A 137,119-nucleotide genomic window follows, 5' to 3' on the forward strand; every position below is an offset into this window, starting at 1 on the left:
ACGGTATCCGTCGCAGGAATGGAGCAGGATCGTGGCCATTATTACGGCCTGCCAGGGAGTGATGGGGCCGCGTGAAATCCGTCGCAGGAGGTGGAGCAGAGTCGTGGCTGTTGCTGCGGCCTGCCAGGGGGTGATGGAGCCGCGCGGAATCCGTTGCAGGAGGTGGAGCAGAGTCGTGGCTGTTGCTGTGGCTTGCCAGGGGGTCCAGGCCTATCGGCCGAAGCTTGGCTGGGGTGTCTGACGGAGAGAGGTGGCTAGCTACCCATCTGAGAGGAGCTTGGAGTCCGGTTCTCGCAGGAGCCCGGACGGAGTCTTCTTTCAGTTGAAGTCGAGGATGAAGTCCGGCTCCCACAGGGGCTCGGATGGAGTTTCCCGTAGTTGGGGCTGGAGACGAGCGAAGTCTGGCTCCCACAGGAGTTCGGGCGAAGTCTACCTGCAATTGGAGTTGGGGACGAGGTCGGCTCCCGTAGGAGTCTGGACGAAGTTTACCTGCAATTAGAATCAGGGATGAAGTCCGGCTCCCGTAGGAGTCCGGACGAAGTTTACCTGTAGCAGGAGTCGTCGGCGGAGTCCGGTTCCCGTAGGAGCCCGGGTGGAGCCTGCAGATGAAGTCGTGGGCGAGGTCCGGCTCCCGTAGGAGTCCGGACGGAGTCTGCAGGTGAAGTCGTGGGCGAGGTCCGGCTCCAGTAGGAGTCCGAACGAAGTTTACCTGTAATTAGAATCAGGGACGAAGTCCGGCTCCCGTAGGAGTCCGGACGAAGTCCGGCTCCCGTAGGAGTCCGGACGAAGTTTACCTGCAGCAGGAGTCGTCGGTGGAGTCCGGCTCCTGTAGGAGCCCGGGCGGAGCCTGTAGATGAAGTCGTGGATGAGGTCCGGCTCCCGTAGGAGTCCGGACGGAGTCTGTAGGTGAAGTCGTGGGCGAGGTCCGGCTTCGTAGGAGTCTGAACGAAGTTTACCTGCAATTAGAATCAGGAACGAAGTCGGCTTCCGTAGGAGTCCGGACGAAGTTTACCTGCAGCAGGAGTCGTCGGCGGAGTCTGGCTCCCGTAGGAGCCCGGGCGGAGCCTGCAGATGAAGTCGTGGGCGAGGTCCGGCTCCCGTAGGAGTCCGGACGGAGTCTGCAGGTGAAGTCGTGGGCGAGGTCCGGCTCCCGTAGGAGTCCGAACGAAGTTTACCTGCAATTGGAGTTGGGGACGAGGTCCGGCTCCCGTAGGAGTCCGGACGAAGTTTACCTGCAATTAGAATCAGGGACGAAGTCTGGCTCCCGTAGGAGTCCGGACGAAGTTTATCTGCAGCAGGAGTCGTCGGTGGAGTCCGACTCCCGTAGGAGTCCGGGCGAAGCCTGCAGGTGGAGTCATGGGCGAGGTCCGGCTCCCATAGGAGTCCGAACGAAGTTTACCTGTAATTAGAATCTTGGACGAAGTCCGGCTCCCGTAGGAGTCCGGACGAAGTTTACCTGTAGCAGGAGTCGTCGGCGGAGTCCGGCTCCCGTAGGAGCCCGGGCGGAGCCTGCAGATGAAGTCATGGGCGAGGTCTGGCTCCCGTAGGAGTCCGAACGAAGTTTATCTGCAATTGGAGTTGGAGACGAGGTCCGGCTCCCGTAGGAGTCCGGACGAAGTTTACCTGCAATTAGAATCAGGGACGAAGTCCGACTCCCGTAGGAGTCCGGATGAAGTTTACCTGCAGCAGGAGTCATCGGTGGAGTCCGGCTCCCGTAGGAGCCCGGCGGAGCCTGCAGATGAAGTCGTGGGCGAGGTCCGGCTCCCGTAGGAGTTCGAACGAAGTTTACCTGCAATTGGAGTTGGGGACGAGGTCCAACTCCTGTAAGAGTCCGGATGAAGTTTACCTGCAATTAGAATCAGGGACGAAATCCGGCTTCCATAGGAGTCCGGACGAAGTTTACCTGCAGCAGGAGTCGTCGGCGGAGTCCGGCTCCCGTAGGAGCTCGGGCGGAGCCTGCAGATGAAGTCGTGGGCGAGGTCCGGCTCCCGTAGGAGTCCGGACAGAGTCTGCAGGTGAAGTCGTGGGCGAGGTCCGGCTCCCGTAGGAGTCCGGATGGAGTCTGCAGGTGAAGTCGTGGGTGAGGTCCGGCTCCCGTCGGAATCCGAACGAAGTTTACCTGCAATTAGAATCAGGGACGAAGTCCGGCTCCCGTAGGAGTCCGGACGAAGTTTACCTGCAGCAGGAGTCGTCGGCGGAGTCCGGCTCCCGTAGGAGTCCGGACGGAGCCTGCAGGTGAAGTCATGGGCGGGGCCCGGCTCCCGTAGGAGTCCGAACGAAGTTTACCTGCAATTAGAATCAGGGATGAAGTCCGGCTCCCGTAGGAGTCCGGACGAAGTTTACCTGCAGCAGGAGTCGTCGGCGGAGTCCGACTCCCGTAGGAGCCCGGGCGGAGCCTGTAGATGAAGTCGTGGGCGAGATCCGGCTCCCGTAGGAGTTCGGATGGAGTTTGCAGGTGAATTCGTGGGCGAGGTCCGACTCCCGTAGGAGTCCGAACGAAGTTTACCTGCAATTAGAATCAGGGATGAAGTCCGGCTCCCGTAGGAGTCCGGACGAAGTTTACCTGTAGCAGCAGTCGTCGGCGGAGTCCGGCTCCCGTAGGAGTCCGGGCGGAGCCTGCAGGTGAAGTCATGGGCGAGGACCGGCTCCCGTAGGAGCCCGGGCGGAGCTTGCAGGTGAAGTCGTGGGTGAGGTCCGGCTCCCGTAGGAGTCCGGACGAAGTCTGCAGGTGAAGTTGTGGACGAGGCCCGGCTCCCATAGGAGCCCGAGCGGAGCCTGCAGGTGAAGTCGTGGGCAAAGTCCGGCTCCAGTAGGAGTCCGAACGAAGTCTGTAGGTGAAGTTATGGGCGAGGTCCGGCTCCCGTAGAAGTTCGGACGTCGCGAAGAATCCGGTCGACGCTGGCGGGATCCTGTCCGTCGGCAAAACTTTGGAGTGTGGCGGAGGCTCGGCCGCCGGGAGGTTTGAAGAGATGTTGCCGGAGGTCGAAAGTCAGTTGGATCTTCGGAGGGTCACTCCCATCACAAACTTCGGCTGGGGGGTATTTTATACCCAACACCTACAAACATGATCGTGGAAGAGGTTGATAGAAATCCTTTCAACACATAGCAAAATAAACATGAATAGAAAAGAAGAAAACATCAAAATAGGAAAAATAGAAAGCAGAGAGAGAGAGTACTCTAGAGAATATATATATATATATATATATATATATATATATATATTAAAAGCATATAGGATTTGATCTCAAGATGACCTTTTTTATAGCCATCTAATCTGACCGTTAGACTTCTAGTGATCTATTAAAGCCTATAATTAGAAGCCCAATATTTAAAAATTAAAAATGATAGTTAAAAAAATTAGATGTATATTTAAACGGTAATTAAAATATTGATGGTAGTATAAATATTTAATGGTAAAATAAAAATAAAAATAAAAAGATAAGATTTTGGGTTAGCAGGATGCTTAATCCACATCAACACTTGTTTCGCCGGTGCATGTTAAAGATTTTCCTTCAACCACCTTAAAGCCCAAAGTGACTTAGATAAACCCTTCTTTAATATATATATATATATATATATATATATATATATATATATATATATATATATATATATATATATGACTTTAACGATTCTTTTACTTTTAACATGGAATTAAAGGATCTCAACATAGATTGTCAAAAGGAAAACACTTTGAGGAAAATTTTAGGAAAGTTTTGAATTTCCCATTTTGGATTCTTTCCAACACAATGCACATCTATATGCTATATAAATATCCGGCCGGTTTGGATTGGACTATCATAAGTCACATATCCAAGTTCGATCTAATTTCAAATCAGGCAAAAAATTTGTGACTCGAGCTCAGCTGACCACAAAAAATAATGGCCCAACCTTCTTACTTATACTGCGGGTAAGGTTGAATGGCCATGGGCTAGCGCAAGCCAATGTGCACCTATGCCCCTCAATTCTAATTCCTTGAAATCAGACTAGTGTGACACAAGAAACTATATAAATTTTATGCTTGATTACCTAACAAGCTTGTTGGATAATGAGAAGAATAATAAAATACTGGCAAGAGAATTTATCCTGGTCTTATCTTGTATTATGTTTCTATTTTTTTCTTACATTGGCTGAACATTTTTGTTTGTTCTGGAAACCTGATGACTTCAATACTACCAGTTTTGTTGTTCAACCTCCTTTTATCGAATGTGTCTTCTATCATTTATCATGATAGAGGTTCAAGTATTTTTTTTTTTTCCTTTTTATTCTGTTCATTATTGTTTCTTTCTATATTGTTCCTCTTCTTTTTTGTTTTTGTTGATATATAATCCTCTCAAATTATATTAATAAATTTATTTACTCTTTTCATTTATATTTAATTTCTTTAGAATTATAACTGAAAAATGAGAGATAAATAGAGTTTAGATCAACTATCACATAAGTTAAATTTGTTTCGAACATGTTAGGCTGGATCTTCATTTGCCTTCTTCTTAGTCAATTTGAGATCTTAGACTCAAAAATTATGGTTAAAATATGTCATTTTGAAGGGTTATAATTGACAATAGCAAACTTCAGCTCCACTGATATTGGACAAGTTCATTGCTTGTTTGCATTCCCAAAGCAAATACCTTGCTCTGCTAGAACTGCTGAGACTGGGGTAAAGATAAAAGTGGAAAGGAGACACGGAGTCCTCTTCATCAAAATGTTGGTATCATACTAGGATTTTGCATGTATCATATGGATGATATTACTTGTTAACTATAGCTTTGAGAAGTGGAGAAACCCTCACAGAAGAAGAGAGATGGCATAAAGTCTATAATAATAGAACTCTTCACAATGGTTTAAGAATTTAAAATTTGTATATAACCCATGCAACGTGGGACACAGCATTTTTTTTAAAACTGTTCTTGAAATGTAATATAGCAATTTAACAAATCATAATATATAGAAGATTTTTATAATTTTTATTATATATTAAATAATAAATTTTTATGGATAGAAGGTCTAATCATTAATATCACTATCATTAGTATTGGCATTTATACAACAAATGCCGAGTTTCTCCAATCATTAATACTATATCATTAATATCAACTGAATGGAGAAACAAGTTAAATTAATCTCTATAGTGAAACTCTCATAATTAATACTAGCATTATAAATATTCATCACATGATATAAATTTTTTTATTCTCAAAATACAATATAATGATGTCATAAATTATAATAAATAGAATACTTTAATAGTTTCATATCAAGAAATGAACTTTAACAATGATTGAGCAGCAAATCATTAATATCGGAATCAATAATATTAACACTAGGTGATGCACTAGGTATAAAATTTTTCTCTTTGCTAACTATTGTTGGAATATAATATAACAACATAACAAATTACAATAAATATAGGACTTTAATAGTTAGAACATATTAGTAATGAGTTTTAATGATGACTCAGCATATTAATATTAATATTATTAATATCAATATCTAGGTGGTAAGTGAAGAATTTTATAAAAATTAAATCTTTATTATAAATAATATGGTAAGTTATAAAATTTAGATCTATGGAGTCAAACTTAGGTTGAAGCCGAACCAAAAGATTGCTTTATAATAGCATAGGTATACCATTCCTGTACATGAGATTGTACCCAAAGTTTGATGCATGGCTGCATTCTAATGATTTGTAGCAGGCAAGGATGGGACAGATCAAGTGGGCCTTGACACTATCTCACCCTAAACTGAATCAACTCAAAATTGGTTAACCAAAACCTTATTTAAATTAAACATGACCCGTGTGGAGAGGCACAGCTTGCAATGGCCCACAATGTCGCGCCAAATATTACAATTAAATAGTTGCCAGAACATCTGATTCCATTAAACTAATGAATTACTCATCAAGCAGTAATATTATAATAAAGCATACGTCACAGCTCAAGCACGAATTTTAGAGCACAACGGTTTAATTGTTGCAACTTGCTGGACATCCGCGTCAATAATGTATCGTTCCCACACGCCACCAGCCCACTCTGTTCTCGTGCAAAGTTTAAAATAACAAGCCGTTCTCACTGTCTCGCACTAATTTTTTTTTAATGACATTTTCATATTTATCAAGTAAGATAATATTTTTTTAAAATATTAATATCTTATTTATCGAACTAACTTTCGTATTGTGAAGATTTAATTGATAATAATGATAATATTTTATATTAAAAATTATTTTTATCAATTAATCTTATGATGAGATCAAAAAGATGAAAATTTTCTTTTTCACAAATGACCTTCCAAATCAGTAAAGATTGCTGTATTTGGTAAATACCTGACATCCAACATCTCCATATAATACTCAATAAAATCTTTCAATTTCTTTCATTATATCGCTATACTATTTATATTTTTATTTAAAAATATAAAAAATAAAAAAATAAAACTTGATATATGACGTTATGAGAGATTATTTTATAATCTTACGTATCAACATGCAATACCATCTCTAATATTTATGTATCACTTCATTATTATTATATAAATAGATAAAGAACAGAACCAATAAATATATTATTTTTAAATTTATTTTTATTATTTATTTTTTTTAATATAAGAGTTAGGAACATTTGTTGCAACACAAGGGTACTTTAAAATGACCATTATTTTCATAGAGAAAACAATAGTTAACTGTTTAATTTATTTAACTTGTTTCAATTCTTTACAATAAAATTAAATTATCTATTTAATAACATGAATACATGATTTAAAAATAAATTTCAATCTATATTTAGTAAAAAGATCATATTTAGGATGACAGATTTTTTTAATTATCTCGTATTGGATCCACCCCAATCCAATTGTCACCCCTACGTTGTCGTTATACCAATGGGAAGCTTCCTTCTCCCAATCTATCACCGAGGCTTCCACTCACTTCCACTTATAACAAAAAAAAAAAAATCGCCACCGAAACGCCAAAACACTTTATACGGTAGTTCTTAATTGACGTGGCAAAATAATATTGGATCAACTTATCGGGCTAGATGAGTGGAAGCTTTCTTTAGGCGCCAGATCAAGAACAAAATATCAAACATGACACTGGTTTGGTTACAGCAGCCACAACTTTGTCCATCCAGCAAGCTTTCAAGACCTACGCGGTATCCCAACGGTAAAACTAAGCTCCGCAATTCCACTACCAAACTATCTCCATCACGGTTGGATTGGTCTTACGCACCAAGCCGTGCGTGACAGGTGACCTTGTAGCGCAATTGGTGGTTAAGTTGTGCTCCAAACGTTTTTCCTTCCATGATACAAAAGCCAGCTAGCCATGTTTCTATTACGCACGGGATACCTCGTTCTCTCTTTCCATCTCCCCGTCTTTCTCGTAACAGTAATTAATTTGAATTTAGTTGAATGGAAGTATTCGCCTTCCTTCACACGAACCACCGTCGGATCATCCTCCACACAGACAAAGCGATCAGAAGATATCGTGGATGATCCAACGGTAAATCCGAGGAAAGGAAGTTGAATCCTTCTTTTGGATTAAAGAGACAACCACGATTGCAACAGAGTAACTTGGGGAAGCTGGCACCGCAAGCCAACAAAAGCGACAACCCCCCTCCCTCCTGTTCCCCCAGCCTTTCTCCTTTATCTCTCATCACTCCATCTCACTGAACTCTCCCCACCGACCTCCCTCCCCAGATCTCCTCCCATCTCCCTTCTTCTCACCGCCCAAAACCCCAGTGGAGGGAAAAAAAAAAGAAGAAGGGAAAGAAGGGGAGAAAGAAAGGGAGGTGCCAATGCCTAGCGTTGGCGTGAAGCTCTACAGCGTCTTCTTTAAACTACTCCTCCGCCACCGCCTCCAGTCCCGGGTCCAGAACCCTTCTCTGGACCCCTTCGGCGTCACCTCCCGCCCCGAGGAGTCCACCGCCCCCGCCAACCCCTCCTTCGCTGACGACAAGGTGGCCACCAAAGACATCCACATCGACCCCCTCACCTCCCTCTCCGTCCGCATCTTCCTTCCCGATCCCTCCCCCCCTCCCCCTCTCCGCCGCAACAGCCTCCCCTCCCCCGCCGCAGCCAACCCCGACCGCCTCCCCCGCCGCAACAGCTATGACGGCGCCGCCCCCTATGGCGGCTACCTCCCCTCCATTGGCCCCTCCACCCGCCGACCCCCGGCCGCGCGGAGGCTGCCGGTCGTGATCCAGTTCCACGGCGGCGCGTTCGTCGCCGGGAGCAATGCCTCGGCTGCCAATGACTTCTTCTGCCGGCGGATCGCCAGGCTGTGCGAGGCGATTGTGATCGCCGTCGGGTACAGGCTCGCGCCGGAGAGCCGGTACCCGGCCGCGTTTGAGGATGGGTTGAAAGTGCTTAACTGGCTCGGGAAGCAGGCGAATCTGGCGGAGTGTAGTAAGTCGATGGGGAGTGTGAAGTCTGGTGGTGGGGGTACGGCGGAAGTCAGGCGGTCGGATGTGCAACGGCATATTGTGGATACTTTCGGTGCGTCCATGGTGGAGCCGTGGTTGGCGGCTCATGCGGATCCCTCGAGGTTCCTTTCTTCTTCTTCTTCTTGTCCTACTACTACTAGCAGTTCGTTGTTGTCATCTCTTTTCATTTGATTTATTAGTGACCAAGGAATTGGATCTATTGATGATGTCGTGAAAGTGTTGCCGTTCTTGGTCATTTTTTGCGAGATCTTGATATATTTTGATAGTGAAGATGCCACTGCATCAAGGAATTAGTTCGAGTGAACCAAATTTGGTAAAAATTGAAAGTCATAGTAGCAGCATAGGTATCAGAGGGTTTCAATGTTCGATTGTAGAAGAGCATTTGATAGTACTTGTTGTAATTGACATTTCTCAGTCTGAGCGTTACAACTGGGATTTCGCATTTATATGCAAGAGTGAGCTTGATCGGTCCGGATGGAAATTATTGTTTGATCGATGTGTAGCTTTTGGGAAATGTGGAAGGAGTAACTTTTCATGTTATTTCTAGTGATCTCAAATATTCATGTTCTATGTGTTTTAGGTTAAGAATCAAAATATATACCAGATGCTAGAAGCTGATTTATCTATAGGTGGTTATCCGTTAGCTCTCCAGAATTCTGTAATTTAAGACAACTATCAGTAGAACAGCAGAGTGTGTTAGGAAATATAGTTAGAACTAGTGGATCTTTGTTGTAGTATTATCAGGAGCAGAGATATGCTTATGAATATCAGGAATAGTGGGTGCTTTCATATTCATTTTTATGGATGAGAATTGCATGGCTTGTGTTGAAACCTTAATGCTTTTTAATTACATTGTTGATCTTAAAATCTATATGCTTTTCCTTGTCCTTTCTTGGTGATTGTGGAAATGAGCTATTAAATGCTAAATCATGGATGGTAGCTGGAGCTTGAGGAGTCATCTTGGACATTATAATTTGTGCTCATTGGGTAATAATAAAGTGCTAAGAATATTGAGTATGTACTAAAATAAGGTGAAGAAGGATCATATGGTACCATGGTAGGCTAAAGTCTCAATTAAATATTTTATTGAAATTTTTATAATGGTTGAGATGTACTAGCTTTCAAGGTTGCTTAAAGTAAAACAGTGTCAAACTTTTAAAGGAAAAGTAGGAGAATTTGCTTATAAATCAAGTAATGCATCAGGGTAAATGCATTTCCAATGGTGAGGAAGGCTCCTTGGAAGTCTAACTTTGCCCGTTTATATTAGGCATGTTGGTGGTCATAAGGGATTAATAAGGCCTTGTATAGTGCATATTCTCAATTTGATATATTTAAATGTTGTTAATTAAAAGGACTGCAGGCTCTGTTGTTGTTTACTTGATGGAACTGGGGCTGGTTTCTCCATTTCACAACATAAAAGCACAAAATTTTGATGGTAAAAAAGAAGAGGGTTTCAAGACAGTGATTAATAAACCTTCCAATGAGTTTGATGGAATTGCTTCAGAGGCCATAAATCTGGTCTGACTATTATTGCATCTTCTTTTTGTTTATATGATGGCTCGCTAGTTGGGTCTTCCATTGCCCAAAGGCTAATATTTTAGAATTATTTAAATGATGAAATAAACGAAAGGATGATTTTACAGAATGTGAATATGTTGCAGAATTTTAATTTTGATCCATAAGTTGAAAAGAGGCCCAGTATTCTTTCAATGTTGAAAAATCATTTTTTTTTTCAAATTTAAGTTTTAAGTGCTCGAGTTTATTTCCTTTGATGCAAAATAACTTAATTTTGACTGCATTGTTAGGTTGGTTTTGAATAAATGATGTAATCAAGTTAGTTTAGTCAAAATTAGTAATTATTATGAACTTTTTGAACATGTGTTAAATTTCAAGAATGAATTTCAGTAAAACTATTTTTTTGTAAGTAAATTTTTTAATTCTGAAAGTTATATTCCTTTTATTAGTTGAATTCATTGGTGTAAAATTCATATGAGCATTGTATTTCATTGTTTTGTATCATGGATTTTATGTCTTATATCACTATATGTTTATTAATTCAATAACTTTATTTATGTATTGATCATTTAAATTATCAGCAGTAGGGCTTACAATACTATATGGTTCATTGTGATGGGCAATGGAAAGGACCTGGATGCCAAAGATAAGCATTAGAAAGATTAAATGCTTAGGATGACATATATAGATCATTAAGCATAAAATTATGAAAGAATACGTTCTATTTGGTAAGATGAGGAACTTTATGGTATGTGAAGTGCTGAACATATAAGGGAAGACCTCCAAAGATCTAGATGGAGTTTGGAAGCATCACACCTCAAATTCAGGACATAATACGGCCATGCTACTGTGGAGTACCACCTATGATAACATGAAGCCAACTATCATATGCATCAAACAAAATATAACAATAAGGTTCTATTTCAATCATTCATTAGGTAATTAAATCAAGATTGGTCTAGAGCATCTAAATTTAAAATTAAATATCAAAACCCACATCTCAAAATTCATAAAATTATTGACTACAAGTCCATAATCAATCAGTAACTAAAATTCAGCTATGAAAATTTCAGCTCGCTAGTGTAGATCCCCAAGCCTGGACCATCCTTCGCTCCTATCCTTACTTGTTTGGAGAGAAAAAAAAAAAAGAAAAATAAAAGATAGGAGCTATATAGCTTAGTAAGTAAAATCAATACTTCTATGAGAATGCAATATTAAGAACTAACAACTATTACAATAATAAAGTATTTTGTAGAACAATATAATAAAACAAGTCATAAAGCCAATAATGCAATACATAAATCATGAACATTTTATAAACATGATTCATATGTTTTTCTTGTCATGTGTTTATAACATGGTTGAAAATATTGCCCATAGATATTCATGCTATGGTCATTTTATACTCGTGATAAGGTCATAATTCTTAATCAATAGAGTTCTTATTTCGTATGCCAACTTTATGTCCGTTGGCACCGTCAGTCTCGTATGGATGCTAGCTCTGAGTGTCGATTTTCTCCAATTTTAGAGATTCATACATAACTATCTAAGAACCTTTAAAATTTTTTATGTATTTCTCTTAAAACATACAAATATGTAGATGGAAAAAACAATAAAAGACATGATAAAATTTATGTTTCATAAACATGCTATGTTCATAAAATACATTCATGGAATCATGCTTTATAATAAAGCCTGCTTTTTTATTTTATATATGTTGATCCTTTATTTTAAGAAAAATATGATTTTATCAATAATAATCTATATGCATAGAAAACATGATAATCTGGAAATCAATAAGGAGTAAGATCTACTTACCTGTCCACTTTAGACCTTCATATTTTGCTAGGCAAATCTGCTAATTCTATTTAAAATATTAAAAGCATAACTAATTTTTATTTGATGAATTCAATGAAATGAAATAATAAAAAGAGGAGGTTATTGACTGGATGATTAGTTCGGCATATCGGATGGGCCAGATTTAAGCAATTCGATCAAAGAATTGTGAAGCATGGATTGGATAAACACGAAGATTGATCAGCCAAGTTCATTAATAGTAGATTTCAAAGGCACTCATCAGGATCGGGGTGATCGGCCCGATAGGCTGCTCGGGCACCATGGCTGTCCTGGGCCTCTTTTGGGTCAAGTCGGGTCCATAGCCAAGGAAATAGGATTTTGAATTGGTCTTAGAGAGAGAGTGGGAGAAGAGAGAGGGATGGGTCTTTTTTCTCTCTCTTTTTCTTTTTTTTCCTTCTTCTTTCTTGGCAGAACAGGGAAAGGAGGTGATTGCATCCTCTTGGAAAGGCAAAGGGAAGGCTGGAGGTGGTCATCGGGCAAGGTGGCTGACAGCGGTGGTGGTGGGCAATGGAGAGTGGCCGATGATGGCCACTGATTGGAGAAGATCAGCCAAACAAAAAACATGGCCGAACAGGGTTTTCTTTGTTTCATTATTTTCGAGTCCAGCCTGCGCTCCGGCAATAGGGGTTTGGGCCCCGAATAGGGGCCGATGCAGGGGAGAGGTCAGGGGCTTTGGTGATGAGCACCAGCATTGGACATGGCCAGAAGAAAAGGAAAATAAAACAAATAGGGCTGGTTATTCATGAAATAGGGGAGGTTTTTTTTTTCCCTAGCGATTCTTTGCCGAAATCTAAGAGAAGATGGTTCGAAGAGGAGGGGAAAGGACAGCGAAGAAGAATAGAGAGGAATTGAGGCCTCTCACCTTGTCTTTGGTGAGTTTTCATGGCTAGCACGATGAACCTGACGGTGGCTTCCAAGAAGAAGAAGGGGAGGAAAGAGGCAGCGATGGTCGGTGATCGTAAGTGCTTTGAGAGGTGGAGGATTTAGGGATGAGGAGGGGTCTTTAAACAAGGGTGGAGGCTAGCCTCCGGCAGTCTCGATGAGTTTGACTCCCATCGGGAGTCTTTTTCCAGGCTGTTTTTTTTTTTTTGGGTTGGGGACTTGGGCCAACAGTGTGATGGGCTGGTCCATTGGACGAGGCCATCATAGGAAGAATCTAAAATACAGGTGGATGGATGATATTTTCTTTGTTAGGTATTGAATAACAAAAAAATATCATTAGTTTACCTAATCTAGATGAACTTTTTCTTGTAAATTTGTAATGTTAATCAGTTCCAAGGAAGATGCATTTGTATATTATACATCATCCAAAAACTATGCTTGTTCAATGTACATTGCGTTTACAATGTATTCCCCATTTAACCTTCTGTCTGCTGCCCAAACAAGATGTCCCTGTCTTTGCATTTCTAATAATCAAAATGGTTCGGCTTGTGTCATATTTATTTTAGTTTAGTTTATGTTTTCATTAGTTGGAGTTGCTCTTGTTTACCTATGCAACAAATTGCTGGAATTATTGCATGCATTTGTCATTAAATTTTCTTTGGTTCCTTTTTGCCCCAAAGATGTTAGGTAATGACAATACATGAATGCATTGCCAATCAAAAGATCTAGTTGTTCTTGCCAAATAGTTTCACCAATTCCTCCATAGGTGTACCATTTCCTCGCAAGATTCAAAAACACTTTTCCATACTTTGTTGGATTTTTAACTTTAACAGCTGCCCTGTGACCCACGGCAGGATAGCAACACCTGAAAGATAAATGTTTCGTTTATTAAGATCCATTTTAATTTCTCCAAAGTGAACATAGCCATCGCTAATATTTCCGGCTTCCCTAAGTTCCTTATGAATCATGAATCTTCCTAGTGAGTGTTCATGCACAAGCCAAGTGTTTAAGGAGTGCTGCTTTACATTGAACCAACCCTTCTGAGATTTTGCAATCCTTTTTTTCAGTAAAATGCTTCCAACCTGTTGGAGCTGATGTTTTGCCATAACTAAAATATGCAAGGCAAAAACCTCAGCTTGTCCAGACTTTTGCATGTGGGGCCATAAGGCTTTGCTCTATAAAATATAAATGTATGTCCTGTCTTAGAAAGTACACCTTGTTTTGCTCTATTATCTGGGTACATAATATAAATCTATTGGTTTGTTTGCCAACAACAACATAAAAGCCTCGTAGTCAAAAACAAAAAAAAAAAAAGCTTGTGATTAACATGGTACGATGCAGAGTGCCAGTGGAATATCAAAACAGTGGGCTGAAGGCAATTTGATTTGCAGAATTTTACTCTATAGCAGTTTAAAGCATTTAGTAAGAGGTGAAGACCAGGCCCCGTGATGTAACCATTTTAGCTGTTGAATCACCTGCATTTGTTTATCTAAGTTCAAGTGTAACTCCTATGTTGTCATTCCATAAAACCAACATACCATGCAGAGTCAACCTAAGATATATGCCAAGAATACAAAATAAGTGTGGCATGGGGTGTGAAACTTGCAAGAGTGATAGAAACGAGCCTCATTATTGAAAGGCAAATTAATGTGCATGAACATGCAAAGTGCAAATATAATATTATATGAATAGGTTTAAGGCAATTCACTTTGTATAGTTTTACTCCATAGCAGCTCCAAGAAGGTTGTGGGAGGAGGCAAGGACCAGCCCCTACCACGTAGCCTCTTGATGATGTGTCTCCATGTGGAAGCAATGGAGGTTCTCGAGATAAGTGTCTAAGGTTGTACCTGTATGGAGTATAACTAGATTTTAGTGATTTGCTATTGGATTACTTTAAGATGATCCAAGTAAGGGTTTAAACCAACATTTTAAGTACCTAGTATGGTGTTAGTACCAGTACAAGGGTTTAGTATTCTCCTGTATCAAGACATGTTATGGGTGATGTGCCTGCTCCAATGGTGTAACGTGTTGGCACAGTGGCATACTATATTGGCAAGATATCTGTACTGGCCAGTCAGTGAAACTTAAAATATTGGTATAGAGCCTGCTTGAAATCAGATTTGCCCTGACTAAGGAGGAAATGAAACTGAATGAGAGAGTGGAGAAAAGAGAGGGAAAGCAGAAGAAGGGAGAGAGAGATTAGAGATTGACTTATCTTAACCTCAACTTTTCCTCTTCTTTACAGTAGATAACTGGCTTCTACAGTCTTATTTCTTCCTCCTAAAAGAGTGCAGTCAGCTGCTGCTTATGGAGTGGAGTTCTGCTTAGATCTCTTCATAAAATGGAGATGAGGAAATAAAATATATGAAATGCTTTCCTTTAAATTCTCTAAAAAATATTAAGACATTGAGATTATATGTTCGGGTTTGGCTACCTGAATATCCTTATGAAAAAAATTGCTAGAAACTCATTATGTTTCCTTAAGCATTGCTTTGCCCTATATACAAGTTAGGAAATAGAAATCATCCTCTTTATGATCTTTTAAGCTTCGTGTTAAGCCTAGACATTTCTAAGCCTGTCTTAAAGAGAGCTATTAGATGCAAAGCTTCAATTGATTGACAAGGTTGTTCAAGTCCAATAAGATTTGGGTATTGTCTTAAGGCTTCTAGAAAGGGTTTGGTATGCCAATTTTTTTTATTAATAAAAAGTGCTGGACAGAATCCTTTTCATTTTACATATCCTCTATGAGATAAAAAAATAGATGGTCTTTCATTATAGAAGGCAAATTCTGTTTACATGTGTGTTCAAGTGAAGGGTACCTACATGTGTTGTGTGCCACACGATTCAATAATTTTGTGATTCCTAAATTGGGTGGGGAAGCAAAACTCTGGGATTGGTATAGTACACTATGTGTATAGGTGCCATTGACTTATAGCCGCTTTTGTTTCAAACATTTAAATTTTGAAACTTGTATTTTGTCTTGATATGAAAGATTTAATGATGCAATTCCTTGGTAGTGCTACAGTATTGATTATTACTAGCTTGATGTTGGCAATATAACCCCTAGATTACTTATAATACTATTTTGATTCCACAATCTAAAGGTAACCACCAAGATGAAACCTCATCTTACTTACATAGATGTAGGCACTAATGAGTTCCCTACAAGAATCCAAATTTTCTTTGTACTGCCAATTGGAGCTTTTTCTTGCCTCTAATATCCTTTTGGCTTTCAACTAGGTCCATTGGGGGCTTACAATTTATTTCATATCACTGTTTTAGTGATCACATCACCTGCACTTGTTTATTTATTTTTGCAGTGACTCCTAGGTTATCACTGTATAAATTTCTTGAGTAAGCACGCATCATTGGGTAAACATCATTTTCTTTGATGTGTTAACTAAAGAATTATGCAAAGATAATACAAAGTATGTGCCAGAAATATGAAATAAATGTGGCAGGGTATGCTAAATTTATAAGGGTGATAGGGCACCCAATGGTTTGTAAATTCCAACAGATCACCAATGCTAAGGTCACCGCTAACATACAGATTCAAGTATGAGATCATATTGGTGGTACATGATCAGTCCATTGAAATAACAACACTTAGGATGCTTGTTGGTGTCTGATTCTGGGAAACCCGGGCTTAACCGAGGGCTACCACTCAGTGTTCACTAGTAACTAGTGGAAACTACCAGGCACTTGTTGGAACCGCTTTGATATGTTACCTATATTGATCGAATTGAGTCAAAAAGGATGGAACACCCCCCTTTGTTCCGCTATCAATATCAATCCATAATGATTTGTATTTGACTGACACTTGACCAATATGGGTCTGGGTATTAAGATTTTAAACCTTGGTCCCAACCAACACAAAAAAATACTGCTTTCTATTTAGTTATCAAACATAAGTTTGACCATCTTTGTTCGATTACAAGTAATAAGAGGATTCATTCAGCATCCAAAACTGCTCTTTGTAAGCTCAAAAACTTTCAAAAAATATAAATGAAGCAAAAGGGGGGACTTATGGCTGGTTAAAGTTCAAAAAGCAGATGCAAAAAGCTCACTAAGATCTAATGGTCTTTGATATCTTTGAACAATATGGATTGTTGAACATGATTTGAAGCTTTGATGCATGTTGATCTTGTGTCAAGCCTTATATACTGACCTAATAGAGCCTTTTAGTTGATGGGCCAATTAAGATCATTTGTAAAACACTTGCACCGCTCCTTATGCCCATTAAGTCAGCCTCATTCTTTAAGCCTCTCTGCCATGCAAATTGCTCTGATTGTCTAAATTTGCTTTGGCCTTTTTTTGCACTTCAACTTCATACATGTAGGATTTTGGTGGTACAAAAGATCCACAATATTGTCATACTCACCACTCATGTTTTCTTTCTAGCTTGAAGTTGAATCTAATTCCTTTTTGAGGATGCAGATTTCCTTATTAATTTGATTGAGCTGTGCGAAAATTGTGTCTATTAATATTTTTGATCCCACTGACCCTACTTGAATGATGTGTTGGCTGTCATGGTTCTCTAGTCTGGCCACAGGTCAACCTTGAGTCGCCTGTGGGATACAAGAAGTCATGGGAAGCCAGTAAACTCAACCTCTCATGGCCACCTTCCTCCCAATGTCATAGCATGATCTCTTCTCATGACTTGTAGTTAGCCTCCTTGAATCCATGGTGCTAGCCTGATGGCTAGGTTTTGGTTGGGATCAAATCTTCATCTCATGGTATCTCTGCTTGTTTCGCTGTCTCCAAACTCTAACTGAAAGCTCACTATTTTATCTTTCTTGAGCATCGAGTCACTTTTTCGTGGATACCTATGACCTGGGACTTCCCTACCATTCTTGAGCCCTTTGGTGACTATGAATTTTCTATCATGGTGATGGCAATGACAAGATCTCAAAGAGAGATGAATTGGGTGGTCGACATCTGCCGTGGGAATAGCGATGGAGATTGCAAAAGAAGGGTGATAGACACTCATAAAGGGATGGTGACAACGATGTAGGTTTGATGGAGAGAGAAGTGACTTTTGGGAGCTAAGCAAACAGAATTAGAAATCAAGATTTCATTTATTTCTTTCTTTTCTCCTAGTATATTTTTGTTCCTTGACCTGCACGACTTGCTACCATCAACTTGACTGATTTAACAGTTGAACCATCCTGGTCAGATAGCTTGGCTGCATTTTTCTTAGCTTTGGATTTGAAATTAACAACTTGCTAGGCCTGGCAGACAATGGCTTGACTAGGTCGACCCTAGGAGGTTGACCAGGTCTCCAAACACTAGTTTCTATAATTCATAGCTATGTTTCTTCAATTATTGTATAGGACAAGATATCTGATCTCGCCCCAACCACTCTTTTGTCAGTCTTCTTCAGCGAATCTCAGGCTAAACTTTTTGAGGATGAATTTAACTCCTCTGTGTTTTAGCATGATCAAACACATTTTAAATCATCTTTCTGACTAGGTATGTTGATATTGTAAGAGCATATTCTATGACAAATTTTGATAACTTCATCCTTTAAACATTTTTTAACGATAAATTGTGTATGTCTAATCTGATAATGGAATTAGGAGGTCCTTATTGGTTAATTATTATCATCAATGAATCTAAAAGTTTCTTTTAGCTCGCTGCATAATTAATACTGAACTTGCCTTTTAGTCTTTTGACCTAATCATTTTTGTGATCTTTATATGCTTTCCATATCCAAATATTAAAGATATTGATGGCCCATACCACAATAGGTTCCCAATTTAGTCATATCGAAGTATTAAAAAAAATCAATGAAAGAACTTTATTACTCTAAGGTCACGTTTGCTTGACAGTTGAGCTCATCCAGAATTAATAGGTTAAACTATTCCCAACCACTTTTAACCTAGGGGCAAACTACTTCACCCTATATGGTCAAATGTTTTACATGTTAAAAGCAAAAAGTAGCACCATGTATTGTTTACAATACTTATCCCTATCCTTGAATAAATTGGGTGGTTAAACTTGTTTGTCAAGAATGGCTGGGGGTAAGCAGGTCAAAGGGGGTGCTAATCCATCGTAACCCTCAAACAAAAGGGAGCTGAAAAATTAAATTTAATGTCAATTTCAATCAACTCCATTTCGCTAATAGGACTCATCTATAGTCCCAACTGGATGATAAGCCAAAATTAAATGTATTCCACCCTTGAGTGTTTATACATATTAGAACTCCATGTTAAAGGTTATGATATGTATCCTGTATGTCCCACATCCTTTTGCCATGTGTAAAATGTACGTCTCATATCCTCTTTGTATAGCTCAAAAATCTGTTTCTCATTCATCTGATTTTATTGAATCGCCATCATTAGGCCTATCCTTTTATCCAAAACATATTTCCATATGCCTCTACCTCTACAAAAGCTTTGTATGTTATAGGACCAGTGACCATGATTGGCATTATGCTCTTCAATTAAGTGGTGATAGTCTAAGTGCTATTTGCTGAGGCCACCTAAGATTAGAGTTAACATTATACAAAGCTTTCATAAAGGTAGAGCAGAGATGAACATGGAGATGGATAATTACAGAGTCTTCCTGATATAGGGATTAGATGGCGTTGGGGATTTAATCTAAATGAAACTAGGATATAAGAATATAAATTTTATATTTAAAATACATAAATAATAACAATAAAAATTAATATATGGTTTCAGGTCAGGCCGGGCCAATAGACTTTCTAGTCAGCCTGTGCCTGGCCTGAAATGTAGTCAGGCAACAAATGTGAGGCCTGACTTGTGTTGATGGGCCAAAACCTTTCTGACATGCCCACCTAATATCTAGCTAGACAAGTCAAGCATGATTTGCCAAGGTCGACCTAATATGCTGAAAATTTTTGAACTGAGTAGGGTTACATGCTTGGTCTTGATTATTTGATTCATACATGACTATTTGATGGTATCACAAAGGTTAAGGACATTACCTAAAATGGGGTCACCAAAATGAGCAGATAGCTTTAATGGACAAATGCACTGGATCAAACTGCTTCTCGAGTGTGTTGAATCTCTTTCATGCCATGTAAATTGTCTATGCTCAAATCGTCAAAGATAGAATAGAACCAGAAAGAGCAATGGTGGCCTAAATAAGCCTCTGAGTTTAGAACAAATAAATTGATGGGGTTGGTCCATGGTAGAGCAAGGACAAGTTAAGAAGTGGTAGAGCCAAGAAGGGATGGTGGTAGAGTCAAAACGATCTTGAGCACGACAATAGTGAGAAGGGATGATATCCTGTTTGAGTGGCTTTAACAAAAAAGACAATTGAAGCTGATAGGGATCATGGTTGAGGAATGGAGCTCCAAAAAGTGGAAGCCAACTTTGACTGTAGTTGTTGATATGATATTGTTTGTACGATGGCAAAGCAATTCTCTTAACTATGTTGATGTATAAACTTCTCTAGAGGAATACAAGCCCATTATAGGCATGATAACATTGAATATACAGAATATTTTACATTATCATCAGTTAGCTTTATATGGAAGGACATATAGGATAGATTGTAATCTATATGGCCACAAAAGTATAAAGATGTAGCAGTTTTGAGCCTTAGAAATTAAGAAGATAACGCATGTTATTTTTAGTAAAAAAGGCATATGGGATATAAATGTTATACATGGTAATATTTGATGCTTGAATGCTTTAATTTCTATATTCCATTTAGATGTAAACCAAATATGGCTCTAGTTAAGCCATGTAAGTGGTGATGGTATTGCAGATTTAACTGTCACGTCAGACACTTTTTGTTTTTCGTTTTCCAATTCTAGGTGCAGTTTGGGGCAGGATATATATCTGTTTATTATCATACGTATGGATATATCACTGCTCTGAAAGCTGTCCATGCAGCTGCATATGCACGTTTAGACCCTTGCCCATCCAGAACCCTGCATGGCACCAGAACACGGCCCAGCCAAATAGCAGTTGCCTATGCCCAAAATAGCCTAGGAAGCTCAAATATGCGGCCTAGGCGTACATAGGTTGGGTGGAAAATATGAGTCAAGTCATGTGGGTATCCCATCTGTGCTTCTTGTCATCCACATCACCTTATTGTCCTTCCCCACCACCCTCTCTTCCCTGTTTTCCTCTGACTTTCCTCCTCATCCTTCTCTGCCTTAACCTCATCCTCTTACCCTCTGCTTTCACCTTCACTTTTTCCTCCCTTCTCATTCCTCTTCCTCCGCTTCAGCCTAAGCACTTGCCTAGGTGATTGCTTACTGCTGAGGTGCTATGCCGCACTCCAGCTTCTCATGCACTGCAACTGTTTTCAAACCTTGCTAAATACACAATAAGTTGAAGCAAGGAAAGGTAAAGAAACTTGCTGGGAAAGTACTAATTTGTGCTTGTCTATACAAAGAGGATGGTCATCAATGACCTGAGTAAGAAAATCTATGATCCGTAATGTTTGTTTTTATCGGTACATGCCAAGAACAAAAATTTTAGTTTGTGGTCCCAAATCTTTGGGTAGTTAAGAAAAGATTGATCAATTGTATGGAGGTAAAAAACAAAAACAAGAATAAATAGTCATGTGCCATATGAAGATTTCAACATGATATGAAATAAATTCCATAGTGATAATGCTGCCTTCATTATGTAGCATGATTTATTATGACGCAAGATTTAATGAATGTAGTGCCATGATTTGAAAAATTAAATGTAATAGTTTCACCTAGATGGTTAGTTTTTTTCTAACATGTAATAAAATGTTCTCTATTTTTTCCACATCCGTGCATATGGGCTCTTGCCCAAAAACTTCTCTAGGACCATTTTTTTAAAATATGTGCCAGCTATGAGACAGAGAAGAATGAACTCTCTTCTTTTAATTCATGGGGGTAAGGATGTACTCTTCATTTAATTCAATGGGTTGTAGATGCATATTAATTTGTTTATGAGACCATAAATTAGATAACCCGCTTTTAGAATGCACAGACTTCAACTGCAAACCCTCCTGTGGACCAATTGTATGTGCAACCAAGTCCCTTGCATGTTGTAATGAAGTGTAAACAAAGTGTTGTGGAATTTAGATAAAGCTTCATCATGACTTCTTGGTCATCTTTTATATGCTGGAAATGTATAAAGATTTTGCCTACATCTTGCAAGCTCAAGATTAAGCAAAAAGAAGTTGGTATTGTTAATTTGTATTCATATAGAATGGGCTTAAGGCAAAAATTCCAAGTTATGGTAAGTAGTTATTGGAAAAAGTCTTATTCAGCTAATGTTGTAGGTTAAGAAATGTATACAAGTCTTAGCCAAAAAAAATTATTTAGTCGTTTTATCTGACTAAAGGGGCTTATTAGGTGTTTTCAAGTGAGATAGACAGAAGAATAATATAAAATATAAAAGATGGACTAGAAAATAAATCTAATTGTGTCAGTACATATTATAATATAATTGCAGCCAATGTTGAATTGGTGGTAGTAGAAGCAAAAAGAAGAATAGATGTCTGAAAACAGGTACGCTTGCTAGACTTGTCAGTGGATGAGCCTTTTCTCCAACTAAAACCCGTTTAAATGTCATGTCACCCTTATTTATGGTCCTAGAAGAAGCAAATTTAGGAGTAGATGTTTGGGTTCTTTATTTCTCCACTTGCTTGTGTGGACAACGAGATAGATGATTACCTGACATAGCCTGCATGTTTGACTTGGATTTTGTTTATAAAACTGTGTTGGTTCATCCATTTTCCTTCTTCATTACTCATATTTTAGTTTTTTAATAGTCTATGCTGACCCAGGCTGATATTTTGTTTTTGCATGTCTCTTTTTCAATAAAATCAAGCTTTGTTCTATGCTTTTATTTTTCTTATTTTTTTCCTCTGAAAACCTGCTGCATAAAATTAAAATCATCATATCTAACAGTTCTTCCCTTGTTGAACGCTATTGAGTTGTTTTAGCTTTGGTGCTATCACAACATTAACTCATGCTTGCCTGCTACTATGTTGAAGCAGGTGTGTTCTACTTGGTGTTAGCTGTGGTGCAAACATTGCAGATTTTGTGGCCCGCAAGGCAGTTGAAGCTGGGAAGCTGTTAGATCCTGTAAAGGTGGTCGCACAGGTCCTAATGTACCCATTCTTCATTGGAAAGGTCCCAACCCACTCGGAATTAAAACTAGCCAACTCCTACTTCTATGACAAATCCATGTGCTTGCTTGCTTGGAAGCTGTTCTTACCAGAGGATGAGTTCAGCCTAGACCATCCAGCTGCAAATCCCCTAATACCTGGAAGGGGTCCTCCACTAAAATGCATGCCCCCAACCTTGACAGTGGTTGCAGAGCATGACTGGATGAAGGATCGAGCAATCGCATATTCTGAGGAGCTCCGCAAGGTCAATGTTGATGCTCCACTCCTAGAGTACAAGGATGCAGTGCATGAGTTTGCCACGCTTGATATACTTCTCAGAACACCACAAGCGCAGGCCTGTGCTGAAGACATTGCAATCTGGGTCAAGAAGTATATTTCCACTCGTGGCCATGAGTTCTCATATTAGAACCAGAGGAATAGTCTGCAGTTGTATACGATTTTTGAAATCTGCAAGAAGAGCTGGAGCTTCTGCTACATTGCCAATCCCAATTTGATGGGGAAGGCGTGGGTAGTGATGATGACGATGATGACAATGGCACTGAATGATGATGATGATGACAATCTATATACAGGCATAGCAGCAATTCATCAATTGGCCGTAATCTAAAGTATATTTGGTGTTCATCCTAATCCAGTTGTTTGGGCCTATATCGTGTTATTTATTCATAATGTTTAGTGTATGATATACTTTCAGAAAGAGTAGATTCAATTAAATCTGATTTATCTTCCTTCTTTGGGGCCATTCCCCTTCCACACACAGTAACATTTCATTATCAGGTTGTACTTTCTTTGCAAATCATTAAGCAGTATAAGGTGTAGGGAATTTTGAGCTCTAATCGCCGGTATGTCTGCACCAAATCCTGTTGTATCTAATCCATCTCCCTGATCCAAAGAATTGTCGGCGGTGTAAGGGGAAGCTGTATAACTGCATGCTTAAATTATGCTAGCTTGTGAATTGCATTAAAAGAGGGATGGTATGCTGCATCAATATGGTCCTCTGCTCATCCACGTTGTGTGTGGTAGGAGCTGAATGGTGTAACTCATGAGGGCTTGGGCCACGCATTGATCACCGTGATAGTGCCATCCATATCAAAACAGGAAAAGCGAGAATATGGGGTACAACATGGCATTTTCTTTTGGAAAAGCACCAACTATGAATCCTAAATGTGGGTAAACCATCTACTACTCGGGTGTGGGAAGATTAGATGGGATCGAATTTATCTCTTCCACCGGAAAAAACCAAGAGAAGCTCATCTAAAAGCTAAAAATGAAGAAAGAGAGACCAACATATCCAATAACCAGAAATAAAAATCACTATAATGATAAGTACAACAGATGAATCATGACCAGCTATAATAAAACAACAATACATGAGATCAACAGACAGCAATCTCCTCAACTCGCATCATCAAATGAAACAATAAGCAAACAGAAGACTAGTCAAAGTAATGATCAATATATATATAACCACCCTCTAGGTGACCTCTCACTTCTTCCCACTAGAAGAGGGAGAAGAAGAATGCCAGCGAGAAGAACAGTGTTGAAGCAACACAAGGAAGCTCTCGAACTGAGGAGTTTCCACCACCACCACCACCACCACCACTGCCAGGGGTTGGTGGTGGTGTAGGGCCATCGGCCGCCATCACCAATGGACCCATGGAAGCCACCAACAGAAGGACGAGGAAGCCAATGGCAAGAGATGAAAATCTGGTCCCAGCCATCTCCAAAGCAAGTAGAAGAGAAGGTTTCGTTTGTGTGAGATGAAGGCACTCCTCTCCCCTTTTAATATGCATGAGGAGCGAAGTTCCAGAAGTTGACGACGTGGTCAAGGTGTTCAAGGGTCCCACACACGCCAAATTCAGCAAATAGGAAGTTGCCAAGAAAGCATAGAAAATATGACTTTTCGCTTAATTGGCTCATTTGCTTCGAACCCTTCGGGCAGCTGCCCAATGCTGCCCGTTGCCCAAAGAATAATATGCATCGGTTTGGTTGGGAATGGGGTCCGAGAGAGGCCGAAGTAGAGGTAGTGGTTGGGAGTTGGACCTAGGGAGGGCAGAAATGGACAAAAATTCTCCTAAATTACCAAGAAAGAAAAGACCTCAGGTTTTTTGGTCTTCCAAAAGATTAAAAGCAAGCCAGGCCCCACAGGGTGGTAGGTTTATACTTTGCTAAAGAGGAAGGTATGCATGGTTTCTTGCGTAATAGGCATCCCAAAGTCTAGCAAGCTTGGGCGATGTACTACCGAATCCCGGATTATACAATCTAATTCTAGGACTACAGAAAATAATGTGATATGAAACCATTTAACAAAAGAGGTGGACGATATAGATGGTCAATTAGAAAGTTGAGGAAGACACTCAATTGGCAGCTGCACGGAAGGAACTTGTCATCGAATGTCAGAGATATTCATCGCACGAAAGTTCTTGAGATTATGTTTGGCGGTAATAGATGTTGACGCAGGGCTTGACCAGGCCAGGCAGCCTTTTCACTCTCCTTCAAAGAACTACTCACAACGGTATCAAATTGTCATAACAATGACAGACTTAATGTTAAGAAATAGAATTATTTGATTATGTCAATGTTTGTAATATATATATATATATATATATATTATATATATAATATATATATATATATATAGAATTAAGGATGATGAAGTAGCAATAAGGATGACTTTAACACGGTTTTTTACTTTTTTTTTTTTTTTTTGCCCTCTTTTTTTTTCAAGAAAGGGTTTAGGTGTTTGAGGTTCACACGCACCCCGGGTTCCAACAGGGAAATGGGTCATAAGCACGACAGCACTGCTTTTCAGAGAAAACGACAATCATAAGATGGTCAATAACAACCACGACAGAACTATTTTTCAGAGAAAATGACAATAATAAGAGCTAAACAACACGTTTGAATTCTAATTTCATATCTTTAATATCAGGATAGACGTTTGAGACCGCCTTTCCTTTCGAGAAGCTAATTTTTTAAAATATGATTATTGGTGGACCATGAAAGAAATAGCTTATATTTAATTGAATATATATATATATATATATATATAATATTTATTAAATCCTTAATACAATAAAAAAAATCTAATGCTACCATACATATTATTATTATTTGTAAATAAAAAATTATGATTATTAAGTATACTTTTGGATATATATCGTAATGGAGGATTCAACATGTTATGATGGACAGAATATTTATTTCACCCATGGATCTTTTAATGGCTTAAAAGTATTTTTAGAAATAAACCTCCAATCTCTATCTCATGCATGAATTTTTGACCTTTCCATAAAACATGGAAACTGCATTCCTATGAAAACATGATTTTTCAATCTCTCGTTTAAAAATTCCAATCAAATAAGGAAGATTTTTCCACTTTTTATTGGCCACATTTTTTTCCCCATCACTTCCCCGGAACCAAAACCAAGTCCATAGGGTGGACCAACGTGCTGCTGATAAATCCTGCTTTAAATATGAAGTCCTGCTAATAATTCAGTTAGTCCCTCCGATTTGATTAGGCTTGAACACGATTGAGCCAACGGGCGAGAAAGCTAAAGCCTACATGATAACATCTCCTTGAGAGTCACAATAACCATTCGGGCAACCAAATGATACTTCACAACAGATATAATGGGGTGGGGGGGTGTGGATTGTGGAGGGGGGAGAGAGAGAGAGACAATGATCTAAAACCAACCAAACAAAGATCAGAATTACAATTTCAAACATAACCCAGCATTAAACATAAGCAAGCAAACGTTGCCAACGTCATTAGCACAACCTGGTGATGAATTATTGGCATCTGTATTGCCAAGTTTTGTCATCCATTAGGGCAAAAGCTTGGGAATCAATTGCCAAATGGATGTCACATTTATAAAAATTTGATAATTGTTCTGCATAATCTATTGAGATGTAAAATTGCACCCATCAGCAGTCCACCTAACATGAGCTGTCATTCCTAAAAATATCAAATCCAACTGTACTAATAATTCAATAAAAACATATTAGGGTATCATTACTAGAAAACGATGTATGCTTGTCAACAGAAGTTTTGCAGCACAAAAGCCTATCATAAAAAGAGCACTAAACCATGCCTGTATCCGTCTCAGCTAATCAAAACTGCGACTGCACTTATCGAAGTTGAGGTATCTCAAATATTGAGATTAAAGGCCGAAGAAACCAAGCTCACTGGCTTTCTCCTTCTCAAATGTCTCGAAGTACTGATATATGATTGTCACAGCAAGCAGGATACCAGTTCCAGAACCAATGGCCCCCATGAAATCAGCCAGAACTGTTAATGCACCAATGCACATGCCACCAAAAGCTGCTGCAGTAGGGATGTACCTATTCAATTCCTTCTGTAAATTTGACTCCCGATGACCAGGCATCACCATTTGTTGTTCCTGCAAAATAGGCAAAATTTAGATACCCCATTGGCAATACAGTTACCGGTATGTTATATATTTAAGAGTATCCGGTTAGTGAATTATTACAGCATAAAATTTATATAATTTACAGTCCTCAGTCCTTATCTATAAAACACTAAAATGGCCATAATACAAAAATACAAGCCCAAGAAAAAAACCTAATTTAAGATTTCCATCACCACGATGGTAAATGGTAATCCCATAGGGTTTAAGACAATTGTTGGGCACCATTGCTAATATAATCAGAAATTGGTTTAGCCTGTAACTAGGCAGTTAGATGGGAGTCCGGACAAGAAGAACCTGCAATGTTAAAGAAGAACCTATTCAAAGTGTTAGGAAAATATTAGGTTCGTCCATCAAGGGAAACTGTGCCAACAAGTTGTTCCCCGGCTGAATCTTGGAAATAAACTTAGCACTATCACCAAGTTCCAGTCTCATGAAGAATAAGGAAGCAAGGAATCCATTTTTATCATGGTTTTTGTTCAGACAGGTCAAAGTTCAGGCTTAAACATCACCAACATACTGCTAGTCAAATGGATAGAAATGCATATTTACCCAGTGTAGCTTTTCTCACAAATCTAGAGGAAACTGCCCAGTTAGTTACTAAAAAATCTGTTTTCTGTCACTTGTTTTGCACCTCTCTTGTTCCTTGTTTTACATTACATTGAAACTTTACTTTCATCTTTCCCTCTCCAAACCCAAATACTAAACCTCTTTCCCTTCAGGCATCAACCCAGTCTTCTCCGACTCCCTACCTACAGCCAAACCTAACCTATGTCTGAACATTGTCAAATATCCTTTTGTTCACATACCCACACATATGACCTCCAAATAATTTACTAACCAACCAACAAAATTTGCACAATCTAATTTATGTGTACTAATTCAATGCAATGGATGACAACCAAAGCAAAAAAAACTGTACCTTCAGCTGCTTGGCCACATCTCTTGCTGATGATCCAGAGACTTCTATCCAAGTCTTTGAGAAAAGTGCACAAGCTGAGAGCATAAATACTATATAGAAAAGTGCGTGGAATGGATTTGCCGCCATATCTGCCAAGCTGCATAGTTGGCACCAAAGGTTAAGATAGTAAGCAACTGTAGATGAGAAAACAGAAATAATAAGATTATGCACATTTCATGCACATATATGCGGGTACACTTGTGCGATCACACATGCGCGCGCACGCACAGAGAGAGAGAGAGAGATGAACTGTAACTTTTTAATCACCTTGATGGTGCTGTGATGTAGTAAGCCAGACCACCTACAGGGACGGATTGACCGGAATACTCGGATTCTTTCCACTTACCCAGCAGATTTACAAGGAAATTGCCACTGTACCTCCTGTACAATAACTGCCCAGGAATCAAAAGGAATTAGATATTTTCGGATAAAAAAAAAAAGGTCAGCATGGTTTGACGGTTCTGTGTCTCCTTTGAATACCTGGGAGATAAAATACAGGTTAGAAACAAGTGCTGAGTGTAAAATGATGGGCATATTAGATGTGTAAAACAGCTTAATTGGGTAGGATCCTTGTTGTCCACGGGCATTCTTTGACCTCACAGGCAGCACCACACGGAACCCTTGGAAATAGATAACAATGAGGAAGACCAAAACTGTGGCAAGCAAATTGGTCACGTTTGGAAGATTTTGACGATAGAAAGCCTCACGAAGTGCACGGACTTTATCAGTTCGAGTTATCAGTAAATGGAACAAAGCAATGACAGCACCTTCAAATTCAGCACCACGCCCACTGTTAATGGTTGTGGGGCTAAATGCCTTCCAGATAATATTTTCACTGCAAGAGACATCAAGAGAGAGAGATTTTGTACAAGAGGAGGTAAGAATGATAAATAAAAAATTAAGAAGTAAGAATGATAAATGAAAAAATCATGAACTTACCATATATTGGTGGCAATGAATAAAGAAATACCAGATCCCAGACCATAGCCCTTCTGGAGAAGTTCATCTAGACATATAACAATGATACCAGCAAAGAAAAGTTGAAGTATAATGAGAATTGCATTTCCAGTTCCTAACTGGCTGACACTACCATACATTCCAGATAGGACATATGCAACTGCCTCCCCGATGGCAATCAAGATGCCAAGTAACTTTTGTGCACCATTTCTGAAAATTAAATATAAAAACTAATATCAGGTCAACTACATATTCGACTTGCTTTGACGATGGATTGCATCTCATTGCCTGTAAATCAAGGATATTTTATACATAATGATGGAAACAAGACTCAATGACAACTTACTCTGTAAAGGTAACATGTTTGAAAGCAACAAACGCAAGCAATAAACAATCATACATTATTTGCTTTTCTTATTAGTGATACGAGGCACTCATTATTATTCATTTTTAATATATCTGGGTTTTCCATCAGCAAGTGATCATATAAAACAAATGAGATATATATTTTCAGGAAATACACATGCTTCATAGAAACATGACCTGTTGTATGGCCTCTTACTTATGCTCATGCACAAGGGTTCATGCATCCACCTCATTGAGTGCATTCTAAACTTGACATAATCATCACTCAACATATTTTAATTCAGTCGACAAAAACTCTTTACAGGAATTATAGCATAAGCCCAATAAAGTAAATTCCTTTGCAAAAAGTTCTGTTTCACAAGCATTGTAAACATTTATGCATACTAGCAAATTGGAACATGCAATGCATGTTAATGTAAAAGATATTACCTACCAAAAGAAAAGAAAAAAGACATATTTGTAATACAGAAAACAGGAAGTAAAAATAAAAGACATTAAAAAAAAATAAAGCACAAAAAAATTAAAATATGAAATAATATAGAGAAAAAATAAAACATAAACATACAAACAAAGGAAACAAAAGTAAACAAGTTTTAAATATAGGTTTAGCTTGCAAAAGAAAAAAATTTAAAAAAAATTCAACTTTTCACGTTTATCAACATCATTGTGTTCATAGTCACTCTATATCATATTCCAGAATTAGTAAATGGATGAGGTTTAGACACTAGTCAGGTAACATCATTGTCACACTACCCCTTGAGAACCGTGTCCAATTCGAAATGAAACGCCTCTAATAAGTGGATGTGTCCTAAAAATTGCTGCCTACCAAAGTAAAATTAATTTCCTACATTTTAGTACAAATGTCAATGATCAGAACTAAGACATATTTGGCAGTGATTGCAAGGGGATAGCAGCATCTACTCATGCTACCTAGGTTGTAACTAGTTCCCTTCTAACAACTTAGAAGACCATGGTACATACCACATTTTCTCATTTGCTTCCTTAGTTGTTGGGGATTAACGGTGGAAGCCTAGTTTATCTGGAAAGAGTTCAACAAGAAGAGATGATGTCTGGGAACAATTCTATAGGAAATAAAGATGGAAACAGATTTGTTTCCAAGGTGAGAATAATTTTTCAGTGGGTAAAGGTATTCTAAAATTAATATAGAAGAAGGGCTTTTTGGTCAGAAAGGTTAACACGCAAAATCTGACAGGGAATATTCTGATATTCACAATTCCCTTTTCATTAGATAGTACACATAATACAAAGTTATGCATGTTTAACATGGTAGGGTTCCAATATTACATCCATATAGTTGCCTGATAAAGGAGAAAGTGTCTCTTGTATGGCAGCTTTAGATGTCCATGTAAGCCAAGGGAAATTGAGAAAGGTTTTTCCTTTTCTTTCCTCATATGTTTTCCAAGATGAAGCGTGCTTTAAATGTGGAATTGCTTTTTCTAAAAGACAACAAAACAAACCAAAACCTGCTTGCAAGAGGGTAATGGCATTTCATATTTAACCTACAGGGAATACTAGTTTTAACTTTAGAAACAGCTTATACAAACTTTTGCATCACTGATTCATTAACTGAATTCCTTTGGGCATTAATGTCTAACTGCTGCAGTATCATTATTCAATTTTATCATTGATTTGTGCAAAATACAAAAAATTAAAGAACAGGTGCGTTCGATGATAATGACAAACATTTCTGTAGTCAGCACTTACAAAAGAGCACGATCCTCTCGAACGCTGTTGTCCACTTCAATGATCTTCGATCCAACCAAGAGTTGCATAACCAGTCCAGAAGTTACAATTGGAGTGATTCCTAGCTCCATGACAGTTCCACGGTTTGATGCAAGAATAACACGCATCCAGTAAAAAGGATCTGCTCCAGTAGTTGAGTGTATGCCATATAGAGGAAGTTGACTGCAAACCAGAAAAATGAAAAGAGAGATCACAGTGTAGATCACTTTTTCTCTGAATGGAATTTTCCTGTCAGCATTTTGAACTTCAGGCAAGAATGCCAGAAAAGGTCTAACAAGATGAAGCACTCTAAACCCTCCAGCCATTTTCCTGCACACAGAAAAGAATAACTGATATCCATAATAGTAATTGGTTGAAAGCCACAACCACTGGTTTCATTTTGTAACCACTTCATGAAGTACAAACAAACAGGGAAGAATTACTGGAGAAAATACCTCGTCAAAGAAAGAGGATATAAAGCGAGACTAAGTAAGGTCAGAGATATTAAGATTGGCTAACAGACAAGTTTGCAAGAAGATGAGAAAAATTAGATGTATTGGTTTTAAAGAAGGACAAAAAACCCAACACCACCCCCCCCCCCCCCAAAACAAAAAAAAGAAGAAATATAACTGCAAGCAAAAAAAGAATTCCCTCCTGTAAAATCTGTCTACCATATCATTTCGTTGCTAATGGATAAGTTGTATATTCTCCTCAATTCTGCATTTAATAAAAGGCTAAAATACCAAAATCAACTTTGACCGATATGTCTGGAAGATCTGTTATTGCTGGCATGGTTACTATAGACCTATACTATATCCTAAACTAGTGGCTGCAGTTGAAGGATTTGGATCGATCCTGTAATGGCAAACACTCAGATTTAATTGACAGATGACTGTCATGCATTTTTTGAACTTATACACATAAATACATGTATGAAACCAATAATATGCATTAATATGAAAATACGTAGATATCTTGGACTTCATAAGAAAAGAGGAAAAAAAAGCAAAGAAGCAAAACACTATAGCAACCAGGTGATTGGGCCCTACTCTCAGGCATTGGATGTCCGTGGAGAAACGATTCAAGATGCTCTCACATGCCAATTCTCATGGTTCCTATCTAGAAGCTTCCTATAGTTAGCGAGATGGCTCATGGCTGATCTGGGAGTTTCCAGAGGGCAAGTGATAGAGTGAGAGATAGAGATTGGAAGAAATGATCAGAGAAAAAGGGGGGGGGGGGGGAGAGGAGAGAAAAGAGAAAGCTACCGAGAGATAGGTTAAAGAAGAGAGATCATGAGAGAAGTAGACAAATAGGAAGCATCGACCAAAGAACATGGAAGAAGGACAAGAGCGAGGGAAAGAAGGGGAAAGGAAAGACTAAGAAAAAGGGAAGGAGGTAGAGAATCAAGGAGAACAAGAAAGAGGGGAACTTTTCCATCACCATTTTTTATTGCCGTCTATGTCAGATAGATTTATTTTCTCTGCAATTGTTTTCTTCTCTTTCAACTGTGGTGGCTTATGATTTTCAAATATGAACTTTACCAGATGACAGTGCCCTGCATCTATGTTAATTGAATAACAGGACCAACAATCAATATAGATAGTAAATATAATACACACACATACATTTACATATACATGTATATATAGATACATATATACATATACATACATACATATATGCATGCATGTATGTATGTATGTATGCATGTGTGTGTGTGTGTGTGTGTGTGTGGAGAGAGAGAAAGAGAGAGAGTTGGACTTGGCTACACTCAACTGGATCTCCGCTTAGATTTGGTCAGGTCTATATTGGACAATAAGGGTACCATATCAATAATCCAAGTCATTGGATGTGATCTACCATCTCTAAACTACTTATATTGGAGACCCCTACCCCATGCATTAAGTAGTCAAAAAAATATGTATTGTTTTGTGTTATTTAAACTGTCTAACTTTTTTGACCACTTGATGCATAGATAATGGGTCTCCAAATCTAATAATTTTTGGTGTATAAGCAATTTAGATATAGTAGCTCACATCCAACAGCTTGGATTATTGATGTGGGGCAATCCTAATTGAATCTAAGTGGACATCTACTCAAGTGTAGCTAAGTTTAGCCATACACATACACAAACATATCCAATGGCTCGGATCATAAATGTGGGACCACCCTAACCAGATCTGAGTGGAGATTCACTCATGCATGCATACATACGTACGTACATACATACATACAATATGAAAATGAGTAAAAGCTTGCACTGAGAATAGATGAAGCCATTAATAGGGATGATTGGCATAGAAGGATTCACAATGATGACCTAAAACTGATGGGATAAACTACATTTAGTGGCTATGATCATATCAAGTTACTAAAGCAAATCATTGAGAAATAAGAACTTTGAAAAAAAAAATATAGTGGTGAATCGGGAGATTGGGAAAAGTAGCATGAAAACTAAGATCAACAAATGACTTTCTTTGTCCTTATTAAAATTTCAATTATGTACATGAGCTTAGAAGTTAACTCATTATATTTATTTATGTCTGTCTACATGACATACAAATATACATAATACACACATAGATACAAGCTTATGTGAACAGAAACATCTTAATATATACATGCATGCATGCATGCATGCATGCGCAAATATGCATATACATACATACGTATATAAATGTATATGCATGTAGGTATGTATGTATGTACGTTATATATATACAAATATGTATGTATGTATGTATGTACATCTTCATATATACATACATATATGTATGCATGCATGCATGCACAAATATGCACATGTATGCGCGCACGCACGCGCGTGGGTGGGTGGGCGGGCGTGCTTGGCCACATTTAATTAAATTTGAAGGCAAATTGGCTTTTAATGATTACTAGCTGGGCCTCAAATTCCACCAACTACAGCCAAGTGTACCTGTGCCTTTGAGTATGTATAAATGTGTTTATAACATACATTTTCACTTAAAAGAATTAAAACAGTTAGGCTAGTATCATTTTGCCAAGATTGAAGGTTTGATCCTACCCACACAAAACCAATAATGTGCTTATTAAATTAAGGAGTCACATGATTATGATCTACAGTATTTCTGAAAGCAAAGAACCATGTGCTTTGAAGGTCTCTTATCTATACATGTTTATAGGCAGAAAAAAATACATTCATACCAAAAAGAAAAGCTCAAACATGCCGGAAAATTAGTGAATGATCAATCGGTTTAATAGCTAAGCATGCAAAAACTAAATATTCGATACATAAAATTGTTTCAGAAAACAATTTTTGACATTTTGAAGAAAGGAAGCTCTACATTAACATTGCTACAAGGCTGATAAAGACAAGCAGACAAATAATGAATGCAGAAAGGGAAAAAGAGAATAGAAATGAAAATCAAAAAGATTAACTCGTATAATCATCAGCAGAAATAAGCTAATATCTACCCAAACCATGTGACATGCATGCATATTGCATTGATCTTGATAGATTGGTCAGGGAGTCTACCATGAAAAAAATGCTAAGAATCATTATTTACTATAAGGTTTAATTATTATTTTAAAAAAAAATATTCCAAACCATTTTCTGTACTTTTTAGAAGAGATGCAGAAGAGAAAAATGGATAAAAAAAAGCTAGTATCCTTGTGAACTAAAAAAGATTTGTAATGAAAAATAATTTTAAATTATTCTTTTTTTGTGTTAATTGGCTCAACCCATCCACATGTAACAGAAAATTGAAGAACAAAAGATTCTAAAGCTAACAAGTTGTAGAACAACTCCAACCATGTCTCCTGCAACATACAATGAAATTCTACAGAAAGGCCCCATTCACAACGCCTAGATTCTACATGCATAAAGAGACCATAAACAAAGGAAAATCCATGATAACACTGAAGCAAGGTCCAAAATCTTGGTTTCCGTTTCAAGTTCAAGTAGAGCCATTGAGTTTCGGTTGCAGAATTTTCTGTAGTTTGCTACAGTTTGTTTCTTTAGTTTAGAGCTTAAATCCTGCGTAGGTTGTATTTTGATATTCCAAATTAAGAGAGCAACAGAGAGAAAGCAGAATGTATTACTCCAAGGCATTGAACTGACAGACTGCAAACATGTGAAATTACATACATACATAGTTATATTGCTTGCATACACAAAGAAATGGACACACTTAAACATGTCTCTGTGCATACATATGCACATGCAAGCATACCCAGATTAAGAGGAGCATTAACAGAGAAAGTAGAATCTATTACTCCAAGACATCAAAGTGAAAGAGTGCAAACATTTAAAATTTCATATTTGCATACTTATATTGCACGCATATGCACACAAATGCACACACTTAAACATGCGTCTCTATGAATGCTTGCATGTAATCATGCACATGCATGCACCCCTGCATACAAATGCACGTGAGCATGCACCTGGAAGCACATGTAGAGGTATATACACACATATATCGGTGGCAAAGTTTTAACATAATGGCACTTTATCATACAGCGATCCATGAAAAACATGAATTCACTAGTTTCTCAGATAAACTTAACTAATCTTCAATCAGCATAGAAAATAAATTCGATAAATCAAATAAGACCATGTCAACTTCAACTAAATAATTTTATTTCAAGAGATTTTGGTCCAAGATGAATATTCAACTGACTTCTTAAATTAGGAAGCGATAATAATGTCCTAATGTGATATTTATATCTGACGGATCAGATTAATCAGTTGCGACTAGATCAATAAGAAGTCTAATAGATATTACAATAACCAAGAAACATACCGCGACCAACGAATCAGCACATAAATCTGATTGATAAAATAGCAAACAGCAGAGCCACAGATTGAGAAGAAGAACTTTATTGCCCCAAAGAAAAGGTTTTACCTTGCCCTTTTATATTTCTTCTACTTTTGTTTTCCTCTCCGTTCTCACACAAGACCTGATTAAATCCAGAGATCTATATCGCCACCTGTATGGAAAAAAATAAAAGGTGGACAAGAAAGAAAAAGAAGATCAATAACCAAATAATTCAATTTCCCAGAAAAATAACCAAAACTTTAAATCCCCAAAAACTGTTTTCTCAACAAACAAACAAGCGATCGGAAGTTGTAATCTCAAAACAAATGAAAGAAACAAGAAATCATCGAGATGAGTGCCTAAATTTTTAGGGTTTGGGATTAGATTTAGCTCTTGATGAGACTCGACCTTACGAGTACCCTTTCCCGTTCAAATCTTAAATAAATACAGATAGAGGTGAGAGCAGAGAGACAGAGAGAGGTAACCGACCATAGAAGGAGAATCTGAGGCCGGATTTGGTCGGGGATGAGGTCGGATCTGATCGAAGCTACAAGACAGGAGAGGGAGTAGCGAGATAAAGGTTTCAGCTCCAGTTGGGGATCGGGGGGCTAATTCTAGGGCTCGCAATCGGCAAATGGCGACCCGTTTGCCACGACTCGGACCGGGCACGAGATATCGTTGCGGTTCCGGAACGATTCAAGTTTGAGGCGGTTTGACCCGTCTACACGACATGATCCCTTTTAATTATCCAACTCAGACCTATATTTTGCTGGATGAGTTTTTTTTTTTTTTTTTTTTTTTTTTTTTTTTTTTTTTAGATAACTCATTTTTAACTTGTAATTAAGAAAGAAAACAAATGAATATTCATCTGATGATCTGCCCCTTTTTTTTTTTTTTTTTTTGAGAATAGATGATGTTGATGATGTGCCCATTTTAATCTGCTAGTGGTATTCATCAACATTTTCTTTTAATGGCATAGGTATGTTTAAATAAAAAATATCTCTTAGTTATCAAAATTTTTTATTATCTATTGTTTATATAATTTGATAAACATAATCTAAACTTTATGGAATAGGAATGGAAAGATTGTAGCCTTCTTGAAAACCTCATAATTAAAAATATTTTTTAAACAAATAAATAAAAAAATTAAATAAATTTTTATCTCTTATTTCAAACCATACATATCTTCTTACCCACCCTTCATACCAACACCCTCTCCCCCCAAAACAACCCAAAAAATAAAAAATAAAAAATAAAAATCAAGCATATCTCAAACTTGGCCTTTTATGTAGCTATATAAATTCATCCTACATAGGTTACATGACATCTAATAAACACAACATTAGGAGTTGCAATTTATATATAATATATGATGTCGAGATGATTATCATTTTAAAGTAGATTGGTTGAACATTGTTTAAACATAAGCAAAAAATAATGATCCTTCTAAGTTTAGCAATATGGAGAAGATGTAAAAATAGAATATATTTTTCTTCATATAAAGTTGTTAGGATATTATATAAATATATTGAAAAAAAATTTGGACCATAAATTGATACATATGTTATCACACATAAGAGTTTATTAAGAAGGAATAATCACGAGAAAATTTTCAAACTATTTAGAAATTTTTAATTTCATCATAAACTTTAATTTAGTGCAATCAGGTTATCCAACTTTCAAATAAATTTAATTGCTATAAATTTAATCTAGCCACCACTATAGAATTATTAGGTGAGATCATGTAATAGGCTTATGTGGTAGAAGAGGTTGATTTGAAAAAAATCCTATAGTCATTCTTTTACCTTTTCTCTCCTCTTTCAAATAGGATTTTATTTTTCTAAATCCATCTCTCTTTTTCATCCGGTGATTGGAGATCAGCTTCGGCTGCAAAGACTTACATTAATCGAAAGGTATTTACATTAGTGTGAGAAAAAGAGAAAGAGAGAGTTAGAAGAGATGGTAACTAGAAAAATTGAAAGATTTTTACAAAAGTCCTCGCTGTCTAACATAGACTCGACTAAAAATTATGAAGGTTTTAATCAGTGCAATTATGATCTTGTATCTAAATTATGGACTTCATAGAGTATGATGATCTTGGATGAAAGTTTAAAGATAGTCAAAATTATTAGATGAGTGTGATCGGTATCTTGAATTTATATTTTTAATTTTTTAAATATTAGATTTGCTATTATGAATTGTTTAATTGTAAGAATTTTGGTAGATATTAATTGGGGTTAGAATGATTACTAAGATATTTCATATAGATTGATCCTGAAATAAGGGGTCGAGCCAAAGCAAATTTGTTTGAAAAAAAAGATGAAGCAAGAGACTTAAAAGCCAATGTAAAACTATTATTTGTTATCATTGGAAGGTATATAGTAGAAAGTTTTAGTTCAAAAGAACACATAGTAGAGCTAAAAAAAGACAATCAGCTTATTAGGAGAGGTAGAGAATTTAAAAAGACAAGCTAGTGACATTAAAGATAAAGTAGCAAGGATGAAAGCAGAATATGCTGCATTGAGGAGGCACTTGCAAAACATATTGTAAAAAAAAATTATAATCATTCCAATCATATTTTTATAAATTCTGCTAACAATATGATCATGATCTGAGTGACCGTAATATATGTAATTATGTAATAATTTTGAAAGAGATAATAATAGAGAGGACAAACTAGTAGATTAAGTGTTTAGAAATCACCTTTGTAATTAATGTTATGCATGAAATGTTGAATGTAATACTTTATATTTGATATTTGCATCTCTTATTTATGTTTATTTTATTCTAATTTGTGCTCAATCAATATTATAAATAGGTTGGTTCATAGATAATACCTATATTGGATAGCAGGTTTCAATCTCCTACTATTAATTAAGTTGTGTATCATAAAATTATATATCATAAACTTTTAAAATAGTGGACTCTGTTAATAAAATTGTATATCATATTGTGCCACTGCTAAGCTCAAATTGTATATACCGAAACTATTGTTATCTGAAATAGTCAACAAATATTTTGTGAAGTAAAGATCAATCTCTTCTTTAAATATTGTATTGCATATACAATTAATATTATGGAGTTGTAAACCAAGCCATTATTTGAACAAATTGAACTTACATTGAATGCAATTTATCAAGCTATTGTTTCAACTAATATCGTATTGTTACATAAAGTCCAAAATAGAAAACTTCAAAAGAAGCACAACTTGTAAACTTGAACAAGTTGTACATTGTCTTAAAACATGTATGCTCATGAACAAAAAAGATCAACTTTATAAGCAAGTGTTAGTGAACATTTCTGGACAAGTTGATACATATGCTATTGAGTTTCTTCCTTAGCACAAGTGCCAGTGCACCTAAAATATTATGAATCCTCTATTATGCCATCAAGTAATCTGAAGAAATAGAACATGCTTTAAATATTATTTAGACATTAACAAACAACAAACAAACTATTAAACATGGTGAAGTAGGGATCCAATTCAGCCATAATGAAGCATGAATCTCTTGTGATGTTTATAAGTACAGTGCAACCACAGTGAAATAACAATCATTTGTAATGTAATCAAATACAATGTAGCTATAGCAAAGCAACAACCCTTTGTAATATTCACAACTATAAGGCAGCTATTCTAAAGCCTTTGACTTGTTTCATAACATAATTTTAATATAGCCATAGGTGAAACTATTACATGGACTATTTTAATGTTAGTTCTTCTAAACATTTGAAATATACTTTGAAACTAGTAATTTCAGTAGATACAAGTATCTAAAATTAAAACATTAAAATAGATACAAGCATTACTACTGATATTGCGTATTAAACAATGGGTAGAAATATCTAAAGTCACTGCACCAATCCTGAAGTATTATACCAAAGAGCAAATATCCATGGTTACATTATAAATTAAAAGTTGACAATGCATTAAAATAAAGATACAAACATCTATAGCTACTGCATCAGTCTCGAAATAATACGCCCAAAATATTGTGCCAAAGAACAAAGTATTGTGCCAAAGTTGACTATACTTTGAACTTATAAATCATTGAACTAACATTACAAGAGCACTAAAATTTATATTATTTGAATATTGAACTAACATTGTCTAAATATTTAATATTGAATACAATTGATTGAACATTAAAATATATAAAAAGTTATTATATTAGAACTAAATATCGAACCCTTAATATATTATTCTACGAATACAAACTAACAAAATCTAACATGCACCTCAAGTAAGTAAAAAACAACCCTTGATCTAGATAACCAAAAATACTATTCTAGATACAGATTGCTTTTGCAATAACATCTAATATTCATATATTTTTTTAATCCTCAAACTGATCAAACAATGACACTAACTTTTATTATTCTTTCTCTTTCTGACATCTATACGAGCTCTTAACGGACTCATAGTAACCTGATTTGTACTTCTTCTATATAAATATCTCATCCTACTTGATCCTTATAAATATAATCAATATTAAAATTAGTTATGTAAATTATATAAATCAATATTAATTAAAATCTTAGCAAAAATTCTTTCTAATATCTAGTGAGACATATAGCCCATAATCCTTAGGCTTTTTTTCCTTAGTCTTTTCTTTTTATTGGTAGCTTATCTCACCTTTGTATAGTGGCTCCATTGGATATAATTTAGTATAAAAAAAGTAAACTTTATCATGTTTGCACTAAGTCAAACAGAATATTAGAGAGATAGCAAAGTTGTTGTTATAACCTGATTTTTACTTGGCCTACTGTTAGATCTTTTTGGTAGTAGATAATGAGTTGGATTAATTGTTGATGAATCACTTCTATTGGGATATCCTTGGTTATTATGGCATGCTTGGAAGTATGTCTAATAGGTTATTTGTCTTCTATATCTCGAAAACTTATGAGGGTTCTTAGACTCCTTATGTGGTCTTTTGTTTTATTTTTTTTAGGTCTACCTAGTATTATTCTTATTGATAGAGGTTGCACTATCTTTGCACCAATCCTAGACTATAACTTTTCCTCATCGACATGTTGAAGGACAAACTCATAGCATCTTCTCCATGCATCATTGATATAACACTCTGAAATATAATTCTCCACAATATCATACTTATGCCATATTGTAGATATGGCATGACTGCATGGTATGCATATTAAGTTCCATAGATACTTATATATATTCAATATAAGTTTTATCATTTCTCTATGCTGACCATCTTATACATAATCTCTATTTTTTTATTTTTATTGAAAAGATACACTCTACAGAATAATGTTAGGACTTTATCTACATACGGCTTCTTCACTATATCATGTAACTTTTTATAAGATAAACTTTTTGTGTCATGGATGTCATAATAAGCCACAACCCCTCCAACATGTTTAATGCCTCTACACTTATTGACAAAATTGCCACCATGATGTACAACCATGGTTATAGAGTCCATTTTGTATGATATATAGAAAAGATTATATTTCATACAATATTATTATTAAAAAAAAATTAACAAAATCTATGAAGTAGCCATAAAGAGTTTTTTAAAATAGCATTAGCTATAAATAAAGAGTCTACTAACAACAATATCTAGATCTATGAAGCAAGATGGTTGTTATCTTACTTATTTGGCTTCACTAAGGCACTTATCTTATTGTAGTAAGGTACCCTATCTTGTTGTAATAAGATACAAAGCTAAAAATAAATGAGTTTCATTAACTAGTGAATACTTTCTTATTTTCAAAAAACTAGATGGCTGCAGCAAGAGATACGACAATTGTTATCATTAAATAATAAAGCTTTGAGATTATGTGGAGTACCCTATCTAGAGATCAAATTTTAAATAGTAACAAAAATTAGAGACAATATCTTGGGACATATTTGACTATATAACAAAGCTTTGACAAAATTTGGGACCATAAAAGAGATGACATCTTGATACCCATTCTTCTACATAATAAAGCTTTAACAAAGCTTTGGGACTATATATAGCTAGAACAATAAAAAAAGGGTCACTTTTTGCTCAAAATCACTATCAATATTTGATGTTCAGTCAATTCTTTATTGAAGTAAGAATTTCAGAATGAAAGGATTAAGAATTATAGAAAAAATCTAAATTAAATCTTAGTAAGTAAAACCTCATATAAGATAAAAAATTACTTTCATCATCGAAACAAAGGACTGATCACCTCACACCACCATTTCTTGCCAAAGGAAAAATCATCATTTTCATAGATATTGTCAGTATTGAGTTGTTGAAAATTAGATAGAAATTAGAATTCAAGGTCTAAACTAAAGAAGGATGAAAATGAGGAACAAAATCTTATCGATATCAATTTTTTCTACTATATTAACCTATCATATGACCTCACATGACAACTCTATAACGATAGTCAAACTGAATTTATAGCCAGAGTTCGAATTAAACTTATTTAAAAGTTAGATGACCTGATGCATTAAATTAAAGTTCAAGATAAAAGTAAAAATCTCTAATTATTTTGATTTTTTAATGATTAAGCCTATTAAAAATAATCAACTTTCAGCCGACTAAGCAATTTATCATCATTATCATTTTATCTTATTTTTGTCTTGTGGGTCCATCTGGATGCAACTAAGTATTGATAAAGTATCTTAAAAATTTTAATTTTATTATCTTTATGAGGTGGTCTTATTAGGTATAATATAGTAATATGTTAAAACTTTTTAAATATCTTTTTATTTTCTTCATTAATATCTTTCTACTTGCTACTCCTTCTATTATGTTTTATGCAATTATAAGAGTAAATTATGGATTATGGCTACTGGAGAATCTCTTGATTTTATATTTGAAAATTTATAAGGATAAATAGTTATATGAGAGGAGAATCTAGATTAGATTCAGTTAGACCTGATCAAAATAATGGAAAGAAAGAGTAGATGCAATGAAGGCCAAAACAAGCATGCATGCGTGTACACACAAGCCCACATATATAAATAGAGTAGGTGGAGGATAAAAGAAAAGAATTAAAGGAGTTCTGGAGAAAGTTCTTATAGAAAAAAAGGAGCTAATTCTAAAATTAAGTAATTAGCAACTGACAACTTATTTGCAGGCATAATTTAGGTCCAAGTTTAATAACAATAAGTTTAGCGATGGACCCAGCTAGCCTAAAATGATCCCTATAATTAATAAACCTAAGCTCAGGCTTTACTTGGTTGGACTCTTCTTTTTTTTTTTTTTGATAAACTTATTTTTTTAATTTATATTTTAGGAATAAAAAAATATTTAGATGATATGCACTTATTTAACTATTAGTAGTACCTATTTCATGTTTTCCTTTAAGGATTTTGATGCTATACTAGTATTTAAATAAGTGATATTCTCCTTATTATTAGTAATATTTTTATTATGAATTGTTTATATAACTTAATAAGTATGATTTAAATTTTATGAGATGGACTATTAAATGGGCCACATCAATATGAACAGAAAAGTTTCAATAATGAAAATGCTATAACTTAGAAATTCTAAAGCAAATAAATAAAAGAATCATATAAATGCTCTATCTCTTTTCTCTTTCAAATCATGCATATCTTCTTATTAAAAAATAAGAAAAAAAGAAAAAAAAAATCAAGCACATCTCAAACGCTTAGGATTTGTTTGGTTGATGAGAATAAGAGGGGGCAAAGTGTGGTCAATAAGAAAATGAAAGAACCTCTCTTATTTAATTAGAGTTTTCAAAAGAGAAAGATTGAAAAATAATATTCTTTTGGAAATAACCTTCATATGTTTCACAACAAAGAAAAATCCATATAGGATATGAAGTTTGATCTTTCCATGTGAAGAAAATTGAAATTTTTTTTTCCAAAAGTGCCATTAAATCATGAATAGAATGGGATCTTTAGATCTTCCTAATTAAGAATATAATTGGTATTTTATGCAACTTTTCTAGGAAAGTAAATGCTCAATTAAGTATAAGATACTTTGGAATGTGTCTCATTTTCATGATCAACCAAATATGTTAAAATCACTTCCCAGACATCATATTCCTAGCAATCAACTTGTCAGGATAAATACTCAAATGAGAAAATTTTCTTTCCGCGAACCAAATAAGCCCTTAACCTTTTATATTACTATTCAATCTCATCCTATGAAAATAAGAAATACAAATTAATAAGCCCATACCTTAGGAGATATATGATGCCAAGTTGATTATTGTTCTCAAGTAGACTGGTGGATTTGCTTGACCATGACTTGAGCAAAAATATCAATCCCTCTAAGCTCAACAAAATATTTATTTTTGAAAATATAAATATCTTTAAAAAGGTTATAAAATTTTAGATATATTTTTATTTTATATATAACTATTAGGATATCAGATATTAAAAAAAATATTTAATATTGCATCATAAGTTGTTGTAGATACTATCAGACATAAAAGTTTGTTAAAGAAAACTATCTTTTTGCAAATGAAAAAGTTAGTAGTTATAAAATTTTGTTGCCTTTTTATCTTTTTTTGTCTCATAGACCAAGCTAGATATAAATAAGTAATGATAAAGCAACTCAAAAAGTTAAAGTTTATTATCCTTTAGTATAGGAATGAGTAAGAACTTTATCAAATAAGTTTTTAAGAAGAGAAACATAAATATATATATACAACAATACTTCCTATCTAAAAGCAAAAAATAGATACCATGAAGTGTAGAACTACCTAGAACATCTGATGAAGGCAACATCTGTTGGATTTTGGGATTTAATGCATGCAATGTGTTTCAAAAATTTTATTTTTTAAATATTGTAGTGAAGAATAAAATTAAAATAATTTTAATCTTAATTTTGCATGCATAAAAATATAAAACACATGATCTATTTCATATGCTGAAATTGATATATGCTAAAATTCAGATTGTGATCAGATCATATACCTATTTCGCAATCTCTTTCTTCAAAATTGGATCTGGAAGAAAAGAAGCTCTCTCTTAGCCGCACAAGTGTTCAGACTCTATGAATATCTACTCGAGATCAGTCTGGAATAGTCTTCTTTAATCTAAATTTTGATTCTCCAAAATTTAGCCTGCTGAATCTGAACGAAACATGGATCATGATCAATATTGATCTTTCTCTTTGATCTTTTTCTTCTCCTCTTCTCTAAAATTTTTCTTTGCTATGTACTGCTATCAGATTTAAAAATTAGCAAGGAAGAAGCACCAAACTCCTTTGGGCATGAAACTCCTTGGACATGCGTCCCAAGGAAGGGGTGTATAGAACACCCAAGAGGAGAGAAAGAGAGAGGAAAAGAAGGTGTGGAGAGAGCCTTTGGGTGTGAGAAGCTGCTGGTTTTGATGCTCTAGGGACCTTAGGAGAGGTCTCTTTAAATAGGTATAAAGATTAATCTTATTGAATCTCATAATACAAATCCTACTTGCATTAGGATTCCTATTAACTTAAGTTATCCAACTTACATTAGGAAGCCTATTAGGTGCCAACAATTGGAGCCCTTGCACCCATAATTAGACACCCCAAAAAATATCCAAGAGATGCCCCATATGAAAACTAAAGGCCCTTAATCAATGGACAATCAAATTAAGTGGCGCCCCATAATAACTATCAAGGAGATTCATAAGGGACTTACACCCTTAATTTATGTGATCCATAATCTTAGACACCCAATAATTGAAGTCTCATAAATTTTATTCATGTAGGTTATTAGTAAGTAATTAAGTTAGAATTAACTTATCAAATAAGTAATCCCAATGAAAAGAGAATTGGGTCCAACCATGTGCTAGCAAGGTTACCATGAACCCAATAAATTTTTTAAACTCAATTGACACTTCATAAGCTCAATTACTTATTTCAGACCTAATTCTTTTGTTGTATGACCTCATAGATTCAATTCTATCTAGTAGTGAGACATACAATGATCTCTATCATCGTATCATTGAAACTCTTTTCAATGGGTCGAATAATTTCACTCTAACTCAACAAGGATTGTCAATCTAAACAATCCTAGTGAGCTCTCACAATCCACTAAGACACCTAGCAGTATATAGTGACAATCCAGTAAAATGAAATGAATCTCTAGGTGTAGTTAATATGTGATTCAGTCCCTCTATCGTGAGTTCCGACTAGATGGCAGGTCATGGATAAATCGTCAAACCTCAACATCGATCATATGATAGATTCAATCAGCTTAAATCCATATGTAATTCCATGAAAACTCTTTTCCATCAATCACACTGCTATGGCATAGACTTAAGGACTCAGCCTCTTAAATCTCATAGGACTACTCTCTTTGCTAGGATCGATAGATCCCATTTTGATGCACACTCCACTCCTACAGTGGACTAATTATCGCCAACATCCACTAAAAGGGCTCCTTGAGACCTATGTTGATGTATTAGTCAAACTCCAGTAGTCTCACTGCAAGCAATATGTCATCTTAGGTCAAAAGATCAGTCATACAACTGCAGCATCGAGAAAGTCACTAACGAGTGAACATAATCCATGTGACTTCTCGTGTTGGTTACGCTCAGTGCTAGTTGTTCTCTAACAACCATCGGCACTATCGCTCCAGTATCTCTACACTGCAGACTCGAGACCATCTGTCTGAAGAAAGTAATCTGAGACTGATCTATTCGAATCAATCACCATTTTCATGATGATCCTATGACCAGAAGTAATTTAGGAATCAACCATTAATGGCATGTGCCTTAAATTCTTAACTCTGAGAATATATGTCATCATCTTGTTAATCCTTTGGATGATTGATGGACACACAGACATGAATGATAATATAACTGCCAATAAGTAAAAATCATATCCTAGAGATATGAAATGTATCAATCAAGATTGACTTCTAGGGCATACATCCAACAATCTCCTACTGCACTAAAGTCAATGTGCCATATATCAAGTCCTATCTTCACAAGACAGGCTATAGTTTTAGACTAGCCAAGTGACTTACTAGTGGGTCATCCATATCACAGTTGAGTTTTTCTCTGCACCTCTATATATTTCTACTCGAGGTAGTCGCGTGTTATGCCGTTCTATGTACTTGAATATCTGGTGAGATCTAGGCTCCATAGCAAGGGGTATGGTGCCATTGTCTTTGCAGTATAGTGTCACGGTATCTGATGGTATGACAGCTAATTCTGCAACTAATATTACAACTAAAATTATCCTACACATCTACAGTGTACTCAGCTTCCATTGATCGATTATTTGGAATCCTTCCAAAATATTGATATAGAACACATCCATGATGTAGACATTCTACCATCAATATCAGACAAAAAATCTGAATTGATGTATCCTCTCACTCCTAGCTTTGATCCTTCTCCAAACATATCCTCAGTTCTTCTTAAGAGCTTAAGGATTTTTCACAGCAATCCAGCACTCACAGCCTGGATACAACTGATATCTACTTGTGACAATCACAGTATAATCAGTTCAAGTACTTTATGGTATACGACTATGCTTGAGAGGGTAGCAGACCCTTCTCCGAGATTTCTATACTGAACATTTCAGCATCCAGTCTCTGTACTTTATTTGTGAAAATAAAGCATTCAATTGCATCTATCTCTATAGATCCTTAGGATGCTTACTTTATGTCTTTCATGGAGAAATCTAAATTCAATCATATTTTAACCGATGTCAGTATTAGACACTCCCACTGGTCTTTTTGAAACTCATAATTTCTCATATCTGATGAAATAATTTGATCATATCATTGAAATGAATTTGTGATCACCTATCATAAGAAGTAAAATTCATAGGCTATTCCATATAGAAATCTTCAAAAGATCTTTACTCAAGAAAGCTATTTCACTTCTTTTCTTGGAGTCAATGTCTCACATCATCTCATTGTAAGTTCTGAGATCATCTCTATATTTCTTATCTTCCATGAGAAACGATTTTCTCTACATCCTCTGTTAAACATATTCAAGTACCTTTCGAGAGGATTGAAGATTCTACTATGTGTACGAGGTGGAGGAGGAATACACGTATATTGACTCATGATTAATATGTTCTTAAGGTTCGAAAGCTCTCTGCTCTTCAGAGATACTCTCTTAGAGCTTAACTTTCCTCCATTGCTTCATCTTGGTTAAACAGTTTTTCAAGAAGACAGCATTGAATCACAATCACATTGTAATCCCATCAGAAAGTAATATTCCAAACTCTTTTAGGAAGAGCTTTATAGACCTATCCTCTAACATATCCACCTGCTGTCCTAGACACAGGCTGGACATCTTTGAATCTCAAAATAATCAAGATTCAGTTTTCACCATATCATATCTTATATGGTGTGGTAGAAATAGATTTAGAGAGAACTCAATTTCATAGAAATAAAGCATGTCCCTAAAGAAATATAAATAAATCAGTGAATTTCATTATGGACCAGATCATATCTCATATAGTCTCATGACTCTTCTTATCTCATGGAACTGAGATTTACTAAGAGGATCCAATATGAAATAATACTATTTTATGAGATAATCGAGAAATTCTTTTCAATGATATTGCATCCTCGATCTGATCGAAGTACCTTCAGAAATTTTTGATTTGTTTCTCTACTTACATCTGAATTCTTTGAATCTTTCAAAAATTTTAGATTTGTATCTCATATATAAAGTAGAGACAACTCCTTGATTAGTACATCACATGAGCTACACACATCAAATGTGTACCAGGATAAGTATCTCAGTGATCCTTTTCCTCTTATCCCACAAAAGTAGCTTGGTTATATTTTTTCAAAGAGATGATGTACAAACTAGATTTGACTCAACAGTCAATGAGTCCAAGCTCATATTTTTTCAGTTTGTTAATCATTTCTTTTCCAATATGATTTAGCTATAGGTTCCACATATACTTTAAATTTTATCTCAATTTTGGATCTCTCAGATCCAATGATATTCACTGATTGCTCAATTAAGTTCACATATCATCAACATGCAAATGATAGAACTGTCTCTAAGAACTAAATCCAAACGATGATCGCAAAGGACAGATACTCATGACCGCAGCAGCAACTGTTGTCCTATAGCTAATTCAAGGGTCACTTCCTCAACCCTCTACCTTTCCATCGACTCTACACTAGAGTCTGTAGCTCAACTAGGAGAAAAAAAAATCGTAAGGACAGTATTGAGCAATTTCGACATACCTACTTTAGGTGTGTCTTTATTTCTTTAGGCTCTCCAGGTATTTACTCTGAACTCTTTCAAGATTTTTTTGTTATCAATATTTTGACTAATTCAGATAAAGTGCCATAATGTCTTTCATATGGTAGTTTATCATAAACTATCTATATAAACTAATCAAAGATCACATGATCAAATCAATAAGCAATTCCTTATGCATTGTCATGTCGAGCCTTTTAAGCTCTTTAATATCCTTGATCATTATTAAATAACGATCATAGACTGACTACCTATCATGCATCATATGTCTGTGTGACTCTGATCACCTCACAATACTTGTGGATGAATCAATATGTCATTGGCAGTGTACATGTATTCATGCATAGCACCTATCTTTATTGTCATTATCTATCCACTCATCAAGTATAGCTCGTTGACTATGGATTGGACAGATTGTTAATATTAGAATAATCTGATAGAGAATATTACTTAATTTTTTAAAATTAAAAATAATTTTTAAATTTATAAGTCAGTCTATGTACTCGATTTTGGTTAATCGGTTGATATTTAGGATTCAAACTAGAAGATTGGAAGCTGACACAATGAACAACAGAGAGCAAAGATTTTAATAAAATATTTATATTTATTTTATAATTTTACTCTAGAGATTTTTAGATGCAAAAAAAGATCCATTATTTTATCAGAACTCCCACACTCTCTGGATGGAGAAATAAAAATCCTAACGTGACAATTGAATTTCTAGTAGGTACTGCGGTCCCATCGATATCGTGCACCTCACCTAACAGTTATTGTAATACGAATAAACATCGATGCGTGGACAACTCTGTATCCAGATGCTTCTCTAAGCATATTGCAGTCACTTGTCTTTAAGTCATATGGGCTCACCTATAGTTATTGCCTGCATTTCTTAGTTAAGTCAGATCCATCATTCATAAGTAGGTGTAAAGTCGTCATTGGATCCCTCATCTAATAGTTAATGGGTCCAACCCCATCTTTACCCCGCAGCAACTCTTTGCTAATAGAGTGGTTACATGTTCCTAATGCAACTAAACAACTGTGACCAGTCGAGAACAATCAATGCTGTAGTACGTCCGCACATCTATAATGATGGAAGACCTTGGACTTAATATTTTATGAAGAGATTTGGGTTTAGGTCTCATCTAATCAGTCATACATGACTGATGTAATTGGCATGGGCTAAATCAAACCACCAAGCAACCATATTTATGGTTTAATCTTTCAAATTGGTCAGGTAAGTGGAGATTAGTGGGGTTCCCTCGTTGCTTTCTTTAGACACCAATAAATTGATCAGGTAAGTGAACGAACCATTTAAATAACCATCTTTCAATTACTTACCTTAGACACTAATTGGACAATTGATCAAAATTGGTTAGCTCAAGTGAATCGGACTCAAATCAACAAGTCAAATTAGATCCTTAGGTTAATCGATTCTACATATGAGACTCAATCGATTTGATTAATAATAATTGTATGATCATTAACTTAATTGATCTAACTTAATTCAATACTTGATTCGGTTTAACTAATTACTTAATCGAATTAGATCCATATGTCCCAAATTAAAAATCTTAGATGTAATCCTATTATATGACCTAATTTTTGATTTTCTCATGACAAAACCTCATACATAAATACAAATTTTAGATTCTAAAATTATATTTCAGATCTAAATACTTTGTATAAAGTAAGTATTAAAATATAAAAATAATTTTAAATTCTAACATACAAACATATATCACATATATGCATGTAAAATCAGATCTTAAACAAAATTTCAGATCTAAACATGATATCATATATCTCATATACTAATCATAGATCAGATTAAAGTCAATTTTATGATCTAAATATATAATCATATATCATACATATGAATCAAAATTTAGATCATAAAAAAATTTAGATTTCATATATGTATCTATTTCACCTGAACTAGAACTCTTTCTAGATCAATTTTCAGATCTATGCATGCATTAACATATCAACTATATATTTTAAAATTAAATTTTAGTTTTGAAGATCTATCCATATATCTCATATATTAAAAAAAAATTAATTTTAAATTTTTTTCAAAAATATGTATATTAAAATTCAGCATATAAAATCTGTGGCTCTGATACCACTGTTAGATTTTGAGATTTGATGCATGCATATATGTTTCAAAAATTTTATTTTCTAAATACCGCAGTAGAGAATAAATTAAAATAATTTTAATCTTAATTTTGCATGCATAAAAATATAAAATCACATGATCTATTTATATGCTGAAATTGATATATGCTGAAATTTAGATTGTGACCAAATCACATACCTGTTTTACAATCTCTTTCTTCAAAACTGGATCTGAAAGAGAAGAAGCTCTCTCTTAGCTACACAAATATTTGATCTCTATGAGTATTCACTCAAAATCAGCTTGGAACAGTCCTCTTTAATCTAATTTTGATTTTTCAAAATTTAGCCTGCTGAATCTGAACAAAATCTCGATCTCGATCAACACTTGATCTTTCTCTTTGATCTTCTTCTTCTCCTCTTCTTAGAGTTTTTTCTTACTATGTGCTGCTATCAGATATTAGAAACTAGCAAGAAAGAGGTATCCAAACTTCTTTGGGCATGAAACTCTTTGGGACGTGCATCCCAAGGAAGGGGTGTATAGAACACCCAAGAGGAGAGAAAGGGAGAGGAAGAGAGGGCGTGGAGAGAGCCTTTGGGTGTGAGGAGCTGCTGATTTTGATGCTCTAGAGACTTAGGAGAGGTCTCTTTAAATAGGCATAAGATTGAATCATATTCAATCTCATAATATAAGTCCTACTTGCATTAGGATTCCTATTAACTTAAGTTATCCAACTTACATTAGGAAGTCATTAGGCATCAACAATTGGAGCCCTTGAACCCATAATTAGACACCCCAAAATACACCCAAGAGATGTCCCATATAAAAATAAAAGGCCTCTAATCAATGGACACGCCCAAATTGATCAAATCAAGATGGCACCCCATAATAACTATCAAGAAGATTCATAAGAGACTTGCATCCTTAATTTATGTGATCCATAACCTTAGACACCCAATAATTGAAGTCTCATGAATCTTATTCATGTAAGTTATTAGCAGGTAATTAAGTTAGAATTAGCTTATCAAATAAATAATTTCAATAAAAAGAGAATTGGATCCAACCATGTGCTAGCAAGGTTACCATGAACCCAATAGATTTTCTAAACCCAATTGATACTTCATATGCTCAATTACTTATTTTAGGTCTAATCTCTTTGTTGTGTGACCTCATAGGTTCAATTCTATCTGGTAGTGAGACATACAATGATCTTTATCATCGTATCATTGAAACTTTTTTCAATGAGTCAAAATAATTTTACTCTAACTCAATAAGGATTGTCGATCCAGAACAACCCTAGTGAGCTCTCACAATCCACTAGTGATACCTAGCAGTATGTAGTGGCAATCTAGTAGAACTGAAATGAACCTCTAGGTATAGTTAACGTGTGATTCAGTCTTTCTATCGTAAGTCCCGACTAGATGGCAGGTCATGGATAAATGTCAAATCTCAACATCGGTCATATGATAGATTCATAAGCTTAAGTCCATATGTGATTTTATAGAAACTCTTTTCCATCAATCACACTGCTATGGCCATAAACTTAAGGACTCAGTCTCTTAAATCCTATAGGACTACTCCTTCTGCTAGGATCGATAGATTCCATCTTGATGCACACTCCACTCCTACAGTAGATCAACTGTCACCAATATCCATTAAAGGGCTCTTGAGACCCATATTGATGCGTCAGTCAAACTCCAGCAGCCTCACTGCGAGCAGTAGTATCATCTCAGGTCAAAGGACAGTCATACAATTGCAGCATCGAGAAAGTCACTAACAAGTGAGCAGACATCCATATGACTTCTCGTGTTGGTCACGCTTAGTGCTAGTTGTTCTCTAACAATCACCTGCACTCTTGCTTCAGTGTCTCTACACTGCAGACTCAAGACCCATCTATCCGAAGAAAGCGATCCGTGCACTGATTTATCCGATCAATCACCATCCCTATGATGATTCTATGATCAGGAGTAATTTAAGAATCAACCATCAATAACATATACCTCAAATTCTCAACTTTTTGAGTATATGTGTTATCATCTTGTTAATCCCTTGAATGATTCATGGACATATAGACATGAATGATAATATAACTATCCGATAAGTACAAAATCATGTCCTAAAGATATGAAATGTGTCAGCCAAGATTGGCTTCTAGGGCATACATTCAACAACATCTACAAATCATCTCTAAAAATATAAGTCACTTTAGTAGATAAAGGATCATTTAGATGTAAAATTAAATTCTCCTACAGATCACTTACTTGATTTGATTTTGTTGATATACTCTCTCAACTGTATTTTAACTTTCCTATTTGGCGATTAATTTAGGCACCCTAGGGTCATCCTTAGAGGTGCGTTTGGTATGGGGTGATCCATCTAAGATCAAGGATGATGTGGATGGAGGTGATGAGATCATCATATTTGATTACATTATGGTGATTCTACGTGATGCTGATTTCAAATTATGCTCACTCTTCAAATCATAGGACAATACGGTAATAGAAAATCCACTCTTGAGATAGATATCCAACATTACTCCATCACGTTGATCTTATATTAAAATATGTTACTAAAATACCCTCACAATCGAGAGAGACTTTCAGAAAGAGAAAACCATTTTTTTTACTATGATATTTTTTCTACATGCGTGGATGGATAGTTGAGGCATCTTCTCAATGGAAGAGAAGGAACGAGTGTGAATACTTGGAGCATATTTTCACGAAAGAAAGAAAAATTTTTTTCTCTCACCGTGATTATTACAAAGAGAAAAAATCTATTTGATTTTGTTTTAAAATTTTAATATATAACCTCTAGCTATTTTTCATCAAAAAAAATATTAAAACTTCCTTGAGTTCCTAATTGTATAAACTTAAAATGATCTGGCACTCCAAAAAAGATATTTGCTGAAATCTATTAGAAGTATAGGTACTAAACACATCTTTTTAGAGTGTCCATTCAGTCGACTTCTTCGTAAAACTTCAAAATTTTATTATTTTAAGTGACGAACAATTATTAAGTTTATATTTTCAGTTGCATCTAGTAAAATACTATATATTTTTTCAATCTTCAGTTTATGACTAAAGTGTCATTTTTTAAGTGAATGTTATAGCTAGTCAACTTGTTCAGTAGATAATATAAAAAATTCATCTAAAATATGTTAGGGATATTTTTGATATTATATGATCGGTGATCTTGAATTTTGTAGCATACCAAACAAGTTGCTTAGACATATCTGGAGATCTTTAATTATTGCACTATGGCAAATCAAAAATAGTGATCTTAGATCACTAGGGTTTAGATCATCCTAGGATTTGGATTACCAATGACCTTAGATCATCGTGATGGTCCTAGTTGGATCACCAAACACCCTCTAGGGGTGCAAATGGGTCAGAACGGATCGGGTCATGAGTGACCCGACCCGATCCAGTTCCTTGATTGGTCCTAATGTTAGATCTTGATCCAACCTAGTAGAAATCAGGAAAATCGGGTTGGGTCCATGCTCAAAAATTTTATCCCTTTAGATCATTTGGATTGAGTTAGGTCTATGTATAACTCGGTTCCAAATTAAAAAATTTGGATCCGGTCTGGACCCAATCCAAGTCAGACCCGATTTGTATAATAAGCCAATATATGAGAAGTTATGACAAAAAAAATAAATATTATTTTGTCTTGGCTATTAATTTATAAGCAATCCATAATTTTTAACTACTAGAGCTCAAACATTAATTAAGAATACTTTAGCAAAAATTTCATAGATAAACGGATGATATCAAATGTTATAATGATTTTGATACATTGCTATCAAAAACTAACTAAAATATAGCTATAATCCAAAGGAGAAAAATGAATACAGAAACTAACTCGAAATCAAATTCAATTCTCTGCAATATCTTTATCTTTTCTTGATAACTGAACTATTCTTTTCACTTTTGGTACGATATTTATTTTATAATCCAAGTAAACAAATCATAATAAATAAATAGATTGATGGCTTTTGCCTTGATAGCATGTTCAAGATAAACACAAATATGCTATTAGTTGATAGAGACCAACAATCTAAGCATAAATAAATTTCTCAAAATCTCACAGTCAAATTAGCAAAATTATATAACAAATAGTAATGTTAGAAGTGCATTTGAAATTCTAATCCCATTCTATTTGCTCTATGATTTACATGTTAGATCTAATATTGAATTTGGATCAAATCAGATCTGAAATTAGTGAACCCAGATCCAATCTGAAAAATTGAATGGATCTAATTTTAGAATCCGATCCAGCTCATGGGTCCTTTAAAACAGATTGGATCGGATTTAAGTGGGTTGGATCAGGTTGGATCATGGGTCAACCCAATCCATTTGCAGCCTTAGTCACCCTTAAGCTTTTGGTTCCATCTTTTTAATCTTTGAATGAATATTAAGCAAGAATCTTGAAAGCTTAATTATAGATTAGAAGGGTATGAATAATTAAAAAGCAAAATCTATTTATACTTGCTGGATCATATCTAAAAGTGTCAAAACTAGGGGAATAAACCAGTTGATTGTATAATATCATTGCCTTGGTACCCAAGATACATGTAAATCACACAAAATTGTATATTTATAGGGCTTATCAATTAACTAATATTTAACCATAATTTGCAAATTCTTTCTTAACTTGAGAATTAGATTTGGGTCCATAATGATTTGCAACTTGAGATTAAATTGGTAATGACAAAAACAAAAGATTTTGGCTAGTCAAGCATCAATTTAAATAAATTATAAGTTATTTTTGCTAGTGTATAAATAAATAAAAATACTTAAATCATTAGTACTAATCACATAATCATATGTTTATTTTTTCATGACTACCACTTATAACCATGGAACTTCACCAAATATTTTTCATTAAAGTGCACATTATCCATCAAGAAACTCATATAAATAAATATGAAATATTATCTTTTTGTAATCTTCTTAATTTGGTTACATGATGAGGATGTAAAATTGGAAGCACAAGAGAAAACTTCAATAAGAAAATTTCATTCTGTATATAGATACTAGAGTAAGAGTTTATCAATAGATGAATATTTACATCACTAAAAAATATTATTTGTGTTGTGTTTAAGACATAATACATATAAAGAGTTTGACCGCGTGTATTAATAGGCTATCAATATGATGTACAAAGTTTTGATTGTACCTCTAAATTATAATACAAGTGCCAAGATGAATTTGATCTAGAATCTAAAAGGATCAACTCATTTATAGATCTTTTGAAAACTTGGATAGTTAGACTAAAATTAAGTGATTTTTATTTGCTATAATCCATAAATTATTTTTAGATACATAATTAATTGGTTTAATATAATTTGTCCAAGCTTTGAAATAGATTGGCATTTTTCTAATTATTTGAGTGATAATAGTTTTGGATGAAAGCTATAAAGCCATGCATAGCTGACTTATGAACGATGCCATATCTTCAATAACCTAAATAATCATTTGACAGTTTTAAACATATTAGAGTATATTAGGAAAGATTTTAACTGATACTATATTAGTTATTAGAGAATATTAGAGAATATTTTTAATTGATATCATATCAAAGAATATTAAAGAGTATCAAAAAATATCAGAGAGATCTTTTGTAATGTATATCATGGGTACAATATGTATCACATATTGTTTATATACACCATCGAATGCAAAGATGAAAATCACATATTTTACCAACTACAATATGATATCAGAGCCATAAAATCTTATGACATTTATCAACTCATGATCTTAATTTTTTTCTTTTAGCATCTCTAGGGATAATAGGAACACTAATTTTACTATATCTTCAGCTTCCTCCATCTCCACATCTGACTCCAAGCTCTCATCCTCCTATTTTCTTCACTAGGATAGCTAAGAATTGTGCTAATTTCACACCTTTGAGTAAAAATAACTATCCATATGGAGTCGAGCCATACACATAGCTCTTGAGGTCAGAATAAATGAGGATTTATCAATAGAATCCTACCCAAGCCAACAACTAATTCACCACATCTTTTCAATGGTCATGCTGCAATAGTATGATGCTTTCATGGATTATCAGTATATTATCAAGGATATCGCTAGCTATGTAATTTTGACAGAGAAAGTCCAATATGGACTGATTTTCATGATCGATTTTTTTAATAAAATACTAGCTCCTTGGATATTTGTAATTCTTTGCACAATATCTCAAATTACAAACAATATAAATCTAATTGCATAACCTACTAGACTATTTTCAAAGGGCTATGGGATGAATTGTCTGCAAATAGTTTTCATCTTTCTTGCACAGGTGATGCACTTAATGAATTTGTTGATATTTAACAATTAAACATTCAATTCTTGGTGGTCTTAGATGATTCTTATAATATAGTCCCAAGCCAAATATTTCTCATGGCACCCTCTCATCCGTATTCAAGAGAAACATAAGTACTCCTTCCATGCTTTTATATCTATTCATGATCAATCGGCTATGATGGCCATCAATGCATCTTTTGTCAATTAATAAATCAACAACATGCTCTCGTGATGGTAAGATTTATTTTTCATTATGATTACTATGATCTAGATGGTCATTTCAAGTTACCATACAAGTCTCACTTACCATAGTTATTGTTAAAAATTATTCACTTTATCAGCTTGATGTTTAGAATATATTTTTGCAAGATGATTTGTATAAGAAAGTATGCATATCCCTTTCTTCTAGACTTAAATAAGCTTTTCAGAATTGATTTACCAAATATTTGCTTTTTTGGATGCAAATTTTACTCAATCCCAGGTTAATCATTTCTTATTTTATCTTCGTTGTATCAATTTGTATCTCTTTATTCTTGTATATGTTGATAATATTATCATCACCAGCAATGATAGTAAGGCCATCTAGTGTATCAAAATTTTTCTTCATCAATATTTTTGGATTAAGGATCTTGGTAATCTTAGATATTTCTTTGGATTAAGATGGCCCAATATCCAAGCATTTGATATTTATCTCAATCAATGCAAATATGTCTTGATCTCCTTTAAGATTATGATTTTTGTAAGTGCTAGAATAGTAGATCATCTATGAAGAAAAACTTTAAACTTACTAACATTGATGGTGAGTTTCTTACTGATCTTTCTTCTTTATCATTTTATCAGGTGTCATATTTATCTCACTATTACATGACTAGACATGATACTCCATATAACCATTTTGAACCAATTCATGCATAAACTTTGTAATTCTTGCTTATTGTTTTCTTTATTATTTGAAAAAGTCTTCAGACCAAGGCATTTTACTTTTCTCGACTACTGATCTAAAGCTTAATGCTTACCATGACTTGTGATTGGACAAGTTATCCTATGACTTATTATTCTATTTTAGATTTTTATTTTTTTTTCTAATCATATCTTTTAGAAGAATAAGAAACAATCTATTATCTTTTGTATATTAACTAAAGCTAAGTATTGAGCCATGACCATGACTACATGAGAGATTATATGGTTACATTCCCTTCGGCATGATATTGGTATCTCTTATCATTATCTACTTTCTTATTTAATGATAACCAAGTTGCTCTTTATATTACTGCAAATTTAGTTTTTTCATGAATGAATGGATCTTAGCCCATCAGGTCGGCCTTCAAAAGGCCAGTATACCTATGTTTCTTAATCCAATCTTATCTTTAAATATATTAAAAGTGGTTATTATATCATTTGTAAGAACCTACAATCGGGTTTAATACACTTCCTTTTTGTATGTACCAAGTACTAAGTTGTCAATATTTTTACCAAATCTTCGGTGAATAATCTATTTTCTTTTTTTAAAGACAAGTGAGGCATTTATGATCTTCATGCACTAGCTTGATGGAAAGAATTAAAGAATATTAGAGAAGATTTTTGATTAACATCACATTATTTATTGAAGAATGTCCAAGTAGATTTTCAGCTAATATTAAAAGAATATCAGATAATATCAAAAAATATCAGAGAGATTTTCTATAATGTATATCATGTATATAATAGTATCAACTTAATATCATCAATAATTGTATTGATGATTAATTAGCAATGCTTTCATATATGCCATTAAAGATCTTCTTTTAGCAGCATATTCTTAATATTTACTTGTATTTTAAAACTACCACAAATTAAAAGAGAATATAACCAATAGTGGCACTTCAATATATCAGCGAAAGTTGATTAGTGGAGTCCAAAAGTATTGATAAAATAATATTAATTAGTGATATATTTTGAATATTGGTAAAATTTTCTTTTGTAGTATTTTTTTATTATTAGTCAATATTTCTTTGATGCCATTAATTAATTAGTGACACTAAAAAATACCACACAATGAAAAAATAAAAAGAATGTAGTAAATAGTAGCACTTCAAAATATCATTGAAGATTAATTAATGGTGTTGAAAAGTGTTTGTAACAAAATCTATATCACAATAGTCATCTGAAAAGATACATTTACTGGCACTTTTAAATATTAGGATATCTTTGTAGTTTAATTTTTTGAATATATTTTTATGATATTTTTATATGCTATTAATAATTATTTTTAATAATTGATTATCATCATTTATTCAGTTTGTATAGAACGTAGTTAAAATATATCCTATATTCATCAATAAATTATATAATGATACATCCTGAAACAAGAATTATAAAATTAAAAATATAACTCAAACTATCCAAATAAAATAATAATTATCTTAATGATACTTTTTGGAAATATTAAGTATGTTATATAATCAAATCAAAAACATAAATTATATACTTAAAGCAAAAGTATAAATACTCCACTAAAATGATAAACTAAAATTACTTGATATAATTTATTAGAAATTAAACAAAAAAAAGAGAAACTGAAATCCCAAGCAATTCATCCAATGCCTAAGCAAGCACCACCTGCAAATAAAAAAGTCAAATATTTAATCATCATTATATAAATTTATATTTAAAAATAATAAAATAATTTATAAAATATATTAAGTTAAATAAGTTAATTATAAAAATTGAAGGCTATATAATATATATACTTTTACGATATCTCTAGTTCTCCTATATCATCCATCAAGCTTTATTGGAGGCTTATTATCCCTTTTTGCCTTCATAATAAATATTCTAGGTATATTATTTTCTACAACTTTATTTAGACTATTATTTATAAGAGTTCCTAGTGCAACATCCAGATAAAAATTTTTAGAATTTTTTATCATAATTCTATTTCATTTCTACCAATAGAAAATCATATGCAATAATACAAAAAATCAATAAAAAATAGTATTTTCAGACAATCAATTTATAAAGATGAATCTTGTAAAGTAGGACTCATTTATCTTAATGGAAGAAGCATGATGCAACTTTATTTTTTTTGCTATTTGTAATATAAAAATATTATTATTAATTTTTTTTATAGCATACATATTGAAAATAAATTTAAAAATATCAGTAATTTATGCACATCCTAACCTATAATGTGTATCACAAAAATAGAACAAAAGAACATTTTAATATATGTACGGCTCTAGTGGATGAATGATTAGCAAAAAAAAAAAAAAGATATGTAATAGTGCGTAAGGATTCAAATATGAAGTAATAAAAATATAAATTAATTATTATAAATTTAAATATATAAACTGATAAGTTAAAATAACATCGCTTGAGGGTGCTGAGGTGAGAAGAAGATCAGAACACATTAACAAAATAGCAAAGAAGTGCTTTATTCTCTGATATTTTTGGAGAGTACAAGATCAATGAACATATCCCTCACTAAATAATAATTTAGAAAGTTCTACATAAATTTGTAATGACCATGACTTATATGTTACTTCTAAGGCTATAGGATAGCCAATATCTAACCTTAAATTTTTCTAGCAAAGCCCATGGTTATCTATGAGGATCTTATAGTGCTAGAAAGAATAATAATGAACAATATATTTATGAGCTTGATTGCCAAAATTTTAATTTATATTCAATCAAGACTCCTCCCAATAGCTATTCTCTTGCTAATTTTGTCAAATCCAACATAAAAATCACATAAGAAAATCGACTGATGGGGAGAGAGAGAATAACTCATAAAGGGTGCAACCATTGATACTCAATCTCAATCTTCTTCAAAAAGAGGCCGAATGGGCCATCTAAAATTTTATAAAATATAAGAGTAAAGGAGAATATATATCTAGTGGTCAGCCATTGGATGATTGATCAAAGTCAAAAAGTAATATGATTGCAAGAGTTAGAAGGAGAAATATAGATAATAGTAAATGTTCAATTTGATTTACAGAAAAACTTGGAATTAACAAACCTTCGCATGAGAGATCAAGCAAAGTACGAAAATCCCTTCAAGGATGGAGCACGATGATGGGGAGATCAACTTGAAGTATTAATTTATCTTTTGTAACTATGAAATTAAAGACAAACCTTTAATAAATACTAATCAGCTCATCTATGATGTCAACCAACCAGTCTCGCAGCTCTACTTGTCACAAAGGACCATTCCATGATCAACCATCTTTACATAATTGATAAATTAAAATATATTCAAAATATAATACTAATAAATAATGACACAAATAGTCACACCTCATACACTAGGGATGCCTAGCATCATCTTCCTCACATAATGTGACAAAAGTTAATGTCATATACACTAATTCAAGAACAGATATTAATCTGTAAAAATTTAATGCATTGACATCATTCTAGAGAGGTGGATGAGTTCACCGCTATCAAAAGGTGGGGTTTGAAAGGTTTTGAGTGGAGCTCGATGCAAGTGAACCTTTCAAGTTGAGTGTTCTAATCTGAAGAGATCAATAAGTTTTTTGGCAAGCCTTCTTCGTATACAAAAATATTCTCACCATATGCTACTGCTGTGACCGGATGGGTCATATTGATGAAAACTGCACCTTCCCATCAGAGAGGAAGAAGGATGGCATTGGGTGCTACAGTCAGAGAATTTCATGACTTCTCCGATGGTGGTGGAGGAGGAGGTGACATTGAGTGACGAAAAGCCTACCATCATTCATCCACGGCTGGGTCTATAGATGGCAACCTCCCAGATTCAGATGCCACAGTCGGCTAGGGTTCCAATGAAGCCCTTAGAAGTGGGAAGATCAAATTTGAACTCCTCGACCCCATGTTCCTTCCCATCACGTCCTAGCTCTGCTCGACCAATGGAGAGCTCTCCGGATCTCCATCGGACTTCGATGGTTGGCAAAAGCCGACCAAGGTAGCCCGATGATGGTCACTAGCAAAGACAAGGGGTGAACCAAATGCCAACCAAGTCGAAATATATGAGATCGGGTCGGCATTTACTGTGTTAACTGAGTTGGACCTGGGTCCGAAAGCTATGAAGGTGGGTGGCAGCCCAAGCCCGACTGACAATATATGATAGAGGCTGCTGGACTTTTGCTAAAATAGACTAGAAGTCTGGCCCAGAATGCGAACCAAGCCTAGCTCGAGGCAATGATGAGGGTCGGATGGCATTTTGGAAGCTGGGTAGCGTGATGGATCTCGTCACAGTTCCAAAGTGGAGATAAGGGCTCTGCTTCGGCTCCTATGACTTCTCTGATATTGAAAACTTCTAATCTGAAAAAGAACCACTTTGAGCTTCACCAATGGGGGTCCTTGATGGAGGGGAGCATCTCCGATGGCAGCAGAGTTGGGGGAAAGGAGGGGGTATCCATGTGGGATGGAGCCTGGGCAGGCTGGCAGCTGGCATGCGGTGAGGGATGGGGGCGGCAATAGGCCATGACGGCACTGGAGCTGGAGTTGTCGATGAATGCTAGTGTTGCCCTTTCGGCTGGGTTAGATCAAGAGAACCGATGAGATGGAAGTGGTAAGGGGGGTGGAGAGGAAGTGGGAATGTAGATGGGCCATAAGGAGGTCATGGGTCAACTCAAAAAGGCCTTGTGGTCAGTGAAGGCTCTGGAAGGCAGCAAGGAGGGTAGTGGGAGAAGTGGAGATGATACGGGGTCATCAGGGAGGTCTACGATGTGTTCACACCTCTCCCACCACCTGCACTTATAAAGACTCTTATCTAGAATGTTCAGAAAGTGAGGAAGCCTTTTTTCTGTGCCACCTTCAGGAGGCTTGTTTAACAACATGATCCGAAAATATTTGTTTTGATGGAGACCAGACTGTCGGGGCTGAGTGCAGCTTGTGCTCGTTGCCGCTTCCTTGCAAATTGGAGATTCTATCATGTAGATTCCTAGAGTCTATCGGGGGGCATTATTGTTATATGGCATACCAGAATTACTACTGTAGATGTGTTCCACCATTATACTCAACATGTTAGTGTAGTTATCACTAAAATAAATGAAGTTACTTGGTTCTTGTCTGTTGTGTATGCCAGCACTGAGTATAGAGATAAAAAGATTTGTGGCATAAGGTGGCTAGCCTAATTGATCAGCAGATTCTTACGATGGTGGCTGGTGATTTTAATTGTATTATAGGCTCGGAGGATAAAAGGGAGGATCAACCCTTTGTGGATGATGTGGGGCTCAAAAAATTTAGGGAGTTTAGCCACTCAACTGACCTGATGAATCTTGGTTATATTAGGCAGTGGTGTACCTGGTATAATAATCATATGGGGGTTGCTCAGGTGTGGGAGAGGATCGATATGATGTTTGCTACCACTAGCTGGGTTTAGCAGTATCCTGTCTACCACATTCACCACCTTCCGAGGATTGCTTCAGATCATTGTCCATTGTTGTTGGTCACTGACATCTCCTCTTCTCACTGAAGTCCATTTTGGTTGAGAAGTTTTGGCTGGCCTATCCTAGATTTTGGGAGATTGTTAGGGAGGCTTGGAGGTTGCTTGTCCGTAGTGATGCCAGGTATCATCTGACCAGGAAGCTAGAGTTGACGAGGAGGTATTTGCTAAGAAGGAACAAAGTCAAGGTGGGGACATTTTCAGATGGCTCAAGGTGGTTGAGGCCTTTATTTCGGAGTTCCAGGAGAAGGAGGATCACCAAGGAGGTCTTACGGAGGTCGAGCTGACTAACTTAAGGGGCTTACTATCCACTCATCATACTCTTTTGCAGTAGCAAAAAATCTTTTGGAGATAGAAATCTCGAGTCTAGTGGATTAGAGAGGAGGATCGAAATACGAGATTCTTTCATCAATCCACTATCATCTAGCGATATAGGAATCTATTGCTCCTTAGATTGATTTTGATGATTACAAAGCAGTTGAAGGGGTACAATAATTTTCACTTGAAAAAGACTTATTGCTCTTCAGGAGCAAAATTGTAATTTTATCAAAATCCTGATTTGATAGTATCAAATGATAGAACAAAAGATTTGTGATCCAATGGTGAAAATTTTATTGATTTTGACTTGTACTTTGAAAGATATGCATGATTGAAAATCATGAGTCGACTCATGAGTCGACTCATAGCACATGAGATGACTGGCATGCTGAAAATCCTGACCGGCACTGTCTTGGCACTCCAATGAGTCGACTCAATGAGTCGACCCCCAAGGCATGAGTCGACTCATGAGTCGACCTCTACGGGTCTTTTTGCCAGTTTTACAGAACCTCAGATCCTGCTCGTTTCTGTGATATTTTCACAGAGGTCGACCCATGAGTCGACCCCCAGGCATGAGTCGACCCATGAGTCACCCCTGTGACGGAATTTTTCTGCAACGGCTAGTTTTTAATCCATTTTAAATGCTCTTAATGCTCTTTTAATGCAGTCTAACGGCTCTTTTTCAGCCTAAAAATTTTTCACTATTTCTTAAAGCTATAAAAGGGACAAAAACGTGAAAATCAACAACAAGAAAAAGGAGAACAAAGAAGAACAAAAGAGGAAAAAGAGAGGATTCAAAGAGAGAGATTTTGAAAAAGAGATTTCAAGCCAAGTTTCAGCCCTAAGCAAGTGCTCATTCAAATCTTTCAAGAAGCCTTCAATCCAAGCTCACCAACTCCTCAAGAGCACTTTCAAGTCTCCATCCACCTTGAGAAATCCAAAAAGGGTCTTCTTCTTTTAAGTAAAGTGTATTTAAAGTTATATTCGCTCATTGAAGGAGCTTTTCTTTGTGCTTAATTGTGCTATAAATTATTATACTCAGTTTGAGTGATTGATTTTGTTTTGGAGGGGTTCCAAAATAAGGAAAGGTTGATCCGAACCTTGAATCGGAGTGTACAGGGTTGGCTTGTACCCAAAAAATAAGTGGTCTAGCTTGGGATAGCTAGAGTCGGAGTTTCGACGTTTGTATTCGGGTTGAATACAAGTTTAGTGGATTGAATTCTCAAGTAGGAGCTTGGGGAGTGGATGTAGATGTAAGGTTGGCACCGAACCACTATAAATCTTTTTTTTGGTGTGTGCCTAATTGTTCTTCTTTATCTCTTCATTACTCTCTTGCATTCTTGCTCTTGCTATTAGCCTTAAATTAATTCTACTCTCCCTATTTATTTAGCTTTGTCAAACACTTCTCACAAGTCATAAGTGAAGCTTAAAATTTTTAGAAACCCAATTCGCCCCCCCCTCTTGGGTTGCATAGCTGGGCAACAAGTGGTATCAGAGCCCGGTGCTCTAGCCCTTCTTTGATCTAAACAATCAAAGAGCCAAAATCTATGGCAACCCATATCAGCACATCTCTAGCCGAGGGGCAATCCACCAACTGACCTCACTTTTTAATGGGTCTAATTACACCTATTGGAAAGCTCGGATGAAAATATTCATTCAAGCACTCGACTATGATATATGGAGTATCATAGTGAACGGTCCTCACACACCCATTAAAATTATAGATGGTGAGGAATCACCAAATCCGAGAAAGAATGGGATGAGGTTGATAAGAAGATGCCCAATTAAATGCTAAAGCAATGAATGTTCTTTATTGTGCTCTTGATGCTAACGAATTTAATCGCATCTCTACCTGCTCATCTGCTAAAGAAATATGGGATAGGTTAGAAGTAACCCATGAGGGAACCAATCAAGTAAAGGAGTCTAAAATCAATATGCTTGTGCATAAATATGAATTGTTTAAAATGGAGCATGATGAGTCCATAACTGACATGTTTACTCGCTTTACTGATATTATTAATGGTTTAAAGAGTCTTGGCAAGTCCTATACTAACAGTGAGCTTGTAAGAAAGATTCTCAGGTCCTTACCAAGAACTTGGGAAGCCAAAGTGACTGCCATTCAAGAAGCTAAGGACTTGAACATTCTACCCTTGGAAGAGCTTCTAGGATCATTGATGACTCATGAACTAAGCATGAAGTAACATCAAGAGGAAGAAGTCAAAAAGAAAAGAACCATTGCCCTCAAATCCACAGCTCCACCAGATGAAGAAACTGATGACACTGAAGATGAAGAACAGATGAAGAGATGGCACTCATTACCCGAAGATTCAAGAAATTTTTGAGGAAAAGAAACAGGGGATAAGGAATAGGCCATTCACAAAAGGGAGCAGAGCAAAGAAAAAGAGAAAGACCAACCCGTTATTGCTATGAATGCAAGAAGCTGGGACACTTCAAATCTGAATGCCCTCAGCTGAAGAAAGGTCCAAGAAGTACAAAAAGAAGGTCATGATGGCTACTTGGAGTGCGAGTGATGACTCAAGCTCCGATGAAGAAAACTCAACCGAACAAGCCAACCTGTGCCTTATGGCACACGAAAATGAGGTGTGTCTAGCATCCCAAGGAGAAAACAGAAAATAGTATCTTGACAGTGGATGCTCGAGACACATGACTGGTAATGAATCCCAATTCATCACTTTGATGCTAAGGATGGAGAGATGGTCACCTTTGGAGACAATAGCAAAGGAAAGATCATCGGTATAGATCCTCTTATAGAAGGAATGAAGGAGATCACTCTGAAAGATTCAACAATTCAAGAGATAAGGAACATGAAGACAAAAAGATGAGGGAGGTGAAGAACATAAGAACAACCTCAAGGTACAAATGATCTACCCAAAGAATGGAGGTATGTTCACAATCACCCTAAGGAGCTAATTATTGGTATCCTATGCATGGGGTAAAAACTCATTCTTCACTTAGAGATGTATTTAATCATTGTGCTTTTGTATCTCATCTTGAACCAAAAACTATTGAAGAAGCTGAAAATGATTATAATTGGATTAATGCAATGCAAGAGGAACTTAATCAATTTGAAAGAAATAATGTTTGGACTTTAGTATCAAGACCTAAAAATTATTCAATAATTGGCACAAAATGGGTCTTTAGGAATAAATTAGATGAACATGAAAATATAATAAGAAATAAAGCAAGGTTGGTTGCTAAAGGTTATAATCAAGAAGAAGGGATTGATTTTGATGAGACCTTTGCACCTGTTGCTAGATTAGAGCCATTAGACTTCTACTTGCATATGCTTGCTTTATGAAATTTAAATTATTTCAAATGGATGTCAAAAGTGCATTTTTGAATGGATATATTGTGAAGAAGTCTATGTAGAACAACCCCCAGATTTGAAAATCATGCTTTTCCTAATCATATTTTTAAATTAAATAAAGCTCTATATGGATTAAAACAAGCACCTAGAGCTTGGTATGATAGGCTAAGCAAATTCTTGCTAAATAATGGTTTTTCAAGAGGTAATGTAGACACAACCCTCTTTATTAAAAGAAATCAAATTGATATGTTAGTTATATAAATTTATGTTGATGACATAATTTTTGGGTCTACTAATGAATCTCTTTGTCAAGACTTTGCTAAGCTCATGCAGGGGGAGTTCGAGATGAGCATGATGGGAGAACTTACCTTTTTCCTCAGACTCCAAATCAAACAAACAAAAGAGGAATCTCCATCACCCAAAGCAAGTACACCAAAGAACTACTCAAAAGATTTGGAATGGAGAACTCCAAACCAATTGGCACACCCATGAGCCCCTCATGTAAGCTTGACAAGGATGATGAAGGTAAATTGTAGACTTAAAATACTATAGAGGTATGATTGGCTCTCTATTATATTTAACTGCAAGTAGGCCTGATATCATGTTTAGTATTTGTTTATGTGCTAGATTTCAATCTAATCCTAAAGAATCTCACTTGAATGCTGTTAAAAAATCTTAGATATTTAAATGGTACTCAAATCTAGGATTATGGTACTCTAAGGACTCACTAATTGACTTAATAGGATATTCAGATGCTGATTTTGCTGGATGTAGATTAGACAAAAAAAGCACTAGTGGAACTTGCCAATTTTTGGAGTTAACCTAATCTCCTGGTTTAGCAAGAAACAAAATTCGGTAGCACTGTCTACGGCTGAGGCCGAATACATTGCAGCCGAAAGTTGTTGTGCTCAAATCTTGTGGATTAAGCAACAACTCAAGACTTTGATATCAAACTTAATGAAACACCAATAAGATGTGACAACACAAGTGCCATAAATCTATCTAAAAATCCAATTCAACATTCAAGGTCTAAACATATTGAAATAAGACATCATTTTATAAGAGAACATGTTCAAAAAAAAATATAATTCTTGAATATTTTGCACTGAAAATCAATTAGCTGATATCTTTACAAAGGCCCTTAGTGAGGATAGATTTGTGAAATTAGGAGAAATCTAGGAATTCTTGATCCTTTTGCCTAAATGTTTCTCCAATTTCAAGAAATCGATGTCAAAATATTTTTGAGCTCAATTTCTATCATCTCTCTTAGACCTAAAAGCTCAAGATTATCATTCTCACAACTTGTCATTGAGCAAAAATTCTTCTCCCAAAATTTTAAATTTTTTCGGAATTTATTCATATTTTTTTCTGAATTTTTGTGATTCATGAGTCGACCCCCTAGGGTCGACCCAATGGCATACTTGAAATTATTGCCAACTTCCCACGGGCTCTTTTCTTTTTAACTTAAAGCCCGTTCATGAGCCAAGTCATTCTTCTTCTTCGTCTTCGTCCCTCCAAGACTCGTCGTCCTCATCTTCGTTCTCTCCAAAACCAAGGATTTAGCCCAAGATCATTCTCCTTCTCATCTCCACCTCAAATCATCTCTTGAGAAAGGAGCTTCTCGCATCTTTCTCCCTTGATTGAAGTGGTTGGAGCGTGCCCTAGCTTCCACCATTCTTCTCTAAATCATCTTTCCTCTCAGCCAAAATCCCTTTCCACTCTCTAGTAACCCTCCTCCTCACCCATTTGATCTTCGAGTCTCTCTGCCGGCTCTTGTGGTGAAGAATGGCCCCAAAGATGAAACTCCCTCAAAGAAGGAAATCAGTCCGTGCGCTGGAAGAAGGCGTCCGCAGAAAAAGGCAAGCTTCTCAGACCACTTCTGCTCCCATTCCGGCTTCAGTGTCTGCACCAGGTCCCTCTCAGTCTCCCCTTAGCCCTAGCAAAATCTCTCTCTGACAGAAAGGTAGAAACCGGCAAGAATGTGGACTTCAGGTTTTTTGAAAAAGAGGGTTTCTCCTTTGGGTCAAAATCAAAAATCAAGGTTGGGAATTTTACTGTTCTCTCAAGGAAGTTACTTATGTAGACTTGGTTAGAGATTTTATCTAAATCTGCACTATGGCAATGGAACAGTGACTTCTACTTTAAGGGTATTGATATCTGCTTAGATCCTATTATTTTGGGAGAGATTCTACATTTGCCCTGTGAGGGATATTCTAACTTGGAACTTCCAGTGAAGGAAGAGGGATCAATGTAATTTTAGGAGGAACCTACTCGGGAAGTCTAAGTAAATTAGAAGCCAAAATCTTGTCAATTGAAATGAGAATTTTACATCAATTAGTGACAAAGCTTTTCCTCCGAGAAGTGGTAGACATGACCTCCTTTCTGGCCGAGACATATGTATAATGTTTCATGTGATCACTCAAACCCCCTTAAACCTCCCTGCTTTAATGATTGAGGCCATGAGAGAAACACTGAATAGATCCAAGGCACATCTGCCTTTTGGTATGGCCCTCACACTGGTTTTCAGAGGTTTGGAGTCAGTTTTGAGGGGGAGGCAACTGCTAGGCTTTCTCACGCAGACACCATCAACCAACACACTCTGCACCGCATGGAATTCACTAGAATTGATGGTGGTTGGATCAAGGGTACAGAAGAAAGAGCTGAGGAGAGAGCTGAGGATAGAGTTGAGGATAGAGCTGAGGAAGAAGGTCCCTCATCTCCTCTCCATGACTTCAGGGCAGCATCTCCAGATATCCAGTTTATTTCAGACCCAGAGGCTGGCCCTTCAGAGTTCACTAGAAGGCACACACCAGTTCAGCAGCCAGACAGTAGAGCACCTCCCTCAGAGTACAGATTGGCTGATGATCAGATTGAGCAGATTTTCAGCGTGTGGCTTCCTTGCTTTCTCGTCAGTGGAGCACTTCTACATTTGCATCGGGATCCACTTTATTGGATACATCTGATCAGACCTTGATCCCCCATATCTCCACTGTATTTCAGATGATCACAGATCAGTCAGTTCGGATTCAGCAACTCGAGGATTGCATTTTGAGACTGACTGGGAGAGTACTTGACTTGCAGGGGCAAGTCTTAGCTTTGGCCCATCCTCAGCCACAGGAGTCCACTATTGAGGTCACAGACCTTACTACAGAGGCTGGCAGGCTCAGAGGTGCATTGGAGGGTGGTTATGAGTTCTTGAGGAGAGAAATCAGAGGCTCTAGTGAGCATGCTTCTACACAGTTCACTGCACTACTTCAATCTGTTTCAAGAGCTCTGAACGTTCTTGATTCCATCAGGCTCTCTCTTGCAGTCCAGTCTTTGACCTCTGAACGTTCTCAGCCTCCAGGATCATCTCGCCCACCTACTCATGCCAGCACCTCCACTCGTGGCAGAGGCAGACGGGGTAGAGGACGAGCTCCTGGTCGTGATCCATCATCTCCCCACCCCATCTCTGATACATCTGATTTCGATCCATAGAGTCATGAGCACTACTAGATCCTTGTTGTTTAGTCATGTCTATTGTTCTTTCTAGGATCTGTCATTTTGGGCCATGTAATGATGTTAACTAGTTGACTTTTATATTATGAAATATGTATTGAAACAACTATGGTTTTAATCATCTTTTAATTATATATCTACTCTTTGTAATGGTATCAATCATCTCTTGATTATATATCTTCTCTTTGTTGCTAATTCATATCTATGGTACTCAATGGCATATTTTATTTTATGATTGCTGTATTCAGGGGGAGTAAACATTAATGATTAGCACAAGAAGTTTGAAGAAACACTAAAGAGAGAATGTATTCAAAAAAAGAGGAGGAGTTAACAATGTTTGATGATGTCAAAAAGGAGAGAAATTAAAGAAAAGTATCAAAAGCAAGATTATTAAATGACTTAAAAATATAATGAGTGAATTGCTAAGCAAAAGTATCAAAAGAGAGATAAATAAGAGAGATAAATACAAAACTTAATGATAAAATGAGTGAATTGGGAGAAATTAACAAGATTGCTAACAAAATGAATGAATTGCTCTGATACCAATTGCTAAGCAAAGCAAATGAGCAACCTTTAAGATTACTTCTTAGACATGCTCTGATATGCTTTAAAATTAGACATGCTCTGATACATCTTAAAATTTGACATGCTCTGATATACCTTACAATTAATTCTTAGACATGTAATAATACACTTAATTGTTAAACTTACTCTGATACTAAAACTAAATAATCAAATGAGAATGAGCAAATTTTCAAGATGCCAAGAAATTTGAAGAACAAGCAAATGAATAAATGAGATATTTTCAAACACGCAATTCTCAAATCATAAGGTAAATTCTGCTTTGCTCTGAAAACAAAAATAAATTTTCTACTCTGATACCAAAATCACATAATCAAATGAGCAAATTTTCAAATCATTAAGCAATAGGCAAATTATTTATGCAAATGGGCACATGTATCACATGCCAAAAGAATCAATCTTCTTTTCAAGCAAATACACTTATGAGTTGGTAGTAAATCTCCTATTTATCTTCAAACTACCTATAATGCATTTCATTCCTTTGAAATTCATGATCATTGATTCACATAGATGCTATTGTTCAAGTGTTTTGTCATCATCAAAAAGGGGGAGATTGTTGCTTCTTAGATTGATTTTGATGATTACAAAGCAGTTGAAGGGGTACCAATAATTTTCACTTGAAAAAGACTTATTGCTCTTCAGGGGCAAAATTATAATTTTATCAAAACTCTGATTTGATAGTATCAAATGATAGAACAAAAGATTTGTGATCCAATGGTGAAAATTTTATTGATTTTGGACTTGTACTTTGAAAGATATGCATGATTGAAAATCATGAGTCGACTCATAGCACATGAGATGACTGGCACGCTAAAATCCTGACCGGCACTGTCTTGGCACTCCCAGTGAGTCGACTCAATGAGTCACCCCCAAGGCATGAGTCGACTCATGAGTCGACCTCTGCGGGTCTTTTTGCCAGTTTTACAGAACCTCGGATCCTGCTCGTTTCTGTGATGTTTTTCACAGAGGTCGACCCATGAGTCAACCCCCAGGTATGAGTCGACCCATGAGTCGACCCTGTGACGGATTTTTCGCAATGGCTAGTTTTTAACCCATTTTAAATGCTCTTAATGCTCTTTTAATTCAGTCTAACGGCTCTTTTTCAGCCTAGAAAGTTTTCCACTATTTTTAAAGCTATAAAAGGGACAAAAATGTGGAAATCAACAATAAGAAAAAGGAGAACAAAAGAAGAACAAAAAGAGGAAAAAGAGAGGATTCAAAGAGAGAGATTTTGAAAAAGAGATTTCAAGCCAACGTTTCAGTCCTAAGCAAGTGCTCATTCAAATCTTTCAAGAAGCCTTCAATCCAAGCTCACCAACTTCTCAAGAACACTTTCAAGTCTCCATCCACCTTGAGGAAATCCAAAAAGGATCTTCTTCTTTTAAGTAAAGTGTATTTAAAGTTATATTCGCTCATTGAAGGAGCTTTTCTTTGTCTTAATTGTGCTATAAATTGTTATACTCAGTTTGAGTGATTGATTTTGTTTTGGAGGGGTTTCAAAATAAGGAAGGTTGATCCGAACCTTGAATCGGAGTGTATAGGGTTGGCTTGTACCCGAAAATAAGTGGTCTAGCTTGGGATAGCTAGAGTCGGAGTTTCCGATTTTGTATTCGGGTTGAATACAAGTTTAGTGGATTGGAATTCCAAGTAGGAGCTTGGGAGTGGATGTAGGTGCAAGGTTGGCACCGAACCACTATAAATCCTTTTGTTTGGTGTGTGCCTAATTGCTCTTCTTTATCTCTTCATTACTCTCTTGCATTCTTGCTCTTGCTATTAGCCTTAAATTAATTCTACTCTCCCTATTTATTTTGTTTGTCAAACACTTCTCACAAGTCATAAGTGAAGCTTAAAATTTTTAGAAACCCAATTCACCCCCCCTCTTGGGTTGCATAGCTGGGCAACAGAATCGGATTAGGGTGATTAGAGATACAATGGGGCAATGGATGACCACTGAGGAGGAGATTAGATAGGAGGTTGTCCAATTTTTTAGATCCCGATGGATGGTGCCATTGGGAGGGGACTGGACTGACACCCCACTCCTGGGGTGGTGGTCTTGAAGCAATAGAATAGGCATCTGGTGGAGGATATTTCCATGAAGAGGTGCGAAGGGCTCTTTGGACCATGGCAGAGGATAAAGCCCCGAACCCGAATGGTTTGTCCTCGCTCTTCTTCAGAGATACTGGCTGATCATTCAGACTGAGGTTATTATGGTGGTGTAAGAGTTTTTTGCCACTAGTCAGATGCCAAGTGCTTGGAAGCAAACATTCATTGCTCAGGTCCCAAAAAGTCATATAACTCAGAGCCTATTCACTTTGGGCCAAGCAGCTTATGTACTAGTCTTTATAAAATCTGTGCTAAACTAATGGTGTGTAGGATGAAGTCCATTCTTTCTCAACTGATCTATCCAAAATAGGAGGTGTTTGTAAAAAGATGCAGTATCTCCAATAATATTCTTATTGCCCAGGAGTTCATGCACAACCTTCGGTGAGCTACTCCCCGTTGAGGGCTCATAGCGATTAAGCTTGATATAGAACGAGCTTATAATCACATGAGCTGAAATTTCTGGAGAGAACCTTAATGAATTTTGGCTTCCACCCCACCTAGATTGGCTGAATATTAGCTTGTGTTCGGAGATCTTCCTTTGCCATCTTTTTCAATGGGACACCTTCAGATTCTTCTATTCTAGGGTCAGACTATGCCAAGGTTGTCCTCTATCCCATATCTATTTATTATATGTGCTGATACTCTTTCATGAGCTATTCGTGCCGCAATCTAGGGGCCAATCTTAGATCCCTATTTGCCAACACCCTAAGCCCAACTGATCTCGCACCTTCCCTTCACAGATGATTGCTTGCTGCTTGACAGGGCTTTTATCCGAAATGCGATTGGCCTCTGAAGGATTTTAGAGGAGTATTATGCGGTGTTGTGTCAGACTGATGGTGTTTAGTCTAAGGACACCGGCCCAGCTATGGCTTATGATCAAGCATATTTTTGGGATTGATGAGTACAGTGGGACCTTACTGTATCTGGGCATCCCTATCATCGGGCACAGACTGAGGATGGAGTGTGTGGAAGTGGAGTAGATGATATTGCAAGAGTGGTTGGAGGGATGGTAGGCCCGTGCACTATCTATGATGGGGTGAGTTATCCTGGTGAGGTCCATTCTGAGTTTCATTCCTATTTACTTACTTTCACATACAATTATTCCTAGAGTCATGGTGGTGAGGTTGGATCGACACTTTCACAGATTTTTATGGGGATCCTATCTGAGAGGAGGGGAAGGGGTTAACTTGCTTGCATGGGATGTGGTTTTCCAACCTCGATAGGAGGGTGGTCTGGGCATTCCTTCCTTAGCTACAAGGAGGGAGGCCCTAATTATGAGGTATGTAGCTCCGCTTCTTCTCAATTCGGATTCTCTATGGAGCTTCATCATGTTGGTCAGGTATGATTCATTGTCTGAAGGGGTGAGGCCTATCCGAGGCACGGCACCTCCTTTTTATGCGAGAGATCTACGCTTATGCACATGATGTCCTCTCCCAGATGAGATGGTTATTGGGAGAAGGGTATAGTGTGAGGATCCTTCATGATATTTGGATTGGAGATTTACCGTTCTGCAGTAGCCAACCTTCGATAGTGTAGAGGTGATGGCTGTGAGAGTGGCTGATCTTCGTCATACTAATGGTGGGGGTGGGATTTGGCAATAGTGCCTCGGCTACTTGACGGACAGCTGAGAGAGTGGGAGCTATCCTTTGCGACTCCCATCTTCAATAATCTGGATGTTAGGATTTGGGATCGCCCCTGTACTCTAAGGATTGTGATGGCAGATCTTTATCAGATTTATCAGAGTGAGGCTAGTTGACACAGAGATCTCGGATAGATTTGGAGGATTGGAGTGCATCTAAAGATGAGCTTATTTCTTTGGAAGATGGCATGGCACTGGCTCCTTACCAAATTTCTCTTACGAGGTCGAGACATGGATATCTAGTTGGAGTGCCCTTGCTGTGAGATTGAGCGCACTCTCTTCAGGTGCCGAGAGCGATAGCAATCTAGTCCTTAGCTGGGTTGAATTTGCAGGTTGCATAGGTGGAGAACTCTACTTAGATTTTTTTAAAGTTCCTGCAGCACAACATCGGAGATGACCAGACCAGGATGGCAGGGTTTCGTGTGGTCTACCTAGCTCTTCACATTTGGTTGGCCAAGAACAACCTGATTTTCAATTCCAGATAGTTTTCAGCAAGGATTATTTTTGAGAGAGCCTTGGTTATAGTAGCGAAGATCATCAAAGTGACGGCCAGGCCTTCAGAGACCTAGAGCTCCCACCCTACTTATGTAGTGACCCATCAAGTGTTCATCCCCTGGGAGCCCCCTCCTTCATTGCAACTGAAAGTCAACTTCGATGGGAGTGTCAGAGGTAGGTCTCGTGGGGCTGGTTTTGTCATACGGGGATCTGGTTCTTTATTTGTGGTGGCTGGGGGACTCCATCTCTTGAAACCCTTAGTCTCGAAGATGGAGCTCCATGCGGATTGGGCGGGGATCATTTTCGCCAGGTAAATTTTAGGGGCAACCCAGCTTGTTGTAGAGAGTGATTCGGCTATGGTGGTAATATGACTGTAGAGATATACTCATGGCAGAGTCACCCATCCCTTTGTGCATGATGCTGCAAGGTTGCTGGGAGGGTGTACTACACTAATTATCAGGCATGTCTTTCACGAGGTAAACTTGGTGGCTGATTGGATATCATCTTTTGTAGCTGAACACACTAGAAAAACTCTCTGGACCGTGGGGGTGTTGTTCTAGGATGACTTCGGGATATTTTATTTTCTAATTTTCTTGATTGTATTCATACAAGACTTATTTGAATAAACTGCCTTATCAAAAAAAAAAAGAGAAAAGGATTAGTGAAAGAATGCATATATATCCCATACTTCCATCCATTATCCTCCAAACAATAACAATCTTAACGAGAATTATAGAAATTACAATTTCCTAATTTGCAAGTATGAAAAATAAAGTAATAGTATAGAATCCAAAATATCATTCTACATAAAATAACCTTTTCTATCAAAAAATACTAAATAAGTGAACCAATCAAGATCCTTTTTTTTCAGACAAATCAAATTAAGAATCATGAATCAAGCTTAGATTTTCATGAATCAATAAAAAGAAAAAATCTAAAGAAAAGAATCACAAGAATGCTCGCCTTTCGAGAATTCCATGGACTATCATGATGAGATGGTCGAAGAAGAAAGTGGGAGAGATGGAGGAGCTTTAGCCATCCATTTAGCCATTGACGGACTCCTTTTAGCAAACACCTCCCTCCTCGTCTCCTATGCCTTCCCTCTCAAACTGCATTTGGCTCCCAAGATCATGAGAAGGGCAGAGGAAGAGCAGCAATTTGGCATTCTAATGGTGGGAAGTTTTTTTTTTTCTTTTAAATTTTATATAAGAAATTCAACGATAGCATTACTTCGATTGTCTTTTTTCACAAAAAAAATCTCGTGCTAAGTTAAATTCTACTCATTGAAGTGTGTGGGAGGATTTTTTATTTGAAAAATAAGTGTCATTGTCTTTTAGCAGCACATGTCAATTATATGTCGTAGTTGTACAGGGTCCATTAAATATTTTTTTATCATTAAAATTTAAATTACCGATAATTTTTAAGTATGTCTATAAAACAGTGTCGCTGTTCCAATAAATGGATGTAGTGATTGCTTATTTTTTTGCACTAAAATCATGGGAATCTGATTCCCTGAAGTTTTGTACTCTTATATATATAAACTATCTTAGTGAATGCAAAGACAAAAATCACATATTTTATGCAACTCCAGTAAAACAAACAATAATGTTTCAAATATATTCTTAGTTGTGACAACTCTCTCATTCCATTATTGCTCTACAGTCTGGCCTATCTCTATCCATCCTTTTTCTATTTAGCTTTGCCAAATCCTTCCTCATCCTTCTCTTTCTCAATCTTTATTCTATCTCCAACAATTCAACACCTTCTGCTCCTTTCTTTCTATTTTGACTCTTTCTAATCATCAATTTTTGTTGTATGATATTGAAGATTTTTTTCAAGCTAGAGAAGAAACATCTTCAATTTTTGGAGTTTTGTAAGTATTTTTTGTGGAGTTGAATTTTTCACAGATAGTACTTTTGAATATAATTTAATGATAAAATAAATTAAGGCTTCCAATATCAATGGAGAACTCTCTTTTGGCAATTTCTTTCGTTTGGTTTACAAAAGATACTAACCATGTAAAAAAAATTAAAGTATGAAGATTTAATCAAAGCTATCAATTAACTATGGTATTGTAGGTTCTTCTAGATGAGTAAACAAACTAAAATATCAAGAGTGAAAAGCAAATGAAACTTGCTCATGTAGATCAACTTCTTATTTTAAATATGAAGGTTTTTTTTTAAAAAAAAAGGAGGAAAAAATATTTTTCAGACGAGAGCATATGTTCTAATCTGTATACCATCGTCAACCCTTTCATAAGAAATACCAAGGAGAGAATTTATTTATTTAGATTCCTTTTTTTAGTTGAAAGGAGCCTCGAATTTATTTATTTCTAATAAAGGTACAACCATAGGTGCTTACATTTACAAGATACAAAAGTTTAGCTAGGACATGATTGTTGTAATATACAACATCATTTCCTAGTGTACTCTGGCCAGCCAGCCAACTAGTTGGCTCATTCCCTTCTCTAAAGATAAGCATTCCATACTAGGTAGAAAGGCTTTGATCTTTTGAGAATTGAAAGCATCAACAATTCATTTAGTCAATAGTATATAATACAAGAGAAGGAGAGAAGGAGAGGATTAACTCCACAATCCTAGCTTGCCTCCTCTCACTATCTCATTGGTCGTCGTATTCTCAAATTCATGATCAACAAATCTCTTTACACTTGTCCTTTCTCTTCTTCCATTATTGCTGTCCAAGTGCCTCACCTATTGATCTCAATGGCTAGATATTAGGTTTGAGAAAGTAGTTTTACTCCCTCAAGTCTCTCTAATAAGAGTCCAATTTATTAAGAGGACATCGAGAAAAGCCCTTTAAATCTTAATAGATATTCTCTTCTTATCCTTATCCAAATTAGCAAGTAAAAATGCCTATACGTGATATTCTTCTAAGAAATCTATTTTCTACTTTATTTTGCTTGTTGTTGTAAGACATTAATAAAAGAGAAATCAAAGAAAACAAAGATCAATGCAAACTCAAAATTTATGTGAAAAACACTTTGAATAAAAAAGAAAAATCATCGATAGAAATAATTCAAGATTTTTATTATTTTCAATATTGAAGATTACAAAATATAAGATAAAAAATCTTAAAAAGATACTCATACTTCAAAAGGCAACATATCTTACGTTCTGCCTAATAAGATGAAAAATTTTTTTATTATCTTTACGATCAGTGCTAATCTAAATATAAAAATACTTATATACTGCTTCTTCTTGTCCCATGTTTAAATGAGTTTACCATATGCTATTTTAAAAGCCTTGCATTAGTAGATACCCACGGAATACTCTCACTGGCTCCGGTGAGAAACAGAATTAACATGCGTTAACTGTAGCCTGAGATATGTATCTGGGGATTGGAATAATTCAACAACGCTGACATGACTGATGGGAGAGTGCATAAGAGCGGACAATGAGCCGTCGGCTTTCGCACTGTTTCTTATTTTGTCACCCTCCCTCTCCAAAACAGATCAAAGAAAAAAATGGAAGTGGATCCCACCACCTTCCTCTCCCTCCTCCTCCTCCTCCTCGCCACCCTCTGCCTCTCCTACCACCTCCACCGCCGCCGCGACCGCCTCCCGCCATCGCCGCCGGCCCTTCCACTCATCGGTCACCTCCACCTCCTCACCTCCATGCCCCACCACGCCCTCGCCCGCCTCTCCAGCCGGCTGGGCCCCATCCTCTCCCTCCGCCTCGGCCGCGTCCCGTTCGTCGTCGTCGCCTCCCCGGGGCTCGCCCGCGAGGTCCTCAAGACCCACGACGCCGCCCTCGCCTCCCGCCCCGCACTCCTCTCCGCCCGATACCTCTCCTTCGGCTGCTCCGACGTCACCTTCTCCCCCGCCGGTCCCTACTGGCGCCAGGCCCGCCGCCTCTGCATCTCCGAGCTCCTCGCTCCCCGCCGCGTCGCCGCCTTCCGCCTCGTCCGCCGACAGGAGATCCATCGCCTCCTCCGTTCCGTCGCCTCGTCCGCCACGGCCTCCAGCGGCGGTCGGAGCCACGCCGTCGATCTCAGCGCCAGGTTCTTCAACCTCGCTAACGACGTGCTCTGCCGCGTCGCCTTTGGTCGGCGCTTCTCCGCCGCCGGGTTCCGGCTGCCGGAGGTGCTCGTGGAGTCGCAGGCAAGGCCTTGATTTTTCCATTGTAACGGACATACCGGCCGTTATTTATCCGGCCCTCTCAGGCAAAGATTATACTAACACTGTTATTACTAACACTGTTATTTATCCGGCCCGTTGTAACGGTTATGATGCCTAGTCTTTGAAATGATGTTTTTTCAACTATTTATTCGATTTAAAATCATATTTTGCAGCTTGTGTAAAATATTTCTTATGTAAAAATTATATTATTATCATAAATCGTGAAATATTCAGCATGTTGTACTACAACATTATAACAATTAATTACAAAATTAAGAATAAATTTTTTGATAAATGTATCTAATGATCAATATTAGATGTTCACGAAAGAAATTTATAGTCAAAATAACCAATTGTTAGTGTATTAAAGATACATTATTTGACTTAGACTGCTGTTTACTATATAAAATATTACTCTTAGGCTAGCTGCATGTTTAAATTTGACTAAATAAAATCGTGGAGCCCACCGACGTCGCTGTAAGGGTTGTTAATTTGGTGGTAGGCGCTGTTCGCGGGGTTCACGGTGGGCGATTTCTTCCCCGGGTTGGAGTGGGTGAACTCGGCGACGGGCCTGCGGCGGCGGCTGGAGAAGAACCGCGACGATCTGAGCGCCGTCTGCGACGAAATAATCGCCGATCACCAACGTCGAATCGGTGGACCCGATCGCGAGGAGGAGGACTTCTTGGATGTCTTGCCCGGATCCAGAAGTCCCCGGATCTGGAGGTTCCCATCACCGACGATAATCTCAAAGCACTCGTTCTGGTTCGGCCCTTCTTTCGTTTCCTTTTCCTTCCTTTTTTTTTTTTTTTCCAATTATGCGGCAAGCGTACGGGATAGTTTAGTACGGCTGTGCTTATATAATTTTTATATACGGTAGCTGCATCCAGCGTTCACATGTTGATGTCGAACGATCTGGACCGTTTGTTATTATATCTGGGATTTGTCGTCATTTGGATGCCATTTCCTGGACGCAACAACTTGGTGGGGTCTACCGTGGATTTAAGTTATTTATTTGGAGACGTGCCGTAGCAGGGCACGGAGCAGTTGGTGGCACGTGGAACGCGAAACTTGGGTGTTGAATGCGACGGGTTTGGCACGTAGTGAATTATTATAGCGTGGTGAGCATTTTCCAGTTTGGATCAGTTTTCGTACTCAAATCTAAACAGAATCAATCTTAAATAATTTAATATTTTTAAAAATTAATTAAATTAATAAAAAATTAAAATCAATTTAAATTAATATAATTTAAATAATCTGATTTGATTTGATTTATAATTTATATTATTATTATTATTATTTTATGATTTATGAAAATTTATTTTCTTTTAGACAAGAGTACCATCAAAAATTTATCAAATAAAATAATTTAAATTAATATAAGATATTGTCACTCAATAAAATAAAATTTTTAAAAAACATTATCATTAAAGATTAAGATAAAAATTTTCAATATATTATAAAAAAATAAATAATTCAATAAGTAAATCATTTAGGATTCATGGCTAATCAACACAAAATCAAATTAATAAACAATATCATAAATTTATAATTATTTTTTAATATATTAATACTCCAACATAAATAACATCCTAATCAAAATGACGTCGTTTTATTAAAGCCAGTCTGGTTCGATTTGAGAATGATTATATTTACTGAAAATCTAAATCAATCCAAATTTATTTTTTATATGTCAAAAACTAAACAAATCGAATCGAATAAAATTTTAAACCAAACCAAACCTGCCGTTTAGTTTGGTTTTATCTATTTGATTGGTTCAGATTCGGTTTTTTCTCACCTGCAGTGAAGGCTATCATTTGACAGTGAAATTGTAGTGTTGGAGAAGAACAGTTGATTGAGTTTATCAAGGAGCAAGCCATGTGCCATAAGTAATGGTGCTTTTATCATTACGTGAACATTGATCACGCACTTATCATGCGAATTTTTTTTTGGTAGAAACACTTATCATATAAATTGACCGGTATTCCTAGGCCACACAGTGGAATGGATTTTTTTTTTTCCCTCTTTTGAAGGTTAGGTGGGGATGGGAACTTATACAAGTTGAGTTAGGATAAAAAATTCAGGAGATGTTTAGTTGGAAAAAATTGGGATCTGAAATCAAAATAGAAATATATGACTTCCATTCCAACCGTTTGGTTGGAAAGAATCCTATTTAAATTTCGAAACGAAATGAGAATGGTTCAATCTACCTAAAACTTAATCCCTACATTCTTCTAAGTTCCATTCAGATTCTGATCATGAACTAAACACTATTTGACTATTCTGATTTCGATTCTAATTCATTCCGATTCCCATTTCGATTCTGATTCCGGCTGCGAACCTAATTCCCCCTAATATCTATATCTCATTATTTTATAAGATAGATAATTTAATAATAATAAATTAAATCAATAAACATTGCCATCTCTATTAGGAGGTGCTATTTCTTATTATCTTGGATCTATCCTTTTCCACCAAGCTACTCAAACAGAGCGGAATTTGGTACAATCAACAGTCGAATTGAAGAATGATATCCTTTTCGGAATCAAGTTCTATCCATATTTGAAGTTCTAAAGAATTGTACCATTCTGATCAAGATTTGGTATTGCCTTATTCTATAATGATAATTGCACAATACGTGAATTACGATGATCCAAAGATTGGACCTCTCTAGCTCAACCCTGAGAAGCAAAACATCCTGCACCCCAACAGTTGAGCATAGAATTCAGTCCTTGGGCCCCTTTCTTGGTCATATCATGCATGGTGGAGTGATATTTGTGCTTTAGCATATGGTGCAAGGATAGTGCTAGGAGACCCAATTTTCATTTGCCGACCTTGAATGTCTAGCTTTCTCACCCCATGTTTTCTGACACATCCCAAAAGGCACCCTGTAGAATGAAGAATAAATTTCCTTAAACTGAATTATGCTATTCCAGTTTTATAATAATTTAGTTCACTAATTTTCTATTAAATGAAGCCTAATGCTTTGATTAAGTGATTAGCTTAATGGCTTTCCTATAAGCCATTTTATGTGTTCTTCCACCTTGATTTAGGATTATGATGCTGAATTTGTGACTTGGTTTAAGCTTGTTGCATCTGCGATGCCTCAGGCTTCATGTAGTTCTTGTACTATCACTCATATGCATCAAAAGTTCACCTCCAATAGCAAGAAGAGATTGGCACAGACTTGGTATTTATAACAAGCAGTCATTTTCTTCTATGCCCTATATACAGTAGACAATTTTGCAGAATTTACTAAACACTCTGTTGTGGTTTTAATAATGTGGAGGGCACTAATAGTCCCACATCGGTTGCAAGTCAAGGAGGACTCACGTTATAAGAAAAAAAATCTTTCTCACGTGAGGTGCTTTTTAAAAGACAAAACCGTGAGGCCCATGAACCAGAGCAGACAATACCTCACGTGGACTATACACATCGAAGTTTCCCTTGACTGGGGGGTCTGTTGTGATTCTAATAATGTGGAGGGCATCTTTTAAAGGGCAAAATCGTGAGGTCCATGGGCCAGAGCGGACAATATTCACATGACGGATCGAGCTTTTGTCCGCAACACACTCTATGTCAATATTTACCGGCATAAGATTGATACCACTTCTTATCAACTAGTTGCTTTTATATCATTTTGTGAGAATGGAAAATATTCAATTTAAAGCTTCACCTTATTTCACTTTTGAACTTTCAAATCAGGATATGTTTGTTGCTGGAACTGATACAACCTCAGCAACTCTTGAATGGGTGATGACAGAGCTAGCCAGGCATCCTCAAGTAATGGAGAAAGCACAGGAGGAGGTGAGAGGGATTGTTGGAAGCAAAGGAATTGTAGAGGAGGATGACATTGATCAATTTAACTACATGAGGGCTGTAATAAAGGAGACCCTGCGATTGCACCCACCAGCTCCTCTTCTAGTTCCAAGAGAATCCATCAAAGCATGTGTCATTGATGGCTATGAGATCCCTGCCAAAACAAGAGTATTGGTTAATGCTTATGCAATTGGTAGGGACACTCAACATGGCAGAATCCTCTGGACTTCAACCCTGAAAGGTTTGACGACATCGATATCGACTTCAAGGGGCAGCAGGATTTCAAGCTGCTGCCATTTGGAGGAGGGAGGAGAGGCTGTCCTGGTTATTCTTTTGGGTTGGCCACTGTAGAAACTACACTCTCTAAGCTTCTGTATCATTTTGATTGGGAGCTGCCACCTGGTGTTGGTGCTGATGATGTTGACATGAGTGAGATTTTTGGACTGGCTACCAGGAAGCGACAACCATTGATCCTAATTGCAAGAAATTGTCAAGGTTATGAGTTCAAGGAGGATGAACAAAGGGATTCTCGATAGTATAATTTCGATAACTCTCATTTGGATGCTTCGAACTTTAACTATTAAATCATCATGTCTCTGATTTTATTACTGTTGGTAGAACTTGGGATTTGCGGTGTCTTGCTTTATACTTTCCGTTTGATCTTCTCAAGCTTATTAGTACCGTTCTCTTATCTCAAGGTGTTTGGGAGAATCGGCTGGTTTGGGGTTCCTCAAAATTAATGCGTGTATCATTGCAAGACATGAAACGGTTATCTTTTGCTAACAATTTTCAGAATCTATAGATTAATCATGCTTGGATTTGGTCTTTCAAAGTGCCTTTATGTGTTAAAATTTTTCTTTGAAGACTTGCTTGGAATCGCTTGCCTTGCAAAGAGGTATTGGCCCATTGAAATATTATACCTACCATTGATCAATTATGTGATCTCCATATTAATCAGATGGAGGATTGTGCTCACCCTATTATTCACTACTGTTATTCTTAATTGTGTTGGCAGCAACTAAGTTATATGTACCGAGTGAATTTCTGTCCCATTTTCGTTGTCAATTTTAATTGAATATCTTTCGAGTAGTCTGATAGTGATGGAATAGAGGTCACTCTTGGCATATGCAGCTTGGTTGCTATGGTGGGCTCGTAATAAATGAATCTTAAATAATAACCATATGATGGTTGCTCATCTTTTGCACAAAATGATAGTTTCACTAAAAATTATGGCTGCTGCATTTGCTATATTTTCAAATCTCGTGCCAGCACTAGGATAGTCAATTACAAAAGGATTCATCCTTTTGTGAACCTCGATAGATTCTTGCTACCCCCTCTTGTAGGGGTTATCAAAATCAATTTTGATGCCGCTGCCGACTATGTTATCAGGAATTATGATCTTTAGTACTAAAGCTAAAGGTCAGTTGTTTCTCCATGTTTCTGTTCTCTTTGCGGAATTGCTAGCTACCTGGTCTAGTATCCGGGCCGCTACTTTGAAACTAAAAGCCACCCATATTTGGGTAGAAGGGGATTCGACAACTGTTATGTCTTGGTTAAGAAACCCCTCATTACAGTAATTTAATCACATTCCTCGTGTTAAGGATCTAGTACTTTGGAGATCAATTGTGAATTTCTATTAGATTTTTCACCCTTTTCGAGAGGCGAATCCAGTTGCAAATTTTATGGCTTGTTCAATGTGCTGCAGGGGGATTCTACGGGGCTTATTATGATATCCATGACAACCAATGCAAACTTCTCCTACAAGCTGATGCTTATGGGGTCTGTTATATTCGATAGATTTCAATATTTTGAGCAGGATGTAGGCCATTCAGATGATGAACAGGTGTTTTCTTTCCTCCTATTTTATCTGCAACATCCAAAGGGACAGACGAATTTGATCAGAGCTCAAGGGTTATTGACAAGGGAGATTGCCCATTGGGAGAATGGGTCAACAGTACTACCTTTTAAGGTGCCGCAAGGGTTCTGTTGTTATCCTGTGAACAATCAAAAGATGGTTGTAGAGGCTGCATTTGAAATATGGCTTCAAAACATACAACGCCCTTATACATCAATGGATGATACTCCGCTGGCTGTGTGGACAAAAGGGTGTTGTCAAACAATATTTTGTTCTCTTGCTACATGATTGGGAAAAAAATTCATCTTTGACGGAGTGGATAACATAAGAGAACATCTTTTGTAATCGGCGGAAAAGACTCGGACTATAATTTGACAAATCTCTCTTATTTGTTTTACCTTCTCAAGCAACACATTCTGTTTTTGCAAGGAGGTTTGAAGGAAGATTATGAAATAGATTTAATATCTTCGGGTGTTCATAAGTGTTTCTGGATGATCGTGTGGGGACTGTCCTTCTCTAAGAAACATGAGAATTGTTGTAGTGTAAAGAGAACTTTTTAATTTTACATCGGTTATGAGTCAAGAGAAAGTATGGTTTATATAGATTGAAACTTTCTCTCCCTCTTGAGGCACCTTTTAAAGGGCAAAATCCTGAAATCTCATGCAACCGTATCAGAAATCAAAACGACAATGCTTCACACATGCAAATGCGGAGTCAACCGAGCCATTTGATCTCTTGACCCATGATCATAACGTTACGCCGTCTGTGGAAATAGAAAGTATGCTTATATAGTTTGGAACCTTCCTTCTCTCTCCCGTGAGGCCACCTCTTGACCCATGGCCACAACAATAAAGGAATTAAAGACTTCAACATACGCTGTTTTGCTTTCAATTTATCTCTGCAGGGTTATGATACCGACGGTTGTCCATCTTTGCTGCTATGTGGTGCTGAGGTTGTGATGATTGCTACTTTCTTCACTCTATACTCCTTGCTCCATGCTCCTTCTGATGCTCAGGGGCATTCCACTATAGTCTACTTGACCTTTATGCTGAACAACTTGGATGGAGGGCTAAGCCAGTTACGAGAATCGCTTAATCGCTCTTCCTATATCTCCTGTTTTACTTTCATTTCTTCTACAATCGGCTATTGCTGGGAAGGATTTGGTTGCTTCAATATTTCCATTCAGATGTCAAGGCTTACTTCTTCACAGTGGATTCCAATGCCATCACACCTGAAACCTTTTCTCTGCATTTGCTTCAGGTTCTTCTCAGTGCTGGGCTATGTGGTTCACAGTCTCCTTTTGTTTATATCTGATCTCACTGTAATATTAGCTTTCTACTTACAGCTTGTGAGAATTTTGCCCTTCTGCTGCAAACCTTGTTTCATTGTAACAAATTATTGTATCTATTACTTGTATAATTGATATTCAGCAGTTTCTTACCAAAAAAAAAATGCATCTTGATTTTGCTTTGATTATTGCAGAGAAGTATTGTTCCAGATTCTTCACGCATACCTTTTTTGGTTTATGAAAAGTTTTCTTTCCATGGATCTAAGAATCTTTGAAGCTCTGGTTGCTTTCTTCTATTTCTATAATTTCAGATATTTCAGTAATTAGTTTAAGGTACTAATTACACCGAATTGAAAGAGGACCAGCAGGTACTTTAACACCAAAACAAGGGGTGTTCGAGGACAGATGTTCAAAGCATATTGCATTGTGCAATTCAGAGGATCTTTTGTTAGTGGTTCTTTTTCTGTTCTCAATTTTGATTTAATTCATGTTTCCCTTTATATATATATATATATATATATATATATATATATATATATATATAAAGAAACAGAGCTTATCTCAGGTGCAATACATTATACATACAACTTATATATGATGAGAGGTGGACAATTCTTTGAGTGTTTCCCAGATGGCAACAATGCAATTGAAAGCAATTTGTTCCCTTCATATTTGTATGTTCATGCGTATGATCAATAATTATAATTTACATCCCTGGTTTTATTCTTTTCCTTTTATTGTGCAAAATTTGCTTCACTGGTTATAAGCTTGTCGTCTGTGAGAAGACTTGAAGAAACCGTGTAGTTCATTAAGCCATTTCTCAGAACCAAAAAGCCTTTCACCAGAACAGCCTCCACAGCTATTCTGTCTCTGTAAAAGTGAAGTCTAACAGATTTACTTTGCCTGCTTGCAAGTCTGGATCACTCATTGCAAGTATCGCTAATTAGAATTCGAGTATTAGTTTGTTTGTGAAACTTTAAGAATACTCAATAAACCTTCCAAAGAAATAATTCAACTGCCTAAAAAGTAACATAAACCAAAGACTTGGAGCTTGTCTGGCCTCCTAATCAATTTCCTTACCCATGAACCTCAACTCAATTCATTGCTTAGCTGTATTTCACCACGTTAACATATTATATTTATCAAAGTCTGCACTACAACAACTCATCTTAAATCATAGCCATGTTGCATGAATAGAACAGTTAGTCTTTCTTAAGATGGATAAAATATCTACTCAAAATATATTTAAACCTTTAAAACTGCTAAGATTTTCATCGAGCTTAACCTAAAAGTACCAGTAGATGTGAAGGAGATTTCTAGATTGGATAAGCCCCGATTATGATGTTTGTAATGTTAGTAATCTCACCTTATTTTAAGAGCATACCTGGCGCTCAAGATTATTGAGCTTATCGACCAGCAAAGATGATTGTTTCAAAGGCATTGCTCCATTTTCCCTAATCCTCATGAAGAAAAGATTCCTTTCAACAGAAAGTGAAAACTTATTTTTCTACCTAAATACCACCAACTGGTAGCTCAACTGATTGGCACCCATCTTTCAATTAACATGTCTCATATTTGAAGATCAGAGGTGATGAATAACCACCATATCTTCAGAAAGCTTTTCTGCCTGAAAAAATAGTTTGGTTAAATGACATAGAAGAATAACGAAGACTCCATTTTTACTCTCCAATATATTTTGCTTGCCACAATGCTCCTACTCCCATTATAGTCCTCTTGGTACTCCTTTTTCAGTTTCTAGGAAAGGAAGTAATTCCCAAGCCATCATATTATGGTATTCAGTGTTCGCCATGAATAAAAGCAAACTGCTCATTAGAAATGATGCAATGAATCAAGTCATAACCCCTCGCTCTAGTTCTATCAGACCTAGATGTTCTTGAATTCTCTAGAAGCATAACCACACAAGTCACCCCATAAGCACTCTGATGAGAAAGGAAAAGATGGAAAATATCTGCCAATTCCATTTGAAATATCAAGAAATATACAAAAGCTTACACAGTTTTCCAGTCTCCCCCCAAACCCGCAAGTCCTATACAGAATTTGTAAGTCATAACAAATCTAAAGCAGCTACCTAATCAGAGACCTTAATTGTCCTCATTCCTGTTGTTGAGAAGACCATAACATCAGCTCTTTACCCTACAACAGCACAAAAGTAAGAATGTTATGGATCATTCCAGACATAGTTTTAATTCTCCAAGGAAATGGCAAGCCTGATGGATAAAACTGCTCATGATTGCAAAAGGATGATACTGGAAAGAGATTATATCAGCACTTCTACAATGCTAAATGTGGTAAAAAATATTGTAGGAATACCATGTTTTCTCAATTCTCAGCATGGTAGCAGTTTACCCATAAGCAAGAGTACCATGCACTATATGCTGGCAGTTACTAGGTTTTCTAACAGCAAAAAGGAAGCTAACTAATTTGCTTGTCCTTTCAAGAAAAACGACAGCACTGTTTTCAGTTAGCACTGAAACTCACTTGGATCTCGATTCTGATTCTTCATTTGACAGTGAACCTAATGCAGTAAGCTTCCCAAATGATTCTTTGGCACCACCAGCAGCATTGCCAACAAAGTCCTTCACCTTATCAAGAACAGTTTTAAGCTCCTCCTGTGTTGGAAGCTGAAAGGAAATAGCTTTATTGGAAATTGCCTTATAAATCTTAATAGTATCTGGGAAAATGAAAAGCATAAAATGCAAATTAAATTAAAAACATAAATTTAATTCAAGACAAAAAAATTGATGTACAAGCAAACTGTGCAGTCATGAAATCAATGCAGCTGCATGTTAACTCTAGATCAACCATTTAGAGAATGGTAAACTATGGTTCAGCACATGTGACATGTAACCTAAATTTCATGGTCACAGGGCTGAACTCTGCATTTTTCAGTAAATGATGAAAAAAGTGGTTGAATATAAATTTTCAAGAGTGTTCCTAAAATGCAAATTTCTTATGCCTAAACTCATCCAATGGAAAAAAGAAGGCAGTCAAGAGTTTACAGCTCAAGATACTCTGCATGATGGTACTTCAACCACCCCCAAACAATATGAATACAGATACATATTTCTGTTAGGAATTGATGGTTACATCAAGCAACTAAATACATTGCCTGACTAATTATATACTTTCACGTATTATTCCTTATTCCTTACAGTATCATATCTTATGTATCTTGGTATAGTCCTAAATTAACGAAACATTTATTTCTTTCATTTTGTTTGGTATCACTACCCTAATATTTCACTGTCCCAAATCATGGATTCTCCTGCACAATTACCTCTACTAGTGCCATTAAAGAGGCCTTGTCGACCTTTGAGTAGTAATAGGCTGATGCAGCACAGCCAAATTTTAGCAGGGTTGTCAGGCTCCTATGAGTCTATGACCATAGTTTCCCATTGTTGACTGATCCTATAGGCTGGGTTAATGGCAGAAATAACTTTCCTGACTACCGTCAGAATATAACTTGGCAATGCCAGATTTCTATGTCTACATATCCACTTGAAGGGATACTTCATGTTCATGCATGATTAGGGGTGTTGAATAGCTGAATTAGCCAGGCTCGTTAATTGAGATGAAGCATTGCTCAATTAATAGATTAGCACAAGCAAACTACGCAGCACGTTGAATTGTGTCTCATTGCTAAATAAAATATATTTGTTAAATGTATATTAGTAAGCTAAATACATTAGTAAGCTTGTGTTATCATAGTGAAAAAAAAAATCATCAAGCCAATAAATTAAAATGATGGATTTGCTTCAGAATTCAAAAATTTAATATTTTTTTTATTATTTTAATAACAATTGACAGTGTGCTCATCAAGGTCTGCAAAACCAATACCAGAAACTTTATTGGCTCATTACCAGTTCGGTACAATACATTATACACCCTGTATGGACATAGGCTCCCCACATTTTTCTCACCGCCAGCCATAGTACTGCCTGACACTGGGCAGTATATGTGGGTGCCTGGCAGTGCAAAGCCATTCCACTCAGTTCAAACCGGTATAGATCGGTTTGGTTCATATATCAATCTAACCTACGAACGATCTGATTCTGCACCGGTACGATAAGGTACACACTAGCAAACTGAGCTCATTAAAGGTCAAAACTAGCTAACAAACCTATTTGAGCTAAATCATCCAAAGGAGTTTCCAGATTTTCCTTGCTTGTAAATGATTGAATGAAGGAAGAGGCTCCTTTTCTTTCACCTTTTCTATATAAGGCAATAGTCACCAATTTTTTCTAGGTTCACCTCCACTTTTCAAGATTCATCCTCTTGTATCTGTAAAGCTTCATTGGCTGCTCCTTTGTTCTTGCTACTATACCTCACTTCTTACACCGATCTAAGTAATTCTTACCTGGTCTTTTTTGTTGTCCCTCTCTCAATGACCTCAAATGTTGTAATTGACATTGCCATCAAACTTGATGCGACCATTTAAAATGTTTTAATCGATTCCCATGAAATTGTAGTTGCATGATGCAATATTTACAGTGCAATATGTAGAGTTATGATGAGGGGAAAGATTTCGAGCCCTCAACTCATGAATGTGGTTCGTGAATAAGGATCTTTTAGAACAAATGGTAAACTAATATGGCAAAAGCTGAATGAATAGTATAATAAAAGCAAAAAACATGGGGTTTTCTTACATAAATCTCCAACTGGTAGGTAAGGGGTCTTAAAGAATCAAAATGTATAAGCTACCAAATTACCTATTTGACAGGTATATTAAGGTGACATTATCCTTAAATGTACAACTTTTCTTTCCTCAAATACATGACCAACAAATAGTCCAAACTGGTCAACTTTTTGCTTGAGTTCGGCCAATATACATACACTCTAACATGTTGAGTCTCACATGCCTTCTACTTCAAGAATAAGGGGTTATTTTTTGTTACCTTAGCAGAAGACTTGAACAATAAATGCTCAGTTAATTCCTCATGAAAGCACAATCCCATCCAAGAAAACCTTGCTACACATGCGGACAAGCAAACAATCAGGAATATCATATTACTTGATCACTGACCAGAACATCAAAGTAGGAATTACGGAAATTATGGCATCAAACCCCTTCAAGACCCGCAATCCCTCTTGCACTTTAATTTCTATTCCTTATGCTACTTTGAGCCATGAAAAGTGTTACCTGGACACTTCAAATGTTGGGTGCTTCGACATGTCTGACACTTGGACACTTCATGACAATTTTTAGGCACTTCGTATTATCAACTTATAGTACCATCATCATTATATCTCTACTTTTGGCACTAATATGAAAGCTTTTATTTATCACATAATACTAAACCATTTTATCAAATTTCTGGAACTTAAGTGAGTTGGATTTGCAGTTCACAGATTATCATACAGACCAAAAGTTTTGCAGTTCACATATTATCATACAGACCAAAAGTAAATTTTTAATGCATACACAACACACACATACTCACACACACACACATACACACATACATACAGACACACATACATACATACATATATATAAAGATAGACATAGATATAATTCTCATAAAAAAGAGCAGGAACTAAGACAAAATAAAAATGACAAACATACTTCAATAACATCATTCGTAGAAATGGCGGCTCTCAAATTGTTATTTTCCTGCATGTGACAAGAAATAAGCTGACGAATTAGAATAGTGATAGTAAAAGTAATGGTAACAACGTTCTGTTTACTCTAAAGGCCACCAAAACCAATGTTTCATCTATTAGGAATAAGGAGATATTACAATAAGTTTGTAGCCATATCTAAATGCAGTAGCAGAGCGCAACACACGATATTGCTTGAATGCTGTCTTTTGTATCTCCTTCTCATCCTGTTTTATTTGCCATGGATGATAAAGTTAGTTGCACTTGAAAAAAGAGGCTGTACACACATAATTCTACAAATTACTGCACAAAACAATGAAACATCCCACATCCACATATGATAATAAATAATAGCGGCTAAAGAAATTCTTTTTCTATAACAGTCTTTCTTACAGATAACCATAGCATAATTTTATGAAGACATGGCATTCTGATCATCATGTATGAATCATAGCGCACCCAAATTTCAATATAGTATCACTCTATCAGATAATCCTTAATGTATGTATATTTTCTCGTTCTATTTCTCAGATGATAGAGTATTTTAGTCCTTAATATAAGGGACCAACCTTTGTATGTAAAATACCAACTGCTTAACCAGAAAGCTAGCTTTACCATAATAAATACAAATAAGGATCCTCTGAGATAGGTCAATATTTGCACTTAAACATTTTTTCAGGAGAAAAGTAAGATAAATCATTGAAGCGTTAAATTCAAGAAGAAAAATACATAATAATATCATAGGAATCACATTGGAAACTGTAATAGCATTCAGAATAGCTACAAAATTATGTTTTGTGTTGTCCGCATTGAGAAAAGTTCTACAAACAGAAGTCACAAAAAGATTTTCCACTAATTTGGTGAACCTTGCAACAGTATCATCATCATAGCACTCTTGAATAACCATAGTAATTCATTGTTCAAAGCACTAGCTGTTCTATGCTTAGACAACAATCAATTCTCTCCAGTCCCCCTACAACTAGAAACAAAACCTAATTGGAAAAAACATAAAGAGCAGATAAGAATTTTCTGTGCATGTCAATAATTTGTGATTGTATCGATTATTTATTTAATTAACTTGGATGCTACCAAGGATTCAAGTCCCAGTGGGATGTCTCGTGGGATACTAAGACAGGGTACCATCCCATGTGTTAGGATAGGACTGTCCTATCAGCATCCCAGCATCCCAATCGGCGTGTCTTGTGACAGCCCCTATCCTAAGTATTGGGATAGGACAGGATGGTGGTGGCACATGCAATTCCATGGCAAAACTGGAATAGCCTCGTCGCATAGGATTTAAAACCTTGGATGCTGCATTACCTGGACCCTTCAATTTAGGCCAAAGTATCAGCGCTTGGTACTTAAGCATGGAAATTGGCATGATACATGAAGATGGCTCCGTAAAAGAAATTCTTAGACATTGAATGGATTCAATAATTTGACACACACCCTCACCTGGCACAAACCTAAGTCCAAGTAACATAGCTGATTGTCATCTTAAATTGCTTGAGTTGTTGTCTTGATTTGTTTACCCCTCCACATTTGTTGTCCGCACCGTATGAGAGGACGTGTGTTGAGCTTGACATACGTCATTTAACTCATTTCCTATTTAAGCTTTTAGCATCAAGTGGTTAGTTAACATAGTATCAGATTTTATGTTGTTGGAGGTCATGAACCCAACTCCATCTAGGTCAGCTATTTATGTAATTTAGATGGTTATCATCTTGACTCATTCTAGTTGTTGTCTTGCTATTTGTCCTCTATGTACGTGATCCAAAAGGGGGGTTGATAAGCCTGATTTACATCGTTGACCCATTCTATGTCAGCTTAAGCTTTTGTGATCAAATGGCTACTTTAAGAGTCCTCATCCATCGCATTCAATGTTTGATTCACTCATCATTTTATGCAGATATTACTGCAACTCTCCTCTTGAGAACTGACCAGTTTCACCCACTCTAACAGCTGTATGGGTGATGTGACAATGTTGGATTTAAGATTTGATCGTAATAAATCATGAAGTAGATTAGTAATACAATGTCTGCCTCTAAGGTAGATTTCTACAAGGGTAGAAGTGAAAATTTCATAACAACTTCTTACAAGGTAAAATAATCAAAGCAATGATGAAGAAAAGATTTGGCAAGAATTCTAATAATGCCATTGACATTTAAGAAAATGACCATATGCTGATATGAGATGACCATGGGAATTTTTCTTTTAGATGGTTACTGTTGTAACCAATCATATTCATGATAGACAGTTTCAATGGCCATATTTGCTTTTAAAAAAAAAAAAAAACTAGTAGATTAAAACCTTGTTTTCTCCATAAGTCACCACACAAAAACAAGTGTTGTCATGAAGGGTCAAGTTTTTCGACTTGTTTCTAAAATATTGTTACTTTAATCTTTTTTTCCTTTTTCATCCTAAGACCACTGGAGATTGGTGATACAAGGATTAAAATATTTTCATGCCAGTAAGGTATTGGCCTAGGACTGGCAGAAGCAATATCTCATGCTGTGCCAGTTCTTGGCTTGCGCCGGCATGCCTAGCAATAGTATGTCGCAGCATTGCATTGGAGACTTGTGGCAATAAGGCACTAGCATAAGTACATATTATGCCATGCATAACATTTTTGGTATTGCTGATTTGATTCCATTGCATTAGTCATCATAATTTTTTCTTCAGGACATGTCTAAAAGATCTACAGAAGTTTAAATTTTTTATGTGAAGAAAGATACAAATATGGATGTAACAAACAGATAGACATAAGTACGCAAGATCAACATCTATATCCCAACATTAAAACAAATATATGTTAAGAAAATGTTCAAGGTAACATATAAGAAGTTGTCCTTACAACAGAAAACAAACTTTTACCCTTTAAGTAAATAAAATCCTGCTGACCTACTCAGACTAATTAGGAGTTGCCACAAAATTACAAACAAATTATGCAAGACCTGGAGATGCTGGACATATTAAATGGACTAAAATCAATAAAAGCATATTCTAACAATAGAGGGGCACAAAAAGACCAAAACCTTCTAAAAGTACCCAGAGAAAACATTACTCTGTAAATCACAGCTGCCAGGTTTCTGGCAATAGTATCTTTATAGATATATTTTCCAAGAAAGTTATCTTTTGCAGCAACCATGATCTTTGCAGTTGTGCCACCTGTTACTACACTAAGAGGGTACCAAAGATACACCTGCAAAATCACCAATTCATATATTATTTATAATTGAACATCAAAACTGGGTGATGTTAAGTTAATCTATGGGAAACATTTAGACTTTATTTTACAATGTCACATATGCGCATAATAACTGTAGAAAGGGGGAAGAGAATCAATAAGAGTAACAGGATAAGGCATCTAATTAAAGTTCTACCAGCATGCATATTGCATACAAAAATCCATTGCTAAATTTACAACCTCCTAACTAATACTAAGTAATCTTGTATTTTCCTGCTCAAGAAACATTCAACCCTTCATTTGAAATATCTGGATATTCCATAACTTTTGATATGATTCCTTAAATTTTTGGGCTATTTTGTTACTCTTTTCACCATCAATGCATTTTGTTTTCTCTTTGAAATTTCATCATATATTGGGTGTTTTTTGCAAACCTGCCTCCACTTTTTCTAAATGTCATGATTTCTCTTCAGATTTTTCCTTCCACAAGAACTCTTTCATGAACCATCACTTCAACACTCGATGTCTTTGAGCATTTTTTTTCCCAAGTTAGCCCTTTTATACAGTAGAACCTTCCATCCTCTTGCATACATGGTTACTTATCACAATCATTAAGACATGTTTAATATAGAACATCAATCTCAATCTCATTGGCACAGGCAATTGTATGGTATGATCCAGCATTGCTGGTGCACATTTCACAAACATATCATCTGGGATCAACTTGATGGCTTTGAGTTGCAACCCACATCATCTACCAGCTCACCTTTTACATCCAAGTCATTAAGCTCCATTTTCACCTCATCTTTGTGCAACTTAAGATGAGATCAGATCACTCAACAAAACCATTGCCAACTTTCAGTCCTCACATTGCCAGCTTCTTAACAATGAACCTATCTCTCTGACATTTATCTGGAGTGGGTGTGTGCCCCCTAGCATAATATTCAGCCCTCTTAACAGAATTTCCAGACAATCAAGAATTCTACCAACTATACTATATTTGTGAGAACAACTTTATATAGATGGGAACTATTTTATATAGATGGGCTTGTAAGTCACTACATCCTACCTTGATTAGTGCCAATACTTTTAGGATACCATGACTAAAATTTTATAAATAAATAATAACACAAAGAAGCAAAGAATTCACAAATAACATGTAACATCCCAGGTCTTCTGGTAAGAATTTTTGGCTGCTTTTCCTGGTTGATGCTGATCTAAACCTGCAGGTAAGTGGTTTGAATCTACAATCTAGAACGGGAAAGAATTCTGGAGGTGTTTTGAGTAGATCTGGAGGAGAGAATTAAGGGATGTAGGAGAAATTTTCAGAGAGGGGGCTTGATCCGGAAGAGATATCTCAGATCTGAGGAGGAGGAGAAGGAATTAGGAGGGAAAACTTGACCATTTCATTCTTTGTTCAAATCTCACTATTACAATCTATTTATATATAGTTACAGTAACAATGAAAATGAAATGCTTCTGAAATGAAATGCAAACAGTGACAAATGAAATGAAATGCTTCTGAAATGAAAAGCAAACATAGCAAATGAAATGAAATGCTTCTGAAATGAAATGCAAATTGATCGATTTTTTGGATGTTTTGTGGCTTATCGGGTTGGGCTAATGGATTTGTTGGCCTGATCCTCCACCCATTATCGACAATATAAGAAGGTTTCGAACCCTCTGGATGCTGTCGAACCCTTATGTTTCCCTTTTTCATCCCCTCTAAATCCTAGCCGCCTCTTGAAACCCTAGCTGAAATGGGTTGAAGATTGCTATACTGGTCTTGGATCTGACTTCTAAAGACCAAAGTTCACCACTTTGTGTCTCACACGCTTTCTTTTTGGTGATCAGATGCAAGATGAGTAGTATTTCTAGTTCATTTTTTTTTCTTTTCTTTTTTTCTACTAATCTTTTTCTTCCTTTTGTTTCAGATATTACATCTCCTCCTCCAAAAGATCCTTGTCCTCAAGGATCAAACTGAGAAACTGGTTCTTAAGAACCCAATAATCCTCCCATGTGGCTTCTTTTTCGCTGAGGTTACTCCATTTGATCAATAATTAGATAACTGCTCTGTTTTCTCTGCGGATCATTTTTCTGTCTAAAATCTTTTTTGATTGAGCTAATAGTTGTCCGTCTTTTCTTGTGAGGGTGCCGTCGATGATGCTTGCCCTAGTTTCTGAATCTCCCGCTTAAGTAAGGATACATGGAAGACGGGGCGTATTTTAGATCCTTTGAGAAGTTCGAGTTTATAAGCTACAGGGCCAATTTTTTTTTAATATCTTGAAAGGTCCATAATACTGAGAGGTAAGCTTGAGATTTTTGCGTATGGCCACTGTACTTTACTGGTAAGATTGGAGCTTAAGGTATACTATTTTCCTTCTTTGTATTCTTTATCTATTCTTCTCTTATATGCATTTTGTTTCATGCGGTTCTGTGCCTCTTTGAATTTGTCTCTTAAGATTTGTAACATTTTATTCCTTTCTTTATTCCAATCTTCTACTGTACTTTGCTAGCTCATGTTCAGATTGACCACCGGATACATAGGAGGTGGATGACATATAAGGCTTGATAAGGTGTCATCCCTAAACAGTGGTAGTTGGTGTTGTACCAACACTCAGCCAGGGATAACCATTTAAGCCATCTGTGGGGACTTTGAAAGCACAAACAGCACAAATATGTTTCCAAACATCGGTTTACCCTCTCGATTTGACCATCTGTTTGTGGATGATAAGCAGTGCTTAGATACAATTTAACCTCCATCAGTCTGAATAAATCTTACCATACTTGACTAGTGAATATCTTATCTCTATTTGATATGATTCCTTGTGACATTCCATGTAATTTGTATACTGCATCTAGGAATGATCTTGCTACATTCTGTGCTGAATAGAGATGAGTTAGAGGAATGAAATGGATATATTTGGTGAGTCGGTCCACCACCACTAGTATAGTATCTTTGCCATCAGATTTGGGTAATGATTCTATGAAATCCATACTAATTTTTTGCCATGCTTGAGTGAGAATTTGCAAAGGTTGTAATAGTCCTGCATATGGAGTACCATCTATTTTGTTTTTAATACAAACCTCACATTCTTTCATCAATTTTTTCACTTGCTGTTTCATTCCAGACTAATAAAATAATTGTTTGATCCTTTTATAAGTATGATTCATTCCCAAGTGTCCCCCTAATGCTAATGCATGCATCAATTCTAAGAGTTTTTGCCTCAATTCTCTTGTTTTGCCAATGTAAATCCTTCCTTTGAACTTAAGCACTCCTTGTTTATAAGTATATTCAGCTTGTGACTCTGATTTTATGAGTACCTCTGCCACGATCTGTTGAATCTAATGATTCCATTCATAGTTATTAGCAATTTCTAGACTCCATATAGGTACCATTACTGTAATGGCCTGCACCTTTTCTTCCTCAAAACCCCACCTTGATAATGCATCTGCAGTCTGATTTTTTTTTTTTTTTTGTAATGTATTATATAATCCAATCCCATGACCTTCATCATTCCTTTTTGCTGGGCTGCAGTTGTTGCTTTATGTTCTAACAAGTATTTTAAATTTTGATGGTCTGTTTTAACGATGAATGGTCAGGGACTAATGTAATGCTTTCATTTTTCTACAGCCATCAAAATAGCTAAGAATTTTTTTCATATGTTGAAAGTGCTCTGTTCCTTTCACTCAATCCTTTACTGAGATAAGCTATAGGTCTTCCTTGTTGTGTGAGCATTGCTCCAATCCCATATCCACTAGCATCCACTTCCAAGATAAAGGGTAAGGAATAATTTGGCATTGCTAGAACTGGAGCTGTTGACATTACCTCTTTCAGCTTCTCAAATGCTTCTTGAGTTGTTTCATCCTAATGAAAATTATCCTTCTTAAGAAGCTCAGTTAAAGGTTTATTGATTGCCTCATATTCTTTTATAAATCTTCTATAATATCTTGTGTCCCAAGAAGCGTCTCAGTTCCTTCAATGTAGATGGAATAGACCACCTTTTCATGATTGCCACTTTCTCTGGATCAGTTGCCACTCCTTTTGAAATAATATATCCCAAGTATTCCACTTGTTGCTGTCTAAAGAAACATTTGGATCTTTTTGCATATAGCTGGTTCTTCCTTAATATATTCAGGACTTCTATGAGATGTTCCACATGCTCTTCTAAAGTTTGACTGTATACAAGAATATCATCAAAAAAAACTAACACAAACTTTCTAGGTAACAAGAAAATACCTCATTCATGATAGCTTGAAATGTAGCAAGAGCATTAGTTAACCCGAAGGGCATAACCAGAACTCATAATGCCCCATGTGAGTTCTAAATACTGTCTTATATACATTTTCTGGGTTCATTCTTATTTGGTGGTAGCCCGACCTCAAGTCTATCTTAGAAAAATATTGAGATCCTTCAAGTTCATCCAAGAGATCATCTATTAGAGTGTAGATATTTGTCCTTCACTGTTGCCTTATTGAGCTGCCTGTAATCCATGCAAAACCTTCAGCTATTGTCTTTTTTTTACTAAAAGCACAGGTGATGCATATGGACTAGTACTAGGCTGAATGATGGTAGACTTAAGCATTTCTTGTATCTGTCTTTCAATCTCATTCTTCTGTTCATAGGTGTACCTGTAAGGTCTAATATGACAGATTAATTTCTGGTAACAAGGGTATTCCGTGATCCTGTGGCCTACTGAGGGGCAATCCTTTAGTTCTTGGAACACATCAATATACTGTTCCAACACCTTCACTGAAATGGTATCTCTGCTTCTGTTTTGTTATCATCAAAATTCATTAGATGTCCTACAGCACAACAGTCTCCTTAAGTCCGAATTTATACCACTGTGTAGCAGTGATCATTTGAAGTTTAGCCTTAGTAAACTTTAGTTTAGATCCCTCTGTAATATCTTTTAATGTCATTTGTTTTCTTTCTTTAATGAAGATGACAGCATTATCCAAATAGTCAAAGGTTACCTTACTATAGATTCTCAGCCAATCAATTCTCAAGATTATACTTGATCCATCTAATCTAATCACCCTTAAGTCAGCCTAATATTGTTTCCCTGCATAGTCCATTTGAAGTTAACACATTTAAGCTTACTCAAAACTTTGTGTCCATTTGCCACTGTTACTATTAGGGGATTTACTGCAATGAGCATAGCTTTTACTTCTTGGCCACCTGATAATTAATAAAGCTGTGAGTACTTCCAGTATCAATTAAGATAACTAGTGTTTTGTTACTAGCCTCTCCTTGGATTTTATAGTTTCATTCTGATTCTGTCCAACTAAAGCATATACAGCAGTTTCTACTTTCTTTTCTTTTTCTTCTTCTGCCATAGTCTCCTCCTCTTCTTCTTCTTCTTGCAATAATTGTTCATCAAATACCTCATTAGCTCATATTGTGGCACTGACAGACTAGTTCATTCTTTGTGAACACTGATGATCTGGGTGGTATTCTCCCCACATTTAAAACACTGATCGACAGATCTTCTTGTTCCCACTGCTGCTGACTATCCTTCTGAGGTAATTTTGAATTTCTGATAGTTTGGGACTTTATACCTTCCTTTTGTATTGCTAATTTAAGATTGAAATAATCTGTTGGCTTTGTTGTGGATGTTCTATAATTCATCTTGCTTCTTTTCCACATCATTAACAAGTCTGTTCATGTAATTTAGCTTGCTCATATACTTCATCCAAGGTTGTAGGATGAAATAAATCAATAAATGGTACCAGTTCTTCCTTTAATCCACTGATATAACTTTTCATAAAGTATTTTCAGTTAATGCTGGATTAAAATGTAACATCCTAGCTCTCATGTCTTCAAACTTTTCTTGATACTTCTCCACAGTGCTTGTTTGTACCAGTTTATTAAATTTCCTGATCAACTACTTCATACTGCCATTGTCAAATCTTCTGTTCACTGCTTCTATAATTCCTCTCAATTCAAATTTAGTTTATCTATTAGGTATCCTTCTTTCCATCTGTGCCTTTTCCATAAAATGCATTGTGGCTATCTCCATCCATTGGACAACAGGGATTTATATATTTTGAAATATTGCTCACTTTTACTGCTCCATTTCCTGAGTTCTTCTCCGCTGAAAGTGGAAAACTCCAACTTCGGATAAGGTAATAAAATGGGGTTCTATTTTGAGTATCACCTAACCTATCCAATTGATGGTACGGTGTAGGCAGTATCCCTTTACCCCTATCTTCAGCTGCTATGGCTGAAGAACTAGCACCAGGTTGCTCTGAAATGTGTGTTCTTCCATTCTTGATGACTGATGGGTGTTGTTTGCAGTGAATGAAAGAGTGGGCTGGAAAACTAATGGCTGCGGTGAAATTAACTTCAGCAACTGCTCATGCCTGCATTTTGTTCCTGCATCATAATTTCATGCCTCCTTGCTGCTTCTATTTGCAAAGCTTTATATCTCTGTCTTTCCTCTATTTGTATTTCATCTAACTGCCATGCAAACACTCCTAATTTAGTGTTATATTCATCAGATACTTATTGTAACCGATTTTCAATATGATTATGGCATTCAGTAGAGAGTGTTTGCATTTTTTCTTCTAATATTCGTATGTTTTCACTGATTTCTTTCAATCTGGTTTCTTCTGCCATTTCTTCTTTAACTTCACTCCAATTTAGTGTTTATAATGTTTGAATTGGTTTCTGCTTTTGATCGCTTTTTGCACTGTTTTGAAATTGTTTGGTGGGAAAAAGTTTTACAACTCCTGGCTACAATGAATTCTATCAGGGTGGCCGATGATGATTTCATGAGGCAAGGTTGCTGTTCCTAACTTGTTGGAACAGTAATCATATTAAGAGATCCTGATACATTCTTTATCATTTACCTCTGTCTCTACTGTAAGACATTCAAAATAGTTTGGGAATTACTGATGTTTCAGTATCCTACTTGGTTGGATTGATAATTCTGCTGCCAATCTTCAATTGATCTGAGCTATTACTGTCTCACTGGTGACCATCTGCAGAATCAAGTAGAAGTAATTTGATTGTTACAAATCCATGCCCCAGATCCAAGGCTCTAATCTGAGCTCTAATACCAAATTTGTAACATCTCAGGTCTTCTGGTAAGAATTTTTGGCTGCTTTTCCTAGTTGATGCTAATCTAAACCTGCAGGTAAGTGGTTTGAATCTACAGTCTAGAAGGAAAAGAATTCTGGAGGTGTTTTGAGTAGATCTAGAGGAGAGAATTAAGGAATGTGGGAGAAATTTCCAGCGAGGGGGTTTGATCCGGAAGAGGTATCTCAGATCTGAGAAGGAGGAGAAAAAATTAAGAGAAAAAACTTGACTATTTATTCTCTGTCAAATCTCACTATTACAATCTATTTATATGCAGTTACAGTAACAATGAAAATAAAATACTTCTGAAATGAAATGAAATGCAAACAATGACAAATAAATGAAATGCTTCTGAAATGAAATGCAAATTGATCGATTTTTTGGATGTTTTGTGGATTATCGGGTCGAACTAATGAATTTGTTGGCCTGATCCTCCATCCATTATCCGACAATATAAGAAGAATTTAAATCCTCTGGATGCTGCCGAGCCCTTCTGTTTCCTTTTCCATCCCCTCTGAAATCCTAGCCGCCTCTGAAACCCTAGCCGAAATGGGTTGAAGATTGCTGTGCTGATCTTGGATCTGAACTTCTGAAGATAAAGTTCACCACTTTGTGTCTCACACACTTCCCTTCCGGTGATCAGCAAGATGAGTAGTATTTTTAGTTTTTTTTTTCTTTCTTCTACTTCTTTCTTCCTTTTGTTTCAGATATTACATAACAATGCATTTTAATCATTCAAGACGGCACCAAAAACTGCAAAAAGACTATTTAAGCACGAAAAACCACCAAAGAAAGATACTAACGACCCAAACAGCGAGAATTTATCACAGAAAAAGAATCAAAAGAAGCCGATAAAAGGTGAGATTGAAGACACAGAGAAGGGATTGAGAGAGACAGAGACTTTTGTGGTTCGGATGAAGATGACGAATCGGGGGTTGCCATCGTCCTCGATCTTGGGGAGAGGGGGAGGGGGAGGCCGCTGGAACTGGCGGGCCATCATCCCTCTCTTCCCCTTTGCCTCCACCACCATCAGCTGCCGCTTCTTCTCGGACACCCTTCGGCTGGTTTGGCTTCGCAAAGGGAGAGGCGAGCCCAGGAAGACGCCATTTTCGTGGGCTGTTACTTTGGAATTGGACAGCGGAAGGCGAGCCAGAGCTCGGACGGACATGGCCACTTCCATCTCTCCCTCTCTCTCTCTCTCTAAAAGGAGATACAGCTCGGTTCGTCGGAGAAGAAAGAGCTCCTGGAGACTGGTCTCGCTCTCTCCTCTTTGTTGTCGTTTTTATTTTTCAGCTTTCTTTCTCTTATCCGATTGTCGGGCACCCGACAGCAAATTTGGTTTTCTGGGTTTTCACAAATAAATAAATAAATAAATAAAGGGTTTCTGTTTCTGGGCACATGAGCTGCAGGGGAATAATTGGGGACGTGTTAATACGTGGGCGAGAAAATAAAATGTGACATGACAAGAAAAAACCATTTATTTTTTCAAAAAAAAAAAAAAAACCATTTATCGGCTCACACTCAAAAACAAAGCGTTAACGGTAAATTTTGTGGACTGGTAGGGTACCTAAAAACCTTTACCCAGAAAGAAATAAAGAATAAGCAAAAAAAGAAAAAGTTTTGGCCATCCAAACTAAAATAGACGGTGATCGTTGATTACCTGTTTACCAGGCAAACAAGTTATCCTGGATAGCAGAAGACTTGCAAGTTGATTCAAATAAAGAGTTTAATTTAAAAGAGTTTTTCTTTTGTCCTTTCCCTCCCCACTCTCTCCCGCCATCTCCCCCAACCCCTCTGTTCTTCATTTCATGCCGTTCTCTCCATCAATCATGTCCCTGAGACTTCGCCACTGATCACTAGCCCCTAACATCAGTTACCTATCGCCGTCGATGACCTCTCCAAGGCATCCAAATCCTAGCCCTCACCAACCACTGGCCCTTCATACTTGGACTAGCACTCTCTTATTTGTAGTCTTGAAGTGGAACAGTAAAAAATTATATTCTACATCTAGTGTACCAACTCACAGTATACCTAACAAATCTATTTCTGTCATGTAACTATTCTGACAATCTCAATATAAAGAAAGAACGAAAAGCAAGTGCTCCACCCATCTCCCAATGGTGAGCACTCTCCTTTTCAATGCACCAATGCTATTCTCTATTTCTGTCCTGTTGTCCTCGTCCTCTTCCAACTTTGAGTTCACCATCTCACTTCCACCATCGGTGCATCGGGTCATGGCACAATTGTGTTCAGCTGATGAGATATTGTACAGAGGGAAACTCTTGCCACTCCTCACCTTCACCTCCACCTCTTCCTCCTAGACCAGCATCACCACCTCCCATAACTCCAAACAACAACTCCTCGTTTGCCACTCTTTGCAAGTTCCCCTCCTACTGTAACTCCTCTCAACCTAGCTTCTCACCGTGGATGATGCATGTTGCATCTCCGTACCACCAAGCATATGAATCACATCACATGGGTATATATATATGAATAATCAACGAATCAAATCTTAAAGTGTCAGATCCCAGCATACCAATTCAACTGTAAAGTAGATTCAGATCGGTATTTTATCGATCTGAATAAAAGACGCCCTTATACTCTCCGGACATCTCTGCTGGCAAAAATGTTCAGATCGTGTATATACTGACCTAAACTCTTCTCTATCTTGAAACGTTATAGCATCCTTATTTTATCCCGATATTCTATCGAAGTGAGCTATTTTTACGATGAACTTGGTTATTGACTTAGCTATTTTGCAAATGCCCACATGATTTTCTCAACCAAGCCACAGTTGGCCACGATCTCATGTCCAGCTCATATATACAGCTATATGCCAGCTCACATACAGGTAGCTCTCTAACAATATAACAGACTCTCCTAACGATCTAACAAACTCTGGAACGATCTCATCATCTCTTCTATAAATAGAGGGTCAGGGATCCTCCATCGGTTAGTCCAACTCTCGAAAACTAAGAAAAACTCTATCAGTAGGAAATCAAGTCAGACTCTTGGTTTCTATTGAGTTCTCCTCCAGTTCCATTCAATTTCCTTACTCTTCACTCTTTTCCATCTCTGTTCTCAAAGCTTGGACTGACTTAAGCATCGAAAGGTCAAAAATCGAAGGATCTCCATTCGATTTTTTGACTGATTTTACAGATTGAAGGAGTTTTTGCTAGATCGCAAGGATTACTCCATTCCTATATCGCCCAAGCCGATTCACTCTACTTCAAATTTCGAGTCCTGAAACAACAAATTGACACTAGAAAAATAGTCGAACCTAATTTTTTTTATGGGAAAGATGGTCAAAGCAAGAGCTCAGTATCCTTCTCGCCTCGCTCTAGAAGAAGGAATACCGAAGATGCCACCCAAATAGTCAATTGCTGTTGATCCTCAGCAATTCAGCTTCTTGTCTAGCAAGTGCAAGCCCTGATGGTAGCTGTTCAACAGCTTCAAAAAAGAGAGGAGAAGCCATTGAAAGAAGCTCCTCCCTCAAATGCCTTATCTCAATATAGTCCTCAACTAGTCCATCAAGACGAACACCACATTGATGAGGCTGACAGGAATTTGCCCCAACACTCTGAAAGTTCAAAAGGAGGTGACCTGGAGCACAAGATCTTGGATCTTGAAAGACGTATGATGGAGCTCCAGTAGGAAGGAGAAGATTTTGGAAGTATGTGGCTTGTTTCAATGCAGCCACCTAAAGATGAAAAATTTTAATGAATCAGTTGTCATGTCTGCTTTGAAAAGAGATTTGAACAACCATTTGATTTTTTCTCAGAATAAGAACTTCCTAGATAAGTATGATGAGATGCTCGATCGGGTACATAAATATGCCCAGACCAAGGAGGAAAGGGCTATCTTATGGCAGGTGAAAAGGATAAGAATGAAAAAAAATGATCAAGGAAGAGTGATGATCGGACTGATAATTCGATCAACCCCAAAAAAAATCGAGGTCAAAGAGCCCACCTTGGCATTTTAATTCATATACCTCTCTGGCAGCTCTCCGAGTTCAAATTCTGATGAAAATTGAAGGAGAGAGATATTTTCGAAGGCCTGATCCTTTGAAGTGAAAAAAATAAATGAAAGTATGTCATTTTACAGAGATCATGGCCACGATATCGAGAAATGTAGACAGTTGCAAGATGAGATAAAATCTTGATACGTTGAGTTACCTCGGTAAATATGTCAGACTGACTAAATTTGGAGAATATAGACCTCCGATAGAAGAAACTTCTGATGCTCACAACCGACCAACTGCCGGTTATCAATATGATATCCAGTATCTTGTCTGGCACTGATGACCGTCCCCCAAGAGGTAGAGAATAGAAGATATTTTTTTTTTCTGAAAATAATGTAAAAGAGATCCAAACTATCATAATGATGCTATCGTCGTCTTATGATAATAGCAAAATATGATGTAAAAAGATTCTTGTTGATAATAGAAATTCTGTCAATGTATTGTTCTACGATGCTTTCTCTAAAATGAATTTGGCCAGATAGCTTAGGCGGATCGATACTCCCCTCGTTAGATTCTCAAAAAATTTGATGGCAGCTAAAAGAGGAATTACTCTACTAGTTACGACAGGACAAGAACCAAGGCAGTCAACAGTATAGCTCACCTTTTTAGTTGTTTGAGTCCCCTCTGCTTATAATAACATCCTCGACCGATCTAATCTTAATGCTCTCAAGATCATTATCTCCACTTATCATCTACTGATATATTTTTTGATTAAGAAAAGAGTTGGTGAAATGCATGGTGACCAGACAGTAGCTTGAAATGTTTTATGATTTCTGCTAAAATGAACTAGAAGGTAGAGACTGTGCCAGTAGATGTACCAGATACATTGGATGAGGTCGAAAAATTGAGGTGAATCGGAGGAAAAGTTGAAGCCATTTTTTGGAGATGATCCGAAAAAATGGTCCTAATCGGTATGAATCTTAAACCTAGCTTAAGAGAGAGACTAATTAAGTTCTACGAGCAAATACTGATATCTTTGCTTGGTCGGCTTCTGATATGTCTAGCATTCCAGTCGAAATGATTATTCATAAACTAAATGTAGATCCAAACCGGTTCAACAAAAGAAAAAAAATTGCATCCTGAAAAGACAAAAGCCATTGATCTACTTCTGGTCACAAACTCCTCAGCTTTATGAATCTTTCTCTGAAGAAAAAACTGACAGTTCTATGCATATAATTTTAAAATTTTCATAGTAGATCTTGTTAGATTAAACGATTTAACCTACATTACATGCACAAGATGTAATCTAAACTACCATTCAAGACATATGATATGATTAAATATGAGTTTAAATCTGAAAATAAAAATCAGCATAGATCATATCGATGCTGTTGACTAGATCTAACCCTTAGATCCAACCAATCCTGATCTAACGAGTTCAGAACTTATTACCAAAGCATGGGTTGCTGATCTCTGTAGTGTATTGCATGGATTAGAGTTTCTTCAGATCATTCGTAGCTGCACAAAGATGTCCGATCTCTACATATGTTCACATGAAGAACGGATGCTGATCAACTCCTTGGGAGTGCTAGCTCGCTAGAATCTTTGAAGGTTGATCTACTTTTTCTTCCTTTGATCTCTTGGATGATCCAGAGGAGAAAAAAATAGTCAGGAAGGGGAGAGAGGAGAGAGCTTTGGTGAAGAAACAAAAATTAGCCAATATCACCTATGGGGCATCCAACTATTGACCCCTTTTAAATAGTTAGGCATTAAGGTTTGGGGTCAAGAGGGGGGAGCCAAAAACTCCACGCCATATCCATATGAGGCATCTCATATTTTTCAATTTTTATGATAGCGTGAGAAAAAATCAGATCTCTCTCACACCTTCCAAAATTTCTAAGGCACATGAGGAAATAAGTTTTGACTTCACCCATCTTTCCACAAAAATAGATCTCTTTCCTTTTTATCTTCTTATCCTTGATTTGGATCGAATTTAAATCAGAAAATAGATAAGATGAATGACTCATAAAGAGTGCCACCCACCCTCTCTACGCCCACCTTTTTCATGCCCAAAAATCTCACACAAAATCTCTTTTTGCATGTAGAAAATGAGTGGGTCCAAGGCATGCGCAAGGGAGAAAGAGTCCCTGTGGGCTAGGACTATTCATTTTTAATTTAATTCCAAATCAAATCAAATCTGGTTTGAACCCAATGAGAGAAAAGAACCTAATCTAATTAAAATCCAATCATCTCAATAAATTTCTAACCTAATTAGGAATTAACTAATCCAAGTCCTAATCAAATCAGGAACAAATTTTTCTTACAATTAGGATTGATCATCAAATCCAATCTAATCAAATGAATCTAATTAATTAGACTTGATCTAAAACTCTTGCTCAATCAAATTGAATCAATTAGCAATCCAATTATTAATAAATCCTTCATTAACACAGAGTTCCAGTCCAGTGGGACTCTCCTCCAGAGTTCTAGTCCAGTGAGACTCTTCACTAGAGTCTCAATCCAGTGAGACTCTTCAGTCATCAGATCAGATCGAATTTTTTAATGTGTATGATCCCATAGGTTAAATCTAAGTTAGTAGTACAGAAATAAATTTTTATACTAATCGATGTAACCATCTAGCAATGGGATCCGACGTCTGGATAGGCCAAAAGATTGCAAAGTAACATTCTAGAATCTACTGATATATGGTTACCATATAATTCATTTTTTGATCCAAATGCTCAAGATGACCTCGGATTTAACTGTCAATCCTAATATATCACCACATTGTATTTCAACCTTTCAAATCCATCACATGGATTATCATGGTCAAGATTTTACTAAATTGAAATATATTGATGCATTAGCTCCTACTTATTCAGAGGGATCAATTTCATCTTGACTCACACATCGATTTGACAAGTACTTGACTGAATTCAAAATCTTCTATCACTAAATTAGAAATTCAAATGTCTGCATCAAAGTATAGTGAGTTGGTTATAAGTCACCATGATGATCTCAGATCGGAGGGACACTTATACTCATATCCTTCATGAGCTACTCTTGATAGTAGAGTGCTCACCAATTGATCACATTCGATGCGAATGTACTTTTATATTCCACCTATATACCATACCATGTCTCCATACTCCTTGATTAAGAGGATAACTAACCATATGGCACATAATGACCTATACTTGATATTGTTATCATCCTACTAACAGTATGGTTGTAAACATATTTTAAGGACTAAAAATAAATCCTCCTTTATCGATAAAATATAGTTCTAAAGATTTCATCACAATACAGAAGTTCAAATAAGATAGACAAAATATGATAAAAAATTAAATAATTTTTATTAATTAAAATTTATATATAATTTATAAATATGAGCACAATCATCAACAGACTGACGATTGACTTTGGGACACAATTTCTAACAACTCCTATTTAGACTAAAGCAAATCGATACAGTATGGCATACCCATCTTTGACTTATGATCATCGAACTCTTTGATTCTGAGAGTTTAGTAAATAGTCGGTCAGATTCTTTTTCCGTCAATCTTTGAAGGTCGACATCACTTCGATCCAGATCTTCCGATAAGGTGGTAACGACGCAGAATATGCTTGGTGCGCTGATGGAATTTCGGCTCCTTGACTTGAGCAATGCACCAATGCTATCATAGTATAACAGGACAAGGTCATCAATGGAGGGTGCCACTCTGAGCTCATCGATGAACTTTCGTAGCCACATAGCTTCCTTCATAGCATCAGATACCATATATACTCTGCCTCAAAATAGAGTCAGCCACGGTACTGCTTGAAACTTTTTCAGTAGATTGCTCTACCATTTAGGATAAAAATATATCCCGACATACTTTTGCTATTGTCATGGTCTGATTGAAAATTGAAGTCGGTGAACCCCACTAGTTTCAAATCAGTTTTATCATAAACAAGCTACTGATCCTTAGTATTTCTCAAAACTTAAGAATGATCTTTACGACCTTCCAGTAGTTCTCTTCTGAATCAAAATAATATCTACTCACTACCCCTAGTGAGTATACCACATCTGATCTTGTACATATCATAGTGTACATTATAGAATACACTATCAAAGCATATAAAATTCTACTTAAAGGCTCTCTCTCTTAAGGAGTTGTCAGATAATTCTCTTCGAGAGAAAAATTTTATAGTCTATCGGAAGATAGTCTTTCTTGAAATTCTCCATGCTGAATCATTTCAGCACAGTATCTATGTATATAGACTGGATAATCCAAGCAATCTTTTGATCTATCTCTATAGATCTTCATCCAAAGATGTAGGATGCTTCTCTCAGGTCCTTTATAGAGAACTGTGATGATAACCAAACTTTTATTTCTTATAATATAGGGATGTATTCTTATTAAAAAATATCATCCACATATAGAATGAGAAATACAATTATAGAGTTATTTACCCATTTATAAATGCAGGATCTTCTCTGTTCTTAACGAAGCCATACGTTCTGATAATTTATCAAAATATATGTTCCAACTCCTAGATGCCTGCTTCAATCTATAGATGGATCTCTGAAACTTGCACACATTGGACTCATCTGGGATGTGAAACCTTCAGGCTATATCATATACACCTCTTCTTCCAGCTCTCTATTTAGAAAAGCTGTTTTCATATTTATTTGTCAGATTTCATAGTCCATATGTGCCACTATCGTAAACATAATTCGAATGAATTTGAGCATTGCTATAGGAGAAAATATCTCATCATAGTCAATACCATAACGCTGATAATAACTCTTGACAAGCAAATAGACTTTGTAGGTCTCCATCTTTTCATCTGGCCCTTCTTTCTTTTGAAGACCCACTTATATCCTATGGGTTTAACCCCTTCAGGTGGATCAATTAATGTCCACACATCATTGACCTTCATAAACTCTATTTTGGATTTCATAGCTTCAAACCATTTATCAGAGTCGAACCTCTGCATTGTATCCATATAGGTGATCAAATCCTCATTATTCTCATCAAGTTCAATAGATCTCCATCCTGAATCAAGAAATCGTAGTATCTATCCAATTGACGTGATACTCTATCGGATCTCTTAATGGAGTCTCTACAATAAATTCTATATTTGATATTATCAAATCTGATTTTGTGGGTTCACTAAATTATGTTGGTTCTACCTGTCGAATTTTCTCAAATTCAATCTTAGAGGTATTAATTCCTTCTCCAAATTTTTTTTTTAAAAAAGATTGCTCTAAGCTGACAAATACTTTTTATTCATCAGCAAAATAGAAATAATATCTCTCATTTTTTTGAGATGTCTTACAAAAATATATTTGTCAAATCTGACTCTGAGTTTGTCTGTTTTCAAATGTTTGATATAAGTTGGACACCTCCAAATCTTAAGATGAGAGAGTATTGGCTTACGTTCCATCCACATCTCATATGGTGTTTTACTCTTAGATTTACTAAAAATTCTATTAAACACATAATAAGCCGACTCAATGTATATCCCCAAAAGGAGATCGACAGACTAGAAAAGCTCATCTTAAATCGAATCATGTCCAATAGGATTCGATTTCTCTTTTTCGATACACCATTGTGTTGTGGTATTCAAGAAGGTGTCCATTGAGAGAGAATCCTATTCTCCTCAAGATATATCAAAATTTATTAAAGAGATATTCACTTCCTCGATCATATCAAAGAGTTTTAATATTCTCTCCAATTTATTTCTCTATCTTATTACGAAATTGTTTGAACATTTAAATGATTCAGACTTATGTTTCATCAAGTAGACGTATCCATACCTAGATAGATCATCTGTGAATATAATAAAATAGTGGTCCCCTCCTCTGACACTAGTGCTTATAGATCCACATACATCAGTATGTACAAGACCCAGAATATCACTGGCTCGTTCACCTTTTTCAGTAAAAGATGACTTGATCATCTTTCTAAGTAAACAAGACTCACAGGTTGGCAATGATTCATAATCGTTGTCATCAAGAATTTCTTCTTGAGCTAACTTGTTCATCTTATTCTTGTTAATATGACCTAGCCTACAATGCCAAAGATAAGCTTCCATGACATCAACTATTCTAGAGCGTTTATTAGACATGTACATTACATTAGACCGTGATACTACATAAATATCATTGTTCAACTGTCCATGCATAATAGTAACACCATTCAAAATGATATCACAAAAGCTTTTCTTTATTAAATTTTATAATTTGTTTTGATCAAAAGGCCTACAAAAATGACATTCAATAAGAAACTAGGACAAAATGACAATCACTAAGAACAATAGAATGAGAATTGAATACAAGCTTGATAATTTCTAAAGCTAAAATGAAACTGATCTTCCATCTCCAATATTCAAAATCTCTCACCGTCTCCAAATCTCCTACCAACCTGAAGTCCCTGCAACGATTACAAATGTTAATAGGACTCTCAGTATCTAATACCTAGGTCATTGTATCAAAAATTGAGAAGTTACAAGGTATTATCATATAATTACCTTATCCAGCAACTAATTGCTTCTTCTTCTTCGACCTGTTTGGATCAAGAAAAGCTATACATTGAGGATAGTTTCTCTTCTAGTGACCCTGTCTTTTATAATAGAAGCACTCTATCTGACTTTGGTCGGTCTTAAACTTGGACTTCTAGGTCTGACTCCCATATTTTGTACCTTTTTATTCTTCTTTTTTTTTTTTCTTAAAGGGACGACACCCACTCGAAAAAGATCTTTCCACTATATTCACCGTCTCCTTATGGAGCTAATGATCCTTCTCAAAAGTTTGTAGCAATCCCAACAGACTATGGTAGTTCACCACAGGCTTCGTCATTCGAAAATGACTGAAAAATGACAGATAAGATTTGGATAGAGAGTTTCGAATCGCATCCTTCTCAAGTTGTTCGTGCAAGAGAAAGCCAAGCTTGCTAAGATGCTCGATCTGTTTGATCATATACAATATATGATCTATGATCGATGCTCTCTCCCTCATCCGAGTATTGAAAATGGTATAACTGGTTTTGTGCGCTCAATATCATCGGGAGTATCAAAAGACTCGTTCAATACCTTGAGCATGTATTCTAGCTGAGCTTCTTCAAACTTTCAGCTGAATTTGTCGTTCATGATAGCTCGCATTATGCAATGCACTGTGGTGCGGTCATTGAGCCACTTCAAGTATCTCGAACCACCCCATGAGCATTAGGAGCAGGCTCCTCAGGTGCTGAATCTATAAGAATGTATAAGATCCGCTCATATTCTAGGACTATTTTTAACTTTCGATATCAATTATCCAAGTTGGGTCCCGTCAATTTCTCACTGTCCAACAGTGATTAGAGCGACAAGATTGAGGCTATAACTACATAAAAAAATAAAATCTAATCAACATATGAATTAATTAAGCCTAAAGATATAGACTTTAGTCTAAAGATTCTCTCATTATTTTATATGAATTAGTAGCCTTTACCTCCAATTCGAGAAATTACTTTAATTCCTTAACGGGTACTAGATTCCACATAGACTGCACACGAGCCCGACTTTGGTCAGTTCACCCATGTGTATTTATAGGTAGGTTCTTTAACCAATTATTTTATCAAATAATTTTTAGTAATTGATTTAGCCCAGGTAACTTTTCAGTTGACTTTGATCTTCTCTATAAGCTTGGTTAGATCCAACCATTAACATGATCATACTTAGAAATTTAATTATCAAATGATTAGGTCCGACTTTGACTGGCTAACTAGATCACTTGCTAGAGAGACTCTACTGAGTCATCATATTATAAATGATAATTCTAATAGTAGATAAGCATCTGACCTTTAGGCCTCCAATGATCATCATACTAATGGACCATTATCACCCAACTTAATGGGAGGCTATGATTTAGTTATCACCATAACTATCTCATTTTAGAGATCTAATGATTTAGAGAATTTAATTTATGAATTAAGAAAAAAAAAAATCAACCAGTAAACCACAATCCTTCTATTGACTTCACCAAGTCATTGAATTGGATTAGATCATGCTGGTTGAAATGGCACCTAGATCAGTCACATTGATCAACCTTAATGGTATGAGTCAACTCGAATCACTTAGCAGTCTAATCAAGATATAATCTACCAAATTGGCCAGGCAAGTAAGATCGATAGAAGGATATGCTAAGCTTGCCTAAGATATCATCAAAATGGCCAAGTAAGCTGCTCCCAATTAAAAATTATCGATCGAAATATCAAACTTATCTTAGACATCAATTGGTTAATTAGTCTCAATTTACCAGCCTAATGATTCAGATTCAACCATTGAGCCATAATCAAGATCCATTTGGTCTAATCAAAAATATAGACTCGACCATCACAACTGTTGTATTGTTCTAGAGAAATCCTAATTTAATCTAATTCAATATTTGGTTAGATTTAATCAATTTCTCTATATAGTTCATTAACTCTTTGATTCTAATCTTAGGTCTAATCTAATTAAGAGGACCTAATTTGAGTTAACCCATGCTCCCATATTTTATGCAATATCATTAGATCTTAAATCACAATTCTAGATCTAATCGATTCTATACTTAATTTTAATTAAGTTTCAGCATCAACATGAGTTTAGGTTAAGTTTTTGAAACTATTTCTCATGTAAACTTTTTATATTAAAATATAAAATTTTTTAGATCACATATAAATTTTTATGATTTCAAATTAAAATAATTTTAATTATTAAGATTAGATGTTATTATTTTTTTTACAACTTATATCACATACAACAAATTTTAGGATTTCAAGATCTAGGATTTTGCAAAAAAGTAAGTTCTTTTTTTTACTTTCTTCTTCATGGACCTCACAGTGGCACCTCTACATGCTATAAGAGTACCCCATTGAATAGGAGGAGAGGATCATGTAACTCTACTTGCTTTTATAATCAGATAGTTTGGTGATTATCCAATCCGAATACTTTACTACTCAGATCATCTAATCTAATATGTATAAGACTGATCAAAAATTAGATCTGAAAATAAAACTTATTTAGATCTAATCTAAATAACATAAAATCAGATCTAAATATATAAGAAATCATATCATATCGAACCTAGCTTTGCTACTAATTAAAGAAAAAAACTGGCAATTCTATTCATGCAATTTTAAAATTTTTGTAATGGATCTTGTTAGATTAAATGATTTAACCTACTTTACATATACAAGATCTAATCTAAACTACCATGTCAAGACCTATGATATGATTAAATATAAGTTTAAGATCTGAAAATAAAAATCAGCATCGATCATATCGATGCTGTTGACTAGATCTAACCCTTAGATCCAACCAATCCTGATCTAACGAGTTCAAAACTTATTGTCGAAGCGCAGGTTGCTGATCTCCATTGGAGTTCCTTCAGGTCACTCACAGCTGCACAAAGATATCCAACCTCTATAGATCGTCCATATGAAAAATGGATACTGATCAGGCTCCTCGAGAGTACTAGCTCACAAGGATCTTTGAAGGTTGATCTACTTCTTCTTCCTTTGATCTCTTGAATACTCCAGAGGAGAAGAGGAATCAGTGGAGGAAGGAAGAGAGGAGAGAGCTTTAGTGGAGAAATAAAAGTCAGCCAATATCACCTATGGGGTATCCAACTATTGGACCCCCTTTAAATAGTTAGGCATTAGGGTTTTGGGTCAAGAGGGGGCACCAAAAACTCCATGCCACATCCATATGGGGCTTCCCATATTTTATCAATTTTTGTGATGGTGTGAGAAAGAAATCAGATCTTTCTCATGCCTTTCAAAATTTTCAAGGCACATAAGGAAATAAGTTTGGTGCCATCCATCTTTCCATATAAAACGAATCTTTTTCCTTCTTATCTTCTTATCCTTGATTCAGATCGAATTCCAATCAGAAAATAAATAAGATGAATGACTCATAAAGAGTGCTGCCCACTCTCCTTATGCCCACCTTTTTCATGTCCAAAAATCTCATGCAAAACCTCTTTTTATGTGTAGAAAATGGCATGGGTCCAGGACATGTGCAAGGGAGAAAGAGTCCTGTTGGTTGGGACTCTTCATTTTCAATTTGATTCCAAATCAAATCAAATTTGATTTGAACAAATGAGAGAAAGGAACCTAATCTAATTAAAAACTCAATCACCTCATAAATTTTTAACCTAATTAGGAATTAACTAAGCCAAATTCTGATCAAATAGGAATAAATTTTCTTACAATTGGCTTGATCAAATCAAATCCATCTAAGTCAAATTGAATCCAATTCAATTAGACTTGATCTAAAACTCTTTGCTCAATCAAATTGAGTCAATTAGCAATTCAATTTCTAATAAATCCTCCATTAACAGTAAAATTTCAGTCCAATGGGACTCTCCTCCAGAGTCTCAGTCCAATGGGACCTTCACTAGAGTCCCAATCTAGTGAAACTCTTCAACCATCAATCAGACCGAATCTTCTATGTATGTGACCTCATGGGTTTGAATCTAAGCCAGTAGCATAAAAATAAATTTTTATACTAATCGATGTAACCATCTAGCAATGATATCCAATATCTAGATAGATCGAAAGATTGCAAAGCAACATTCTCGAACTACTGCGTATGGTTACCATATAATTCATCCCTTTGACCCAAATGCTCAAGGTGACCTAGGATTTAACTGTCAATCGTAATATAGTTGACCACATTATATTTCAATCTTTCAAATCCATCATGTGGATTATCCTGATCAAGATTTTACTAAATTAAAATACATTGATGCATTAGCTCCTACTTATTCAAAGGGGTCAATCCACTTTGACTCATGCACCGACTTGATAAGTACTTGATTGCATCTAAAACCTTCCATCACTGAATTAGAAATTCAAATGGTCCAACATCAAAGTACAGTGAGTTGCTTATAAGTTACTGTGGTGATCTCAGGTCGGAGAGATACTTATACCCATATCTTTACGAGCTACTCTTGACAGCAGAGTGCTCCACAAATGGTCACGTTCGATGTAATTGTACTCTTTTATTCTACTTGTATGCCATACCAGTATCTTCACACTCCTTGGTTAAAAGGAAACCAACTCATATGGTACGCAATGATCTATACTTGATATTGTTATCGTCTATTAACAGTATATCATTTGGTCGTGAATATATTTTGAAGACTAAATGACAAATCTTCTTTATTGATAAAATATAGTCTAAGGACTTCATCACAACATGAAAGTTCAAATAAAATAGACAAAATCTGATAAAAAATCAAATAATTTTATTAATTAAAAATTTATATATAATTTATAAATATGAGTACAATCATCAACAGGTGATGATTGATTTTAAAATTATTTTCAACATTCTTTAGCTATAATCAAATCCAAATAGCTCCAGATGATGAAAAAATACTGCTTTCATCACTGAAAGAGATTTGTATTGTTATAAAATGATATCTTTTGATCTTAAAAATGTGGGTGCTACATCCTAGCACTCGTCAACAAGATTTTTAAGCAATAAATTGATCAAAATATAGAGGTCTATGTTGACAAAATGATAGTAAAATGCACTGAGGGGGATTGATATATTATCGACCTACAGGAAGTATTTGAAAAACTTAAAAGGTATTAGATGAAACTCAATCCCAACAAATGTGCTTTTGAAATTGGCTCAGATAAGTTCCTCAGCTTTCTCATTAATCAAAGAGGAATAAAAGCTAATCCCAAAAAGATTAGAGTTTTATTGAAAATAAAATATCCGACATCTATTAAAAAAATCCAACAGCTCATCGAATGAGTGGCAGTCCTCAGTTGATTCATTTTCAGGCCAGCAGAAAGATGCCTTCCATTCTTTAAAGTATTGAGAAATATCAAAAATTTTAACTAGACAGAAGAATGTCAGACTGCTTTTGAAGATCTAAAAAAATATCTTGATTCTCCACCTCTTCTTTCTAAGCCGGTCGAAGGTGAAGAACTGTGCATGTATATCTCTAGCTCATCTTTTACATCAACTCGGTTCTTATTTGGAAGAAAAAAGAAATTCAGAGATCTATCTACTACACCAGTAAACTATTACGGAATGCAAGATTGATATAAAAAGGCTAAAAAATAATATATGCTTTGATTATGGTGGCCGAAGACTCAATCTTATTTTCAAGTTCATACTGTGGTAGTATTGACAGATCAACTGCTCAGTCAATTCTACAAAGAGTTGATACCTCAGGTCGGATCGTCAAATAGATATTGAACTCAGTGAATTTGGCATCTAACATCGATCTTGAACTGCAGTTAAAGGCAAGTATTAGCTAATTTTATCACGAAATGTACTATCCCAAATGTTGGATCGATCCCAGCAAGCCCTAAAAGTGATGATTCATTTTAGATTCTTTATGTAGATAGAGCTTCAAATTTTAGAGAAGTAGCATCGATTTGATTCTAGCTAGTCTTGAAGGGTTCCTAACTAAGCAGGCCTTGAGATTCAATTTTAACACTTCTAATAATAGCACTGAATATGAAGCCCTAACAGTGATCTCAAAATGGCAAACGAGCTTGGGGTCAGAAAATTAAAGATTTTTGCAGACTCATAGCTTGTGGTTGGCCAAGTTCGAAGTCGGTTTGAAGTCAAGGATTCCACGATGGTTCATTATTTATAGAATGTCAGAAAGCTATCCAAAATTTTAGAAGCTTGAAGTGCTCTAAATCTCAAAATCGAAAAATATCCAGATTGATGCTCTATTGCATCTCGCCACTTCTGTTTTTTCGAACTAAATCAAAAAAATATTGATTGAATAATTGGATAGACCTAGTATTGAATTATTATCGATTTTTTAGATCGATCGTGAGTTGAGTTGGATGAATCTCTTCGTAGATTACATATCTAAAAGTATCTTGCATGATGACCCGACCAAGGCCAAAAGCATTAAAAGACAAGCTCCATGGTATGTTCTCCAGAACCATTTATATAAAAAGTCTTATTCTCTTTCTCTTCTTCGATGCTTAACTCATGTGAAGCTGACTACGCACTTCGAAAGGTGCATGAAGGTATATGTGGAATCATCTGGGGGGTAGGTTACTTGCTTATAAAGTAATCCACATGACTATTACTGGCCAACTATTCAAAAAGATGAACTGATCTGTAAAAATGCGACCAATTCAAAGATATACTAATATCCAACATCAACCTACTACTGAGCTTATTTCTATTACTATCCCTTGACCTTTTGCAATTTGGAGAATGGATATACTGGGGCCTTTCCCAGTGGCAGCAGATTAGAGAAAATTTTTTATGGTGGCTATTGATTATTTCACAAAATAGATAGAATGGAACCATTAGCCCAAATCATAGAAAAAAAATACAAGATTTTATCTGAAAATCCATAATCTATCGATTTGGTTTACCTCAAGTCATTATCATTGATAATGGTCGGTAATTCGATAACCACAAGTTCAAAGAATTCTGCTTCAAATTTATATTGATCACCGACTCACTTCTATTGGACATCCACAATCGAATGATGAGGCTAAATAACCAATAGAACTATTCTTCATGGTTTAAAGATAAGGCTCACTGATGTTAAAGGTTGGTGACTGAAGAGTTGTAAAGTGTATTGTGGGCATACCGAACCATGCATCGGATTTTGATAGAGAAACTCATTTCAGGCTCACTTATGGGACTGAAGCTATGATCCCAGTGAAGATTGGCTTATTGATGACAAAGTCAAATATTTTTATGAGGAGACCAACTCTGACCAGTTGAGGACCGACATAGATCTTCTCGATGAAGTGAGGGAACAAGCCCACACCAGAATAATAGCCTATAAGCAGAGGATCGCTAAGTATTACAATGTCTGGATGAAGCTAAATCATTTTAGAAAGGTGACCTCATCCTGAGATGAGCAAAAGTTTCAAAGCCTGCTGAGCAAGGTAAGTTGGCTCCCAATTGGAAAGGGTACTATCGAGTCACTGATGTAGGGCTTATAGAATTAAAAATTTAGATGGATCTATTTTTCTCCACATTCAAAATTTTGAAAATCTCAAAAAATATTATCAATAAAAATACTCTAACAAGCTCTTTCTTGTACATCATGTCCTCCCGTGTATCAAGATTCGGTTCCCAATCCGATAAAGCCCCATAGGGCACGATATCTTAATCCGATTTTCAATCTGACAAAGCTCCATAGGGCATGACATCTTAATCTGGATTTCAATTTGGCAAAGCCCCATAGGGCATGACATCTTAATCCGGATTTCAATCCGATAAAGCTCCGTAAAGCATGACATGTTAATCTGAATTTCAATATGATAAAGCCCCATAGGGCATGATACGTTAATTCAGATTTCAGTCTGATAAAGCCCCATAGGGTATGACATCCTAATATGAATTCCAATCCAGTAAAGCTCTGTAGGGCATGATATGTTAATCCGAATTTTAATCCGATAAAGCTCCGTAGGACACGATATGTTAATCTGGATTTCAGTCTGGTAAAACTCCATAGGGCACGATATCTTAATCTGGATTTTAATCTGATAAAGCCTCATAGGGCATGATATATTAATCCAATTTCAATCCCGTAAAGTCCTGTAGGGCATGATATGTTAATCCGAATTCTAGTCCGATAAAGCTCTATAAGGCATGACACCTTAATCTGGATTCTAATCTGATAAAGCCCCGTAGGGCACGATATGTTAATTCGGATTCCAATCTAGTAAAGCCCCATAGGGCATGATACGTCAACCCAGATTTCAGTCCGATAAGGACCCAAAAGGCATACGTGTTCCTCCGAATCTCGATGAGGAAAAGTTTCAGAGGACTTTATTCCCCCATTGATTGATAACTTGTGCCAAATACAAAACCAGAGGAGTTTTACATCAGTTTCTTAATGAGGTTACATTGATATCTAGAACGAGATTATCTTTGGGTTCTCTTGAACACTCCGACTTTTGGATCAAATTTTAAGGCTTGATCCATCCACGGTCATGCAAATAAAGGTACATCCAGTCTATTTTTAATTAATTGACGGTGGATAAACTTAAAGTTACCAGTCTTCAATTCTATTGAATTAGTTAATCAGTTTTCGATTCTATCAAGTTATAAAGATACATATGATTATTTCATCTTGACGAGCGATAAGGTTTGTTAGATTACATGACTCAGATATGCTTGAGAAAAAATTTTTTGCATTGATATTTAAAGAAATTACAAAGACAAGGATCCACATCAGGTTTACATATTTTAGAAAAAGAGAAGCGAAAAGACCTGTATCAGGTTGGTACATCCTAAGAAGAAAAAAAAAGTCTACTTAGTGATCACTGGTGCATTGGAGCTTTCTTTGGTCAATTCCTTCTTGGGTTGCTCCGGCTTTCTGGTGTCAACAATGGCAGGTTCCATGGTTGGGTCAAGATCCAGTTTTTGTCGGCCTCGAGTCTTCATTCACTATCGGGGCTACTACAGATATGGGCTCTACAGCGATGGCTTCTGTTGTATTCATCTCGATAGTTGGCCGACCCAATTCCTTTACTGAGCCCTCTATCGATTCGAGGGATGATTCAAGACCCCCTTCACGCCCATCTCGATGGCCATCTTTGGAGTGATCTTGGAGATATCCACCTTGGGATATAGTTTCTTGATCAAATTGCAGTATTAGCTGAAGGCATAGTCATACGCACCTTCGAAGCTCTCGGATACTTCATTCTCGAATTCCTCGGAAGTCTTGTATAGTTTCACTGCCTTTGTCATCTTATCTTGCTTCTTTATTTGTCTCTTCAAGATCTCAATGGCCTTCTCACGGGCTTCATTAGTTTTTTTCGTCTCTTTAAACCTCGATCCCAGTTCTTTATTCTTTTCAGCAATAGTGTGCAGGTCAAAGATCTTCTTCTCCTGCTCATTTATTTTTCGTGGAAGGTCCAACAAGTTCTAGTTCCTTTCCTTCAAGGCCTTTAGCTTCTCTTCGAGTTGGTGTTTGAGTTCGATGGTAAGTTCAGACTCTTTCTTCTTCTCCTCTTGGAGGATGATTAAATTAACATCCATGGCCTCTTTATTTTTCAGCAGATAGGTCATGTTCTCATATACTTTAAAATCTACAGTGATCTACAGGACATTTAGATCGATCATACACCAAAATAAAAAATTAAAAATTAAAAAAAAAGAAAGAGAAGAGAAGAGAGAAAGAAGTACTTACATGCATGAGTTGTTCAAATCCATGGTTGGCGACCTCCTCGAGCTTAGACGCGCCTCTAGATTGACGATTGACATGATGGATTCGAGGAGATCTCGGCCTATCGGGGTCGCTCTAGGAGTGACATCCTTCTAGTGGAGTCCCCTTCGATCAAACTTGATGGTGCCCCAGAGAGTATGGATGGCTTTTGTCCAAACTTTTTTAAGGGTGGTACAGGTCGAGCGTTATTGTTCTTGATCCTCACCATAATGGGTTGGTGAGGTGACTCCAATGATAATGCCCGAGGAGAGTTCTGCGGTCCTCAAGAAGCTTCACTTCTCTCCGAGGTGATCGGAGAGGGAGTTGCTAAGGATGATCGGGATGGCATCGGGGCAAGAAGAAGATCCGCACCTTTAACTCTTTTTGGCACCGGAGCAATAGCGGACGATTTCATTTGATCCTTCCTCTTCCTCTCCTTCACTTTTGCTGGATTGAACCTCATCTCTGCATCAGATATATGTTTTAGAATGTTGAAGATAAAAAAGAGAAAAAATAAAAATAAAATAATCTGATCTTGCCCAATGAAATATAGACTGATTCCAGCATCATACAACATCTGACTGTTTATCAAAGTGGAAAGCTTGGATGTTCTGATGGTGATCAGGGTTGAATGAGCCACCTCATCTTTGGAGAGAATTTTATCATGAGAATTATGTTTGATGTCCGGACGCCCCCATAAAATCTAAAACCCCATGGGATGGGAGTCCGACAAAAAAAAAACGGCCTTTCCAACTGTGAATGGAAGAAGGCAAGCTAGGTCCGAATTTACAACCCTTTTGAGGTGAGAAGTACCATCAGTCTTTCTCACTCGATGCCTTTTTAAAAGGACTAGAGATTTAAATAAGAAGATCTTAAGGTCTATATGAAGGAAGTCGCACATGATGATGAATACTATGATCATTCTAATAGCATTTGGAGTTATTTAAGCGGGTGGACTCTATAGAAGTCTAAGATATTATAGAAAAAAAGATGCAATGAAAATCGTAGGCCAGACCGAAGAGACTCATCGTAGAAGACTATACAACCCTCAGGAGGTTTAGAAACTCGACCTTTCCAATCCGCACTAACATTTCGTATTCATCAAATATGTCGTACTTGTCTCTAAGTGCTGTGAGGTTCTCCTCGGTCAAGATAGATCCCTCTGTCTCTGGATCAAGGTAGTCCTTGAGATCATGCACGGGAGATTCCGTACTGTGATCTGAACTCTCCTCATCTAACAGGTCGGTCTTAAGATCTCAAGATATGTTTCCTAGCTCTATGGCTAATAGAGGCTGGGTCGACGTAACCTGTGGCTCATCTAGGATCTCCTTCTCCTTCCTATTTTGTGAGACATGTTTCTCGAAAGAAAAAGTACAAAGAAAAAAATAAAAAGACTCAAAAAAGGAGGCTACCCTATGGTTGAAAAAGAGCGAGTGAGGGAGGATGGTACCTAAAAAAGATAGATGAAATCTTCGAGAGATGACATGGACTCCTCTCTCGCTCCAGCAAGGCTCCTCATGGTCTCCGATGATCGTTCGATGTTGAGAAATTTCTGAAAATATTTCAACAGCACCTTCGCAAGGTAATGAAAAAAATAAACAATGATCGAAGGGTAAAAATCCTTTATAGACAGACTGACGCTCAGGATTAACTGATCCCCTTCTTAATTTATGCCATTTGATGTCAATCCAACACTCGATCAAATGGTGATTAGGCGCATCTCCTCTCAGATCCTACCACATCAGATCGATCCATGCCCAAGCTGACAAGCCAATCGGGCATTGATATTTGCCTCACTCTTATTTGATATTTTCAAATCACTCACCAAGCAATGATGAGGGAAGATATGATGGATTATTTTTTGAAAGGTCAAGTCCCTTCTTTTTCAACCAAACAATTAATTTTTGTGCTCTCGAGGTGCAGTGCATTTATTCCAAATGGTAGTGACATCAGCTCGAAGAATTTTGAGATAAAATATGGAGATAAGATCTTCTGATCGATAAAAAATTGAGCCAAAAATTGAATGTAGAGATAAAATCTCTTGGTCGGTGAAAATCAGACTGAAAATTTAAGCACGAAGATAAAATCTCCTAGTCGATAAAAATCAGCCAAAAGTCGATGTAAAGATAAGATCTCCTGGTCGGTGAAAATCGAACCAAAAATTCAAGCACGAAAATAAGATCTCCTAGTCAGTAAAAAAATCAAGTTAAAATTCAAATACGGAGATAAGATCTTCTGATCGATAAAAATCAGATCGAAAATTTAAGAGCAAGATAAGATCTCTTAATTGGTCAACGATCAAAATGAGGCAAACACGAAGAGGAGATCTCTTGAATAGTAAATATCCAGACTAGAAAAGTTTAATTTGAAAATAAAACATTCTGACCGATGAAATTCAGTTTTTATGGCAAATACTTTTCAAATTGATGAAAACTTTATGAAGATACTCTTACTTCCTAGTCCAATCAAAAAATTATCACCTCGAATATAAGAAATGAGGGGCAAAGTGTTGATGCATTAAACCGACCTCGAGACATGTGGCATCATCATACGAGATCAAATCTTAAATATCAAATCTCAGCATACCAATTCACCTGTAAAGTGGATTCAGATCGATATTTTATTGATCTGAATAAAAGACACGCCCTGATACTCTCCGGACATCTCTGCTGGCAGAAATATTCAGGTTGGATATATACTGACCTGAACCCTTCTCTATCTTGGAATATTATAGTATCCTTATTTCATCCTGATCTTCTACCAAGGTGAGCTATTTTTATATGACTATTGACTTGGCTATTCTGCAAATACCCATAATAGTTTCCTCAACCAAGCCACAGCTAGCCACGATCTCATGTCCAACTCATATGCACAACTATATGCCAGCTCACTTATAGGTGGCTCTCTAATCGCCTAACAGACTCTTCTAACGGTCTAACAAACTCTGAAATGGCCTCATCATCTCCTCTATAAATAGAGGGTTAGAGATCCTCCATCGATAAGTCCAACTCTCGAAAACTTGGAGAAACTCTGCCAGTAGGAAATCAAGCCAGACTCTTGGCTCCTACTGAGTTCTCCCAGTTTCATTCAATTTTTCTTTCTCTTCTACTCTTTTCCATCTCTGTTCTCAAGGCTCGGACTGATTTAAGCATCAGAGGATCAAAAATCGAAGGATCCCCATCCAGTTTTTGACTGATTTTGTAGATTGGAGGAGTTTTCGTCAGATCGCAAGGATTACTCCATCCTATCTCGCCCAAGCCAATTCATTCTACTCCATTTCAAGTCCTGAAGCAACAATTCAGATCAAGATGTGGATGGCGTATTTTCATTATGCTGAGGTGGCTAGAATGGCCATGTAGTAGAAATGGATTGGTCAGATGTGATGCTGAGTTATATATCGAGCGTAAGATATAATTTCTCTAGGAGAGCAAGCTATACATAATGAGGTGGCTCACTACCCAATCTCGATAGTAAAAGTGCTATTAGAAAATGAATAACTAAATCTTATGCAAGAGAAATGCAATGAAGCTAAAGAAATTGACAATTTGACATTAAAAAAAAAAAGTGAATACCATGTTGGGCACTAGGATATTCCAAATTAGCCCTTTGCTTTGCTCATTGCAATGCCCCAAACTCACTACTTGGTTGGGTTCATGATTCAGTCACATGCCCTCTATGGAAAACCCTAAGAGAGTATGCAAGACCTAATGATATGAATTAAACTCTTAATAATCAAAAATAAGAAATCATGGTTACTAAAACATTCTATTTGTAGCCAGTGACAAAGTTGTTTCATTAAAGTATTCAAATACATTTCATATCAGATATAAAAATCTAACTAATATTTTTATCACTAAAATTTCTTGATCAAACCTGTAAAGCAAGACATCCCATGTCTCTACAAAGAGAGATAATATATTTTCATATGATGTATTAGCAGTGTCAACAAATATGTATGTACATATGTATGTGCTGTGCATGTATATCACATCTTCAATTTAATGATTTCATTCCACATTTACAAGTTCAGGTAAAGTACCTATTATCATCATTCACATATGCAATAGAAGATTGACAAAAGGATGATATGATACACCTTTGAGGGTACATCATCCAAGTATGTGGAACCGCCTATTGGACATAGTTGAATAAATCTTGAGACACCACCTTAAGCTTTACTCATGTATGTCTAGGCTACGTATAACACAAGAATAGCATGGACCATGAGGAAGAAGAGGGTGGCCTATCTGGAAACAAGCAGTGGATGAATTATCGAGTGAAACCAGCATACTTAATATGGATGATGTCCCAAAATAGCACAATGTATGGCAGAAAGATGTTTCTGTGTTAATGTCGAAGGGGGTCTTTCAAGAGAATGTAGGAGCTCAAGTGTTTGAGAGCACTGTGGACATGATTTGCTTGAGGTACATATACAATTAAAATGCATGTTTTTAGCCAACTAATGAATATTATAAAGAAGGCAATAGAAAATGGAAATTATATGGTGACCATTGTTGCACGATACTTGATCTTTCAACATAAGCATGTTAGTGTCTATCAGCTGATCAGTCTGGAGGATTTGTCACTTCAAACAACATCCTCTCAAATTTTATAGCTGAAAACTCATCGCATGCATATTCCAAGCAGAGAAGCTTGTCTATTTGGAAAGAGCATTATAATTCTACTCATAATATCTACAAAACCTAGATATCATACCCATACTGTTCCCCTGGTTCCATAAACTCTTGTTGCACCTAATCTTACATTAGTAGGTAACTAGGCACCATAACGTCTATGAAGGTTGTCTTTTTCCCTTTGAGAGAGAAGATGAAGCAGTCGTTTATGGTCACAAGGTGAAGAGAGGAACTCCTGTGCACTGTAATTACTAGTGCTCCATTCACTTCGATGTCTTCTCTGCTCATCCCAACAGGCAGTTTCTAGTCCAAAGTTTACTCAAAAAAAAAAAAAAAAAGTTCCGGTCAAAATGGTGTAACATGCTCACAGTACCTTCTACTGTAAATCCATGATGATTGAGAGATATAGCAGGGATATAATTTGGCAAGCAAGATCCACTGTAAATGAAGCTGTCTTCTTCTACAAGAGGTGGAGAAACAAGACTGCAATACCTTCATCTCATTCCTTTCCCTGATACACTTCATAATAAGGTGGTGACAAGAATGTAATGAGTACATAACAACAAAAGAATAGTCAACAAGAGAGTGAATTGTTCAAACACCTTAACAACTTAAAAGTATCATTTTTAATTAGAACAGACCACAAAGCATGGTACTGCTATTAGTAACAAACAAGAAAGAAAACCAAATGGGCCGCTGCATATTGCAAACCGCAGTTTGAGCATTTTGCTGATAATAACATTGTTCAGATCCTATGGCAGCTGCCCAGTCCATCCATAATTTGAAGATTAAGAACAGAAATATTGGTGAAGCTATGTGGACCGGCCCCTAGTGCGAAAATGAACTGCTCTGGAGGCCATAGCTCTCAAATTTGCTTGAGCGGAATGAAGTGTACTCCTCTGCTGCTCACGGTTGTCATGAAAGGCTACCATAAATTCTTCCCTCTGCAGCCTGAGAGCCAATGCAGCATCTTCAGACTGGCTTGGGATGGCTCTTCTTCTAATGATTCTTTCCCTATCCATCCCTTGAGAAACCTGGGTTGCACTTCTTGTATGACTGCTTCTGGTGTTACTATTTGCATGACTATTTCTAACGTTATTGCTGCTTCTTTCAGGACTTTGGACATTACTGCTGCGTGAAGTCGCAGCACTTGAGTTCTTCCTTGCCTCAACTTCCTCAGGAAATAAGAGTTGGATGGTGTTCCAAAGTACTGTATTCACAGTGCAAGATCTCCCATTGCTGCAATCAAAATCAAAAATTTTCACTTGATCCTACGGCCTTCCTCTCTTTCTAGCAAATAAATGTTACTTTGTATGATGTTAACTGTAAGAACTTATTACTGAAGGAAAGATTACCTGATCAGTTGCCTGCATTTTGGACAGCGTTTTCCACATTTAGCAGCAGCACATTTCAAACATTTCATACAAAAGCTGCAAAACATTAAAAAATATCTTAGAACTAATATGGTGGCGCAATAATTGGAAAATTTAGGAATCAAAACTAAAAGGAAATAAGGTATTGTATCCTTATCTCTATGCAACTTTTTAGTTAAATTAAGGCAGATGAAACAAAAGGATTGATCAGCTAAAACTGAGAATAGTAACAGCAATTCACCATTTTATTTCCTCCTAAAATCCAATTGAAAGCTGATATATATAGAGAGAGAGAGACAGCAAAAGGGCTTTTTAAAAAAAAAAAATAGAGAGATTAGAAAAAAGTCCAATCTAATTCATTAAGATAATGAATAACAACCACAATTTAGGGCCTGAACAACAGAAACAAAAGCACCAAGGGAGTACAGAACTCTCAGCTATCCACATTAACACCAGCATATTGCCTTAATACCGTTTCCTTTTGACACAATTTAACCAAGATTTTAGGAGTGTAACAATAAATTGAAAACTGCTCCACCTCCCTCCCCTCCCTTTTTTTTCTGGAGAATAAAAGACCGTCAGGACATGGCAAGTCAATAAATTGAAAACCGCCCCTTCCAATGACTATTCCCATGAGCGAAATGCCAATTCAAAACACTGGTTAGAGTAGAAGGTATCATTTTGGTTGATGACATTGACATGAGATCACAATGTAACCATTGGTTACTCCTATAAGATCTCAGGCTAAACATATCTATTTTCAATGCAGAGAGGAGAAGACATAAGTTCATGAATCCACCATCTAATACTTTTTCTTCTTTTTTTTTTTTCTTCACATTTCCTTCCTGACCAGTTTGGTTGTTACCTGTGCCCACAAGGAGTTGTACTCGGTTCAAAGCAAATGTCCAAACAAATCTGCAATTATATAGAGACCACATATTATGAAAAAAAAAAATGGATCTAAAGAAACTCTAACCAAGATCATTCCAGAAAATAATTCAAGAGACTAGGAGGTCAAGTAGTTCCTCACAGCACAAGAGAGCTCTTCCCTCAGCCGATCCATGCAGGGAAGGCCTTTGCTCGAGGCCTTTTCAACCGAAGCCCCTTCTCCCTCTGTCTTCTTCTCTTCCGCAGCAACAACAATCTCTGAATCTTTCCTTTTTGCACCGGGATCTGCTGACGGAACCCAAACATGAATCAAGAACCCAATATGAAGAAGACTCAAATCACATGAAACAAGAGGAAAGTGAAGGAATTGAAGAAGAATACCTTTTTTTTCAACAGTCTTTTCCTCATCATCATCAAGACAAAGAACAACAGGAGGGATCGGATTGGGAGATTGTCTTCGAGATCTTCGCTTCCTGTGACAATTAAAGGGACTCATTAAGACTTCTATGACCTTAAAGAAATCAGTAGGAAACAAAAGAATCAAGAAGAAAGATAGACAGAAATGGAAAAAAGACTGAGGACGTGTTCACGATGGGTATTCGTCCTTCTTGTTCTACCTGTTGGAGTTGGTGGTTGGAGGGGTCTTGAACTGTGGACTGCGGCGCTTCCTGTGTCTGGATTCTCTCACAGGTGTGTCTTCGACGACAAGACTGGCGAACAGGAGGGCTTCCTCGTCCCAGCCGGCCATGGCGGCGGCAGACCGGAATCCGGGGCTAAGGATGCTCTCTTTCATCCTTGCCCGGGGAGATCTTCTGGGTGGGTTCTGTGGATTGTTTGGGCTTTTCTCTTCTTCAGCTGCCATTCTTGCTCTTCTTCTTGCCCAGATCTTGGTGGGAGAAGAGGAAAACACACACACACACACACTCTCTCTCTCTCTCTCTCAACGGTCGAAATTTTGAAATGGGTATCATATTAAATATTTAATTTGCTTCCAACGGCTATAATTTGGGGCCCGATGAATCTGGGCTGGAAGCTGTATCTGTGATGATGGATTGGAAAGTCATAAAAAGGGAACAAAATAATTCAGTTGAGATGAGATGAATGGCAGAAGGTACAGTCACTTATGTCCAAATCCAACCGCATCCATGTCCAAATCCGATTTAGATAGGAATCTGGAATCTAAATCGGTGACCTTTGACATTTTTCATTTTATATTAATAGTCTATTTTACGTATTTCATTTGAGTTCAAGTAATTAAATAATAGTTTTATGATATTTTGCATTTTGATCATTATTTTTATAAAAAATAAATTCTCTTTTCTATTTGATAAAATTAAAAATTGAATTATCTTGTTTTATTCTGTATTATATAACCTATTCATAGAAAAAGTCCAAAAAAATTTTGATTTTCCTTTTAACAATGATTATCATGGGAGTTGGATATCTAAATTTGAATTGAAAAATAAATTAGCTAATATTTTGATATTGATTAAATTAGTTATTTAGTATGAAATAATTTGAATTATATAATCAAGACAAAAATATTTATCATTCAATTAGATTAACTCAATTCTAAATGTATATATACTTATATGTATGGTAATATAATAATAGCAATAATAATAATAACAACAACAATAATAAATAAAGATAATAAATTTCATAAAAAATAAAATTTATAATAAAATATTATTAAATAAGTATACTATTTTTTATGATATATTATATAATAATATGATAATTTTATTAAAATATTAATAATAATATATTAAGTTAATTCTAAAAATTATATTAGAATAAATTTTGATTCCATATAATGATGCGGAGCACGCCTTATTCAGAATTTACATTGGCGTCGATTTTGATATAAGCCAAGCATCTAGTTCAATAAGCCCGCACCGGAGTTTTAAAGTGAACTTGAGTTTAGTTCGGCCTTAGTTTAGATAATTTTAGACTTTTTTATCTTAATTAGTTATTATATAGATAAGGTCAAATTAAATAGTTGTTGAGATGTTGGCTATCTGTTCTTATCTTTTTGTTAATTTGTTAGTTGATAACTTGTTCTTATCTTTTTACTAATTTGTTAGCCAGCAATTCTATTAATAAGATATACATGTCATGCAGTGGGGAATAGTGATTAATGAAATTTTAAATTTTGTGAGATGTGTTCTCTTTTTCCTTCGCCATTAGCATCGTTCAAAGTGAGTCCTTAAGGATCAAATTCTTTTATCTTGTTCTCCATTTCATTATCTTTGATTCAAGTCCTCTTGTACAGAATTTGGTTTCGATCTCTTAAATAATTCAAACCTGCTGGAAACTTCTCCAGCAAGCAGCCTAGTGTGATCTTGGAAATTTCTTTGTGTTCAGTGGCCTCTCATCTCTTTCTATCGATATTTCTTATCGCTATCTGAGCGTCGACGCTGTCAGTCTCAACTTTTTGACACTCCAACATGATGTTTTTCTACTACAGATAACAAGCAGCACCATCTGTTGGTCTGTTGCTTGGTGCTATTTGGGCTGTTGTTCTAGAACAACTATAGCTTCGAGTCGATAACTTCCTCGATCAATATCTACTGCTAGATTTATAATTTGAAGCATCTTTTCGATCAATTTATTGTTGGGATTCGTCGTTAACGTCTACTCTGCGACAACACCTTCCTTAACCTTAACCTTTTACATCTTTTATTTTTTTCCTTCTTCTAAAATTTCTCTTTCTTTTCTCAAGATGGTATTTCGACTGAGACAGTATTGGATTGATTAATAGGAATTTGGACAATTCATATTCTGTGCCTGCTTTTGTTGATTCTATTTGTAGATCCTCGGCAATATATACTTCTCCATCTCAATTTTCTACCTTAGATTTGATTTTTGTTGGATTTTATCATGTCATTTATAATTTTGTTGTGAAGTTATTTTTTTCGCATCTCCATGCCGAATCCCACTATATTTGCTGCATGCAATCAGCACCTATACATTGATTTTGCATTCAAATGGTTGTCTTGATTTTGCACAAACTATGTTAGAGGATTTCTAAACTCTTTCCCTACATCATATAACATATTAATTAATTCAAAAAATTATTGTTAAAAAATTTAAAATATTGATAACTTGTATGTGTTCCTTCATTTATATTATAATTTGCTGATATAATTCATATGAAACTATTGAGCAGACAAGTGTAAACTTGAGTAACTTGAAGTTCAAACGTGGCAAGAGACCTGTAACTCTTGAACTGTATCCCCCCTTATTGTTAATTAGAAAATTAATTTTAATCATATCCCCAGCTTACTTGTTGGATAGCTCCTAAAATTTTAAAATATCCTCGCATTGGTATATTTTAAATTTCTATTTTGTTTTTGTATAATAAATAGAAATTGAATTACTCTACGACACTATTTTATGCTACCAAAATGAAGTTATTATGTCCAATTGTATTTTGAATTGATTTGTAGATGTTGAGTATATTATCAAGGTAGAGTAGCTAAGAATGATTCTTCTAATGGTACTTGCAAGTAGCATTGCTTTTTTGTTGATGTTACCGGTGCCTTTTTCAATTTCATAAGTTATCTGGGATTTGATAAATAGATAAACATATTTTTCCAAAACCATTTACAAGAGTTGCTCTAGCGTCATATATTTGTTTTCTTGCAACTTAGTGGCTAATTCAATGGGTCTTCTTTTTCTACTTGCATGCCTATGTAAATTTGGTTTATCTTTTGCTTTGCAAAATGGTGGGCAATTAACAAATTCGGCTCACATGTTAGGCTAAAAATGGATCGAATGTTGGTATACCCATATTTTTTCTAAAATATGAATATAGATTTATATATTAAATGAATATCAAAATTAGTATTCATATTTGGTTTAAATAGATATGAATATAAATCAAATATTAAGTATATCTATATTTATCCTAAACGGATATGATATAAATCGGATATTAACTATATGCATTTTTTTAAATCCAAATATGGATATAAATTAGATATTTTTCACATATAAGTCAGATTTTTTTTGGGAAATTCAAGGATGAAAACTAGTATTAATTATATAATCCTATAAGACAATAACATAATTTACTATGCAACTTGCGTGCAATACAAGATAAATAAAGATTTAAGGTATGGTTGTTAAACCGACATGGAGACAAATTTGTTTAAATATCCAAATTACTCGTTCCTTGTTTGATTGGATTTGTATTAAAATATTAAAACTAAAATTATTTAAAATAAAAATATGGAAAGATAGATTTTATTTTTGCATAAAATATTATTAATATCTATATTTTTATATAAAATATTATTAATATCCTGTATCATATTATAAATAAAAAATAATCATGAATTATCTATTTTTTAGAAAGCTTGCAAAAAAGTTATATATAAATATGGTAGTACTTATTGAAGTTACTAATATTTCTAAATATTTTTAGTAATAAAGTTCTGAAAATATATAAATTTAGTTTCTCATTTTTATCAAAAAAAAAAGGATCTATTTTTTTATAAAAAATTCATAATTAAAATATAAAATAATTTAATATATTGAATGATTATTTAATGACCTAAATGCTGTAATGAGAAAAGAAGCTACATGTATGAGTTAAGAACAATATTGTGGCTCAACGGTTGAGTGCTTGTCTTCTAAGTGGCACATCTCCAGCATGCAGATGTCAACCATATTAGTATGGTCCCACATTGACAAGCCATGTTGTTATAGTCACTCATCAACAAATATAAAATTATTTCTCCCCCTCCTGTTGTGATTGAGATTATTTGATTCAATAGAAGGGTTGCCCTCCATTAGCAAGGTCTTTCAAATCCTTGATGTTCATTGTGACCAAAAAAAAATGCTCGATATTCATTGCTAAATCTTTGCACTTCTCTGCCTGCGCACAACCCCTCATTTTTTCTTCCTCCCCATAAGCATACCTTTCTAGGCTTTATTCATGTAAAAAGGAGAACACTTGTATCTACGAAACAGAGATTGCTTAGAATGTAGGGAGTTGATTTTTTTTGTTTTTTTACGTCCTTACTACTATGTTTGAGATTAATTTGATTTAACAAAAGGGAATGTCCATTTCTTCTCTCCATCACTAAGGTCGTTTAGATGCTTGAAGTGGTAATCTTGTGAGATGATCTTTTAAGGCTTTATTCATGCAAAATGGAGAGAGATCTTTGTATATATGAAATAGAAATTGCGTAGTATGTAGGGAGTTGATTGAATAGTCGCATTGGGCCAAACTATCCCAAGTCCTGTAGGATATTTTGTTTTTCACCTTTGGGATGCACTCATGCTAGATCTGTGTGAGTACCCGTTTATAAAAAAAAAACAGCCACGTTGGTTCTCCAGAGAGCCATCAAGCTATTTTTCAATATAGTTATTTTCTTGTCTTAATAAAATGATAGAGCTTTATCTCTTTTTATCCGACCCATAAAAAGACATACCTTTGAAACACATTTAGCTTTTTAACAAAAAAAGAGTTATGAGCAGCAAAATATTAGAATCTTTTGTTTTTTTTTTTCTCCAAGATGGTCAATCAGAATCCATTTGTGCTATATCATTTTTGATAATTAATTAATTAGTTATATTGAAGAGAGTAGGTCTCGATATAAAGATAAAGTTCTTCATTATGATGTGAATATCACAGGTTCAAAAATATAAGCATAATCCCTTTGCACGCAGAGATAAGACTGCATATGAACATAGCCTCTTCACACACAAAGATGAGACTGTATATATTTGATCACCCCAGATCCCATATTCGGCAGAAGCTTTGTATGCTAGAATACCCTTTTAATTGATGAGCTAAACAAATGGATCCAGTACTAAGCTAGGTAAACTCTTCGACTATGTAATATTATATACTGTGGTTTCAATGATATTTACATTTTGGACTTAAATATCCATCTTGCATGAGGAAGCTTCAGCCCAAACGGAATGTTAAACTTGAACCTTGTGCAAAGTACGAAAGTTTTAAAGTCAGCTTCATCTAGATGGCACATTATGGTCATGCACTGATATCTTTAGATTTTTTAAATAGACTAGAGAAGGTTTTAGTTCTTATAGATTGCTATTCCATATCCACACTAATATAATTAAGCTCTCCAAGGATGTTAGTAACATAAGCCATAGTCTTTAAAACTCGAACATATTCAAAATAAATGCTTTTCATCTTAATTGGCCACTGATATTGTAAAAAGGTATAAAATATGAATTTTCTATTTCAATGTTTTTATTAATTATTCTTGCAATTTACTATCCACATTGAGTCTACCACAGGGGATCTCCACATAATTAGGTTGGGCTACGATGATACATGACTAACTAATAGGTCTAATCCCATCCCTCAACATGAATTATGAACTAGTTTCTTGATAGATCTTTTACCAGATGGCTTAGACATGTTCTTAGCAGACTAACGCATAGTAACATATCTCTATTTAGATTTTTCATAATAAATACATACACACGCCGCGCATACATATATATAATCATAATTTTTTTAAAAAAATATCTAGATATTTTTGACATAAAAATGCTATAAGATATATGGTTTCTTGTAAATAAATGAGGAATCTGTTCTACAGTTTGACAAACCTTTCTGCAACTGATAATCAATGTCTTGCAACCCTCTAACTCTCATGTGAGTTTGAGGATGGCAATAATATAATGTTTGTTTATTCTATTTATGTGAGCCAATGGTTTATCAACTAGTGCAAGACTTTTCTATTATATCCATGTTCCAGAACACGCCAATCAAGGAATGGACCTCCCCACAGCTTTTGGGTTGGGGGTGGGGTGGCGCCTAGCTAATATAGGGTCAGCTGCTGCTAAAGTCATTTCAAAACAAGGTGTCATATGGTTGGAACTTGCAAGAGCCAAAGAAAGACAAGTCTATCTAGTTGGATGACATAAACTTGCTTGTGTTTATCCACAACATGGTCTTAGCTTATTACAAAAACTGTCAATCCGACATTAATATTTAAGCAGATGCATTCACACTTAGAACATCAAAGAGATTAAAACAAACATTTGTGATTCAAGAACCACCAAACCAAGCCAAAAGAAGAATTTGGCAAAAACAATTGTCTCACTACTCCATGAAATGTTCGCTCTGATCCA

General features: G+C 36.1%; 5 protein-coding genes and 1 long non-coding RNA gene across 8 annotated transcripts; 3 read left to right on the forward strand and 3 right to left on the reverse strand.

The window, feature by feature from the left end:
• Positions 1-7,615: 7,615 nt before the first annotated feature.
• On the forward strand, positions 7,616-23,509 carry LOC105051355 (probable carboxylesterase 11). The gene is made up of 2 exons (XM_010931740.4): positions 7,616-8,533; positions 22,650-23,509. Exons 1-2 carry the CDS (start codon positions 7,785-7,787, stop codon positions 23,185-23,187), a joined length of 1,287 nt encoding a protein of 428 aa, XP_010930042.1. The 5' UTR covers positions 7,616-7,784; the 3' UTR covers positions 23,188-23,509.
• A 3,204-nt stretch (positions 23,510-26,713) lies between these two features.
• Positions 26,714-77,152, reverse strand: LOC105051354 (uncharacterized). 2 transcript variants are annotated; one of them, XM_073243514.1, is made up of 8 exons: positions 76,941-77,152; positions 36,125-36,209; positions 31,221-31,568; positions 29,112-29,339; positions 28,653-29,007; positions 28,440-28,564; positions 28,134-28,269; positions 26,714-27,184 (listed from the first exon to the last, which is right to left on the reverse strand). In XM_073243514.1, exons 3-8 carry the CDS (start codon positions 31,562-31,564, stop codon positions 26,945-26,947), a joined length of 1,428 nt encoding a protein of 475 aa, XP_073099615.1. In that variant the 5' UTR covers positions 31,565-31,568; positions 36,125-36,209; positions 76,941-77,152; the 3' UTR covers positions 26,714-26,944. The 2 variants fall into 2 exon arrangements, with proteins under 2 accessions (XP_073099615.1, XP_029122373.1); XM_029266540.2 differs by lacking the exon at positions 76,941-77,152 and adding an exon at positions 36,527-36,686.
• Positions 77,153-79,390: 2,238 nt separating this feature from the next.
• Positions 79,391-84,717, forward strand: LOC105051353 (tryptamine 5-hydroxylase). The gene is given in 5 exon segments (XM_010931733.2): positions 79,391-80,097; positions 80,618-80,807; positions 80,810-80,877; positions 83,818-84,136; positions 84,139-84,717. Coding segments are annotated over 5 exon segments (1,542 nt in total). The 5' UTR covers positions 79,391-79,461; the 3' UTR covers positions 84,468-84,717.
• Positions 84,718-89,031: 4,314 nt separating this feature from the next.
• Positions 89,032-104,324, reverse strand: LOC105051352 (protein HHL1, chloroplastic). Of its 2 annotated transcripts, none has more exons than XM_010931730.4 (6): positions 103,863-104,324; positions 95,761-95,898; positions 92,837-92,923; positions 92,662-92,709; positions 89,574-89,716; positions 89,032-89,228 (listed from the first exon to the last, which is right to left on the reverse strand). In XM_010931730.4, the coding sequence occupies exons 1-6, from the start codon at positions 104,145-104,147 to the stop codon at positions 89,216-89,218; spliced, it is 714 nt and encodes a 237-aa protein (XP_010930032.1). In that variant the 5' UTR covers positions 104,148-104,324; the 3' UTR covers positions 89,032-89,215. The 2 variants fall into 2 exon arrangements, with proteins under 2 accessions (XP_010930032.1, XP_010930033.1); XM_010931731.4 differs by having other exon boundaries at positions 103,869-104,312.
• On the forward strand, positions 103,456-104,358 carry LOC105051351 (uncharacterized). Its single transcript, XR_833219.4, has 2 exons — positions 103,456-103,602; positions 103,675-104,358. It is a non-coding gene; the product is annotated as an uncharacterized lncRNA (long non-coding RNA).
• A 23,793-nt stretch (positions 104,359-128,151) lies between these two features.
• Positions 128,152-130,942, reverse strand: LOC105051350 (uncharacterized). Its single transcript, XM_010931729.4, has 6 exons — positions 130,615-130,942; positions 130,379-130,470; positions 130,140-130,282; positions 129,975-130,024; positions 129,092-129,166; positions 128,152-128,975 (listed from the first exon to the last, which is right to left on the reverse strand). Exons 1-6 carry the CDS (start codon positions 130,857-130,859, stop codon positions 128,549-128,551), a joined length of 1,032 nt encoding a protein of 343 aa, XP_010930031.1. The 5' UTR covers positions 130,860-130,942; the 3' UTR covers positions 128,152-128,548.
• Between the last annotated feature and the right edge of the window lie 6,177 nt (positions 130,943-137,119).

The sequence above is a fragment of the Elaeis guineensis genome, chromosome 9 (assembly GCF_000442705.2).
Source record: "Elaeis guineensis isolate ETL-2024a chromosome 9, EG11, whole genome shotgun sequence".
Taxonomy (NCBI): Eukaryota; Viridiplantae; Streptophyta; class Magnoliopsida; order Arecales; family Arecaceae; genus Elaeis; species Elaeis guineensis.

Excerpts from the sequence above, each read along its gene's own strand:
- LOC105051355 (XM_010931740.4), top strand. The coding sequence starts at position 7,785 with ATGCCTAGCGTTGGCGTGAAGCTCTACAGCGTCTTCTTTAAACTACTC. Across the intron at positions 8,534-22,649 it reads GCTCATGCGGATCCCTCGAG|GTGTGTTCTACTTGGTGTTA; the intron begins GTTCCTTTCTTC and ends ATGTTGAAGCAG.
- LOC105051354 (XM_073243514.1), bottom strand. The coding sequence starts at position 31,564 with ATGGCTGGAGGGTTTAGAGTGCTTCATCTTGTTAGACCTTTTCTGGCA. Across the intron at positions 28,565-28,652 it reads ACCTGTATTTTATCTCCCAG|TTATTGTACAGGAGGTACAG; the intron begins GTATTCAAAGGA and ends ATTCCTGGGCAG. Across the intron at positions 28,270-28,439 it reads TACATCACAGCACCATCAAG|CTTGGCAGATATGGCGGCAA; the intron begins GTGATTAAAAAG and ends CCAACTATGCAG.
- LOC105051352 (XM_010931730.4), bottom strand. The coding sequence starts at position 104,147 with ATGGAAGTGGCCATGTCCGTCCGAGCTCTGGCTCGCCTTCCGCTGTCC. Across the intron at positions 92,924-95,760 it reads TGGCAGCTGTGATTTACAGA|GATGAGAAGGAGATACAAAA; the intron begins GTAATGTTTTCT and ends CAAATAAAACAG. Across the intron at positions 92,710-92,836 it reads GATATGGCTACAAACTTATT|GAAAATAACAATTTGAGAGC; the intron begins GTAATATCTCCT and ends TGTCACATGCAG.
- LOC105051350 (XM_010931729.4), bottom strand. The coding sequence starts at position 130,859 with ATGGCAGCTGAAGAAGAGAAAAGCCCAAACAATCCACAGAACCCACCC. Across the intron at positions 130,283-130,378 it reads AAAGACTGTTGAAAAAAAAG|ATCCCGGTGCAAAAAGGAAA; the intron begins GTATTCTTCTTC and ends TTCCGTCAGCAG. Across the intron at positions 129,167-129,974 it reads ACAACTCCTTGTGGGCACAG|CTTTTGTATGAAATGTTTGA; the intron begins GTAACAACCAAA and ends AATGTTTTGCAG.